The sequence below is a fragment of the Panicum virgatum genome, chromosome 1N, assembly GCF_016808335.1.
Source record: "Panicum virgatum strain AP13 chromosome 1N, P.virgatum_v5, whole genome shotgun sequence".
Lineage (NCBI taxonomy): Eukaryota > Viridiplantae > Streptophyta > Magnoliopsida > Poales > Poaceae > Panicum > Panicum virgatum.
The window spans coordinates 65,581,027-65,694,137 of NC_053145.1; the positions used below are offsets into that span (position 1 = coordinate 65,581,027).

General features: G+C 47.4%; 17 protein-coding genes and 1 non-coding gene across 30 annotated transcripts; 11 read left to right on the forward strand and 7 right to left on the reverse strand.

Moving 5' to 3' along the window:
- Window positions 1-9,010: 9,010 nt before the first annotated feature.
- On the forward strand, window positions 9,011-9,974 carry LOC120657589 (cytochrome c1 1, heme protein, mitochondrial-like). Its single transcript, XM_039935943.1, has 3 exons — window positions 9,011-9,313; window positions 9,395-9,623; window positions 9,717-9,974. Exons 1-3 carry the CDS (start codon window positions 9,129-9,131, stop codon window positions 9,831-9,833), a joined length of 531 nt encoding a protein of 176 aa, XP_039791877.1. The 5' UTR covers window positions 9,011-9,128; the 3' UTR covers window positions 9,834-9,974.
- Window positions 9,975-10,247: 273 nt separating this feature from the next.
- On the reverse strand, window positions 10,248-17,986 carry LOC120657585 (protein PHOSPHATE STARVATION RESPONSE 1-like). Of its 4 annotated transcripts, none has more exons than XM_039935937.1 (16): window positions 17,543-17,986; window positions 17,202-17,300; window positions 16,687-17,126; window positions 16,390-16,591; window positions 16,133-16,300; window positions 15,080-15,180; window positions 14,913-14,981; window positions 14,779-14,822; window positions 12,246-14,672; window positions 11,823-11,970; window positions 11,597-11,673; window positions 11,475-11,514; window positions 11,266-11,323; window positions 10,939-11,008; window positions 10,641-10,828; window positions 10,248-10,446 (listed from the first exon to the last, which is right to left on the reverse strand). In XM_039935937.1, exons 9-16 carry the CDS (start codon window positions 12,870-12,872, stop codon window positions 10,392-10,394), a joined length of 1,263 nt encoding a protein of 420 aa, XP_039791871.1. In that variant the 5' UTR covers window positions 12,873-14,672; window positions 14,779-14,822; window positions 14,913-14,981; window positions 15,080-15,180; window positions 16,133-16,300; window positions 16,390-16,591; window positions 16,687-17,126; window positions 17,202-17,300; window positions 17,543-17,986; the 3' UTR covers window positions 10,248-10,391. The 4 variants fall into 4 exon arrangements, with proteins under 4 accessions (XP_039791871.1, XP_039791870.1, XP_039791869.1 ...); XM_039935936.1 differs by having other exon boundaries at window positions 11,266-11,320; window positions 11,823-12,033; XM_039935935.1 differs by having other exon boundaries at window positions 11,823-12,033.
- A 72-nt stretch (window positions 17,987-18,058) lies between these two features.
- On the forward strand, window positions 18,059-20,532 carry LOC120657590 (60S ribosomal protein L23). The gene is made up of 4 exons (XM_039935944.1): window positions 18,059-18,197; window positions 19,033-19,317; window positions 20,053-20,094; window positions 20,245-20,532. The coding sequence occupies exons 1-4, from the start codon at window positions 18,185-18,187 to the stop codon at window positions 20,325-20,327; spliced, it is 423 nt and encodes a 140-aa protein (XP_039791878.1). The 5' UTR covers window positions 18,059-18,184; the 3' UTR covers window positions 20,328-20,532.
- Window positions 19,592-19,725, forward strand: LOC120657897. Its single transcript, XR_005668429.1, has one exon. It is a non-coding gene; the product is annotated as a small nucleolar RNA snoR137 (small nucleolar RNA).
- Window positions 20,533-20,922: 390 nt separating the features above from the next.
- LOC120657587 (glutathionyl-hydroquinone reductase PcpF) lies at window positions 20,923-22,679 on the forward strand. Its single transcript, XM_039935938.1, has 2 exons — window positions 20,923-21,772; window positions 21,859-22,679. Exons 1-2 carry the CDS (start codon window positions 21,048-21,050, stop codon window positions 22,304-22,306), a joined length of 1,173 nt encoding a protein of 390 aa, XP_039791872.1. The 5' UTR covers window positions 20,923-21,047; the 3' UTR covers window positions 22,307-22,679.
- Window positions 22,680-22,725: 46 nt separating this feature from the next.
- LOC120657588 (nicotinamide/nicotinic acid mononucleotide adenylyltransferase-like) lies at window positions 22,726-24,952 on the reverse strand. Of its 3 annotated transcripts, none has more exons than XM_039935939.1 (10): window positions 24,792-24,952; window positions 24,622-24,704; window positions 24,422-24,507; window positions 24,256-24,339; window positions 24,042-24,135; window positions 23,871-23,950; window positions 23,632-23,733; window positions 23,483-23,541; window positions 23,248-23,380; window positions 22,726-23,145 (listed from the first exon to the last, which is right to left on the reverse strand). In XM_039935939.1, exons 1-9 carry the CDS (start codon window positions 24,851-24,853, stop codon window positions 23,266-23,268), a joined length of 765 nt encoding a protein of 254 aa, XP_039791873.1. In that variant the 5' UTR covers window positions 24,854-24,952; the 3' UTR covers window positions 22,726-23,145; window positions 23,248-23,265. The 3 variants fall into 3 exon arrangements, with proteins under 3 accessions (XP_039791873.1, XP_039791876.1, XP_039791875.1); XM_039935942.1 differs by having other exon boundaries at window positions 24,051-24,135; window positions 24,792-24,951; XM_039935941.1 differs by having other exon boundaries at window positions 22,832-23,171.
- Window positions 24,953-24,996: 44 nt separating this feature from the next.
- Window positions 24,997-26,586, forward strand: LOC120657591 (60S ribosomal protein L37-3-like). The gene is made up of 4 exons (XM_039935945.1): window positions 24,997-25,142; window positions 25,234-25,369; window positions 26,072-26,173; window positions 26,303-26,586. Exons 1-4 carry the CDS (start codon window positions 25,140-25,142, stop codon window positions 26,350-26,352), a joined length of 291 nt encoding a protein of 96 aa, XP_039791879.1. The 5' UTR covers window positions 24,997-25,139; the 3' UTR covers window positions 26,353-26,586.
- Window positions 26,587-27,102: 516 nt separating this feature from the next.
- LOC120653777 lies at window positions 27,103-28,061 on the forward strand. The gene has a single exon (XM_039931448.1). The coding sequence runs from the start codon at window positions 27,103-27,105 to the stop codon at window positions 27,883-27,885; it is 783 nt and encodes a 260-aa protein (XP_039787382.1). The 3' UTR covers window positions 27,886-28,061.
- Window positions 28,062-33,100: 5,039 nt separating this feature from the next.
- Window positions 33,101-33,815, forward strand: LOC120657595. The gene has a single exon (XM_039935949.1). The coding sequence runs from the start codon at window positions 33,200-33,202 to the stop codon at window positions 33,659-33,661; it is 462 nt and encodes a 153-aa protein (XP_039791883.1). The 5' UTR covers window positions 33,101-33,199; the 3' UTR covers window positions 33,662-33,815.
- A 478-nt stretch (window positions 33,816-34,293) lies between these two features.
- Window positions 34,294-40,749, forward strand: LOC120657593 (alcohol dehydrogenase class-3-like). Of its 2 annotated transcripts, XM_039935947.1 has the most exons (16): window positions 34,303-34,584; window positions 34,674-34,733; window positions 34,987-35,034; window positions 35,136-35,454; window positions 35,814-35,909; window positions 35,988-36,058; window positions 36,495-36,585; window positions 36,700-37,287; window positions 37,421-37,557; window positions 37,917-37,963; window positions 38,055-38,380; window positions 38,903-38,985; window positions 39,062-39,137; window positions 39,840-39,997; window positions 40,104-40,265; window positions 40,363-40,749. In XM_039935947.1, the coding sequence occupies exons 8-16, from the start codon at window positions 37,248-37,250 to the stop codon at window positions 40,477-40,479; spliced, it is 1,146 nt and encodes a 381-aa protein (XP_039791881.1). In that variant the 5' UTR covers window positions 34,303-34,584; window positions 34,674-34,733; window positions 34,987-35,034; window positions 35,136-35,454; window positions 35,814-35,909; window positions 35,988-36,058; window positions 36,495-36,585; window positions 36,700-37,247; the 3' UTR covers window positions 40,480-40,749. The 2 variants fall into 2 exon arrangements, with proteins under 2 accessions (XP_039791882.1, XP_039791881.1); XM_039935948.1 differs by lacking the exons at window positions 37,421-37,557; window positions 37,917-37,963; window positions 38,055-38,380; ... (3 more) ...; window positions 40,104-40,265; window positions 40,363-40,749 and having other exon boundaries at window positions 34,294-34,584; window positions 35,136-35,268; window positions 35,378-35,454; window positions 36,700-37,006.
- A 236-nt stretch (window positions 40,750-40,985) lies between these two features.
- LOC120657592 (2-(3-amino-3-carboxypropyl)histidine synthase subunit 1-like) lies at window positions 40,986-43,767 on the reverse strand. Its single transcript, XM_039935946.1, has 2 exons — window positions 42,312-43,767; window positions 40,986-41,439 (listed from the first exon to the last, which is right to left on the reverse strand). Exons 1-2 carry the CDS (start codon window positions 43,711-43,713, stop codon window positions 41,408-41,410), a joined length of 1,434 nt encoding a protein of 477 aa, XP_039791880.1. The 5' UTR covers window positions 43,714-43,767; the 3' UTR covers window positions 40,986-41,407.
- Window positions 43,768-43,959: 192 nt separating this feature from the next.
- LOC120657596 (cellulose synthase-like protein G2) lies at window positions 43,960-47,961 on the forward strand. Of its 5 annotated transcripts, XM_039935951.1 has the most exons (8): window positions 43,960-44,641; window positions 45,115-45,267; window positions 45,449-45,574; window positions 45,671-46,081; window positions 46,513-46,689; window positions 46,762-46,935; window positions 47,153-47,397; window positions 47,527-47,961. In XM_039935951.1, the coding sequence occupies exons 3-8, from the start codon at window positions 45,494-45,496 to the stop codon at window positions 47,813-47,815; spliced, it is 1,377 nt and encodes a 458-aa protein (XP_039791885.1). In that variant the 5' UTR covers window positions 43,960-44,641; window positions 45,115-45,267; window positions 45,449-45,493; the 3' UTR covers window positions 47,816-47,961. The 5 variants fall into 5 exon arrangements, 4 of the variants coding, with proteins under 4 accessions (XP_039791885.1, XP_039791884.1, XP_039791888.1 ...); XM_039935950.1 differs by having other exon boundaries at window positions 46,513-46,935; XM_039935954.1 differs by having other exon boundaries at window positions 46,513-46,935; window positions 47,153-47,371; window positions 47,527-47,675.
- Window positions 47,962-53,497: 5,536 nt separating this feature from the next.
- Window positions 53,498-57,634, forward strand: LOC120657597 (carboxyl-terminal-processing peptidase 2, chloroplastic-like). The gene is made up of 13 exons (XM_039935955.1): window positions 53,498-53,750; window positions 54,230-54,563; window positions 54,668-54,820; window positions 55,232-55,314; window positions 55,403-55,611; window positions 55,779-55,847; window positions 55,939-56,054; window positions 56,153-56,228; window positions 56,304-56,345; window positions 56,610-56,718; window positions 56,871-56,968; window positions 57,057-57,150; window positions 57,256-57,634. Exons 1-13 carry the CDS (start codon window positions 53,661-53,663, stop codon window positions 57,382-57,384), a joined length of 1,602 nt encoding a protein of 533 aa, XP_039791889.1. The 5' UTR covers window positions 53,498-53,660; the 3' UTR covers window positions 57,385-57,634.
- Window positions 57,635-57,776: 142 nt separating this feature from the next.
- On the reverse strand, window positions 57,777-60,368 carry LOC120657598 (exosome complex component CSL4-like). 2 transcript variants are annotated; one of them, XM_039935956.1, is made up of 7 exons: window positions 60,132-60,364; window positions 59,983-60,057; window positions 59,223-59,311; window positions 58,951-59,035; window positions 58,634-58,715; window positions 58,418-58,530; window positions 57,777-58,143 (listed from the first exon to the last, which is right to left on the reverse strand). In XM_039935956.1, the coding sequence occupies exons 1-6, from the start codon at window positions 60,315-60,317 to the stop codon at window positions 58,442-58,444; spliced, it is 606 nt and encodes a 201-aa protein (XP_039791890.1). In that variant the 5' UTR covers window positions 60,318-60,364; the 3' UTR covers window positions 57,777-58,143; window positions 58,418-58,441. The 2 variants fall into 2 exon arrangements, 1 of the variants encoding a protein (XP_039791890.1); XR_005668243.1 differs by having other exon boundaries at window positions 58,634-59,035; window positions 60,132-60,368.
- A 1,792-nt stretch (window positions 60,369-62,160) lies between these two features.
- On the reverse strand, window positions 62,161-67,891 carry LOC120657599 (receptor-like serine/threonine-protein kinase ALE2). Of its 2 annotated transcripts, none has more exons than XM_039935958.1 (8): window positions 67,539-67,891; window positions 66,245-66,358; window positions 66,071-66,160; window positions 65,520-65,891; window positions 65,180-65,437; window positions 64,431-64,820; window positions 63,809-64,049; window positions 62,161-63,253 (listed from the first exon to the last, which is right to left on the reverse strand). In XM_039935958.1, the coding sequence occupies exons 1-8, from the start codon at window positions 67,690-67,692 to the stop codon at window positions 62,584-62,586; spliced, it is 2,289 nt and encodes a 762-aa protein (XP_039791892.1). In that variant the 5' UTR covers window positions 67,693-67,891; the 3' UTR covers window positions 62,161-62,583. The 2 variants fall into 2 exon arrangements, with proteins under 2 accessions (XP_039791892.1, XP_039791891.1); XM_039935957.1 differs by having other exon boundaries at window positions 65,520-65,894; window positions 67,539-67,890.
- A 10,038-nt stretch (window positions 67,892-77,929) lies between these two features.
- On the forward strand, window positions 77,930-81,788 carry LOC120657600 (FT-interacting protein 3-like). The gene has a single exon (XM_039935959.1). The coding sequence runs from the start codon at window positions 78,361-78,363 to the stop codon at window positions 81,340-81,342; it is 2,982 nt and encodes a 993-aa protein (XP_039791893.1). The 5' UTR covers window positions 77,930-78,360; the 3' UTR covers window positions 81,343-81,788.
- Window positions 81,789-82,279: 491 nt separating this feature from the next.
- Window positions 82,280-85,202, reverse strand: LOC120657601 (haloacid dehalogenase-like hydrolase domain-containing protein At2g33255). The gene is made up of 5 exons (XM_039935960.1): window positions 84,783-85,202; window positions 84,618-84,660; window positions 83,507-83,567; window positions 83,229-83,363; window positions 82,280-82,886 (listed from the first exon to the last, which is right to left on the reverse strand). Exons 1-5 carry the CDS (start codon window positions 85,159-85,161, stop codon window positions 82,701-82,703), a joined length of 804 nt encoding a protein of 267 aa, XP_039791894.1. The 5' UTR covers window positions 85,162-85,202; the 3' UTR covers window positions 82,280-82,700.
- Window positions 85,203-109,225: 24,023 nt separating this feature from the next.
- LOC120657604 (GDSL esterase/lipase At5g33370-like) lies at window positions 109,226-110,941 on the reverse strand. The gene is made up of 4 exons (XM_039935961.1): window positions 110,629-110,941; window positions 110,405-110,532; window positions 110,075-110,317; window positions 109,226-110,015 (listed from the first exon to the last, which is right to left on the reverse strand). The coding sequence occupies exons 1-4, from the start codon at window positions 110,861-110,863 to the stop codon at window positions 109,515-109,517; spliced, it is 1,107 nt and encodes a 368-aa protein (XP_039791895.1). The 5' UTR covers window positions 110,864-110,941; the 3' UTR covers window positions 109,226-109,514.
- Window positions 110,942-113,111: the final 2,170 nt, after the last annotated feature.

A 113,111-nucleotide genomic window follows, 5' to 3' on the forward strand; every position in this document is an offset into this window, starting at 1 on the left:
AGATGGGTCACTTCATCGCCGACTGCCCCTATGCCAAGAACAAGCCGGCTACATCAGCTTTCTCCAACACAGTGAACGGACCCAAACCAGTCCTGACCGGTGCCAACCGAGTGCCCCTCCGCGGCAACAACAACAACAACAACAACCAGCAGAGGCAATCCCAGCTGTCTTTTGGACGAGCTCGCGTCAACCACATCGACGCACATGAAGCTCAAGGAGCTCAGGGCGTAGTACTCGGTGAGTACCTAGTCAGCTCAACTCTTGCAACAGTACTGTTTGATTCTGGAGCATCACACTCATTCATATCCTCAAGTTTTGTGGAGAAACATAAAATACCTACAGTACTACTAAAAACACCCCTACTAACCCGGACGCCCGGAGGAGACATCAGGTGTCAACTGGGTTGTCTACGGGTAAGGATCAATTTAAGTGGGGTAGAGTTTCTAGCAGACCTAGTAGTACTTAAGTCAGAAGGGATAGATGTGATCCTCGGAATGGACTGGCTAAGCAAACACAATGGCCTCATAGGTTGTACGGACAAGGTAGTACATCTGACAAACCCAGAGGGAGTCCGAGTGACCTGTCACACCCGGGAAAGCGGAGCAAACCCGATGATATTCAGTATGGAAGCCAAGAACTTGGATGAAGTCCCAGTAGTGAATGAATACCCCGATGTCTTTCCCGAAGAACTCCCCGGTATGCCACCAGATAGGGACGTAGAATTTGTCATTGATCTTGTTCCTGGAACCGCCCCCATAGCCAAGAGACCGTATAGGATGGCAGCCTCCGAGTTGGCAGAATTAAAGAAACAACTAGAGGAACTACAACGAATTGGCTTCATCAGGCCAAGTTCGTCACCTTGGGGAGCCCCGGTTCTATTTGTCAAGAAGAAGGACGGAAGTATGAGATTGTGTGTAGATTACCGGGCATTGAACGAAGTCACTATCAAGAACAAGTACCCCCTACCCAGGATCGATGACCTTTTTGATCAGTTAAAGGGAGCCAAGTACTTTTCCAAGATTGACCTGAGGTCCGGATATTTTCAGCTCTAGATCAGGGAGAGTGATATTCCGAAGACAGCCTTTGTCACCCGATACGGGCAGTTTGAGTTCACAGTGATGTCCTTTGGGCTGACAAACGCACCTGCCTATTTCATGAATCTCATGAACAAAGTATTCATGGACGAGTTAGATAAGTTTGTTGTAGTCTTCATCGACGACATACTTATTTACTCGAAGAGCATTCAGGAGCACGAGCAGCACCTGAGGGTAGTTTTGGAAAAGCTGAGAGTACATAGGTTGTACGCCAAATTCAGCAAGTGTGAGTTCTGGCTGGAGAAAGTAGCTTTCCTTGGTCATATTCTGACCGCGGAAGGAGTAGCAGTGGATCCCGAGAAGGTCGAAGCAGTCTCCAACTGGCAACCGCCGACCAACGTGAGTGAGATCAGAAGTTTTCTTGGATTAGCTGGGTATTATCGGAGATTCATTGAAGGATTTTCTAAGATAGCCCGACCCATGACAGAGCTGCTCATGAAAGAGAAGAAGTTCACCTGGACGGAGTCGTGTGAAAGGAGCTTCCAGGAGTTGAAGCGGAAATTGATGACAGCCCCAGTGCTAACCCTGCCGGATATTCATCGGGATTTTGTCATCTATTGTGATGCGTCCCGACAAGGATTGGGTTGTGTATTAATGCAAGACGGGAAGGTCGTTGCATATGCTTCCCGCCAGCTCAGGCCTCATGAGCAGAACTATCCGACCCATGACTTGGAGCTTGCAGCCGTAGTGCATGCTCTTAAAATTTGGAGGCATTATTTGATTGGAAATAAATGCGAAATCTTTACCGACCATAAAAGTCTGAAGTATATCTTCACCCAGCCAGACTTGAACCTGAGACAAAGAAGATGGCTGGAATTGGTCAAAGATTATAATCTGGAAATCCATTATCACCCTGGAAAAGCAAACGTAGTGGCCGATGCCCTAAGCCGAAAATCCTACGGGCCCAAGAATGACCATTTACAAGAGGAAATGGCACGATTAAATGTGCACATTGTCCCTCGAGGCTCCAGCCAAGTGCTGAATGTCCAATCCACTCTAGAAGAAAGAATTAGGAAAGCCCAAAGATCGGACAAAGGACTGATGGAAATCCGAAGACAGACCGGGGAAAATAAGGCACCTGACTTTAGAGTGGATAATAGAGGAACGCTATGGTATAAAGATAGAATTTGTGTGCCCCAGAAAGGAGATTTCAGGCAAATAATCATGGATGAAGCCCACAACTCGGCCTACTCCATTCGCCCAGGATCCACCAAAATGTATATGGACTTAAAATAGAAATATTGGTGGAATGGGATGAAGGCAGATATTGCACGATTCGTCGCCCATTGCGATACTTGCCAGAGAATCAAAGCTGAACACCAGAAGCCGGCAGGATTGTTGCAACCCCTACCCATTTCAGTTTGGAAATGGGATGAAGTAGGAATGGATTTTGTAGTAGGTTTGCCCAGAACCCAGAAAGGACATGACTCCATATGGGTAATAGTGGATCGACTTACTAAAGGGTCAGTTGGATCCATGCCACTACAATTTCACGAAGTTGGATTTCATGTTGAAATCCATGCCATTGAGTGGCATGATTTTCAACGTGAAACCCAATTTCACGGAGTTGTGGTGGCATGAATCGAATTTTCCCCTTACTAAATCAGCTCATTTCATACCCGTACGAACCAATTACGGCGGAGAGAAACTAGCCAAGCTCTATGTGGAAAACATAGTGAAGTTGCATGGTGTGCCCAGCCGAATTGTTTCAGATAGAGGGACCCAGTTCACCTCTAGATTTTGGAAAAGTTTGCATAAAGCTATGGGCACCAAGCTGGACTTTAGCTCCGCTTATCACCCACAGACAGATGGTCAGACAGAAAGGGTGAATCAGATTATGGAAGATATGCTGAGAGCGTGTGTCCTCACTTATGGCAAAGATTGGGAACAAAGCTTACCCTACGCCGAGTTCTCATACAACAACGGGTACCAAGCAAGTTTGGGCATGTCACCGTTTGAAGCTCTCTACGGAAGAAAATGCAGAACCCCTCTGATGTGGTCAGAAGTTGGAGAACGTGCCCTAGTCGGCCCCGCACTCATAAAAGAAGCAAAAGAAAGAGTCGTCGAGATTAGAGAAAAGCTGAAAGCAGCCCAGTCCCGACAGAAGAGCTACGCCGACAAAAAAAGACGGGAAATAAGTTTCAACCCAGGGGATTTCGTGTATCTCAAGGTATCACCCATTCGAGGAACCCGAAGATTTCAGGTACAGGGAAAATTGGCTCCTCGGTACATTGGACCATACCAAGTCCTGAAGAAAGTTGGAGCAGTAGCATACCATTTGGAGCTACCAGAAGAAATGTCAGATATACATCCGGTATTCCACGTCTCGCAGCTAAGAAGATGTTTGAGGGTACCCGAGGCAGAGCATGTGCCAGTAGAAACGATAGATCTACAGCCAGACCTACGATATCAAGAAGTACCGGTCAAGATTCTCGATACTGTCACCAGGAAGACCAGAAACTCCGAAGTACGGATTTGCAGAGTCCAGTGGAGCAGACATGGAGTAGAAGAAGCGACGTGGGAACGTGAAGACGCTCTGAAGAAAGAATTTCCCCACTTGTTTAGGAGCCAGCCGAATCTCGAGGACGAGATTCATTTTAAGTGGGGTAGGTTTGTAACATCCCAAAAATCTAACAAAGCTAAATCACGCGCTAAAATACTTTTTCTCTCCAAAAGCATTTTCATCGTTGAGCTCGAGATCCCTCCTTGAAACCCTAACCCCAGTTTTCCGGGAACCTCCCTGTTCCGATCTTCCGTTTCCCGAAGGACTTGTCCCGACACCCGTATCCAGCACCCTGTTTTTCCCTCGACCCGTGCGTCGCGCTCACGCGCACCCAGGCGCCGTGTGTGGCCGACCGGGCGCCGCGATCACAGCGCGAATCTCTCCTTTTCCTCCCTCTTCTCCCTGGCGCGCTCCCGACCCGCGCACGCCGCCCGCTGGCCGCGCGCCCCGCGATTGCCGCCGGCGCGTGCCCGCTTTTCTCTCTCCCTCTTTCTCCCTTCCCTCTTTTTCTTTTCTTTTTCTCTTTCCTATTTCTTTTCCTTTTCCCTCTTTTCCTTCTCTCTCTCTCTCCCTCTGCCGCGCGCACCCGGGGCCGACCCCCCCTTCCCTCTCTCCTTCCCCGTGCGCTCGGCCCTCCCCTTCTCCCTCTGCTCCCGGGCGCCACCATGGCCGTTTCCCCCTGCCGCGCGGCCCCACCAAGCCACCCCTCCCTGCTCGACCGCGCGCCCCGCCCGGCCTGCGGCCCCCGCACCGCGCATGCCAAGCCCGCCACGCCGAGCCGTGCCGCCACGACACCGCCGCACCCGAGCCGCCTCAGCGCCGCCACGACGTCGCGTGCGCGCACACACGCACACGCGTGCTCCTCGCTCCGCCCGCACGACAGCGCGTGTGAGCAAGCCCACCCAGACCACCTCCGCGCGCCCGCGCACACCGCCGCCGCCTGTCGCATGCTGTCGACCAGCACGGCGCCGTGCCGCCCTCGCCAAGCTTCCACCCCGCTGCCGCCCTCTCGCCGGCCAAGCCTGCCCCGCTGCTGCCAATTCAACGCCGCCGTCGCCTCAGCAACAGGCCGCCGCTGTTCGGATTGACGCCGGGCTGCCACGCGCTCGACGCAGCACCGCCACGGCAACAAGACCGCTCCGGCAGCGCCCGCCCCACACCATTAACGCCGCCGAGGAGTCGTGTCGCGAGCCTCGCCGGCCACCCCGCTCTCACCCCCCTCCACCGCCTTGGCCGCCTATAAAAGGGACCGCGGAGCACCCCCCCCGAGCTCCACCACCCTCACCACAGCCAGCTCCACCACCCAAGCCCCTTTTCTAGCCTGCAGCACCGCCGTTCGCCATCACCGTCGCTGGCCACCGCGGAGCACCCCTCTCCACTACCCCTCGGCTCGAATTGAGGTGGGTTTGGGCACCACCGAGGCCCACTAGTGCTTTCCCCTCCCTCTTGACCGTCGCCGCCCCTCTGGAATGCCCGCTCAGGGCCGCCATCGCCGCCGCCGCCGGCCGCAGTGGCCGGGCCATCTCAGGCCGTCCCGGGCCGGGCAGCGGCCGGGAATCGACCCCGCAGAGCCCCCTCCTCCTTTCCCCTCTACTCCGGGCCGCCGCCGAGGCGCAGAGCGCCCGAATCGGGCCGGCGCCGGCGCCGCTCGGCTCCTCCCCTGTTTTCCCGTGGAGAGAGGAGGAAGAAAGGGCCATTTAGCCCAAAACCCCCTCCCCTTTCCTATATTCAGCAAAGGAACCTCCCACCTTTTGATCATTTTGCTAAAGAAACCCCTTCTTTTATTACATTTCCAAACAGACCCTTCCACCTTATAAAAATAATTACAAATAAAACCCTGACTCTTTTAGATTAACCCAAGAAACTTCTAAAATGCAAACCAAGCCCCTGCCTTCTTAAATTTATTTACAATTAGGCCCCTGAACCCTGATTTAACCCCTAAACCTTTGTTTAACCTATCATTTCATGCGCCAAACGACCTCAGATTAACCTAAAACTTTACCACGTCTCTCTTAACTCAGTTTTGGCCATGCCAGTCAGAAACCACTCAAAAATAATACTCTGTACTCCATATTTCATGTGCTTCCGATTCGAGCTCAACGATTGACCCTTATTTTCTGAGTATTGATTGTGTGCTTGTTTGTGTACGCTGTAGACCACGGAGTGCACGAAGGAGAGCCCGTTAACGAGCAGTGCTGTGAGCAGGTGAACGAGGACCCGTTCCGCGACCCCGAGCCCGAAGGACAGGACCTCCCCGAAGGCTACGAAGACGGCAAGTTCAATCCCATCCTTTGATGCATGTTTCTGTCCTAGTGTTATAAACACAACCCAATGGCCTGTTTTATAAAATTGCATATGTTTTGCTTGTATGAAAACACGGTTGGATAGCCACCCCTTGATTTTTGATGACCATTCCTTGACCACCTAGATTAATGTTTGATTTTGCTTGGACGTTAATCGATATTAGAATGATTAGGACTTTACTCATAATATGATTTATTTTTATAAAGAAAATGTGTGCGTATGTGGGATGGGATAAAATGTGGATTTTCGAAAGATGAGTTTGGCCGGGATGGACGGCATTTCTGTGTGAATTGCCGATTGGTGTGCTTATGCCTGTGTGGCAGGGCAAAGAAGGGAGATATCCATCTTGTCGTGTCTAAGGACCGAGTTGGTGTGTCATCTCACCTAACTCCACTATCGTGCAAACCACTCGACCGTTGAATGGGCAACGGCGTAGCATAAATCCCACTAGTTGGTGTGGTAGCCATCAGGAGAGCTGAGAGCAACGGGTGACTAAGGAAGAGGGATAAGCCCCGAGTGACTTATGCCCGGTTATACCTAAGTGAATGGTCAATGACCCCTTGGTGCATCCCGTGATGGCTAGTCAGGCTTAGCTATGGTGGGTAATGGCTATGTTGGGATCTACACCGACATGACAGTGTTCGAGTTGTGGTATCCTACTTGTGGGTAAAGTTGCACACCTCTGCAGAGTTAAGAATCTATTCGAATAGTCCGTGCCCACGGTATTGGGCGAGTTACGGTGTGGTCACATAACTAGTGTTTCTTGGGATGGGCTAGTGTGAGTTGTTTTGGAATTGTGTCCGACAGTTGTGCCGTGTGCTACGACAGACGGGGAGTCCGGTAGCAGTTTTAAAACCTGAACTCCGTGTTAATGCAAAAACTGATTTCTAGAAGGTTTTCTGTAAAATAAACCCCTGCATAAAATGTCGTTTTTCTGCAAATTAAACCATAACCTTATCCTTGATTTACCTATGCATATTATTCTGTTATAACCCCCCTTCCGTCGGTGTGGTTGGACTTGCTGAGTACGTTTGTACTCACCCCACTCTTACGTTTTACAGAAGAAGACCCAGACTTCGTACCAAACGACGCCGAGTAGGGTTATCGTTCTACACCCAACCTTGCCTATGGAACCGGCCCTGTCGAGATGCCTCCGCTGTCGCAGTACTCAGAGCCCGTGGTAGACCCCATGTGGTTTGCGGTCTGGTGTTACGTCATAGCTTGGTTAATCATTATTATCATCTGTATCGAGTGTCCTCCAAGGTTTGTACGGTTTTGAACCATCTGATGAAATAAATGTGGCATCAGCCTCCTGGGACTGGTGCTTTGTATCACATTTAAGTCTTCTCTTATGAGGGGACGTTTCACGAGCCGAGCTTGGCCGCAGCGCCTCCGTGACGCCGCGCACCTCCCGGATCGAGGCTGCCGGCGGGCGGTGCTGTGAGGGATCCGGCCCTCGAGTCTTCTGCGTCGGCCTTCGCCGAGGAACTGTTGCCGCCTCGCCGCCCGCGCGGGCCTCCGCCGCCACCCGCCGATGTCGAGGAAGGCCGGAGGAGGGGCGCGCCGGCGAGGTAGGACAGAGCAGCGCCGCCACCTGCCTAGGGAGAGAGAATGGGGGAGAGAGAGTGTGTGTGGGTGGGGCGGTGGGTGTAAAAAATTAAATAGTGTATGACATATGGATCTCGCATGGTGGTAGTTGGGATAGAGAAGAGATATAAAGGATGTATGGATGCGGAGAAACTGGATATAGATAAGAGAATCTTGGTGGCCAAGAAGGAATATTCTTTTTAGAGGAAGAAAATAGAGTAGAACAAGACAGCCTAGCCTAAGTCTCAACAGACTGGGCCTCACATTCGCTTTAGGCCTGGCAGGCCGACAAGCTGAGAATGAGAGAGATCCCCGCGCTTTTTCCTTTTTTATATTTAAAAAAATTAAAATTTCAAAAATATATGTCAGTTTTGAAAATTTTCAAAAGTATACCCCGGTCGCCCCCCATAGGGCGACAGGCCCCTTGCATGGGCCTGTCGCCCATCCAGAGGGCGACAGGGACCCGTTTGTAATAAAAATATTTACAACCAGACTTCTGGAGACCTATTTGTAATAAAAATATTTACGCATAGACTGGGGGGCCGGTCGCCCGTTCCACGGGCGACAGGGGAGGCCGGTCGCCCCCCATCAGGCGACAGGCCTCCCACGTTATTGTTTCCTGGTCTTCATGTTTGGTCCGGTCACTGGCTCGTTGCTCCAGTTCGGTTTAAGTAAAAAAAATGGCGAGGGAGCTTTGGATGGCTGCATGGGTCTTCTTTGACTTTGTGAAAGGGCGTGCATGCTCGTGGGTCCCACATATGCATGCAGCGTGTGCAAGTTTCCCAGCCACTTTCCTTTGGGTGAGTGAAAATTTGAAAAGTCTGTTGTGGGCCCTAGCTTTGTGCATAAGATTGCTATTGGCTGGGCTCCTATTGCTGCTGTACTCTAGCCTGCCCTGCTGCTATGAGGTCGCTCGGTGGATGTGCTCGAGCAAGTGCGCGTGAGGCCGGTCTGCCACGGCCTGAGGCCTGTCGCATATGTGGGACCCACGAGCATGCACGCTCTTTCACAAAGTCAAAGAAGACGCATGCAGCCATCCAAAGCTCCCTCGCCATTTTTTTTACTTAAACCGAACTGGAGCAACGAGCCAGCGACCGGACCAAACATGAAGACCAGGAAACAACAACGTGGGAGGCCTGTCGCCTCATGGGGGGCGACCGGCCTCCCCTATCGCCCGTGGAACGGGCGACCGCCCCCCAGCCTATGCGTAAATATTTTTATTACAAATAGGTCTCCAGAAGTCTGGTTGTAAATATTTTTATTACAAACGGGTCCCTGTCGCCCTCTAGATGGGCGACAGGCCCATGCAAGGGGCCTGTCGCCCTATGGGGGGCGACCCGGGTATACTTTTGAAATTTTCCAAAACCGACATATATTTTTGAAATTTTAATTTTTTTTAAATATATAAAAAAAGCGAGATCCCCTCCCTCCATCCATCGTCCGCTCTTCGCTCTGCCGTGTAGCTCTGCCGTGGATCATCACTCGCTGGTACCGTGTCCACGTCACCAGATCCAGAACCCGAGCCAATGCAGCCCACATGCCAACGGCCCCTCTTATCTGCAGGCCTTCCACAAATCCTAGACTCCTAGAGCTACCGACCGACCAGCCATTGGTGCTCGCGTCGCAACTGAGCATCTCCAATGGCTGCGGCGTCGGCGAGGGCCCTCGCGAGCAAGCTCCTGCGGCAGCAGGGGAACACGAGCGCCCACCGGCTCCCCGGCATGGGCGTCGGCGCGTTGGCCGGCTTCTTCAGCGCGGCAGCCGTCGCGTCGGCGTCCGACGGGGGTAACAACGCCTGCCCGGCCTACCCGTGGCCGCAGGACGGGTAAGCTCGATCACCTGCACCGGGCCGCCGGCGGCTCGCCGTTGACCAGTTGTGATTTCTCACGACTTCCTGTCTGAGCAGGGCGCGGGGCGGGCACAAGGTGTTCATGCAGCACGACTGCGCCGCGTGCCACTCCATGCTCCCGTACGCTGGTCTCGCCGAGCCCGCGGCGGGACGCGGCGAGATGGAGGCCAAGGTGGCCGAGATCGTGGTCGTCCACGAGGCGGTGCGCTCGGACTCGGAGCCGGCGGCAGCGGCGACGACGCTCCACGGCGGCGCCTGCCCGCCGGACCTCTCCGTCATCACGAAAGTAAACGGGCATTCTGTTCTCCTTCGACCTCTCGTGCTGCTACCACTCCATTGTGCTCATACAAGTTGCTCTGTTCTGTTCATGTAAAATCAGATGCTGGAAGGGCCGCGCTACAACAGCCTGTTCAACGCCGCAGAGCTGAAGAAGAGGATGGCGCTGCCGCTGCCTAACCCAGTCTGGCTGCAGTTCCTTCAGCCGTACCGTACATGAGGAATCCCAGTCAGCCTGAATGCCACATTCTAGCGACGTGCTCTACTGCAGTGTGCTTGTAATACTGGGAAGTGTCATGTGTAAAAATAACATTGGGACCGTGTTGGATCCTATCTTAATACTGAAAGAAACAAAAAACTATATCGCTGTGTTCGCTTGGCTGTAGCTGATAGGTAGTGCTGATTTGTTATGAGAGAACAGTACTGCTAACTGACCGGTAGCTGATGACTGGTGCTGATTTAGTTAAGAAAACAGTACTGCTATCTAATTGGCTGACAAGCCAAGCGAACACAGCAAGGTCTACGCTACGCTGTTGACAGTAGTCAAGCCGGGCAATAAAATGATGGGAGAAATATGGACGAAGTTTCTGACGCTGAAGGGAATCAGGTCAACCCGGATTGACTCTGTAATCGATGAACCATAACTTGCTCTCTCACACTGCCTCCAGCATAACCATAATAATTGTTAAGGGATGAAAAATATCCAGCAACGTAAAAAATCTGTGTCCCGAAGGCAGCTCATACATACTCCAGCAAGAAAGTAACTAGTTAAAATGACTCATACATACTCTAGGCTCTGATTCTCCCTCTCCCGCAACAATGATATCTGCAGCCTGTGAACTGCCAATAGTTTTAGGCGGTGCCAATTGGTAACCATTAGGTGCCCCTCCAACCCTTTTTAATTTAAAATTTTGTACTAATGCTCCAAAACGATATCTCAATTTAGAAAATTAGTACAAAATTTTGAACTAAAGAGGGTTGGAGGTGCACCTAAGGGTCACCCATTTGCACCCATAAATAATTTTACCTGTCTTCCGCTGAATGTGTGCATACTGCCCATTCTTCACGTTCTTTGTTGTCATCCAAAACCTGAAGGAATCGATCTTGAAACCCTGGTAATGCTCCAAGCTTTTTAAGGCTCTCATTTTGCTTCGCAATTATCACTTCAAGGTACCTGCTGTGTTCCTCTACTTGCAACTGCAGCTTTCTTTGGATCTGTGTAAAGGAAAAATATTAGTGCGTGCCCAGCTGTTTGCCTTCTCTTTCATGTAAGAGTTCCATTTTCCATGTTAACTAGCATCTGATTTTTGAAAGAGCACGCATACCTCAAGTTGTTCATGAAGTTGTTTCTGCAAGCTAATCTGCGCCATCAATCCTTCAACATTCCCTGTGCCTCTGCAGTAGGCATAGAATCATATATGTTCGCCTCAAAAACAATATATATGCTGACTGAATCTTAAAAAGAACTTTATCAGAGTATCAGTTGGCGTGCCTAGCATATTGAAAAATATATCCTGGACCTAAAAAGGGTAACTAAAAACTCATTCACACAGGCAATTAGCTAGGTGAAATTTTATGCATTACTGTATACAAAATAGGACAAGATACGGTCTACTTTGTAACAGCAGGAAAGTCTAGTAAAACCATCTCACTTTAACTGCAGAGTGGACGCTTCATCCGTTTGGTTACTTCTCCATCCGGGCACACCTGCTAGGAAGGATAAAAGGCAGAAAATTGTAATTTATTCAATTTCTCAAATAATAGTTTGACTGCATAATCCTATTCTTTTTTTACATGAATGACATTGTATATGATGCAGGATGACTTCAAACTGATATTACACATAGGGACACAGACTGACCATTGGATGATTCAGGTCGATGTTGCACTGTACGGTACTTCTGTAGAACAATAACAATGACTGTCAGTAAAAGGAGAAGTGTGGTACAAAAGCTTTGAAAACGTGAAGAAATAAATAGATACCTGCAGATGACTTTTTACATGGTATATAGTTAATCCTTCGACCTTCATAACCTTCTGGACTGCTTTTGGAGTTGCTTCTGCAGGAACAAAAAAAAAGGAATAAAGTTATCTGGCAACAAGGGTAAGACAACTCGCAGTGTGACAGATAAAATTGAGACTTGCACTTGAGTGAAAAAAGTATGACAACTATAAAACAAATCTTAAAGAAAAAGCTTTAGCAACCTACTTTCGCTCCCACCAAGCTTGTTAACAGCATCAACAAACCGCTCGTGGAGCTCAGGTGTCCAGCGTATCCTTGACTTTGGAGCAGTATTTGAAGAAGGCAGGTTGTCAGAGCAAAGTTCATCACAGTTGACAGGATTTGGTCCACTTCTCTGAGTACGGAAGTACGGAGAAATTTTAGGTGTGGCTCGTGTTGCACTTCTTGCATCAACTGTCTACAAACAAGGAATATTTCTAGATGCATTCAGCATGCAGGATAAAGTTCACTAATTCAATTTGCAAAATGAAGTTCACTATTATTCTATGGCATAACAGGCAAAAGAAAACAAAACAAAGGAGAGGAAGAAATCCAGAAATGGTCAGGCCATGGAATAAGCAAAACATTATTATATCCAGATACTTTCAGGACAGATTCAGCAGAACCTACATTTTTGTGAAGCACCATGGAACTCCCAGATGAGAACCACTCATTTGCCAGTGCAACATTAGTGTTAGGATCAATTGTCATGGTGGCTTGAACTTGTTGGCCAAAGGCAGTCACGTTTTGTGGATTGGGAAAATCAACACTTGCTGCATAATCAAATAAGCCTTGGAGTTGTTCTTGGTTCGAACTTATCTGTTCAGATACTTCTGGAAAATCCATCATTAACGGCCTTGAATTATGCAGGAGTGATGAATGTGTCGACGACAATTGAGTATCAGGATCAGATGGCTCAGTAACATATGGTCCAGAACAAAGCTTCAGATCTGATGATTTATTGTTGGCATGAAGGTCTGAGGTGAAGTTCGAAGCTAACATACATGTTGACATGGCGTCCTGTGCAGCCATCGAATTACCAAATGAGGTGACATGACTAATAGGCAGTTCGCTTTCACCATAAGATGATCTCTGCTCTGGAAAACTAGGAAACGACACCTCTGAGAGTGCTGGTACTACTATTATAGCTGATGAAAGACATGGAGGAACTGTTCCGTTGTAAAGCTGATTCATGGTTGATCTATGGCTGCATGCAGTACCCATCAGTTCAACCTGTTGAAGTGAAGCTTCAGTCATATCATTCGCCAGATGTAGAGATGTATTGCATCAATCTTGTGAAGAAAATCATTGGAGAAAAAAAAACTTCTAGTGACTGCAGGCAAGCTAAAGATTGTAATCATGATGTAAGAGAGAACAAACTGCAAAGAATTGAGGAACACATCTGATATGAACTGCGGAGTTAAACCACTCCTTAACTATAAAGACAAAAGGAGAAGATACATTGGACAACTGATTAGAACAAGATCCACCTATCAAAGCAGTTTCTGAAAATAGATGTAAATGCCCTGAAGAATACAAGGAAATATAACATCAAAGAAAGAGATCAGAAGAAAGAAATCAGACATAAAAACTGCAACAAGAGTAAGCTGGAATGGGCACCTGGCTTACTGCTTACTTGTTTCTTCAGGTAATGGAATCGATGAAGAGGTGTTGCAAAACTTCAGATTGCCATCATCAAGAATCATAAATTGTTTTTTTTTCAGAGGCCTAGGGTGGGGACCATGGTTCTGGAACTGCTACATGTACCCTTGTTTTATATGATCACTAAACTAATAGTCCACGGCCATCCCGTATTGCAGCAACTTGAACAGCGTATTCCCTTAATTTAGAAAATGATAATTATCAAAACAAACCAGCTATTTCACACCCAACTTTTGTCCCACGAGCAACATGTATTCCTTCAATTTTTAAAATCTTTACATTTCTCAAGATATATAAACTAGGTTGTTGCTAGTACAGTGCACGAGCCTGTGTCTTCAGATATATCAAGACCCAACTGTTTCTATTAATAATGCCAGTTATAACAAATTTCCAACATCTGCATCACTAAATCTTCTGTCTGATGAGCTAACTATGTGGATGAAGCAATCTCTATAATAAATTCCAACAATGAGCTTGCAATGTAGGAGTTCTTTTTGGGCAGCTATATGCTTTGGAGTTGACAAATCCAATTTGGCATGTACCGAGCCTCCCTTGGAAAGCTAGCCTGACGACATCCCTTTATAAATTAAGTTTTCTCTTTTGCCTTTATCCATCACCATGCATCTTTTCATTTCAAACGAAGGAGCAGCAGAATTATAAAACTGAAAGGTCTTGGGGACCTCATTAATTACAATAGGAGTTCTGATCTGGTGTAGGTGGAATCTAGAAGCATTAAGGAGAGGGGGGGGGGGGTAATTGAAAAGGAAGTCAACTGGCCATTACTTGATTTACAGAATGAAAACGTTAGAAACTTAAACAGAGGTAAAATTAACCAGGCTGATGTGAAATACTCTTTGCAGTCAGATTATGAGATTGAACTGAAAACTAAATAACAAGACAAATTCATACTACAAAAATATTACGAGTCATCGCCAATATTTGACGCTTCACCCTAAAAAACTTGTGTTTCATGTTCAGAAAGCATAAAAGAAGAGAAGAATGAACAATATATAAACAAATCACATGAGTCAACATGGGATGAATCTAGTAGCATCTGTCATTACTCATCATCTTGAAGAAAGAAAAGAGGAGTGAGAACTTCAATCCCCAAATCTACATATATGCAAGGTATCTCTTTCAGTTCAACTGTTCCATCAAGCAGAAAGGTGAAACCAGTTGATTTTCTGCTGTTCAGCCAATCGGCCATACATGTGAAATACTATTTGCAGTGAACTTGGAAATCAGGCACTCATTCAAAAGTGAACCATCAAATTTGCCATGCACATTGCTGACATTCAGCATAATCTTGAACTATACGCTGTCACTATGCCACAGTTAGATGAGGTAGTTGAATATGGAATGCGTAGAGACATCGAATCCTCTCAGTAATCTCACCTAGAAGGAAGAAAAATAAGCTTCAGTGGAAGAGTTTGGAGCACATGAGTGCTTATTTCATTTGAAATCTGAGCAAGGGAGCAGCTGCAGCTGTAAAACTACTTACAGTTACGATGCTGCTCTATTCCATCCCCTCTGCAGCAACACTTTCTGAAAAACAGTCAACATCAGCACATATGAACTAATACAGGAATTTGAAATGTGACATATCTTGCATCAACTCATTCCTTAATAACATACCGATCTGCAGGAGCAGCTTCATGAAATTGTTTACCTATTTGAGCAAGGTATATCTGGAACATGGTTGACCTATACAATCCATTACAACACCGAACTACCATTAAAATGATCATATAAGTGAACTTAAAAGGACATCGCTGAGACCCTGAGGTAAGAAGTAAGCTCACCATGGAGGTATTGCTGCCGCGGTAAGAACTGGAGGTAGAAGCCATAATATGGATGGTTTACTCTGTAGTGACTGACTTGCATACTCAAGAATATCCTTTTCCTGAAAGTTCAAAGCTTTGGTAACCAGGGGCGTAGCTAGCTGTAAATTGACCCTGGTGCACCACTCAAGGAGTATATATAAATTTGCAGAAACACACAGTGAAAAGAATATAGAAACTAACAGCTTTGAGAAAACAAAAAACTGCAGATACCAATAAATAACAATTCATGCCCTCTTGCTAAAATTATGCCCCGCTACACACTTTTATTTCCTGAGAGATCTCTGAAATACATGCTAATTATAACAAAAAGAACTATAATGAAGAGAATTCTACAGAAGTTTTTCTACATTAAAACATATCGGGAGGCCCTAGATTGTGCGGCAATTTCTTTTATCAACCATGATACTGAGTGTTGCAAGACCAGGGCATATGTTAGTCAAAATGGAGTTAATAATATGGTATCAAAATGTAAATATTAGCATATAACGCATAGGAAATTCGCTGATTCTAGCACTGTTTTAACAAAAAAAAATCACTTGCAAGTCAAACTAGACCAATGGTAGTATGAACTGTTAGTAGTTTACTAGTTTCATCTTTCGCAATTTATTTAACATTTTTAATGTAGAAAAAGGACTGAGCAGCAGATCTCATCAAATAATGGTTTTGTCTTAGTTTCCTTTTTCCTGTCACATGGGAAAGCATGGTTCCAAGAAATGCATTGAAGATCTGATTTAGTCTACTCGTACTCATTACAGTTTCTGGGAGGAGTATGATCACAGGCCCTCCCCAGATTCCAGTCACAGAAGGACAGACAGTTGATGACACATCACAGTGCTTATTTATTTATGTGAACCTTTCTGAAATTATTTCTCAAGTTGTACATATATCTACTGGGTTTTGAGGGTACAGTCCCCACTTTTCAAAAAGCTCTCAGTGAAAATGTTTCCAACATACAAGAATACTCGACAAGATCTATCTAGCAACATGACATAAGATCCAAATAGGACTAACCTCCAAATCAAGAAGTTTGTCTTGGCATTTGTCCTGAGAAGTTCCCTGAAGCAACTGGTGCAGATCAGCATATTGCTTGGATATAGGAACTAAACAGAAAGTGTGTGACATGAAGCCCTCTATCATTGTATTCCATTGCCTTGAAATCAAGCCCAGAAAGCATAGCTCCTACAAAGGCAATGCATACATGTTTATGTGACAATGTAGAAAGCTTACCAAAAGCATCTACAATCCAAAGACCAGACATAAATAGTTACCATGATTTCGACAAGACCATTTTGACAAGATTCTTCAAAAAATTTTAAGGGCTCAAACACTTTCATCCACTGCTCCTTGGGAGCTTTAAAAATCAAACTAGCTCCAGACAAAATCCGAATGGTTCTCTCATCAAGCAGATATGACAAGCACTTTGCTCTCCATTGCTTCCATATGAGAAACTCGTCAATCATTCGCGATGCTCTGCTTAATAATTTTGGATAAATTCAAACTGAGGCATGCTGTGATGAAAAAATAAATGACACAAGAGAAGCAATATATAGCATGTGAATGTTTACTTTGGTATTGCTGGGGTGCACGTCTTATTACTTGCATCATCAAAGCTATTCTTTTTGACAATGTTCAGAAGTGTTCCCAGTCCTCTCTCAGACAAACAAGAACATGATGCCGAATCCAGCCCTTCCGAGAATTCTTTAACTAGAATCCGTGAATGGACCATGGATTCTGCATTCAGTTCATCAGAACTAGCGGGAAGCCCAATGTCATGAGCATTCCTGGTCTGTGTAAAACATGAAGAATTCATATCCAATATTGACTCAGCATACTCTTGGCATGCATTGTGCACACCACTAGCACGAATGACATCAATATCCATCTCAACAACTGCTTCAAGAAGAGCACCAAGATTTTCCACACACATTGCTCTTGCTTTCAGAAAATGTCGGATAACCAATACCCTTGCTGTGGAAAGGGTTTCCGACCGCATAACAGAAAGACCCTGCCATAGAAAAGAGCATCAATACATGCAAAACCTCTGAATCAACACATATACTGTATTGTTTTGGACATGCACCTTCGGAAACTCCGAACTTGAAGTGAGCTCAACGAGGGCTGCATCGAGTTCTCCTGCAGAATCCTCGTAATGTCCTGATTCACGCAGGTCCTTGAAAACCTGAACACAGTGCAGGCACAATTGAGCAACTCAGGAGAAATGTCTCGGACTAACTGATTGGTACTTCCAATTACATTTATCGCACATATTCTGCAAGTACATAGCCTACACAAGCGGCACAGTGAATACGGGATTCTGAAATCCGAAGTATGCGAGCCACCTCTGGACGGGGAAGACATTATGGGCTTATGGCGTCGAAAGGCAGGAGCCGAAGAGCAGTTAAGAGAGGAATCGCTACTGACCTCCTCGAAGAAGAGAGCCCACCGGAGGGCCTTCTTAACCTCGTCGGAGCTCCAAGTGGCGGCGGCGCCGGACGAGGTGCGGCCGCCGGCGAGGACGAGGACGTCGACGAAACCCCGCACCAGGCCGAGCACCTCCTCCATGGCCACTGCCGCGTGCGCCCACCCCATTTTCCTAGTCCCTTCCTCACAATCCTGACTTTGGTAGGGACTAAAGAGCAACAAAATCCTGCACTTTTCACTTTGCATTCAGAACCCTACACTTACTCATTTTCGTTTTTTAATCACGAAGGCACATCGCCTGTGTTCGGCTGGTGAGCAGCCCACCAGCTCTACAGTTTTTCTTTCTCACATTTCTCCAGCTCCAGCCTCCAACTCCAGCCTGCCGAAGTATTTTTCTCTCACAGCACTCTAGCTCCAGCCTCCAGTTCCAGCCTGCCGAACACGGTGATCGTTTATTCGTTTGGATCTAGTAATAACACTGTGCTGGCCTGAGGACCCGAAGATGAGACTCGAAGTAATAAGGGGGGTAACTGAATAAAATAGCAAAACCCTAAAGACCCCCACCGTATAAACGACCCAACCCACACCCCCTGCGCCGCCGCCATTCAGCGCCGCTTGCGTTTCCTCCTCTCCGCTTCCAAGATGTCGAAGCGAGGTAAATTTCCTGCTCCTTTTCTGAATGGATCGTATGCTCGATGCTTTGCTGTTTGTATTGTTGTAGTTTCATATGCTGGTTAGATTCTTCGATTTGATGGTTTGCTATTCTGATGCATGAATCGTTTGTAAGGGAGTATATCGTCTGATGGCGGCAGATCGGTTTGGGATTAGTTATTTTTCTTTCACAAATTCTTGGTGTTGATGAAATGATCATGATTCAAATACTTGGATCTGATGTTTGACGTTAAGCTTTATATCTTAGATGTCACTCGTTGGTTTAGGATTGTTAAATCTCTGTACTGGCGTGCAGCTCTGAGCTTGTAACAGATCACTTTCTTTCTTGTCATTAGATTCACTATGAGATTGAATGATGCTTTCTATGTTTTGATGATGATGTTTAGATGGCTGTGATGGAAAGCCTTATCTAATGCATAGCTGTTAAATGTTTAGCTGCTGGCAATCCTTCTATGAGAAGAGCTTTAGAAATGTTCTGTTTCAATGTTCAATCTGCCCTAGCTATAAATATATGAGAGATTTGTTTCCGGTCCAATGTATTCTCTACTTGACCTTAAGTGGAGCGTCTGAGTTGTGACATGCCACATTATAAGTGTTGGTGTTTGTACATTTCATTGTTTGCTCAGGTTGCTCCTATGAGTTGCAAATCAAATGAGAGCTTCATCTAAACAGACTATGGGAATGTCGTGTATTTAATTCAACATAACCGTGCTTTATATTTCACTTTGATTAATCTAAACTTAGGAACTTAGTTTACAACTGATGTACCAGAGTTCTGTTGTCTAAATGTGTGCTTGCTGGTGTCTTTTGAACTGCAGGACGTGGAGGTTCTGCTGGTAACAAGTTCCGGATGTCACTGGGTCTACCAGTGGCAGCCACTGTGAACTGTGCTGATAACACTGGAGCAAAGAACCTGTACATCATTTCAGTGAAGGGAATCAAAGGGCGCCTTAACAGGCTTCCTTCAGCCTGTGTTGGTGACATGGTTATGGCAACTGTGAAGAAGGGAAAGCCTGACCTCAGGAAGAAGGTGATGCCAGCTGTCATTGTGAGGCAGCGCAAGCCATGGCGCCGAAAGGATGGTGTCTACATGTACTTTGAAGGTACATCTCTTATGATGAGTGGGTGATTGACTTTGCAAGGATTTAATTGTTTTAGCTAAACTGACTATAGTTCTCTTGAATATGTGACTTCTTTTCGTTTTGTTTTTCTTTAGAATCTGCAGTCTACGGAGCTAACATTGTACTTTGCTATCACTATTCATATTGATCAGCACACTATATTTGTTCTCTGCAATACATTATTCTGGGAAGTTATGATAGGAAACTTGATATTCTCCAGAAATAACCTTAGCACACTATATCAATATCTGGTAGTGTTGTTTCGTTACATAAAGAGTGACCTTCCAGTTTGGTCATTTGTCAGGAGGAAGCATAGATATGACTTGGCCAGCATTAAGCAGCATTGTGCATTCTTCTGACGTGCAGTGTTACCTGTCTCCTGGCACATGTTAAAGTATTCGTGGCACAATATCCAGCACTTTGCATTTGCTCAGATACTAGCGCCCTATTTACACTAGACAATTTCTGCAAGTAATGTTACATTAGGGTCCTATTGATACTAGCGCCTCCTGTCCTAATATGATTTGCGGTTGCTTTGAGTTGTATGTTTTTTTTTTTTTGCTTTCCTTCACATTATCTGAGTGAACTGGACTCTTGGACCTCAGGTTCATCAACATTTTATATTTACATGCTGCTGTTTGCACCATTTAGCTTTTATAAGATCATGCTGATAAGTCATAGTTAATGTTCTGATGTTCTGTTTATGCGATATTTCAGACAATGCTGGAGTGATTGTGAACCCAAAGGGAGAGATGAAAGGTACACACTGAAACTCCCTTTATTTTTGTATGCATAACTAATCTGCATTAGGATTAGTTGTAAGTTGTTCCAGAATATTACCAATGTTTAAAGTTATGCTAATTCATGTTTGCTCAGAACGATCAGAATGATATGTATTTCCTGGTGCAGGTTCTGCTATCACTGGACCCATCGGAAAGGAGTGTGCTGATCTGTGGCCCAGGATTGCTAGTGCGGCAAATGCGATTGTCTAATGGAAGCAGCTAGTTGAAGTTCAATCAATAGCATTTCCTTGTGTTCAAGAAGTGAGCGAGAGTTCTTAGCTAGATGAGCTTTTGTTTCCCTGGATGGTGTTTGTGTTGCCGGATCGTTTTCCCTATTAGCTTTGAAGTCGCTATATCGATAAGAACCTTTTACTTAGCCTGACGTTCGGCAGAGTTCAATGTTTACATGTTCTGATGTCGCGTGCTGTTTCATTGATATTGCATTGCACCGTGCAGCAATCAGTGAGTTCTTTTGCTCGTTGCTATCGCCGCCGGATGATTGTCAGCCAACCCATGCTTGTAAAATGTTTTGGGTTAGAAACGCTTTAAAATCCTGCAACCTCTCTTTAGCTTGTACTAAGCTTCCGTTTGGATTCAAGTGCTAATAGACGAAAGTATTAAACTTTAGCACTAGCTCATCCAAACGGAAGGTAATAGAATGGACTGAACTTTAGCTAAGATTTAAAAAATTTAGCATGTACATGAATGCTAACACATGCTAAAAATTTAGTATTTAACTTTAGCTCATCCAAATAGGGCAAGTGCCATTCCGCCATATCATATCACTCTACCGGGCCCAGGCTGATACCCATTCTCAAGCAATAGCAGACAAAATTGGGTCCGGCCCATCCCAGCTTCGTTTCTCAGCGGAGGAAGGGGACGAGGTGGAGAGCCCTTCATCTATCTCTCCGGCGGCGAAGCAAATCAGCCATGTGGGCCACACCACCTCAGCCGTTTCCCCTCCAACTCCGGCGACCACCAGGTCCGCCGCCTCGTCTCTTCCTCACTCGCCATCGCAGCAGCCGCCTCAACCGCATCGCCGCCTCACAGGATCCCCTCGCCGCCCTCTCCAACCTGCTGTGGGGGCGCGCGCTGCCCCCGGCGCAGCTCGTCCTCGCCGTCCGCCACGGCTGGACCGCCGCGTGGCAGCTCCTCATGCGGCAGCTCGCGCCCTCGGACCCGGAGACCGGAGCCTTCACCCGCACGCCGTCCCGCTTCCCCGCCGTCGTAGGGACGCCCAGCTCCCGGCTCCACCTCTACGTGGGCCTCCCCTGCCCCTGGGCCCACCGCGCCCTCGTCGTCCGCGCGCTCCTCGGCCTCGAGGCCCGCCTCCCGGTCTCCGTCGCCGTCCCGGGTGACGACGGGGCGTGGTCCTTCACGCCGGACAGCCCCGACGGGCTCTACGGGAAGCGCAAGCTCCGGGAGGTGTACGCCGTGCGGAGCGGCGGGTTCGAGGGCAGGGCGTCGGTGCCGATGCTCTGGGACGCCGAGCGCCGCGAGGTGGTGTGCAACGAGAGCATCGAGATCATCAAGTTCCTCTGCGGCCTTGCAAACGCCGACGGCGGCGGCCTCGACCTCTGGCCGCCGGAGCTGCGCCAGGACATCGATCGCTGGTACGGCGTCATCTACCCGAGCGTCAACAACGGCGTCTACAGGTACAGCAAATTTTCTGCAGCATTTCCCTGATCAAGTTATCGATTTTAGCAGCTGAATTCTATGATCCCAACTGGCAACGACGCAGGTGTGGATTTGCGCAGAGCCAGGAGGCGTACGACGCCGCGGCGAGCGAGCTGTTCGGCGCGCTGGACAGGCTTGAGGCCCACCTCGCCGGCGCTCGCTACCTGTGCGGGGACAGGCTCACGCTGGCCGACGTGTGCCTCTTCACGACGCTGATCCGATTCGACCTCGTGTACAACACGCTGTTCCGGTGCACCAGGCGGAAGCTGGCCGAGTACCCCAGCCTCCACGCCTACACGCGCGACATCTACCAGATGCCCAAGGTCGCCGAGACGTGCGACATGGAGGCTATCATGGCAGGATACTTCAAGACCCTCTTCCCCCTCAACCCCGGCGGGATCCAGCCCCTCCCGCCGGCGAGCTGCGACAGCGAGTCGCTCTTGAGGCCGCACGGTAGGGAGGCCTTGTCCTCTGCTGCTGGCACGCCGCTTCAAGCAGCTGGTGTTTCTTAATTCAGGTTATCAACATTGAACAATGCTTCTGAAGAACGGCAGAAAAGAGTTTACACGTGCTGTACCGTTTACTGATGCTTCACAGGATCAAATCACATCAGTAGTAGCTGCAATTTGCATATCCTTCTTTCGACAAGAAATCAAATATGTTCTCAAAACGTCATCGTGTTTTCTTGTCATCTTTATGATCCAGTTCTTATAGATAAAGATAGAATCCGTCCTGTTCAGTTCCCCAACTGTGAATTTCCATACTACTTACAAATCCCTGGTGTATATGGCACACCTATATGGATGGACATCCAAACTTTGTAAAGCAACTCATGAGTTATGTAAAAAGCTGATTTATCAATTAACGGCAACTAATTGCTCGTTACAATGTGAGTTGATTGTGCTATTTCCCCAAAGATGTTTCATAACTGTGTGCAAACCGAGACATATTTGATTTATCAGCCAGTACATGATATTATATCCATAATCCCTAGTTCACAATGATTGGTATTTGGAACATCATATGGCACTGGCTGATAAGTAAAAGTGAGCATCATATTGTCGTGAATGAGAATGCCATCAATATATAACACTTGCTTCTGAATATTTTCTATTTAACCCAAACTAAAAAAGATGCAAACTCTCTAAAATTCCACAAAGTAACATTTGATTTAAGTGGTCAGTCCCTTTTATTTCATGGACTTTGTCCGTAACCCCTTTTATTTTTTTATTTCAAATGAAATTTCCACAACTTCTCAACATGCCTGATCCAGATGTTATCTGGAGCTAGCCATCCACAGCCCATACATGTTGATTACGAAGAAGTCATATAACCACATGATAGTAAAAACCTGCATCAAAGCCACATGTTCGAAAGCTGATACATTGTATGATGGGTTGCCTATATTTATGATATATGTTACAAGATTAAAAAGAACTGTATGTCAAATTACCTCCAAACACCACTATCATCACAAGGGTGTGTGACTGCCTTCAGCTTCTGTAAACAACTTGTGTTCTGTAATGTACTCAATTACTTCATCACAAGTAAGATACTTTATTGACAGGCATCTTCTTATGCAGTCTCTGAAATTTAACCATACACAGATGTGTCTCAATATTCGAAAAACTATTATTCATATGAATAGCATAAAATTATCCACAAACCAATGTCTGTAAGACTGATACCTTACTCTGGATGAACTGATTTGATTTGGCACAATCTCATCGACCGGAATGATGTTATCCTGAAAAGGAGTTAACAAATGAGCACCAACAACATCAGTAAAGAAGTTTTACAGATCCCATTTTAAAATCCTCAGACTACAAATTTGCACCTTGTATTCTTGCAGTATATCACTTCCGGCTATCAAATTGCCAATATCTTTTCCTTCCCTGTGTATACATATGACACCGAAGTCCCTGCATATAGTTCTGACCTGGAAACAAAAGTCGGTGTCATCAAAGTAGGTTGATATAGAATGAAAACTGAAGTGAAACTAAACCGAGCATCATAAGTTTGTAAAAAAGTTGCAAAAGGTTTTTTGTTGTTGTTAGCAAAGTTCAAGATGTCTACCTGTTCTGGGATCCAAACTCCCGGAGTGCTGAATGACTCAAGCAAGTCAGAACCACATAAAAGCATTACCTTCAGGCTGCCTGAAAGAAAATTCTTTCTCACTACACACTGATTGTAATTATGGAAAAAAATGAGGAGATGAGGTGCTATGTTGGAGCAAACAATCCTCACTATATATACTTTGATCGGCTAAACCATCCTTGCACAAAGAGTTCCGAATTCTCGAGAGGACAGTTAAAGTGCGCTGATAACCTTTCTGCATGGCCTATGAAGTACAAGGCATTACCATGTATGAGTTGTTGCCATATCAAAATTACAAATATCTACGTTAGACATGGCAAAACCCAAGGAAACTTATGAGTGAGAGCATGTAAGATCAAATTACCTCCCAAGGATCAACCATCACGAAAGATGAGCTTTTGCACGCAAGTTCACAAAAACGAACCCGGTGAGCAGCCGGTAAGAGGTCCTAAACAACTTTAAATCTGAACTCAATTAAAAGAGCAGCAATTATCAGTTTCATATGCTTTTTGCAAAGCTATAATAAATACCTTCTTCTTATACGCATCATTCACTGGAGAGATGTAGCCACCTAACACATGATACCCTCGCTGCTGAAGTTCATCCTTTGCCAGTTCTACAGGAAACAGGGAGAAGAAAAGTTTCACTGCTCGATCCCAATCAGAAGCTTAAGGGGTACCAAAGCAATCGATACTTGATAGGCAGCAGAAATTCGATCTTTGAAGCTTACCAAACATGCGCAGGTGCATGTATGTGGGAGGATTGAAGCTCCCGGTGGCCACGAGCACGACGCCGCCCTGGGTTCCTCCGTCACTGCCGCATCAGAGAATTCGGGAATCAGATGACAGCCGAGTCCATCCATCACGCGATCGAAACAAACTAAGGCCAGATTTTCGTTACCTTCTCGGTTCAATGGATAGCTTGTCCCTCGGGAGAGGCACCTCCACTCCCACCTCCTCCATCGCCGGCGCAAGGGTCGCAGGCGGCGCTCGCCGTGTGATGCGGCTTTGGGAGGAGAATCTCGTCGCTTTGTCGGCACCGATGGGCAAGGGCCATGGGCCAGGGCCTGTTAGTCACGGAACAAAAGGCCCATGAAGAAAGCATACTGGCATTAGGCCCATCTAAGGCCCACAATGCGGACTAACCCTTCCGGCTGCTCTATAAAAGCTCGCCCCCTCCGCTCGCTAGGGTTTCGGTGAGTTCTTCTCCTCCTCGGCGGCGGCGGCTAGCGAAGAAGGCGACGGCGAAATGGTGAGAGATCGCATCACTAGCTCTCATGGGCGCACCCTCGAGCTCTCGCATGGATCAGATGCGCTAATCGATCGATTGTTGTTGAATGCAGGGCAAGGGTACGGGGAGCTTCGGCAAGCGCCGGAACAAGACGCACACGCTGTGCGTGCGCTGCGGCCGCCGTAGCTTTCACCTGCAGAAGAGCACCTGCTCCTCATGTGGCTACCCCGCGGCCCGCATCCGCAAGTGTAAGATCCCTTCTCTGGTTCAGTTTTTATTGGTCTGCAGTGGCCCGTTGTTGCTTGTGCCCGGGATTTGCCAGTGCGAGAGTGCTTCATTTTGATTGATATACGTTTGGGATGTGTGCTATTTGACGAAACTGAATGCTAATTTCATGGTTATAGTGCTGGATGTGCCTTGATCTTTCAGTAATTAGTTATTTGTTTGTGGTTTGTTAGTGTCCTATAAAAGCAGGTATACGCCCATACCAATTTGAACCTTCATGTTTCTCGCCTGTATGCCCAAGCTGCCTGCCTTTTGGCACAAGACTGATAATGGATATGACTTATCGTCTTCATGCTTGTGTTGTCACATAAAACTTGCCTAACTAGTGGTACTGAGCTCTAGGTCTGTGGACGTATGTTATCCTTGTATATTTCCTTTCAAGGAATTGTGTTATTCAGTTATGGCTCTAACTCAGCTACGACTGTTTCTTCTCTACTAGTAGAAGTTTCTTTTGTTTTTTATGATTTTTCCAAGTTGTGACATATGTTAAATATTTTTTATGCTCGTGGAGTGGGCACATCTCAGTAGCTACAACGTTATTAGTTGCTCTCCGAAGACCTAGTAAATTAGGTTATATTCACATGTTTTGCTATCTTTTTGCAATTTTCTCTGAAATTTCATGTAATTACCTGATTCTGTTATTTTGATTCTTCCAAAAAAATCAGATAACTGGAGCATAAAGGCTATTAGGAGGAAGACTACTGGCACAGGGAGGATGAGGTACCTTCGCCACGTGCCCCGGAGGTTCAAGAGCAACTTCAGAGAGGGTAAATCCTTGCTCACCTATTGTTACGCTGTGTGATCTGTTGATTATTATTGTACTATAAACTAGCTCTGTGCAAAAAGACCCATTGATTATTATTGTACTAAACTAGCTCTGTGCAAAAACTTACCAGGAACTGAGGCCGTGTCAAGGAAGAAGGGAGCTGCTTCTGGCGCCAACTAAGTGTGTGTTCTCCACTTATGCTAGGCAGGACCGTGGGTCAATGAATCTAGTGTTTTTGTTGCTTTACTTCTATGTTCCTAAATTGAGAGGCAAACGATGCTTATCTATGTTATTTCATATCCTGGATGTTAATCCTTACTGTTTCGAATGTCGAATCATGCCATGTGTTGTTAGTTGTCACCCTATTTACAGAATTAACTCTACATCTGCCTGCGTGATGTTGTGTTATGTTTACTGCTATGATTTCTGTGACTCCGATGATGAATGGTGGTGCATGATTCTGTTGTTTGAGAAGTTGAGAATGCGCATTTGCAATGGTCATTCTGTGTCTGTAAAAAGTTTGTCTGATGTACATCTTTGAATTGTTACATTACATTGATGGTAATGTTGATACGTGGGCATGGCCATCGCGTTCTTGTGCTCTGGTTTATCATCATTCAGGATTTCAGGCTGCGCGGGGCTGTTCGCCTTGTTTCTGTTACTCACGGTGTTGAAACCAGTGCAACTCAATTGCTTTGTTAGCGAGGGTACTTGCGTTGTTGGTAACAGTTGAAAGGAAATCCCATCTGGAACGCGCCAAATTTGTTCGCAGCAGCGTTGGTGCCAGCTCTGGCGCACCCTAATCTTGCCTTCATTTCTTTGACGTCCTACTACAACTACCCCTGCTCTTAACCGACTTTGTCTCGAGCTTCCAAATTTTTATCATTGCCCTGTCTCATTCAACGCCTCCATCTCCAGCCAGCCGGCGCAATGTCGGCGGGCGGAGGACACGGCAATGACTCCCTGAGGTCACCGCCGCTCCACCTGCTGGAGGTCACGGTCATCTCGGCGCAGGACCTGCACCGGCGCCGCCTCAGCCGCCGGGTGCGCACGTACGCCGTGGCGTGGGCGGACGAGGCGCACAAGCTGCGCACGGACGTGGACCGCACCGACGGCGCCGTGCCCACGTGGAACGACCGGTTCCTGTTCCGCGTCGACGACGCGTTCCTGCGCTCCGACATGGCCACGGTCACCGTGGAGGTGCGCGGCGCCCGGAGCCTGGGCGGCGACTCTGTGCTCGGCCTCACGCGCATCGTGGTGAGCACGTTCGTGCGCCCCGGCCGCCGCGGCCGGCAGGTGGCGGCGCTGCTGCTCCGGCGGCCGCGCTCGCTCCGGCCGCAGGGCATTGTCAACGTGGCCGTGGCGCTGCTGGACGCCACTCGCGCGCGCACCGTGCCGCTCTACGACGCCCCCAGCTCGCCCGACGCGTTCGCCGTCCGGGACCTCGTGATGACGAGGCCGGCGTCGCTGTGCAAGATCGCCGAGTGCAGCGAGGAGCCGGAAGTCGACGAGGACCAAAGCAACCTGGCGTTCATCGACCACTACGGGAACCTGGAACCCAAGGGCGCCGCCGTGGAGCAGAGGAAGCTCGAGCAGAAACTCGAGAAGTGGAAGGCCGATCTGTCGCCGGGCCCCAAGGAAGGCAGACGCGGCGGCGCCCGGAGATGGGGTCGGGGCTTGTGCTTCCGCGGCAGCGGCGAGTGGGATAGGTAACATAGCACTGATGCATGGGACAGGATGCATGCTCGTTTTTACCGAAAAAAGTCTTTGATTTGTTCAAATTTTTAAGGTTTTATTACCACAGTTTTTGGACTTCAGTTTCTATCTAGTATTATATGTAAAAAAAACTTCAAAAAATAAAGAGGGCTCGCGTGCTTGTTCTTGTGTACTCCGTATGTTGCTCTCGGTGTGTTTTAATTATGGCCGTGTTTGGTTTTTTCCACGCACGTTTTTCGAGAAGAGAATCTCGCATGCATGGAGTATTAAATGAAGTCTATTTGCAAAACTTTTTTAGGGATGTGTGTAACTTTTCGAGACGAATCTAATGACGGTAATTAATTGCTGATCTACTACATTGATGCTACAGTAACCATCCTCTAATCACGCGGTCAAAGGCCTCATTAGATTCGTCTCGCGATTTACACGGGGGTTGTGAAGGTGGTTTTGTAATTAGACTTCATTTGATACTCTAAATTAGCGGTCAAACGTGCTACAATAATTCTACGAAATCTACCCAAACACGGCCTATATTAGCGGAGCTGGCGATGATAAAAAAATAAAGATGACAGGATGTGGCTACCATCTTAGGGGCCGTTTAGTTCCCGAAATTTTTTAGCCAAAAATTTTTTGTCTCCCCTTTGAACACATGCATGAAATATTAAATATAGTTAAACAATAAAACTAATGGTACAGTTTGGATGTACACGATGAGATGAATTTTTTGAGCCTAATTAATATGTGATTAGCCATAAGTGCTACAGTAACCCACATGAGCTAATGATGTGATCAAAGGCCTCAAAAGATTTGTTTCGCGGTTTCCAAGCGAGTTCTGAAATTAGTTTTTAATTAGTGCTCGAAAATCCCTCCCGACATCTGGTCAAACAATCGATGTGACCTTTGAATTAAAAATTTTCACTAACTAAACACCCCTCCGACATCTGATCAAACAATCGATCGGACCTTTGAACTAAAAATTTTCACTAACTAAACACCCCTTAGCAAACCTGACAAAAGGCCGCCGCCGGGGCAAGAACACCTGAACTCGACGTCCTCAGCGAGGCCGCGGTCTTCCCGGGCGGCGCCGGGGCGCTCGCTGGATGAAGCTCGGAGCAGCGCATCGCGCCGGGGAATGGCGGTCAGGCGCGCGAGGACCGTGGAAATATCTCGCACTCGCTGCCGGCAACTGGTCTGGGAGAGAAGGCGGCGGCGGATCGCCGAGGAAAGGGGAGAACCAAAGGATCTGCCGGACCGCGTGATCATGGCGACGAACCGCGCCGGCGGCCGGCGGGCAGGAGCCACGCTGGGCCTCCTGGGCCGCGACCTCGAGTTCCGCATCAATCCTCTGCTCTCCTTCCTCGTGATGTGATGAGGAACAAAGGCCGCCGCCGGAGCCGAGGCTGAGCACGACGTCATCAGCTAGCCCACCGCCTTCCCGGGCGTCTCCGGGGCGCTCACTGGATGAAGCTCGGAGCAGCGCATCGCGCGGGGAACGGCGATCAGGCGCGCGAGGACGATGGACTCCGCCCTCTTTGCCGGCAACCAGTCAGGTCGATCTTAGCCATACGAGGCCGATCTGACGACCAGGAGAGGCCAAGGGGTGGACGGTATTTCATTTACCGTCCACCCCGGACCATAGGTGAAATACCGTCCGCCCGATGTCCGGCGTTCCTCGTCGCGCGCGGCTTACGGAGGCGCCCGAAGCGCCGCCGGTTACCATTCTGCGCGCCCGGCGACCGGATCAACACGTTCCCACAGTTGCTCCAGCGCGGCGTGTGGGTGCCGGTGAGGTTTCTGATGGGAATCCCTGCCCGCCTAACGGGTCCATGGCTTCATGCCGTCCGTCGCCTGGCGCAGGGCGCCACCGGCGCACGCGTTTGCGTGGCGCGGGAAGGGGACGCTCGAGCTCTGCGACGATGACGGCAACGGAGCCTGGAAGCACACGGGTCACGGGTGGGACTGGGAGTCGCTCCGACGAGGCCGCCGGAGCGACGGTCGGGGCCGTCTGGTGCAGGGTGTCGCGCGCGCGCGATGGGTGTCCGAGGAGATGATGGATGGGAGGCGTTCGAGATGCGGGCGGACGTGCGCAGCTCCGCTGCATGGGCGCGCAGGACGGTCAGCGGCGGCTCCTGCTTCTGCTGATTGACCATGTAGTCGCGGGTTCGCTGTCGCCGCGATGGTGCTGCAGGAGAAGGCCGCGGGTGTCGAGGAGGAGGAGGTCGCTGAGGGACAGTTGCTAGTAGCAAGAGCAGCTGGACACAGGATAAAGATGGGGTCGTCCAGGCCTGCTCGGACGACGGTGGCTAGCTCGTCGGAGGCGCCGAGCACCACCATCACCAAGCTGTACTTTGGGGAACCTGTCGTACAACTGCGACAGCGTGCAGCTTGCCGGCATTGTGTAGGAGTAGGAGCAGCCCGGAGATGGAGGTACGCATGCTGTTCACTCATCAAGTGCCCAAATGCGCACCAAGCTGCGGTATCTACTTCTGTGAAAATTTAGAGGCCGGCCTAACAATCTTTGCCTGTGCATCAACCGGCGGATGTCCACATACTATAGTAAAATACCTTCACGATTATTATTACATTGTAGCCGTGTTGATATCTCAATCTTGTTGTTAAGTAAAATCGAGTGGCCGTGTTGATGTCCTATTTCAACTAGGCGGGTGTTCTTGTTTTTTATTGTTGTGCCCAATCAGGACGTTGTCTCTCCTTTTTAATATAATTGGCTCTGCATGGTTTGTTTAAAAAAGGATTATTAGATTGTCCAATTATTTTACTAGGACATTTCATTTCATGTTGCAGTATAAGCCAAAGGCTTGTTATTGCTGAAGAAGTGAACAATAGCGTCATTTGAGAATTGTTTCTACAACAAAACTCAGTGCATGCATCGTATGCGGATAATGTCCATCAAATTTGTTTCAGTTTACGCGGACTGTCAAGTAACTGATTACATTCTTGAAGTGATCTGCAAACTATTCGGACACAAAGTTTCTATTCATTGAAATTCAACGGCAACTCGCCCCTCGCGTCGCCCCCGCTAGGCGACCGAGGGGCCTTCCACGCCGCCGCTCCCAGCAACCCCCGGCCGCCTTCCGGCACCCTCGCCGTCGCCCGAGCTGGCCTTCGGAAGTCCGTTGGTCGGCAAGGAAGGCGACGGCGGGGCAAATCGGCTTGTGGAGTCCCCAGCGTCGGGGCGGGCCGGCATCCGGGGGCCACGGCCGTCTTGACGGCTGGTGCGGGCGGCTCGCGGCGGCGCCGGCATGGTGGCCGAATCCGGCACCGGCGAGCGCGGATCCGGTGTCCCGGCGTCTGGATTCGCCGACGGGAGGTGGGGGCGTCGGCCGGCGCTCTTGGTGATCTGCGGGTCTGTGCGACGAGAGGCGCGCCGGCGTCGCGGTGTCCGCGCGTTGCGGGCCGGCTGCGCGGTGTCCTCGCGTCGGCGGACCGGCGGCGGGCTGGAGGCGTGGCGCGGTGGCCGCCCAATGCGGCGTCCACGAGGCTGTCGCCGTTCGCAGTCTCCGGCTGACCTTGCGTCTGCTTAACTGCGCGCGGAGGGCCACGGCGGGGGCTACGCCCCGACGTTCGGCCAGCTCGTGGTCGGGGTGGAGTTGCGCCCGCTGGGAGGAGCTGATGCGTGGACGTGGGGTGCCGACGGGGCGACCAGCGGCGATGTGCGGCGGGCTGCGGAGCATCGGCGTTTTGGCCTCTGTGGCTGCGGACGGGGCAGCGCGGTGGTGCGAGTTGGACGTGATGCATCGCGGCTTGGTGGCGCCGCCGGCCTCGGGAAGACTTCCATGGTTTGGCCGGAGTGTGGGCGTGCAACTAGGGATGGGATTTTCAGGTGAAAGTCTCGCAGGTTCATGCTGGCGGCGATGACGATGGCATCCGAGAGTGTCATTCTTCCTGTTGGGGGGTGTCATCTTGGAGCCCATCCCTTCTGCGCGAATTCTTCTAGGTGAAAACCTTGTCCACTTGTTGGACGGGCGACGGCGACGCCTCTGGCATCGTTACCTTCTTGGAGGCGTCGCTGGTAGAGACCCATTTCGGGCAGATGGTGGAAGGTTTGCCGGTGGCTTGGCATGGTGGCTCAGTGTAGGTGGTGAGCTCGAAGGGGGTTGCTGAGCTCATGCGGCGGTGACCAAAATCTTGTTGACGGTCGGGGGTCGTCACATGGATGTTGGTTTTGGTCTGCTTGCAGCGGACTATGGCGGCTGGCGTTGCTTGGCAACTATCAGTGCGGCATAGGACTGCGTCGGAGGGCGGCGCTTGCAGCACCAACATCGTGGGGCGGCTTGGCTTGCAGCGGACTGCGGCGGATTGCTCAGCCTTGCTTAGCGACTCCGGTGTGGTACATCGTCGAAAGACGGCGCAAGCGACAACTCGGTCTGCTAGTATGGTGGTGGTGGCTGTTGCGTGGGTGGTGTAACGCGGTGCGGTCGCCCGGCGGATGCGGTTTGGCGGTTTGAGAGGGATCTTGGAACACGGGGCAACACTATTAATCATCCTGACAACGATTTAAGGAACAGATCTGCGATACGGAGTACTGTTGCGGACGTGGCGAGGCCCCCGCGTGCGGTGTCTTCTGCGAGGCGACGAGAGCGAGGAGGAGGTCCAAAGGCGGGTGTGGCTAGGCCCCTGTGCGTTGTGTCATCGCGGTTGTGACGGCGAGGCAGTCTGCGAGAGGTCCATATTTGGTGGTTTTCACTCTGTCGGATGGTGTATGGTGGGGCAGCGGCACTATGGCGACAGGTCCCGCATGGTGGTGGCCTACTCGGTGTGGTGCGGTCCGGTTTCCTCGACTTCTTTCGACGTGGAATCGTGTTTCGACAGCGACTTTCTGGGCAGGAGAAGGTTTGTAGTCGCGGCATCTTGGCTTGCTCGGGCGCTGTGCCCTGCAGTTTTTGAGTTTTACCCGTGTTGATGTCTCGATCCAACCGGGCGAGAGTTGAGGTGTGGAGAGTTGAGCTGCGGTGTCTCCTGTGTTGACGTCCCAATCCAACCGGGTGAGTCTTTTTTTTTCTTATTTTTCTGCCTATGGTTTCTCATAACTGCAGTCTTGTATTTTTTTTCTACTATATCAATAAAAATTCGCAGCTTCGTTGAAAAAAAATTCAACGGCAACCATGCATAGACAGAGACACATGAGGAAAGAAAAACACATCGCAAACGGAGAGCCACATGTGTTGTGTGACATGTCCGGATCTCGTTGGCGGCGCCAGGACCAGGAGCCACCCCCACATCCTGCACCGGACACCTCCGCGCCACTCAGTAGTCAGTCCCCACGCCAGAGCGACAGGAGGATTCTGGCACCATGGCCATCTCCACCGCCTGCAGCATCCGCCTCCACGCCGCCCCTCCCGCTCGCGGCCGCGGCAGCGTCGTCGCCTCCGCCGTGCGGTTCGACAGGCGCTCGGCCGTCCTGCTCCTGCTGTCCGCGGCTGCGACAGCTCCTCCGGCGAACGCTGCGGGCATCGGGTTCTTCGGCATCCGCAAGAAGCTGGAGCGGGCGGAGGAGGCAGCGGCAGAGGCCGTGCGGGAGGCGGAGGAGGCAGCGGTGGAGGCCGCGGCGGTCGGAGGGGAGGCAGTGAAGGATGCGGTGGTAGAGGCGGAGAAGGAGGCGGTCGAGGTTGCAGGCGAGGGCCTGCAGCTGGTGGCCGGCGCGGAGCTCGCCGGGGACGGTCTGGTGCAGGCCGCGGTGGTCGCCGGCGCCGAGGCGCTCGGGGTTGTCGTGGGCCTGTCCGTGGTCAATGGCATCCTCAAGCCCGAAGCTTGAGAATGTGAGTGTTGGGCCTTGTAGTTTAGGCCCAAGGAAGTATTTGGGCCCAGTGTTGCATTTGCTGACGATTTTATGATACGAAATTGCCACACCTATTCCTGCATTCCCCTTCTTCAAATAATAAGGCTTCCAGATGTTGGAGCGGCTCAAAGTTATCATGACAAAAGTGGCATCAATTTTTTTTTTGAAAACCAAAAGTGGCATAATTTTTAATCAGAAAGATTCAACAATAGCATGAATGCCCTTTCTCCTCCTATGGCGAAAGGATTGATGAACACCTGTCCCCTCAAGTTGGCAATTCACGATGCCACCCTAATGAATTTTATATCGGTGTCTCTAAGAGTGCTATGAAAACATTTAATTAATTATCGAAACGGTTCTTCCAGGGCACTTTTTTTCTTTTGTTTTTTTGGCCACGCGTGAGAAATACCATACTGCTAACAGTGACCCGTTGGATGAGATTTTTTTTTTTTTTGGAATCGATTGTACTCCTATATATGGGATATATTTTTGGTCTCGTGTTTGTTTGCCCATCCAGAAGATCCCTCGGGCTTCCATTGGAAGGGAAGAGATAGCGTGGGCCCAACCGGAAGAACTAGACTATTCGGCCCGAAAAATATATCAGAAACTATAGCAAATGAAAAACAAGGAAAACAGGGGACTAAAACGAAACACACACGCTGCCGTTTCGAATGGCCACGGCCGTCCTCCGCCGCCCACTCCTCGCAGCGCTCCTTCCCGCCGCCACCGGCGCTGCCGGACCCTCCCGGTTCCATATCCGGAGACGTCGGTCCCAGCATCCTGTTCTCGCCGTGTCTTCCGACTCCTCCAAGCCCGTAGCCTCCACATCGTCCTCTTCTGCCGGCGGCGACAACCCCGACGAGGAGCCGCCTGTTCGGCCGCTCCTCCAGGAACTCGCGGTAAGAAGACGTCCTCATCTATCCTTTTTCGTATCCGAATCTTCAAAATTTCAGCTTTCCAATTGTTTCCATCCGCTGTCTGATTGCAGGACTGCTTGGTTCTTCCGCCCAAGTTCCTCTCTCAGCTCCCCCGTGACCTTCGTCTCGACGTAAGCGGCTACTTTGGCTCATCATGTAGTTTCAGCATAAGGCAAAATGATAAAATCCATTGATAATTTTATGCACTACGGGAAATATTATTGTTAGCACAGAAAGAATTTCAGTAGATTGTCATTGTATCATAACAGTTAGTTACACTTTTTTAAGATTATATAACAGTCTATTTCACTGAAATGCTAATATCTAGTAGTACAAAGCACGCTTGCTCAAACTGTTTCAACTACCTGTTTTCTTTTCTTCAAGCTCAATGGTGCCGCGTTTGATCTCTCCAATGGACCAGTTCTTGATGAGGTGGGCACTAAAAAACTCAGTGAATTGGATGTACTGAAGGTTTTAGTGCAACCACTAACCACACTAACAATGCTTATATAATCATTTCTGCTGGGAGATAGTGTGGCCAAGAGGTTGGTGATCTGCTCCTGAACCTGGCAAAAGCATGGGAGTTGGCTGACACATCAACATCAAATAACCTTGCCAAGCAGCTGCCATCAATGGAGCCTTACTTGACGCGCAGTGCTAAATCAGGCATGAACTGCATCCATATGATGTTGTAACTTGTCAAAACTCGCGTCCGATGCAATTTGCATTCTTGATTGAAGGCTATGTTCCTTGCTATTTGCTGTACATACTGTAGCATTTGGCAAGCGGCTCGTGTCAGCTGGAAGGAAATTTCAGTCTATGGGGCAGTACGGCCAGGGAGAACTCAAGAAGGTTAGTTACTTGCTCACGCTCTTACCATGCTTCTATTTGTTATTGTAGGTCATGTTATTCCTGGCTAACTACCTGATGAACTGGGATCAAATGCCGAATTGGTCCCACAGAAGCATTGTTTTTTTTTTAAAAAAAAAGTAGACTCCAACATGACAACAATATCTACAAAGCGGACATATTAACGACAGATCATACCTCTGAATATTTTTTCCCTCGAAATCATTGTGATGGTGCTTTAGCAAAGCATTATTTCTTTTTCTGTGTCATTGCTAATTTACCCTGTATTGGACACTATCAAAGATTGAACCACGAGGTCGAGGCATGTGAAAATGTAATATTCATCTCTAGTACTTATGTAGATTGCTGAAACAATGATCAAGAATGGTAAGCTACTATCGACACGCCCAGTAGTTCAATCTGATGTTCAGGCTATGAAAGAAAAAAGAAAGCTGAAGGTAAGAACCTTGATAAACTTTAATAATCCTTAAGTGACCTTTGAGCATAGCTTAATTATCACCCCTTCCTCTGGCTAGTTTGGAGAACTCGAGTTCGAACTGACAGCTGAGAAGGCCAATATTGGTGCTGCAGTAGGAGCGGTTTTCGGGTAACATTCAGACTAGCCCAGCATTTCTTATGTTGAAAGTACAACTTGGAGTTCACTAGAGTTATATTGGTAAAAAATTCATGTTTACCTGTGTAGCCAGTTGGATGATAGGTGGTTCGACATAATATTAATGTTTCTCTTTCATGTGGTGATGTATTATATGATGACATGATTATCTGTCAAAGATTCTCCTATGTTATCTGAAGTTAGTCATCACCATGTGTAATGGATAGTTTAGATGCATCCCCTGATTTTGGACACACGCACATCACACAACAATATTTTTTTTATCTATTTTGTTCTTACCGTATTTATCTAAAGAACTCAGCCCCACATACTTTGCATTATCATTGGAACGACCTACTGGCTTGTTTAGTGCATCTCTCATATTAGAAAGTAAATCACATCTGACATTTGTTTTTTTTTTGTTGTCCAGATTTATCTCATGGCAACTAGCACAAGGCGTGCAAGGCATTCCGGACAGTACGATGCAGTACGCAAATGACAATGCCTTGCAGCTGGCCAAGGTAAAATAAATAAAAAATAAAAAATAGCAACCTGCTGACTACAAGTTCCTTGAGTTTTTCAGTTCTGTTCGACCCTCCAGCTAACTGCTCCCATCCCATTTTCTTCTAATACAGTCGCTCAAGGTTGCCCTGCTTGTTCTTGTCTACACTTCTACCGGCCTATCGTTATTTACAGCTCTGGGGCTGCTGTTGCTAGCCCAGCAGATAAACTCCGACAACAAGTCAGAGTAGCTGGCAATTTTTTTTAAAAAATATGGATGCCTTTGTATGCTCGAATGCGGCAACATTGTGGCATGTGACACTGGACCGTGCATGTATGATGTAGTATCACTCTATTCAATTTTCTGTACACAAGAAACAAACATCAGTTATTGTGAGTTCGAATAATCTGAGGGTCAGGCCAATAGAATAATTTGGATCTTTTGTTTGGAATTTGGGAGCAAAATTGCTCCATGGAATCTCGGGACTGATCTGTCTTTGGCGCTGCTACATGCGCATAATTTGGAAAGCCCAAATCCAGGTGGGCCCGGCCCAGTTAATCCTCCACTGCTCCGCCGGCCGCTCTTCTTCTCCCCTCCCTATTATCCCCGGCCACATCCTCCGCTGCGCCTCTCCAGTCTTTACTGCTCCCATCCATCGCATCTACCACCCAAACCCAAGCAATGGCTTCCTCCACCCAGGGTCAGGTCATCACCTGCAAAGGTAACCTGATTGATCTTGTCTTGCTCTAGGTTTTTCGCATCGGCGGTGGTAGCGTGCCAGTGTCGTTTGCTCCTCCTACAATGTTTGATTTGATCTGGCGTGGGGAGATTTAACGGCTGCTGCGTGTGTGCAGCGGCGGTGGCGTACGAGCCGAACAAGCCGCTCGTGATCGAGGACGTGCAGGTGGCGCCGCCGCAGGCCGGCGAGGTCCGCATCAAAATCTTCTCCACCGCGCTCTGCCACACCGACCACTACACCTGGAGTGGAAAGGTTTGTCTTCGTCCCCCGCAATCCACACTCATGTTTTTTTTACTTCCAATCTAGGGTTCCTGGAATTCTGTTTACTGTTCATTCACGCTGGTAGGAGTGGTAACCATAGTGGCAAACTGGCAATTCTGAAATAATGTTATAAAAAATATAGAGATCAATTTTGGAAATAACTGGCAAACTGTTCACTCTGTTTACTGTCCTTTTTGACCCTACTGTTACTCCAACTGAGAGTAACCTTTGGGAAAAGATTATTTTCCAGAATGCTGAACCGGATTGGTGTTGAATAGATGCATGCTGCATATTCTAGGAGATTTGTGATCATGTCAGAACTGTATTAATAACCTGCATTTGCTATGCAGGACCCTGAGGGTCTCTTCCCCTGCATTCTTGGCCACGAAGCTGCTGGGTAAGCATACTGATATGTTTCGGATTCATACACAACTATGTATAAATAGTTGGGATGTGATGGGCATCTTTTCTTTTTCTTATGTCATTAGAGTTGTTGAAAGTGTCGGTGAAGGAGTAACTGATGTGCAGCCTGGGGATCATGTCATTCCATGTTACCAAGCAGAATGCAAGGAATGCAAGTTTTGTAAGAGCGGAAAAACCAACCTCTGCGGTAAGGTTCGTAGTGCCACAGGGGCAGGTGTCATGATGAATGATCTCAAGAGCAGGTTCTCAGTAAATGGAAAGCCCATTTACCATTTCATGGGAACATCAACATTCAGCCAGTACACTGTTGTGCACGATGTAAGTGTTGCAAAGATCAACCCACAGGCACCTCTAGATAAAGTCTGCCTGCTTGGCTGTGGTGTTTCTACCGGTATGTTCTTGTATCCTAATAATGGCTAATTCAGGCTACATATTTATCCATTCACACACTGCAAAGTTTTGAGGATTCCTTGATCCGCTCAGGATAGTTTCCCTGCCTCACAGGTTGTTTAGCTTCATGCTAAGTAACTTTGCATGCAGTTATATATTTGTGTTCATCAATGTCATGCTGCATATTTTTGTTACTAGCAATGCATTTTTTTTTCTTCCTTGTTGACACCTGAAATTTAATAGTCAGCATAGTTTTTTTTTCTTAACGTAGTTTTCATCAAGTTATCCCTGATTTTGATCTCAAACAGAAACTCACATGTCATTTGTGTATGTGATGATGCAAATCCCTGTTCTTATTTTGTGAAATGGATTAATTATAAATAATCATAATGTTGTTACATTGTTTGAATTACTGGCAACATATTGAGCAATTTTATATACTTTTCAGTATACTACTTTTTTACCAGTAATAATTATTAATGAATATTTAGTTTGTCTATATTAACGAAGTACAATCATCCAGGTCTTGGAGCAGTATGGAATACTGCAAAGGTTGAAGCTGGCTCTATTGTTGCTGTTTTTGGCCTTGGCACAGTTGGACTTGCAGTAAGTTTCTCGTGTTGGTTCATGCTCATAAACCTGAGTTGGTGAATAGGATTGTCTTCTGAGCATTCCATTTTAGGTTGCTGAGGGTGCAAAAGCAGCTGGTGCTTCTCGGATTATTGGCATTGACATTGATAGTAAAAAGTTTGACGTTGGTATGGTTTATTCTTGTGATAATTATCATCAAACCTTTTTTTCTCCTGTCATGTTTTTTTTTATCAACTACCAACTGGTGAAATGAGCAATTCAAATTCCTGTGTTTTCAAGGCATTGAGATTTTAGAGTGTTTTTCTCATGTGCAACTTGTGGAATCTATTATTAAATTCTGCTGCTTGATACAAATGGGGAGTGTCCACCTTTGTCTCATGTGCAATAGAAAATCTCGGTTATGTTTTGTATTGCTATATTCGATAATTTCTACCATGTAAACAGTAATATCTACCAGCAGCCAATAGAAGTTTGAAGACATTTTGTTCATAAAGTGCAGGGAAACTTTGATTCATCGCTGTCTACAGTTACTGAATCTTACAGTGACTTGTGAGATTTGATAGAATGACACGTATTGATTCTGAGCCTGATTTTCATTGTCTTATGTTGCATTCCCAATGGTCAAAGGTGCATGCTGAGGACATTGTCAATGCTCAAAATAATCCACAAGTGCAAATGTATTCTTTCAAAGTTCGAACTTGATGTGCTGTACTAGTTACCTATATTATTAATCATTGCTTTTCAGTAAAGGGTGTGCGGTTGTGATGGTTGAGCTATCATTTATATAGACTATGTATTCATTATTTTACACCACTTGTCTATACCTACCAAATATGTCTTAATTGCTACTTCCACTGTGCCTGTTGCAGCAAAGAACTTTGGAGTTACAGAATTCGTGAACCCAAAAGACCATGACAAACCGATACAACAGGTCTTAATTGATCTTACAGATGGTGGTGTGGATTACAGTTTTGAATGCATTGGAAATGTATCTGTTATGAGGGCTGCACTGGAATGCTGCCACAAGGTAAGCATTCTCGTTGCAATATCTGATTTTTTTCTTGTTTATCAGCCATTTGAAGTGAAATATCCTTTTTTTTCCACTGACCTTAGTTTTGTGCGCTCATCTGTAGGGCTGGGGAACCTCTGTCATCGTTGGTGTTGCTGCTTCTGGTCAGGAGATTGCCACACGGCCATTCCAGCTTGTGACTGGCCGTGTCTGGAAGGGAACAGCTTTCGGCGGCTTCAAGAGCCGAAGCCAGGTCCCATGGCTTGTTGAGAAGTACTTGAAAAAGGTATTACACTACATTGAAGTCCCGAACACTTGCTGGATTAAGTGCTGCATGAGTTTTTTGTTCTCCCGTCACCAAATTTGTGCAATGTTATCCGCAGGAAATCAAGGTGGACGAGTACATTACCCACAACATGACCCTAGCTGACATCAACGAGGCGTTCCACCTGCTGCACGAAGGTGGTTGCCTGCGCTGCGTGCTGACAGTGCAGGATTGAGTTTCTAAGCGAAGCAGTTTGCATCATGTTGGGTTTGTAATCTAGATTGTGTCGTTGGTACTAGAACTCTTTTCCCTCGTTTAGCCTGGAACCTGGATACCCTCTGAACCCACTGTTACAATAATGTGTTCTGTTGGATGCCCTGGTGATGGTTTCTGCTGTGTTCTACTATGTCGACTTGTATCTCAGTTGCAAACGTGCTGTTTCTGAAATATTTTTTGCTTGTCAATTTTCCTTGAATTAATAATTGATCTTTATTCAGCGTTGCTCATTTTATCGTCTGTAGACAATGTGAGATGTAAACCACGGATAGTCACCTACTCCCTCTATTTCAAATTATATATAGGCTGTTTTAGCTATTTTACATGCACAGATTATGCTATATGCATAGACATAGGCTATATATGTACGTACATAGAAAAACTATGCATCTTCATTTGCCAAAATGATATGCAATTTGGAACAGAGGGAGTAGGAAACAATCAGTGACAGATGGAGATGTAAGCTTTATTTTCGGTTGAACCAACACAGCAACACTTGTTTACTAACCAACCCGATATTCAGAGCAAAAGTATGATACAAATAAACTATCTAGCTGACGTATCTAGCGTGACCACGTGCATCAGGCAGATGTTTGCCAAAAAGATTGCACAACAATACAAAATTACAGTAATATACAGTCACTACTGACTATCTCAAGATTTGGCACTGGCAAAATTACAACTGATGGTGACGGGTGGATGATAATCTGATCTTAAAAAAAAAAAACTCCAGAAGGCACAGGCAAGTTTCTCCAGCCTGGTAATTAGCCACTAGCGACAGCATTGGGTGTCCAACACCACTGAACTCTGGCGCCAAATTTTCTGAACGACGTAAAGCTGTTGTCGACATCTCCATTCGCCTCACTGCCTCACAACAGTGCTCGACTTCATCGCTTCTCCATGACTTCAACTCCGTTGCCTGCCATAAAAAAGCATAAATTAACGTGAAACAACCAAATAGCATCTCAACAGCTCCAACTGCACATTACCATGCAATAGTGACCTTCAAATTAAACCAAGAATAATATGCATCACAATCCAGATAATATTAGACTTCATGAATCAGGGTTATACTAGATCCAATGTCTGATTCTGATGTCAGCAGGCATTAGACTAAGGTAAAATTTTCTGAACAAGTTGTTTCTCTCAGCCATCGATCTAACAAAAGTAAAAGGAATTCTCGATGTTCAGTGCTTTCTTTCCCTGAGACTATAAAATAGTTCCATGTATCTTCGTACTAATCACAACAAATTGTAGAGATAACCTCGCAGGAATGGCATATTCAGTCACATAAGCAGGATTCAGTAATACTAAAGTTTTTAGAAATGTCGTTTCCTAGCCCATTCCCATTCCTAAATCAATAATTCGTAGTGCTTTTGCCTTTCTTGCATACTCCTAGTGAACCAGTTGCTAGCCAATCGTTACTTGCGGTGCAATCTGGAAGTCTCAGTCTTCTTCTGCAAGGATTCGCAGTCGCTGTTCCTATCTGTTTTCCAAGGTAAAAGATCAAATAAACAGCACTTTTGTTTTGGAAAGGACGTTGGTTTACAAAAATTTACCATTCATCACTTAAGAGAACTTTACAACAGAAAATTCAACAGTAAGATATTACACTGTAACTTGCCATTTTATAGCGTTTGCTTCAACATATGCAAGCACCAATCAATTAACCAACATTAAGTGCAACGGTGCAAGATATGACATGGTCTGAGTTTTTAGTGTGCGGGATAAGAACAAGACAATGGGGCAGGCCAAAGCTGCATCTGAAATGTTAAGAATTTGTGTGCATACCAATCCGAACTCGTGGCTTCCTCTCACCAACAGATGGCTTCTTCTTCATGTAGCAGCTATTCCAATCACCTCCATCTTGAGAATAATAATCCATTGGGTAGTCGCCTCCAAAATCCCCACTAGAACAATGACCACTACTACAATCACAATCTCCACAGCTTCCTGATCCTGAACAACACCCACTAACGTGTTTGCTACCACATTCACTACTGCCCTTCTCCCACCACCCAGGGACGTAACCCAGCGCGACATCGAACTCAAAGGTCGTCAGCACTGGCTTCTTGAAACCCTCCCCCCAATCGATGGACAAGCGAGGGCAAGCAATTTGAACCCAAGCATCAACTGAATCCCCAAACAGCTCCATCCTCGCCGGGGACAGCTCTGACATGAGCACTACTGTGTGCTCCAGTCCTTTCTCCTCCAAATGCTCCACAACTCTGTCAAGAACCTTCACACTCCCCTGTCTCCCCAGCGTGCCGAGTATTACTCCCCAGTTCTTGGCCTTCTTTGCCGCCAGAACTGCCGCTTTCCTTGCCAGCTTCATGCCAACATGATCATACTCCTCTAGCACAAGAACCCCGAGAAATGGGTCAAAACGGTAGGCCTTCACCCCGGGATTGGCGATCATAAAAGCCTCGAGGTGGAACCTCCCGTCGGCAACAAACACCACCACCCCCACCTCCTCAGATTTCTTCAACGTCGGGGCGGTGCACCCCAGAATCTCGCCGGCGGACAACGGTTTCGCCTGTGGCACGACTATGTCGCGGTACCCCTCATTTGTGAGTATCTCGCGCGCAGCGTGCACTGCTGAGATGAACTGCACGGTCCCAGCGATGGCCAGGCGGGGCGCGGCGGCGGGGTCCGGGAAGGCGTTGCGGACGGCGGCGGCGAGGCGGGTGGCGTCGACGCGGATCTCGACGAAAACGTAGAGCACTGGGAGAAGGGATGACGTGACGGGGACGAGGCAGGAGTGGCCGTAGTGGACGAGGACGTCGGCGGCGAGCGCCTTTGCGGGGCGGTCCGCGAGGCAGCATGCTCCATAGGTGGCGTCCGCTAGGACGAGGACATCGTTGGCGGGGTCGGGTTCGAGGTAGGGCGCGAGGAGGTGCGAGAGCGGGAGCGAGAAGAGGAGCAGGCCCTCGGGGAGCTGGAGCGCGACGCGGCGAGCGCCTGCGGAGCGGATGCGGTGTGCCGTCTTGGGGAGCTCGAAGTTGTAGTTGGCCGGGAGGAGGGAGGTGGCAGCGGCGGTGAGGATGGGGTCGGAGAGGATGGATGGCGGGATCGGGGTGTGGACGAAGCGCTTGGGCGGATTGGCCGGCTTCTTGTTCCTCTTTGTGGGGCTCTGTGGAGATGCTTCGGCTGCAGTGAGGGCAAACGAGGTGGACGGGTCGCCGGCGTCCATGGCGGCGGAAGGCGGCGTCGGCGGCGGCAGGATGGGAAAGTCTCTGAAGAGGGTTGCCGAAACACAACAATTCTAGATCCGAGTCGAAGCTGAAAGGACAAGGCCCAATAACTGTGGCCCAATAATCGCGCCAGATTCGGCCCGACCCGCACGAGTCGCCACCCACCCACGTACCCACCCGCACGAGTCGAAGCTGAAGCGCGTTGCCGCGTCCCTCTCCACTCACTCACCCACTCTTCTTCTTCTTCTTCTTCTTCTTCTTCTTCTTCTTCTTCTTAGCTTATTCTTTGTCCACCCACCACCAGCAGCAATGGAGAGTCAACGCAGCAGCAGCAGCAATAGAGAAACCCTCACCGGTAGTCCTCACCTCAATGCCCCACTCAACACGCTCCATGTCGACCGTTGCACCCCCATACACCGCCTGCACGCGCTCCTCTACGCCGCTGCCATCCTCGGCCTGGTGTACCACCGGCTAACCTCCATTCTAGCCTCCTTCACGTTCGCCGAGGGATGCATGCTGTTGGCAGATCTTGTCCTGGCGTTCATGTGGGGCTGCTCGCGGGCGTTCAAGTGGCGTCCGGTGCATCGCCGGGAATTCCCCGACAGACTGCCGGAATGTGATGCCTGGCCGAAGCTCGACGTGTTCGTGTGCACTGCTGATCCGAAAAAGGAGCCCCCGGTCGGGGTTGTGAGTACAGCCCTCTCGGCTATGGCCTTCGAGTACCCCGCGGACAAACTGTCGGTGTATGTTTCCGACGACGGCGGCGCGGACGTGACGCTGTTTGCGTTCATGGAGGGCGCCAGATTTGCGCGGCACTGGCTGCCATTTTGCAGGGAGAATGGCGTGCAGGTGCGGTCGCCGGAGGTGTTCTTTGCTTCTTCTTCTTCTGGATGTTCTGCCGGTGGCGGCGATGTGGATAAGCTGAAGGTAGTTAACTTTTTGTGCATCCTGTGTATTGACATGGCAGAGATAGCAGCAAAACAGCTGCTCGATGAAATGCCGCATTCTCGAGTTCCAACTAATTGATGAATTTAATTGTACATATATGTCACCTAAAATTATTTGAAGCTTAGATTGGGGAAATCTGATTTTATGGAGTCCAGAAATCCTTAGTAATTATAAGGAATAAGGATAGAGTAATTCCTAGTGTCCATAGAAAAACCGTCCGTAGCGAGGATGTATCTGTTACATTACGGGATGTATCTCTTACATTTTGGGATATATCTGTTACATTCTGATGGATAGGTTCTAAAGTGACTTTACAGAACACATAGTTTGATTTATGTTTTTCCATTTCTCTGTTGTCCATTGTCTTCTTGAGGGATACATGTAAATTACTAAATCATCAATGTTTAGTAGCTTAATTAGTTGTGGGGGTTTTACATTCTTTCTAATGGTAGGTGATGTACCAAAACATGGTACAGAGGGTGGAGAATGTGATGGAGAAAGGCATCAATGTCGACAGTGTTGAATAGGACTTGTCCGAAGAACAACAACAGATTTTTAAGAGGTGGAAAGAATATTCTAGCAACAACCATCCATCAATTATTCAGGTAATTAGGTTGTGTTTTCTCTTGCTTTTTAGAAATAATTAGTCAAACATGATTTCAAACTCTAACTTCTGAGAAACGGGTGGTAGCTCAGTTGGTAGCTAAGTGCTGCAAAGATTTTTTTAAAAAATCTAATTTGTCAGATTACTGCTTTATCGAAAGATATTTTCTCCACTCTCTGTAGGTTCTTCTTAAAAGCAGTGAGGACAAAGATATTACCGGGCAAGCCATGCCCAATCTGATTTACTTTTCAAGGGAGAAGTGTCCTGGTTTTCCTCACCACTTCAAAGCTGGGTCACTTAATTCTCTGGTTAGGTCTAAAAACTCATTTTATACCAATGAATACCAGTAGAAACTCTTTTATATATGTCGAGGTTTCATGATTTATATTTAATTTTTTTGATAGGTCCGTGCCTCGAGCATCCTAACAAACGCACCATTGATCCTAACAATCGACTGTGACATGTACTCCAACGACCCGACCTCACCTCAACGTGCACTATGCTATTTCCTAGACCCTATTGCTTCAAGCAAGCTTGCATATGTTCAGTTCCCTCAGCGTTTTCAAGGACTCAACAAGAGCGACATATATGGAGGTGAGATGAAACACCTCTTCAAGATGAACCCTTATGGCATGGACGGGTTTGGTGGGCCAAATTACCTTGGGAGCAATACATTTCTAGCAAGGCGGGCATTATTTGATTCATCGTTGGAAAGTGAAAGTGGTCGTAATCTGCTCGAACCAGAGAAGGTTTTAGAAATGGCAACGGAGGCTGCAGCATGCAACTATGAGACAGGGACAAAATGGGGCAAAACTGTACTATTTTTTCTCCCACACTATTTATTACTCCGGCATAAATTGTCTATCAAGATTTTATACTTGCCCAGCTATTTTGAAATTATATATATATATTCCTTTTTTAAAAATGTGAAATTATCTTTTGAGTTTCAAAATGATGTATCTTTTATATGTATCTGCTGTACTTTGATGCCCATTTATAACCATGATGTATCGCAATATCTGAAGGAACACACATATTTAATCAATCATCATAATTGTGTATTAAACGTTTAAGTTTTGTGACTCAGAGCTTTCTGACAAAACTGAAAATGTTCAATTCTGAAAATTCTTCATACCGGTTTGCGTTTTTGTTAACCCTGATAAAAAAAGTAATCAACTGGCAACAAATAATGAAAACTAGTAATTGCCTTTCCATATTTGTAAATTGTTGCATTTTCTATTTCCAGATTGGATTCTGCTATGGTTCACTTACAGAGGATTTACACACCGGTTTTTGGCTGCATTGCGAAGGTTGGACTTCCGTGTTTTGTGACCCACCGCAGGCTGCCTTCCTAGGTGATGCACCAAAGACCCTGCACGATGCACTTAGCCAGTGCAAGAGGTGGAATGTGGGGCAATATGAGGTAATGTATTTATTAGGTATAAGTCTACTGAGACGAGTTCATGCTGTTACGGGTCAATTTTTTGGGATGCAGGTGGGATTTACTCGGCACTCACCCTTAACCTTTGGAGTCAGAAAAACATCTCTTGGTTTGGGGTTGACTTACTCCCATCTTGCCTTTTGGGGTCTTTGGTGTATCCCTATCAACAACACATATGCTCTTTTACCACAGCTGGCTCTGGTCAACAGTAGGCCATTATTTCCAAAGGTTTATTATTTATCATTACAGTACTTACATTTTCCAAGCAACATCCTTTAGGGGAAAAGAGAAAAAGTACTACACCTAAGGTTCGGAGAAAAGTAGTAAACCCTGATATTAAATTAGAGAAGAGGTGTAACTATAAAGCAGACATGAATTTAGCGAATTTTGCATCTGTAAGCAAGTAAGAGTGCTTGCGGGAATTCTGAGTTGCTATAAATTGCAGTCATCAGATCCATGGTTCTACCTCTACACGTACCTCTTTGTGGCAGCCTATACCCAAGACATGCTTGACTTCATTTACCACAAGGGCACGTTAAGATTCTGGTGGAGTGATCAGAGGATGTGGCTTATGCGTAGCCTCACCTCGTTCACCTTCGGTTCAATCCAATTTGCGTGCAAGCAGCTCAACATCTCCACCCAAAGTTTCAACGTGACAAACAAGGTCATGGACGATGAACAAATCAAGCGGTACTATAGCAGATTTTAAGTTTTCCTTTTGGCAGACAATTGAGGAATATATCAGCATTACATGTAAATTGGTACCATATTACTAAAACAAAACAAGAAGGTTTTACAAAGTCGTCCTGATTTTCACAGGTACGATGAGGGCACTTTCGATTTTGGTGTAGATTCTCCGTTCTTCGTCATACTAAGCACAGCGGCATTGCTCAATCTTTGTGCGATCCTGGTAGGAATTTTCAGATACAACATCAACATGGTTGCAGAAATGCTGTTAACTGGATATGGCGTGGCCAATAGCTGGCCGGTATATGAGGCAATATTTCTCAGGAGTGACAATGGCAAGATGCCTGACGGAGTAAAACTTCGAGCTTTTTTCTTGACAGGCATATTGTTTGCGGGGGGCTTTCTGGTATTTAATGCTTAACATTTTGTGTTCTGCTTAGAATCTGTAGCGTACACTGCAAGTGAATGATTTATGTATTTGCACTTGATGGCATTTGGATCAAATTCATATCCAAAGCCATTCTAAATTTCTGATCCGTGCGATCGAATTTATAAAATTGATCAATATATGTATATATATATATATAATTGATGATATATTTGTTCGATTCCAGTGGTTCAAGATGTGTTTAACTGACAACTACAAGTAAAAACTTAGTTGTAGTTGCCCGGGAGGAGGGAGGTGGCAGCGGTGATGAGGGTGTGGATTGGCCGATTACCTTGATAATCAAAGTAGCTAAAAAAACTACATCAAAAAATAGATTCTATTGAATCTCTATTTTCCTGGCATCGCTATCCTGCTCGGTGTTCCGTCCCTCCCACCTGGCAGAGGCAAAGAAGCCGAGCCCCCTCCCGCTCGCCATCCCACTCCCGCGCTCCCGGCCCCACCCTCCTGCGCTCTCTGGGACCTCGCGCCGCTGCGTCCTCCTCCGTGCGGGCCTCCCCTACCGGCGCCTCCCCCCCCCCCCCCCCCCCGCCGGCACCTCCTCCCTCCGCCGGGCCTCCCTCGCCAGCGCCTCCTCACTCTGCCCGCACCACCTCCTCCACTCCGCCGCTGCATAATCGTTCCTGATTCGACCCGGCCCGCTCGAGTCGCCATCCATCCACCAGCGGTTTTTTTATTTTTTTATTTTCGTTTTTTACAAAAATATATTTTCGATTTGGAAATTTACAGGAATATACCTGTGGCAGAACCGCCTAAATTATCTCGGCTCAAGTGCGTAAACCATCACCATAAAGATAACATTAGCTTAAACGCACTTCAAACGGAACAATTTTTGGTCTGTCGGGTAACGTCCCGATACAACCACCGATTCTCGGATCGAACAAGCATACCTCGCACGAAGGCGAGTCCAGAGATATTACAACCACAAATTTTACAACACAGGCAAGTTCAGTAGTGATTACAAAATAGTTCAAACCATTATTACAAAACCAACTTAAGTAAAACAGTTATACAAAACATAAGGGTAAGTTCAGAGTTTAAACAGCGGAAGATAAAACACGACGGCTACAACACGTCGCAAAAAGGATACCAGGCTAGCCCAAGCATGGTATCACTCGTCATAGTCATTGCCGGCCGAAGACGTATCCCACTCTATGGACCAGCCAGGAGGCAACGAGCAAGGATAGGTCAAGCTAGCGATCTGATCCTCAAAACTCATACCTGAAAAAGGGTTTCAACAGCAAGGCTGAGTATTCTAATACTCAGCAAGACTTAACCGACAACGGGTATAAGTAGCCCACCTTAGCTAGACTATGCAAGGCTTTGTAAGGCGCTGGTTTTCCTTTGCTGAAAAGCAATAAAGAGTAGGTCCTTACTTTCAAGTTTTAGCTTCAAGATTCTAGTTGATTAACCATTCTATGTAAGCATCTACTAACCAAACATGGTGGAACTTCTAAGCAAACATCAAGATTAATAAGAATATTGTTGCTCTTATTACTCTGTGTGGCAAAGAGATCAAGCAGTCTCATTTCATCGTGAGAGGCGGACGATTCTGAATCGAAATTCAACCTTGCAAGGGTAACCTAGCACACACGTCTGGAATACCGTCGGGTCATTCCCAAACAACCGTTGACCTTTCTTTCCGGCTTGTGGATAGGGTCACTCTCCCCGACTACAGGGCTCCAAGGCCGAACCTTGTCCCTAGAAGTCGTAGTGTTGCGCAACATAAAAAAAATAAAACATATCCCTACTGAGAGAGTGAAAGGTATATCCACTCCCCGGTCCAATCGGCTACTAGGCTTGCCGCGTACCATATTTACGGCATGTGACTAGTACTTTCAAAAACTTAACCAGCACTACCACACACCGCGACCTTAGCAAGTTCATCAACACAGACGGGGTCTCACATAGGACATGATATCGAACACAACCCCGTCCGTCGTCCTTATATTGATAACAGAAAGTAAACAAGCAATTCCTATAAAGCTCGCGAGTGACAGGCAATCACTCGACTTTTACCGTTCCTATAAGCTTAGCAGATAGTCGAACTCAGGTCTAGTGTTCAGTACATAGGTTCCTAGGATCATGCATCTAGGGTTTCAATTCAAATCCTAAGAACTGTAAATGCACAAGTAAGTAATAACAGTAAATGATAATAATTTGAAATATGGGTTATGTCCGGGGCTTGCCTTCTCGGTAATTGCTAACTATTTCAGCGCTAGGCTTTTCCGAACTTTGGTTCGGGGCTTCAGTTAGTTCCGCAGTGTTTACTTGAGCTTCTAGATCACCTCCGTCAGATTCCGGGATCAACTCGTACGTCCCGTCCGATAAGGCAGTCGTGTCTATATGTAATGCAAGAACAACATTATAAACAAACATGGGCAATCGTTTATAGAGTAGTAAAAAAACAAATTTAACTACACAAGGCATCATGATCAACAGCACAAAAGAAGTTAGCTAATTTCATAAAATGAGTGGTGGTGATTTACTATACCACTAAGTCATGGTTTGTAAATAAAACAACAACTCAGAGTACAAATAGTAATAAATTCTACCAAAATTACCCTAAACAGAACATTAACATACTAAGCTACCCTGCAAAAATCATGCCAAGACATGAAACCATTTAATCACAATAAAACATTTATGCAGGCAACACCTAGTACAAGCTTGAATTATACAGATCAAAATAGATCACAACAGAAGCTCAAAATTTAACAGGAGATCTACACAGGGATGATCTATCTACTGTGAATTTTTCATGATTTTGTCTACACCGAAATAACTCTGAGAAAATAAACAAAACAGACATCAGTTTAGAAAGATTCAATTTTAGCTCCTGTTCTAGCAATTAACTGATGCTCAAACTTCCTAGACAAGTTAAGATATTCTAGATGAACACTCAGGAATATTTTCAGGATTTAACAAGAACAGAAACTATTTATCATAAATAAAGTATACTAAACAAGGATTAAATCAAATAAAAAGCTACAACAAAGAACTGATCATGAAATTTTTATAGCAAAACTAGTGTAACAAGAGTAAACTACCACCAAAATTTCAGAGCAATATCAGCTTTCAAGAATCACATAAGAAAAAGATTAAAGAACTAGTATTTATACACCTAGTAACACAAAACAACATCTACAGCAAAAACTTGCAACTAAAGCCTAACATATTATAGTTCTACTGCATAGAGCTCTTCAAGAGGATTCCAAAACATCAAGATTTGCTAATTTACGAATTTTCTACGAATTGATATTGAATTTCAAAGATCACTGAAAAACATTGCAAACCAGACCCTAAGGCACTATTGCAATGAGTCACTGACATCGCAGATAACCCCCTGGGTTTTCTCAAATTCAAGTACGCAGTCCTTGGGTCGGGTCAGAGAGGGGAGGCGAGGTTTGACCGGCCGTTTCCCGGCGAGGGGCTCACCGGCGGCGAGGGTGGAGGGGTGCGTGAGCCTCACAGGTTCAAGGCGCACCTCTGGGTGCTTGGAATCGAGGCTAGGGCGGTCGGAGAGGGGGTGTCGACGGCGAGCGGCGGCTTGCGGGCTCGGAGCACGGCGGCGGGGTGGCTCCGGTGGTGTTCGGGTGAGGGGAATTGGCCTAGGAGCTGCGCGAGGTCGAGGCGGTGCTAATGGTGGGGGATGTAGGGGTGGAGCGGGTCTGGGTTGGCGGCTCCGCGGTGGGGTGGAGCTCGCCGGGGTTCAAGCAGGGCGGCGGCGGCGTTCTGCGGCGTGGGCGCGAGGAGAGCGAAGAAGGGCGGTAGGAATTGGTTTCTGGGGTATTTGTAGGCCCAGGGCGCTCGCTAGAAGGGGACGGCGGCCACTGCAGCGGGCTCTCCACCGCGACGGCGAGGTGGCGGTGGCGCGGGCGCCTCTAGACTCGGCGGCGCGCGTGGCACGGCCGGGAGGCTCCAGCGCGAAGCAACAGGAGGGGGAGGAGCTCGCCCGCGACGCGTGGGAGCCAGCGCACGGCGAAGTAATGGTCGGGAAAGCCGGGAAGGCGCTCCACGGCGGCGCTGTCGGTGGCCGGCGGCGAGAAGCAGAGCAGGGGGTTGAGGTGGAAGAAAAGGGTCGTTTTGCAATTACCAAAAGTTCCAGGGACCCCACTGTAAAACAGCGATAACTTTTAAACCAAAGCTCAAATGAAAAAGTGCCCAACATGAAAGTTGTTCAATTTTTCAAGAGCTACAACTTTGATGTTGTGCAAAAATTTATTTGACCAAAGGATAGAGAGCTAAATTTGAAAACGCAAGAGGGATTTTAAACTCTAGGAATTTTGTCTTTTTCAATGCAAAATCACTTCAAATGTAGACTTACAAGCAAAATGACTACCATGCATTAAATGCACTAAAATTTTGCACAAACACCCTCCACTAAAACTATAATTACACAACCTATTCAACACAACTGCAAAAAGGACCTTGCATAAAATCATAATTACACATATAACCTTTCATAATTACAAAAAGATCCTTTTTAAGCATTTCAAGCACAAGATGCATATCAACAAACACAATTACTGTGTAGACACCTATTTAAAATACTGTGCAAACACCCGGGGTGTTACAATACCCCTGCCAGGGGAAGCAGGGGCATTTCTGAAAAAAAAAATTCGCGGAAAAAATTGCGCGCAGGTCCCGGGGCGGCTGGCCCCCCAGGCCGCCCGGCTGCAGGGCGACCGGCTCTCCCACCCTTATATAAGGGTTGGCTGGTCCCCCACCCCTCATTTGCATCACTAAAATTCCAGAAACCAAGAAAAAAGAGAGAGGGAGGGAGAGATGCGAAGTCCTACTGGATTTTCGAGCCGGCGACTGCATGTAACCAAAATTCTTCAGTGTTTGCTATAAGCATCAACTCCCAGAAATCCCCTTCAGTTCCCCAATTCGTCACAGTCTGAACGGTTAGGAAATGAGTCTTTGGATTCACATTGAATATCTCGTGAAGCCATTTGCGTATGGAACCTCTAAGGGTTTATCTATTCCGCACTCTCTTCGTTCAAAAGCTGATAGATGTACTCCATACGCATCATGAGAAATATAGTAGTCACCATAATGAACTTGAAAATGAAGCTTGCTCGACAGATATCTGGACACACAATCATGATATTAAATTGATTGCTAATATACTGTTTCAACAAAAATAATTACAACATAATATATTTGTAAAGCGTAGAAGAATTTTGGTTACCTGCAGTCGCCGGCTCGAAAATCCGGCGGGGCTTCGCCTCTCTCCCTTTCTCCCTTTTTTTGTTTCTGGAATTTTAGTGATGCAAATGAGGGGTGGGGAACCAGCCAACCCTTATATAAGGGTGGGAGAGCCGGTCGCTCTACAGCCGGGCAGCCTGGGGGGCCGGCCGCCCCGCTGCTGGGCGACCGGCCCCCAGGGACCTGCGCGTAATTTTCTCCGCGAATTTTTTTTCAGAAATGACTCTGCCGCCCCGCTGCCGGGCGGCCAGGTCCCGCCCGCAGCGGGGTGGCCGGGGTATATTCCTGTAAATTTCCAAATCAAAAATATATTTTTGTAAAAAAACGAAAATAAAAAATAAAAAAACCGCCCACCCACCACCCAGCTCGAAAAAGTGCAGAGTGGTGGGCCAGACCGCTTCGCCCAATTCCCTCTCGTCTCTGTCGTCTAGCTCGTGCTCTCCCCTCCTGGCAATTCCGGGGCCATTATCCACCCCCGGCCCCGGCAAAAGAAATTCCAATTCCGCGTCGACTCCACCGGAAAAGCGCGACCCCAGAAAACGGGAGGCCTCGCCCTCTCCTCTCCGTTCGAAAAGCCACCGCTGAGGAAGCGAAAAGGGGGAGATCGATGGCGACGTGCTCTCGCCCGCTTTTCGTTTCCGCATCCGCCGCGTCCTCCGCCTCGCCGTCGCGGGCTTGCCTTCGCCGCCTTCACACGGTGATCACCCACCACTCCGCTTTCTTCTTATGCATCCTGTTCATCTCTGAAGCTCTCGCGCTGTATTCCAGTAAGCAATTGGCCCCGGCGATTCGTGTGGGTCGGTGTTGGGTAGGAGCTAGCGAGTAGCGCATGCTGCTGCTGCTGCTGATTGCTTCTACTGCAGCCGTTTTGCCGGTTTTGGTGCTTCAATTCCTTTACAACTCTAGACTATCTACCTAGGATGAACATATTGGCATATAGAGCTGTCTGATGACTCCGTTGAGCGTTTCTTCATTGATGTTTGCTTACTTGCTGGTTGCTGCTGGTAGAAAATGTACCAGTGCCACTGCCGCTGCTTGGACAGTTGGACTCGCTTCTTACATTCATGTTACTGCAACTTTTTGTTGGCCTACAGAGTTATGCTTACCTTTTGGAGTTATCATCATTTGAAGTTTTGAACATTGTTTTTTTTTTTGAACATTGTTGATGAACCACAGGTGGCAGTTGTCTCTATATGGGAACCTTCTCCACCTCTACGTGCAGCAGCCTGCTGTTTCGCTCAAACAAAGCATTGCTGTAGGAGATCGACCAAATGTTTAGCAAGTGGACCGTCTGTGTCCAGATTGACACGACCAATAAAGAGATTGCTGTCTCGTTACTCTTCACTGATGATTGCCATGCACGGCAATATAAGTCGGTTTTACCAGGCCATTAGTGCATTGCACCAGGATGGGCGATCTAAGCACTTCATGTCTGTTGGTTTTGGCCGTATCGTTTTAGGGATGGTGCTCGTCATGTCCATATCGTCAGCTTCTTATACAGCACCTTCATGTAAGTACTCAACATTTGGTAGAACCCTGCAGCTTCATCCTTACTCCGCATTGTTCTTATGTCTGCTTACCCCTATGTGTAATTTGTAATTGGGTAAATCCAAGCATCGGCACTTACAGAGGAAAACTTGCTTTTCCTGGAGGCTTGGCGCGCAGTTGATCGAGCATACTACGACAAATCATTCAATGGGCAAAGTTGGTTTAGATACCGTGAAAATGCCCTTCGCAATGAACCGATGAATACAAGGGAAGAGACATGTATGGTTCTGAATATTGCCCTTCCTTTTCTTAACTAGAACTAGAATCTTGCCATTCATACATCGCAAGAACATTTCTATTGTGATAACCATAGCTGCATTAGGCATTTGACAGTCATTTAATAAAGTGGTTCCAAATACATCCGTGATACAGTGAGGACAGGTTTAAGTGTCCAAAGGAAGCCATCATTGCATATTGCCTCAAGTTTTTCTACGACACATGGATATTACAATGTGCCTCCTTTGGTAGGAGTTAAAACGCCGAACAGCAGTGTTAGTATATAACTTTAGCTGATTGCATTTGGTAGGATCCAGAAGTTGAGTGTATTATAGCTTTGTGGAAAACAAATCATCTTACTGTTAAAGTTCGGATTCCATATGGTCATTTTGCTTAACCAAAATTGCACTACAGATGCAGCAATCAAGAAAATGCTTTCAACATTGGATGATCCATTCACCCGTTTCTTGGAACCTGAGAAATTGAAGAGCTTGCGGGTATAAAACTCAACCATTGGCTTCCACAGAAGACTACAATGTAGTTAGTATATTTTATAAAGCACGCAATCGTCTTTTCTGAAGGAAGTCTGGTACGCAAGGCGCACTCACAGGTGTAGGTTTATCGATTGGTTACCCAATGGCGATTAATGGATCACCTTCAGGATTTGCTGTAATGACAGCCACCCCAGGTGGTCCTGCAGAAAAGGCTGGCATTCTTCCTGGAGACATCATTTTGGCAATTGACGACAGAAGCACTGAAGACATGGATATATATGATGCTGCAGAGCGCTTACAGTAAGGCCAGTTACCATTGTTACACACGCACTGACCAATAAATGACCAGCGGCTAAAACAGTGTTAGAAAAGCAGAATATATATACTTGTATCTTTTAATTTTGCCCTTGTTTGATGTTTTTTTTATAGTTTTAAGAGGTGATTTTCTTCTGTCAACTCTTTGCTAGGGGCCCTGAAGGAAGTTCAGTAGATTTGTCTATTTGTAGTGGCCCCAGTACCAGGCATGTGGTTCTAACGTAAGTCAATCCTATTTTACATAGTGAAAATAAAAGGACTGAATTCGTTTTGAAAAGTATCCAGTAATTATTCTATGATGTTTGTTGCCAGGAGACAAACAGTCACTTTAAACCCAGTGAGGTCTAGGATGTGTGAGATTCCAGGTGCAAAAGGTAGCTCAAAGATCGGTTACATAAAATTGACAACATTTAACCAAAATGCCGCAGGTTTGCCACTCGAGAAGCTCTAATGTCTTCGTGAAGCATCGTAATTTTTTGCCAGATGCTAAGTTCTGCTAATCATGTCAATTGATTATCCTCTGCAGAGTCTGTTAGGGAGGCCATTAAGACATTAAGGGACAATAATGTTAAATCCTTTGTGTTGGATCTGCGGAATAACAGGTTTGGACATGCAGAAACTAGGGTATATGTTGACATTTTCTTATTGGAACCTTAACATGGTTATATCTGATGCAGTGGTGGCCTGTTTCCTGAAGGAATTCAAATTGCAAAAATTTGGTAAGCTTGTATTAGTGGCATTTTATCATGTATTTATCCACATGTCTACTTAATTGTATATGCGTGCATGCATGTATGCACCTCTAAAAAAATCACTGGCATATTAATTCGAGTTCAAAAAATTTGGTGCTTCTAGCAGTCAGCTTTGTATAAGGTTTTACATGCTGTAGTAACATATTTAGAAATTCATGTAGCCTTAGAACATCTAACAACTGATATCATACTAAATTCATACTAAGTATTATTTTTTTGCTCCTTTGTCAGGATGGACAAGGGAGTTATTGTGTATATATGTGATAGCCAAGGTGTTCGTGACATTTATGAGGCAGATGGAGCCGACACAATTGCTGCATCAGAACCTTTGGTTGTGCTGGTATGACCTAGCATTGCTTAAACAAAGAAATGACAGGCGGGCTCAGTTAATCTTTACCAGGATGATTGCATTTTCCCATCATTCTGCTTTCCTTATCTAGTTTTTTTCTTAGGTTAGTACACATCAAATGATGCTATTTTTGAACTTGTTAGGTAAATAAAGGAACTGCAAGTGCAAGTGAGATCCTTGCTGGAGCACTGAAAGACAATAAAAGGGCAGTCGTATATGGGGAACCAACATACGGAAAAGGGTACTGCTTGCCTGTACCTGTATGATTGAAATCCTTGCTCTGATTCTGAGTGCTTATTATCTCACTCCCGTTATCTGCCAACATTCAGGAAGATTCAGTCGGTTTTTGGATTATCTGATGGATCTGGCTTAGCTGTGACCGTAGCACGCTATGAAACTCCTGCACATACCGACATAGACAAGGTAAGCAATTTGTTCCTTGCCTCAAAAAACAAAGAGTTTGAGGAAAACAATTCCTTACTTTTGGTCTAGCTGCTTTTGAGTTGTCCTGAATGATATTTTTGGTAGGTTGGTGTGATCCCGGACCAACCACTGCCAGCCTCATTCCCTACAGATGAAGATGGCTTCTGCAGCTGCCTTAGGGATTCGACGGCTCCTTGCAATCTGAATGCCGCGCAGCTGTTTGCGAAATCATGACCAGCCCCTTCTCTCAACATTTTGGGTTGGATGGGTTGTACAGACAAGCATTGTGGTTCCCATACTTGTGCATGGCCGTGTTGGCGGTTTATCATCTGTTCATTTCCTTAACATTGGCTTTGATTCCAATTTCATTGTTTGTGTAAGATGAAAAGTATTTGCATCTAGGTGTAGCCATGGTCGTCTTGAACAGATCCTTGACTGCAACAATTTTGAATCGTAGAACTGGCAAACACTGCTACTTCCACTTCGTTTGTGCTGCTTCTGCAGCCTGCCTGCATCGTCCCTCCGTGATTTGACCTTCCAGGGCGGCGTGCATTTGCTGACGCCTTGGGGTGGTCGGGAAATGAAATACCAACCAGACCTGAAAGCATGAAAGATCTCAAAGATCATCACAATATGCCCGTTTGAAACCAGTACGGTCCTCAAAATCCAGGCACTCACGCAGGACAGCTCATCTGGCTCATGGCAGCCAGAAAAATACATCAACATATCTCAGTAATGCAAGGTCGGAATTTCTACTGTATACAAAACTCGGCAATGTCACTAGCTCACGAGTTACAGATCACAAGATTGGTGGACTACAGGATCCATGGCTAACATTTTTGGTGAACCATCTCCTACTTAGATTCAGACAGGCTTATCCTAAAAAAGGTACTCAATCCAGCTTCCAGCATAACGAATTCAGACATCGCACAACCAGTAGTCCAAGGCTGAGGTGCTGGTCTCACTGGCCGACATATTCAACACCATCACAGCCTGTAATGTGTGGACAAAGAAATTTGTGGTAAGAATGACTTGTAACTTTCAATCGCCTAACATTGAGACCAAATGAAAGGACAGATGATCATTTGCAGGGAATGAAGAAAGGCAGTCAATTTTTCTACTCTAATTGCATAAGCAATTCGAACAGATGCACCAAATCATCAAGACATTGACACTGATCAAGTATTGCGAAAATGCTTTTTTATATATGTCCATATATTCAATACTTATGACTGCAGATGAGAAGATCAGTTAATAATATATTTACCATTTGTCAGGAAGGCTAGCACATCTATTCCACCTTTGCAACTTTCCTTAGCTCAATTTGCCCAGTCAAGTCACATTGCATCTCAGTCCAACTGATTGGAACCAATGTACCACCTGGAGAAACACATGGGAAGCAAGATTAATAAAACTATGTTACATCGATGGGAGCAGTTCCATGTATTTGTACAAACAAATTGTATGTTGCATCCTTTCATACCAGCTATACTTTGCGCTGAAACAACACCAAGTTCATTCTTCGCAGTGGAAAGATAATATGCCCTTGCATCACCAAGAGAAAGCTTTGACATCATTTAAGGATCTCAACTTCTCCAACCAGCCAAAAATACTAATTAAACCAAACAGGATAGATTTCAAAGTGAAAGTATAAATATAAAAAAACGCTGTCAATTGAAGCACATAGATATGAATGACCCAAGGGAAAGTGAGCGTGAACAAGGTTGGTAACAAAAAGGAGAAAAAGATTATTTGCATTAGATCCCCCCCCCCCCCCCCTTCCCCCTCTCTTAAGGATACAACCACGGCTCTAACAATGTCCCCAGGCCGATATGACTGGTACATATCCACCTTATCGATTTCAGTCGCACGAACATCTTGCTGCCTGCAAATAAAACAGAGGATATGCATGAAACCTCTTTCCCTGATTGGTTGTCTCTAGGATGAATAAGAGCATGAATCCATGCATGTAATTCAGCAACTAACTAAAGAAAATGTGGTGCAAGACATCAGCTGGAAACAACAAAAGATGGAAACAACAGGGCAAAACAAAATCATTTGAAAGGCACCACCTTATCAGGCCAGTGAATTTTTCTTTGATAGCCTTTGAGTCAACACACATTATATCAGCATTGGCCATTCTAGCCATAACCTTTGTTACCTGCAGCAGAAAAACTTTCAGCAATCAGCAGTTTCAGAAACTTCCACTGTTTAGGAGCGAAGAGATCCACAACTATGTTAGATAAGTACTTTCAGCAAAGATGCCTGAGAATCACCATTTAGCGTCAAGACAATAAAATAGTGGTAGGGCAATATTGGAGAACAGAACATTAACAGCGCTCTAGTGATTAGTGATTACACTTGTGAAAGATCTCTCCCCCAATTTATTCTGTAAAAATAATTTCTAAATGATGCTAACAAGATACAAAGCATTCAAACCAATGTGTGAAACAGTAACACAAGGAAACAGGCCAGTAGCCTCAAGCTCGAAGGTTCAAGTAACACATCTATGAACGGACAGGCTGGGTGTCACCAGCACTATCCTGATTACAAACATGGCCGCTAAGACACCCCACAACAACTTGAACTAGGACATGCATGTGGACAAGAAACATCCAAATTTCACACAAGCATGGACATGATATGAGTGTTGACAATAAAAAAAAGTAAACTGTAAACCATACACCATACTCCCACCAGCTCATATTTACATGCATAATTCCTGACATGAACAATAGATGGCTAGATGCCCACTGATTCAACTATGGTATTCGGTGACGATAAGAATTCACACAACAGCAACGAACTCTGGTGATTGCTGAGATATCTTACTCGGGCGATGACGACGCTTCCAGGCTGGGGCACGGCTCCATGCGCCTTGTGCCCCACCACCTCCACCGTAGACCTCTGAAACACAACCGAACCAGCTCATCACACCTACCAAGAAGAGACATTCGAAAACTCGAACAAACAAACCCTACCTGGTCGTCGGAGCCAGGTGCGGGCGGCACGATGCGGCGGCGGCCGGTGACTGACGCGCGCACGGAACGACCTTCCGCGTAGGCTCCGCGTCCGGCCACGAGGGTTAACGAATTACCCAGGAGCTCCCCCGGCGTGACGACGTCGTCATCGCCGCCGCCGTCGTGGTCCATCGCGGTGGCCGCCATTGGCAGATGTCGGGGTTTGGGGGCGAAGCTGGGGAGGGTTTCCGTTTCGTTGCCCATTCGACTTCGTGGGTTAATGTGCTGTGCGATGGGCTTCTTGGGCCCAATATTGCAGAGTTGGGCCTCATATTTTCCATTTCCTTTAAATTCTTGGGGGATTTAATTTCAAGGGGAGCCGGACGATAAATCGAATTTTTACAGCATTTGTGGTAGCAGATTAATTTGAAATCAGAATAGAAAGTGTTGCAAGCATTTCGCAAAGTCTTTCTTTTTGAACGAAATATGATCCAGAAAAAGATAACTCCATTGCACGCGGGTCTTTAACTTAATTTGTAAGAGGAAAACGAATGTCTTTCTCCATTGGAAATGGGACCTGGCCCTGCCTGCCTAGTAAGTTATCCGACCTGTATATTTAACTTCTGCTGCTGAGAACTGGTTTCTATTTTCTAAGTACTAGCATCCAACCAGTTTGCTTTATCAGTTTGTTTTGATTTAGATTCATTTGATCTCTGGAAAAGAAAACATACTCCACAAACCCTTTTTTTTCAACAGAAACCATTCTGCAAAAAAAAAAAAAACAGCTACACCATCTTAAACGAGCTAGAACAAGCCTCCAATTCTCGAACTAGGACAAAATTATGTGTGATGCCAGGCAATCGGTTCGACGACACACAGCTCGTGAGTGAACCAACAGCACCGTGCCCGGGCATGACGCCACGACAACAAGGACACGGCGCCATGGTCTCCACAAGAGCACGAGTATTATGAGCACACGAGTATTATGAGCAAATACTCGCATGATAAACGATGCAGCCAGAAAGGCAAAGTACCAAGTATGAAAACGGACGGAAACGGGCGGGAAAACTCCTCTCCCATTTCCGTTGCCATATTTTTTCACCGAAAACAGGAGCGGGACGGAAAGAGTCGAAAACGAGACGGGGACCGGGATAAACGGGTACACGGACGAACAAATACGAACGGGAATACAACGGAAACGTAAACTTACACCGGGATGACACATTACAAGACATACCTATATCGTGACACCTTACACATTCAATGATTCGAAGCACAAACCAGCAATATGTACATAGCAATTAACAACATAGTAATAGAATAAGTCTTGACACATCACGTAGAATAACTGAATAAGTCGAAGGCCGAAGGCTAGCTCCATGTCCATTCTGCGAACGACACATCTTCGAGGATGGCGCTGGCGGCGTCGGGCTCAGCAGCTTGGAGTCGTGGCCCGTGGGCACCGATGGGCGGCGGCGCAGGAGTCGGGCAGGGGCGCAAGGCTGTGGAGCCAGGACCGTCGGAAGGCGTCGCGTGGCCGAAGTCTGGAGGCGCCGTGGTGGCTTGCAGGGCGCCGGGGGCGACGAACGGGCGGCGGCCGCCAGAGACAGAGGGTGCTGAGGCCTGGGGCGATGAACTGGCGGCGGCCTCTCGTGAGGTGAGGCAAGGCCGTGAGGGATTGAGGGGCCAAGGGTTTGAGGGGGTGGCAGCTGGGCCGCTGGGGCCTTGGGGTTGGCTTTTTGGATCTGTTGGGTTGGACTAGTACTTGGTAGATTCATTTATTTAGCTCATCCTTTATAACTCGAAAACGGGATGAATACGAGTCTATCCGGGTAGAAAACGGGATCCCAGTAAAACGGGCGGGATAGACCCTCTGTATCCCGTCCCGTTTCCGGCTATCCTTAACCCATTTCCTGTCCCATTTTCAAAATTTTCCGTCCCGTTTCCGTTTTACTACAAATATGGGACAAATGTAGAAATTCGGTCGGACGGAAACGGGATTTTTTCCGTCCGTTTTCATCCTTCCATGAGCACTAACGAACCAAGATTATTACCCAGTAACCACCTGACAGCTGAGCCGGCTGTATAGTCATCTCGCCAACGCGAGGAAGATCACTAGCACTGTTTACAATGAACTCGAACTGCATCAAGTACAACCACCTAGTCGCGACAACATGATGCCCAGAATTTCGGCAATTAACTTCCCTAACCCAGATTACACCAATCAGATGCATGAGGAATGAACCGCAATTTGCAAAAATAGAGAGCATCTGCCAACCCCATCCTCATTGCTTCCGGGGAAGAAGCAGAAGGCAAATGAAAAACACCTATACCCAAGGCACCACGCCCCAAGGGTCACCGGAACTGTACACTAACATGAGGCAAGAATCATCGAGAGGTGATAACAAACCTCCCAGCCTCATTCCCAAAGTCAAACCCAAGCTAACAGCCCTAACACTAGCTTACTGATCAATCAATGTCGCGGCAGGTGCCCATGCTCGCTAATACTGCCTCTGGAACGGTAGAAGGAGGCGAGCTTTTTCTTCATCCTCAAGGGGCCTGATCTGTTCTGCAGCACTGGTGACCGGACATGGGAGTCCGTTGACAATGCCATTCGAGGGCCACGGTGTCCTTCTAGTCGTCCAGAACTGTAGTCCATAGTAACAAATGGTAAGGAGTTCCGGTAGTCTAGACACCCAGAGGCCCCGATTCCCCAGCTGCCACTCTCAAAGACCAGGCCACCTTCGTAGTCACCGTCTTGGTCAGATGAATTCCTTGGGCTATAGGAATCGTCACAAGCCTCATCTGGATCATTGTAGATAAGTTTCAACGCCTGGACCACTTCTCCCATGAATGGCCTTTGTGATGGATCGGTGTGCACACACATGGAAGCAATGGATGCCACTTTAGCTACATTGTCAAAGTTAAACTTTCCATCCAGAGAAGGATCAATTAACTTCTCCAAGCCCTCCTTATGGCTTAACAGAGGACGGGCCCAAGTCACAAGGTTCTCCGGATCCTTGGACTCAGAGATGCTTACGGGTTTCCTTCCAGATAAAAGCTCCAGCAAGACAACCCCATAACTGTAGACATCGCTCTTGACAAGAAGATGCCCTGTCATTGCATATTCTGGAGCAACATACCTGTGAAGCCATAGAGAAAAATTAAAATACAATCAAGTAAAACGCAAGGGACTCTGGAGCATGAGGTGTAGGTAAAGCCATGTCCGATACCACGAATTGTCTGGCCAAAAAAAAAGAATGATCTCTCAACAACATTACTCAACACCGAAACGGTATCAACAAACTCTAGGAACTAATCATGATAGTTATATTAGCTGCATTTTTTTTCCAATTGTGACCTTCAGGAGTGTATCCATTTGTGTTACCCGGACACCCGTGTCTTAATTTTTTTGCCGAGTCGGATACCCCGCACCCGTGTCGGATTCCAAGTGTTATTTGCCGTGTCCCCAAAAATTCTAACGAATCGGACACCCGCACCCGAGTCGGACACCGACACCCGCACCCGTGTCCATGTAACACTGGTATCCATGTAATAAGTATCCATCACAAAGAACAGAAATCATCCTATCATAATCACAAGTAGCAAAATGCCGCACATTATGCAATTCATTGACAAATGATCTCATGGCTATTGACACCGTTATATCGGATGGACATAAGCGAAGTGTGCCTTACCCAAAAGTACCCATTACCCTGGTAGATATGGGTTGAGTTGCATTGGAAGCTTCTCTTGCCAAACCAAAATCAGTAACCTTGGGAGTGAAGTCTTCCTCTAATAATATATTGCTGGCCTTGAAGTCACGGTGTATAACATGAGGGTTTGAATCTTCATGCAGATATGCCAAGCCTCGAGCAGCCCCAAGAGCAATTTTCATCCTAACATCCCAGTTCAGCGATCCCTTAGCCTTGTCAGCACCTATGGATAAAAAAGGCTAAGATCAACCTAACATACACTCACAAATCCTAGACTAGGCACAAATAGCAAAGAGGAAAATATGGATTTCTGCACTTCTTGTTTCTGAGTGCCGTGGAAATGCAGTTTCAGAAAGACATGTCATCAGAGCAATTTTCAGTTTTTTTTGAAAAAATTGGAACTGCCAGTTAATAGTGTGAAATATGCACTCCCTTAAAACTACATCATTAAATAACTCAAAGCTCTATAATTAGAATGGCTGCTAATTTAGCCAGCCAGGTTTGAACAAAATAAATAAGCCTCATCTGATTATTTTATGGAGATCAATGCAGTCAACGCTTTCCATTCAAGAGTTGTCAAGCATAGCTTTTCTATTTGGCATACCATGAAGATGGGATTCCACACTTCCATTGCGTATGAGCTCATACACAAGACACCTTTTGTTCCGCTCAATGCAAATACCAATCAGTTTGACAAGATTACGGTGGTGTAGTCGACTGAGCATTTCCACCTCTGCAATGAACTCACGATCACCACTCCTGTCCTCCCTTGTAAGCAATTTAACAGCAATTTCGTTTCCATCCTCCATCGTCCCGTGGTAGACACGTCCAAAGCCCCCTTGACCCAAAACTCTTTTTGAATCAAAACCATCCGTGGCCTTCTGTAGCTGGGCTAGTGAAAATGTCTTTACAGACGATGTGCAAGTGGCCACTGTTGAAAACATTGATGCTGATGCAGAGCTCACCATGCTGGTTGATAAAGTTGATCTGGCGCCTGCATCATGCATTAAGCTATCAGTATAACTGCAGCAGCACTTTTAAGAGTAGCAATCATTTTTGTGTACTCGGGAAACCTTTACACTAGATTTTGTTATAAATAATATGCTAATAAAGATTGAAAAACAGAAACTGTTAATGCACGTTTACCGTAATCAACCTTTTCCAATGTTGAACACAAAAATCTAGATTTAGCAAGATGAAAATCATAATAGATGTTCTAGGAAAAAAAACAGAGCGATGCTAACATTCCTATCACAGCATTACTTCTACAATTGTTCCAAGCAGCCATAAGCAACAGATAGTCGACAGAGCGTAATAATCAAGCAAAGAACAAAAAAAGTAATAAAACCATACCATATCTTCTGTTAGCTGCTGGGGTAGTTGCAGGGCTCATTGCCTCATGAAGCCGTCCCAGTTTCTTCCATTTTACTATTAAAATCAGGATAACAGCACATGTCAACAGAAGTCCAAGAGAAGATGCTGAAACTATCACGATGATCCAAATATCTGATTTCTTGTGCCTTTTCTTCTGATTGGGCACTGCTGCTGTTATAGGATCTTCAGTTCCTGGATCCAATTCCCCAGACACAGATGGTGACAGGGATTGCAATCCTGCAGTGACAATGATGCGTATTTACAAACATGATTCAAGCAAATAACCTATGAAAGGGGTATTCCATGTATAGGGCTTTACCATGATAGCTGATATTGATAACTTTATAATCTCCAAAAATAGATGAATTTATCTGAACCTTTTTATCCCTGAACCTATCAGATATTAGGGATGCCGTATATGTATCAAAGTGCTCTCTTAGTGGCACCAAATAGATGGTTACCCGTGTCTTCTGGTCATCCTGGATACTTGCAACTGCAGCCATGATCTTCACCTGGCTTTGTTTAAGAAAAGTACCAGCCGCAACTTCAACTTCTAATTCTGCTATGTGCATGAACAGTAGATATGGAGCTACATCCAGATCAATGATAACATTAATAGGCTCGACACAGCCACAAGGGGAACCAATTGGTGTTGCAGTCAGTGGCTCGGTGCAAGTGTAGCTAGAACAACCTGCTAAAGATCCAAGAAACTATTCAATGAATAAAGAAAAGTGCATACAATCATATATTTAGCCACAAGATAGCTCAAATCTCAACAGAAACGATGGTAGACAAATAGACCACAGATAATGACACAAGTATAGGATTCAGTTAAGTAATACAAGGATTCCTGACAGGATAATGCCAAACCTTCTGGTGGAGGCGATGAGGATGGTGAAGGGGCCAGATTTGATTCTCTGTGGTGCTGGTGCTTGTGTGGATGATGGCGCACTGCAATGCCTACAAGAATAAAAGGAAATTAAGTAGCAGTCTATGAGAATTTGAAGCTTGAGATTGTTGTTTTAAGTTGCCATGATAGTGTACCAGGAGATTCAGGGGACGGTGCCCTTGGAGGAAATGAAGGGGAAATGCGAGGTCCAAACAATCTCGCTTCAGGGGATTTCGATGGAGCCGGTGCTGGACTAGGCAATATAGTTGCTGCAGAATATAGAGGGAAAATTAGTTAAAACCCGGGAAAATTTGTACCAATCATATAATAAGTCCTGTATAAAGTGTAACATCATAAAGGCATGCGGTGCATGGGAGTTAAATGCCAATGTCCATCGGCAATTACCGTTTCTCAAACAAGGCTTGGTGATGAATAAACTTATACAGCATCCTAATAATGCTGTAGCTTTGTATAAGTTATTTAATTGCAAACTTGATGCTTGTATTTTAAATACCTAACGAGAATCATTTCCTCCCCTTCCTAGAAAAAAGGGAGACCTAATACGTTTTCAATTCTCAATAGTACCCCCAGATGAAATAAACTACCACAGAATATTCTACTTACGATTTTATGCACCGCTCCACATAGGCTGCATTCTCCCAAACATTTTATGCCTGGTCAGGAGGCTTACAGAGCCCTCCAAATGGAGAATAAGCCCCCTCGAAGGGGCAACTTAGTGCAGAAGGCACTAGCAAGGTCTAGTTGAGCACAAACTACAAAAGCATGAATTATGAGGAAGCTTAGCTAGCAATCACCAGCTCCCTACACAAAACGCAGTAGATGGCAAGTTGGCAAACTTTGCACCCCAACAATCTCATGTACCCTGAGTCCTTGGAACAAGGAATACGCGGCAGCATCTGCTTGCAGCATGAACGGCCTTCAGAAAGGCATGCCTTGCCAATCTAAGCAGAATCCCTCAACGTCTCCTGATTCCGAGCATTAGTGTCAGCGAAAATTCGAAAACACACTTGCCCAAAGCCGCACACGCAGGGGCTGCCGGGCGGGGACGAAGTGGCAACCAACCAGCCCACCGACAGTATCGTAAACTTGACGCTTCACTAGATCCTCTCCACAGCGCCAAATTCTTGGGGAAACGCAGCTGAATTCCGCATCCCGCACCAAAAATGCCAAACCCCGGGAAGACGCCAGCGTCACACCCCGATTCCAAGCACCCGAGGCCCGTGACAGGAACGGCGCACCATACCAGAGCCCCCAGGAAGCTCGCCGAGAGGCAGCACGAAAACGCGCGCAATCCCCGCCCGCGCCCCCAGAGCAAAGCGCGAGAGCACCGCCCCGGCGGTGTGGCAACCAGCCGAGCAACACCTCGCAATGCCAGCGGAAAGCGAGCAGCGAAAAGGAGCGAGCGAGGAAGGAAGGAGCCGGTCGTACCATGGAGAGCGGAGGGCGCGCGGAGCAGGAGGACGAGCAGGAGCAGCAATCCGGCGCCGACGCCACCCATCCCGGGCCGCGGCACTACAGCATTGCCCGGGCGGCGGATCTGGAAGCTCCTGGCAGCGGCGGCGGGGATCGGTGGGGAAGGCATTAAATTGCCGTGGCTGCTCTCCCGCTGGGTTTGGTGGTTTTGCTGGCAGTGGCTGCTGTGCCGAGGAGTACTGCCGATTTGGAGTGGAGTTAATGAGCAGCTAATCCCGCGGTTAGGGGAGTCAGGAGTCGGAGGGAGGCCTTGATTTCGAATAATCCAGCGAGCGATGCAGGAAGCAGGACGCTGATGCTGCGAGTGAGGGAAGCCCATCCTGGGCGCTGCGCAGGCCTGTGCTTTTGCATACATATACAGTAGTGCTTGGATTTTGGCTCTAGAGTCAAAGTGCTCTTTTGTCGAGTTTATTCTGCTTTTGTTTTTTCTAATTTGACATCAGTTGCAAAAAAAGAATAAAAAACGCCAGCGGTCAATGTGGGTACAACGAGATCATCCTCTCTCGACGACAGTGGCGGAGCGTGAACAAAATATAAGGAGGGGCCAGTTGCAAAGGCAAGGAGATATCAACGCCACGAGTAGTGCCAACATGCCCAGATACCATGCGACAGTGAGTTCGTTGCTCTTTGCCTCTCGGCAGAAAGTGTAGTAGATATAGAATGAATAATCTTGCCTTTAAAACCAAGGCCGCATCTTATACAAGTTAACTACCACACTAAATTTCACAGACAAAGCAGGGGCCGGAGCCCAGCTTCGCCTCCACGAGGCTCCGCCCCTGCTCGACGAGATGACTAAGGCCTCATTTGATTTTTTAAGCACATCGAATATTCTCGAATGTTCAAATGACAATTTAATTTAAAACTAATTGCACAAATTATAATTAGAGCTCTAGATGAATCCATTAAGTATAATTAGCGCACGATTAGCGGATGATTACTGAAGCAACTAGGTCAATTTATTGACTAATTAGATTTAATAGATTTGTCTCGTGATTAAGTAACCACTTATAAAATTAGTTTTGTAATAAGTTTAGTACTCCTAATTGGTGTGTAAACATACGATGTGATGTAACTTATAACTTAAATAAACTGAAAAAACCAAATGAGCCATTAGCATATGACGAGAACATATGTTGCATCAAGCCACCAACGCCAAAGGATACATGTTCACAAGACGAGGATAACATCCGAACTGCTGAGGAACAAAATAGGCATGCCAGGAACGTTGCGTTAAGCTTCCTTCAAACAAGGTGTTTAGTTCATGGTCTAGTGAGCCAAACCAAATTCTGGCCATAGCCAAACCTAGAGCATTGCCCGAAAAAAAAAATACTAAGGCATGACAAAATTGTAACGACCCAGCCTAGAAAAACGGTTCACCATTTCAAATTAAGAGAACGTTCGGAAAAATAAGTTAATTGACTCGCCTTTTGTGGTAGATAAAACATCTGCTCCTACTGGTACCAAAAACGTTAGCACTATAGCTGGGAACTGGCGCTTGTCACTGCACCCCGTTCAAGTGGAAATACTGTTACCAATTATTGAAATGAACTCATTCTTCCGTCAGCGAAGCTAAAGGAGCCAAACAGCAAGAAAAAAAACACCATACTTGTTTGCCTAACCGCACTTCAATGCTGCGGGCTAACCATGATACATTATACATACACCAGTGCTCCATCAAGCGCACATCCAATATAAATTTATTCAAGTTAAACATCGCTATCTTAATCTGACCGTGAAGCACAAAGACAACCTAGGAGAAAAGTGTAGCTACGAGCAATTAACTTCAGCCATGGCACAGACATGAATAAACCTAGTGTGTCAAAATGCCTGAGATCAAGGTTCATTGGTTTCAAACTCAGTAACATTGGTCTAGATTTAGATTACTGATTAGGATGGCAGAGTTATTGTAGCACAAAATAGATACTACAAGGTTTACATGGATAGCTCATGGTTAATTGCAATGCAGAGCTCAGAGAGCAAAACATACTAAGCTGCAACAGGATAGTCATCGACTGTCAATCCAGATCGAATCAGGTTTTCTAATCTAAAGCAGAGCAGAACAAGCTTATGATCCACTACAAGATAGACCAGGGCCTTATCCCCAAATAAAACCATAAAAGTTACCAATTAGATACGACCACACTACAATAACCATTCTTTTAGTCCTTGGTGACATCCAGAGACAATAATCTAAACAAGAAATCACTAAAGCCACAGGCCAGCTCAACAAATAAGTAAATGAAACCCTATAAATTGAACTACTGGTGCTAATTCAAGAGCAAATCAGAGCGCAGACAAATGAAATTGGATCACTCATTTTGCCTTAGGCCAGGTTTAGAAATGCTACCATCACTAATTTCATCACAAGCATAGTGTACTTCTGCAATGTACTGAAACCCGACAGTGTGTAAACCTAACAAGCAGAAACCATACACAATGTAATGGACCGAACCAATCAAGTTTGCACCAAAGGTATAGTAGAACTAAATGCAGCAATAGCAAAACTGCAACATCTATCATTCTGATAACTATGGACTACACTATGAGTCTATGGCGGCATCTGGTATGAATAATCAGTTATTGGCTCTTCCTCTAAGTATGTATATCGCTATATCTAGCAGACATCCTTTAGTTTACTAAGTGGTCGAATCAGAAGTAACCGGTCTGTTCGCCAGAGCCTATGGCAGTGTCACGAAACGTAATGAACTCAGCACTTCCTGCTCTTAGATAAGTTGGTTCCTGCAGGAACTGCTGCTCTAGAGCTGGCAAACCCTGCAACAGCCTAGCCTTCAACGTCTTCAGAGCACGAAGCTTGGCATTGACGACATCAAGTCTGAACTCATCCAGCGCGCGCGCCTGCCTCTGCTCCCGGGCATTGTACGCTGCGTCACTCCAGTCTCCAGTAGATATCATCGCGGTCGAGCGTGTCCGGGGATTTCCGTCGTGTACATGGCCAGGATCTCGTTCACGTTCCGGTGTGTAAAGAACATGGCCTCATTCAGGCCATTACGAGTGATTTTGGTGATTGTGTGACAACGCAATCAATGAGACTAACAAGTTTGCAAGAACATATTTGTAGGATTCTTCAGGTCCCTTGGATAGAGTCCAATGCACCGTCGAGACGAGATGTCCAATGCATCGTCGAGACGAGACATTCTTGTGGATGAACTAGCTCAACATTTATATAAGCATCTCTAAAAGACTCTTTATATCTTTATGAATCCTTTCTATATCGTTCGGAACCTTATATCTTTAGAAATAGAGATTTTGGTTAAAAATTACCCTCCACCAGTCTCTTCAATTGGATACCTAAATGTAGACATCATCTATTCCTGATTTCTCGCTAGCTAAAGATGGAGGGAAGAATTGCTCTCTAGACTATGCACAAGATATAGAAAAGCTGTTGGATAGTACAGAGATATAAAAAAACAATTTTTGCTCAAATGATTCTCTGAATAATGATTTAGGGAGTAGATTTTAGAAAGACTCTTAGAGATGCTCTAAATGTTGAAGTAAGCATATTGAGTACAGAGATATATAAAGGGTGTGTCTCCGCGTCAATTAATTGAGATATTCTTATCTCTCCACCACCTCCACAAGATATATAAAGCCGTTGGATGGTGGATCAAATGCCCAGGATTACTTCCTTGTACCTTTTATCTACTCTTTCACACTCATACTATTTGGGCTGCATTAGATTTCTAAAATGTTGGATTTGTAGAAACATAAAAATAAAAATACATACTCATATTGTCATTTTGTTGTAAGCAATATTGTGGTTCAAATGGATCTGAAAATAGATCTTTCATTTGAAAGAAAAAATATATTTAAAGTTATAAAATCACATCAAACTAGCCAATGTTTAGTCCACATGTGGTGCCTGTGATAGCGGCGCAAGCATGCAGTTGATGGCGGATTAATTCTGAGCTCACAACTCATCAATTCAATCCCTGCGATTAAGCATTTAAGCCCACAAAGCATACGGCCCAATATTTTCACTCTCGGCTGTCAATCGAATCTGGGCATCCCATCTTCGTTCCCGGCCCGCCGTTGGGGAGCCCAAACACATTAACAACCTTGGGCCATCATGATCTAACTAGTAAGTGACAAGAGAGAGAAACCACACGACAATGACACGATCTTATCCGAGACGGCCGGGCTGGTCGCCATCCGCGTTCTGAAACGGGACCGACGGAAAAGGCAGCTAGCTCCTCGTGCTGCCCAGCCCTCCTGCCCCGTCTGCAGCAACGGCGAGCTTGGCTGTGGCAGCTAGTACGGAGTAGCTAGCAGCAGGGCGATGACGGCGACAAGGAAAAGGCCAGTGCTACCCAAGGGATTACCTCGCCGGCGATACAGCATTTATCAGTGACCTCCGGTAACAATAATCGATTGATAATCAGTGAATAATTGCCAAAATCGATTGGTAAGAGGAATCAAATTCAAAAAACAAAAATCGGTTGATAATCGATGCAAACCGAATGATTTATCGCTTCACCAACTGAAAATATGTTTTTGCAGTAGAAAAAAATAGAAAAGTTTGATAGCATTTAATTTTTTAGGTTATGTATAATATTCTATTAGATAAATTACACATAAATGCACAATTTTATATATAGAATTGCCTAAAAAATAAACATGTTGACATATTTTGCCCATAAAATTGCATGAAGCACATAAATTTGCACATATATACAAACCACGAAGTGCATAGTCCATATAAACAAACGAGTGCATAGTACATACAAACCTCATAGTTCACACAAAGAAAAGAATGTATAGTTCATACAAACCTCATAGTGCATAGAAACAAAAGAGTACATAGTCTGTACAAGCCACATATAAACTAGCAAGCTCATAGTCTATACATGAAGGCATTCGGCATATCAATTTAATCATTCTTCGTTCTCTTCTTGCTGGTACGTGTGATATCCATAATAATATTCCTAAATATTTAAATGAACTCAAATAAGAAGGGAACACATATCGATGCCAGGATCACAGCTCCCTCGCTCCCAGCTACAGCAGCATCGATAATCGCCGCATATCTATTGATTATCGGCCTTAATCGCACGACAATCAGTGGATGGTAACGGATCGTTAGATAAAATTATTTTTTCCCTCATCAAATAATTATTGCTTTCATCATGTGACAGTATTCTGGAATCAAGAGAAGCTCTAGTTTTTTTATAAAAATAAGTTCTCTACTTTTTATGAATTTTTTTAAATTTTTGAATTTTGCATTGAAATCCATCGAAATTCCAATCGGTTTTTATTTTCAGCTAGTATCGTTAACGATAAATTTTACCGATAATCGCGATTATCGACCGATTTTGAATTCCCTGATGGTACCTCGGCTGTGTTTAGATCCCCGGAGAAGGTGGGAGAAAAAGTCGCACCAGGTACTATAGCACACTGTAGCACTTTTCGTTTAATTGTGGTAAATATTGTCCTACCATGACCTAACTAGGCTCAAAAAATTCGTCTCGCAACGTACATCAAAACTATACAATTAATTTTTTTATTTATCTACATTTAATAATCCATGTATAGGTCATTTGTTATATTTAATGTTTCCATGTGATGGAAAGTTTGGAGTTTTTTTTATCTAAACACACCCCTCGTTCGGCTTCTGGTGCCTGGTGCTGATCGTCCTAGCTGCCACCCTGTTGTATCCATGGTTAACCTTACCGGTGGGAACCGGTCCGGTTTGACCGGTAACCGGTCAAACCGGTCCGGACCGGTTCCGGTTCCGACCGGTTCCCAACCGGTCCAAATTCAAATTTTGAATTTGAATTTTAAAAAATGAAAAATTCTCAAAAAATTCCTAAAAATATTTCAAGGTGTGATGAATCTAATGGTGTCAAATTTTCTCAAAAATTCGTTCATTTAGTATGGTTTGCGGAATTTATAAGTTAAATAAAAAAAACGTGCATACGAAAGTATACAAATACAATGTAAAAGTAGTATAAAAAAGAGTTGGAGGGTTCATTTAGACTAAAATATGTTGTACAAACATTTATTTAGTATACTTTGTGGGCATTTGAATTTAAACAAAAAAAAGAAAAAAATTTGAATTTGACCTGTACCAGTCAAACCGGCCGGTTACCATCCAAACCGGCCGGTATACCGGCCAAACCGGCCGGTATACCGGTCTAACCGACCGGCATACCGATCGGAACCGGTTGAACGGGGAAGTTTAAATTCAAATTTGAATTCCACCGGTTCCGACCGGTAACCGGCCAAACCGGACCGGTATACCGGAACCGGAGGCCGGCGGTTACCGGTCACCGGTCGGATACGTGAACCCTGGTTGTATCCAGTGCTGTGGCAGCTACTAGCTAGCAGCAGGGCGATGACGTGGCTACTAGCTAGCAGCTACTAGCTAGCAGCAGGGCGATGACGTGGCTGCTGCAGTGCTGTGCATGCATGGAGACCTCAGCTTGTCTGTCACCGGGTGGCGGGTGTGGTGTGGAGTGAGCTGAGCTGCGGGCGTGTGGCCGGACCCGGACGGAAAAGCAGGCCGGCCGGCCGGCCATGGCGTGATCCATTGCATTCAAAAGATCACGGTGCGTGTGCACTGTGCAAGCAGAGCTCGCAGGCAGCGACGCGAGCCACGCCCACCCAGGGTTAAATTTTTCGGTCGAATTTCGCCGAAATTCGGTGTTTTTTTTCGTTTTCGCTAGTTACCGGGAAGAGAAATTTCGGTATTTTTCGGTATTTTTCGTTTTCAAATTTAAAAATTCAAAAATATTTATAAAAAATTCGAAAAAAATATGATAAAAAACTAGGTGTTCTTCTGAGCAAATAGGACTAGAACACACTCAAATCTAAAATCATTTGCTAGGCTAAAATTACATTTTAGTTGAAAAACAAGGTTATTTGTAGTCTAATGAGGTAGAATTTATAGTTTTTTAGTATCCGATGCAGCTTGGCATTTCTCCAGACCCCTCCTTGCTCTATACAAATTACATTTTAGGAATTCTCTATACAAATTGAATCAAACAAAAAATTCAAACACTGTCACATGAATTGATAACCAATTCAAATCATGTTTGTCCTGGATTTAAAACAACTTTCAATTGGATCAACTAATATCCCTAAAAATTTATAGGAATATCCGCCATAACAAGAATAATAAAAGTCCAGTTGAGGCCTAAGAGAGAAAATGAAAGTTGTCACATGAAATGACAAGACTTTTAATTGGTAGTTTTTGAAATAATTAAATAACTTTCAAACCATTGCTCAAATGAAAAAGTTCCTGAAACAAAAGTTGTAGATCTCGAAAAACTGAACAAAGTTGGTATTCAAAAGTTTTTCATTTGACCTCGGGAACAGTACGAAAATCACAACGGACATCATTTTCCGGTCGAAATCACCGAAATTTCGGTCGAAATCACCGAAATTTCGGTCGGAATTCACCGAAATTTCGTTTTTTGAATTTGAATTCTCTTTCCGTTCGGAATTAGCGAAATTCGGCGAAATTTCGGCCGAAATTTCGTTTCCGGCAAACGGCGGGATTCGGAAAAAAAACGAAAAGGTAAACCCTGCGCCCACCCACGACGCGGTACGTTTTCTAGACCATCCGCCGTCGAATGGAAAGTCGCCGACCAACCCATGGCCACTTGCTCTTGCTCCTGCAACAGAAGAGGAGGAGGCCAAGAAGACAAGGCCGGGTCCACCGGCGGGCGAAGCAAGCAAGCATGCGTCGCTGCTCCTCCGCCTGCTCTGCTCTGCTCTGCTCACGAGGAGAGAGGTGACGCCCGATGCAGCAGCCAGCGAGCAGCGGCGGTCGTGACGTGCCTTTTCACGGCTCGCGGGGCCTCGACCGGTTAGCACGCCCGCCCGCACGCGCCCCCACTCCGTGGCCGTCCCGTTCCTTTTCATGAGCAGCACCTCCCTTTGGTCAATACTAACTAGGCGTATATGGCCAGCGCATTTACACAGTTAGTATTAAAAATTCAAAAAATTACATATTATTATATCTTTACTATTTTTAAAAATTATACTACTTGTTATCATACATCATTCTATTCATTATCGTAAATTATGCCTTATTGTTAGTTAAAATAATTTAAATATAATCTACCTATAATAATTTCATCTGTTTAGCTTTAATAATATTATGCATATAATTATTCTTATTTTGTTTATTTCGATTGATTGTTGTTAGCTTTAGTTTTTATTAGTAGCATATGTTCGTATCTAATACATAGTTAAATGATATTTTATATTTAATTTTTTATAATGATATTGGTGGGTGATTTTTAATTAGGCACACATATATTTTAGGTTAATTTTTATCGCAGTGGTGGGTAAGGCTAATTTTTTATCGTAATAGCAGTGGCGGATAATTTTTATTTTTCTATTTTCTCCGATTAACGTGGAAATTTCTACACCTTAAGAGCGAACGTAAAGGCTCGATTTGTTAGCTAAATAATAAGATAATAATATATGTTTGTAACTTACACACAGCTAAATAGTATTTTATATTTAATTTTTCATAATAGTATTGATGAGTGATTTTTAATTAGGCACACGAGTATTTTAGATTAATTTTTATCGTAATGGCAGTGGAGGGTTATTTTTTTTTCTATTTTTCTCCGATTAACGTGGAAATTTCTAGACTTTAAAAGCAAATGTGCTCTATTTGTTGGCCAAATAATAAGATAATAGATGGTTTCCTCCACTAAACACGCATCTAAACGCAAGCTGACAATGGATTAGTACTAGTATAAGGCTGGTTCCAACGGGGGTCGGTACCGACCCCCGCCGGTCGGTACCGACCCGGCTACCGACCCGCGCCGGTCGGTAAGCGCGGAAACCGAGAGCGCGGGGCGGTAGCGCTACCGACCGGCCGGGCGGTCGGTACCGACCGGCGTTGGAGCCGCGCGCGGTCGGTACCGGCCGGTCGATACCGACCCGGCCGGTCGGTACCGACCCGGCGTCCGGTCGGCTGCCACATGGCGCTCTGTGATTGGCCAACGGCTACCACGTCAGCTAGCCGTTGCAATTAGCCATTTTTGACCGTTTGAACTCCAAAAAATTCGAAAAAATTCCAAAAAATCACAAATTTCGTCCCCGATTTTTATTTCGAAATTTTATGTAATTTCTGAATTTTTAAATTTAATAAAATGAGGTTATTGTGTCCATTTAAATTATAAAAAAACGCGTTCTGAAATGGTTAAGTCTGGAATGGAAAAGCTGACGTGGCGCTGACGTGGCTGTGGGCTGAGGCTGCAGTCTCACTAATGGAGCGCTGGGGTCGAGTGGGCTGGCGAGAGCTGACGTGGCGTTGATGCGGCTGTGGCTGCGGGCTGGGACTGCAGACCCACTGTTGGAACCAGCCTAAACGGGAACGGTCCACACTGCAGCTGCAGGAGGAGCAGCTGCTGGCAGTGGCAGGGTTCGTTAAATGCCAACACAGGCTGCAGCACAGCACAGCACTGCACTGCACTGCACACGGCTGCCCGCCGATGGCAACAACTCCGACCGGGCGCGTGGACCACCAAGCTGCCTCCAAGCAGCAGCAGGAGGCCGAGTTTGTAGTTGCCGGGGCTCGAAAACGGATCGCCGTCGTCCTCGTGGTCGTGGCACCGCACCGGGTTGAGCTCGCACGTGCAAGCACTTTCGTTTCGATGTGTTCACTTGTCTGTAACGGGTAGCTGATGCTGATTTTTTATGAGAAAATAATACTACTGACTAGTTACTAACTAGTTACTAACTAGTAACTGGTGCTAATTTAATCACCGGAGTGAGTGGAGGGAGCAGCAACAGCATGCAAGGCCTATCCAATCCGGCAAGCACGGCCACGGGAGAGGAGGAAATCGGATTCCTTCATTCCGGCTCCTCACTGGCTCGATCCGTTCCTTTCCTGGGTCCTCGCGCCAATAGACGACATTACGCTTGGGATTTGACCAGTGCTAGAGCAGGAGTCCTCCCCTCCAACAGGCGCCATGCCCATGCATGCCTTTGATTTTTTTAAGACTACTAAGTTGACTGCCTAGGCTTTTCAAACGGTTGCATTGCTCTTTCGCACAGCAGATCAGTAAGACAAGCATGCCAGCGCCAGATGATTATGAAACGCTTCCAGGTTTCACTCTGGCTGGCATCATTCATAACCATATCAGAATCAGATTTCTCCACTATTACAGCTCGCTGGAGCATCCAGCCATCAAGACGGTTTTCCTCCTGCACTACTGTACCGTGCTCGCTAGTAGTATTGGAGAGGGAGGGAGAGCAGTGGCATCCTATGCGGACTGAGGACATCTCCAGCCGATAGAGAGCAGGGGGAGGAAGGCAAAGGCAACCACAACCACACCCCACGGCGGCCACACACCACAGCAGACGAGCACAGCAGCGATTCCGAAACCAAAACGGGCAAAACAAAACCCGCGAGGCGCGGCTCCTCAAAAACCACCCAAAGCCAAGCGCGCAGCAGAGCAAAGCGAAGCAGCCCCGGCACGGCAGGCACCCACACCACCGCGGCAACTGGCAAGGCAATCGAGCAGCGACCACCTCCTCGGCTTCCCCCTCCCTCTCCCCAGGGAGCCAGCCTCATCGATTGCAGCGATGATGGAGATTCCTTCACGCGCGCCTGCCCCCTCGTTCTCGCCCCAATCCCCCGTCTAAACCCCCATTCCTCCCCAAAACCCCAGGCCAAGAACCACAACAATCCCCTTTCCCACCAGTTTCAAATCTTGAAAAAAAAACTCCAATCTTTGAGAGGTTTCGGTGCTTGGAGGCCGCCCTCCCCTCCGGCTCCGGGGGTCAAGTCCGGATGGCCAAGGCGGAGAAGCTGGTGGTGGAGGTGGTGGCGGCGCACAACCTCATGCCCAAGGACGGTCAGGGCTCCTCGTCGGCGTACGTCGAGGTGGAGTTCGACCACCAGAAGCGCCGCACGCGCTCCAGGCCCAAGGAGCTCAACCCCGTCTGGAACGAGCGCCTCGTCTTCCCCGTCGCCGACCCCGACGACCTGCCCTACCGCGCCATCGACGTCGGGGTCTACAACGACCGCGCCGCGTCCGGGGCCGCCAGCGCGAGACAGCACGGCCGGAACTTCCTCGGCAAGGTGCGGGTCCCGGGCGCCGGCGTGCCGGCGCCCGGGGAGGAGGTCGTGCCGCAGCTCTTCACCCTCGAGAAGCGCAGCCTCTTCTCCCACATCCGCGGCGAGATCACCTTGAAGATTTACCGCATCAACTCCGGCGATGTCGTTGTCAAGTCCAAGCCGGAGAAGCCGGCGAAGGCGGTGGTGCCTGGGCCGGAGGTGGTGGCGGCGCCGACGGTGACTGGGCCCAAGAAGCAGCCGCAGCCGCAGCATCCTGTGGTGACCGTGCAGCCACCGCCTCCGCAACCGGAGCCCCCCATGGACGTCATGCCGCAACCGGCCCCGATGGTCATGAAGCCGGCGGTAATGCACGCGGACCCGTACCCTGTCCCCGCCATGTTCTCCGGCCCCGGCGACTTCTCTTTGAAGGAGACGCGGCCCCGCCTCGGCAGCGATAAGGCCAGCGCGACCTACGACCTGGTGGAGCAGGTGGAGTACCTCTACGTGCGCGTGGTGCGCGCGCGCGGCGTTCCGATGGTGGGCGAGGCCGTCGCGGAGGTCAAGCTCGGCAACTATCGCGGCGTGACGCCGGCCGTCCTGTCGCACAACTGGGACCAGGTCTTCGCCTTCTCTAAGGAGACCATCCAGTCGTCGTTCGTGGAGGTGTACGTGCGCGCGCGCGGCAGCGACGACCACGTCGGCCGCGTCTGGTTCGACCTCTCCGAGGTGCCGCACCGCGCGCCGCCGGACAGCACGCTCGCCCCGCAGTGGTACAGCATGGAGGACAGCAAGGGCCAGCGCGGCGGCGCGGAGGTCATGGTCGCCGTCTGGTTCGGCACCCAGGCCGACGAAGCCTTTGCGGAGGCCTGGCACTCCAAGACCGCCGGCGTCCATGGCAATGGGCCACTGGGCTCCATCAAGTCCAAGGTGTACGTCGCCCCCAAGCTCTGGTACCTTCGTGTCTCCATCATTGAAGGGCAGGACTTGTTTCCGATGGACAAGGGGGCACTGGCAATTGGTCGATTCCCGGAGCTCTTTGTGCGCGCGCAGGTGGGGAACCAGATTATGCGCACACGGCCGGCGCCCATGGTGTCTACACGAGCACCGTCGAGCCCGTTCTGGAATGAAGACCTGATGTTTGTGGTGGCAGAGCCATTTGAGGAGTTCTTGGTGCTGTCCGTGGAAGACCGTGTGTCCCCAGGCCGGGATGAGTTGCTGGGTCGCCTTGTTGTGCCAGTATCTGCCATTGAGAGGCGGTGGGATTGGAAGCCAGTGGTTTCTAGATGGTTTGCGTTGGACCGTGGCACTGGTGGTGGCAATGTTTCGGGTAGTAATGCGCACAGGTTCGCGAGCCGCCGGGTGCATCTTCGGCTAAGTCTTGATGGGGGCTACCATGTTCTGGATGAGGCTACAGCTTACAGCAGCGATCTCCAGCCTACAGCTAAACAGCTATGGAAACCACATGTTGGTGTGCTTGAGCTCGGTGTTCTTGGTGCTACTGGCCTAATGCCAATGAAGACCCGGGATGGCAGAGGTGCGACTGCAGATGCCTATTGTGTTGCAAAGTATGGCCAGAAGTGGATCCGCACACGCACTGTTGTTGACTCGTTATGCCCCCGATGGAACGAGCAGTACACATGGGAGGTATTTGACCCCTGCACTGTCATTACTGTAGGTGTGTTTGACAACTGCCATGTTGACAAGCCTGCATCGGGGAATACTACGGTGGCTGCCCGTGATAATTGCATTGGTAAAGTTCGCATTCGGCTTTCGACGTTGGAGACTGGTAGGGTGTATACCCATGCCTACCCTCTGCTCATGCTGCATCCATCCGGGGTCAAGAAGATGGGGGAGCTTCACCTAGCTGTGCGTTTCTGCTGTGGCAATGTTGGCAACATGTTCCATGCCTATGTATGCCCATTGCTTCCGAAGATGCACTATGCTGAGCCGCTGCTTGTGCGCCAGGTTGAGACTCTTCGGTTCCAGGCTACCAATGTGGTAGCAGCCCGCCTTGGCCGAGCTGAGCCGCCACTTGGCAAGGAGGTTGTTGAGTACATGCTTGATCACCGGTCACATCTGTGGAGCATGCGCCGCAGCAAAGCGAACTTCTTCCGTCTTGTCAGTGTGCTCTCTGGTCCTATGACCATCGGCAGGTGGTTTGAGCTCGTCCGCTCTTGGCAGCGCCCGGTGCATTCATGCCTTGCTGTATTCACATTCCTGGTATTTGTCACAATGCCGGAGCTGATTCTTCCAACAGCCTTTCTGGCAATGGCATTCACAGGCCTCTGGAGGTACCGAGTCCGCTCAAGGCACCCACCTCACATGGAGATGAGACTGTCTCATGCAGATGGAGCTACTGCAGATGAGCTTGATGAGGAGTTTGACACGTTCCCCTCGAGCCGTGGAGATGTTGCGCGCTTCAGGTATGACCGCCTCCGCAGTGTAGCTGGGAGGGTGCAGACAGTGGTTGGCGATATTGCAACACAGGGTGAGAGGATGCAGGGCCTGCTCAGCTGGCGTGACCCGAGGGCAACACTTCTTTTCTGCATTGCCTGTGTCCTCGCTGCTGTCATTGCTTATTGTGTGCCTATGAAGGTGATGATTGGGCTCTGGGGACTGTACGCCATGCGTCCACCAAGATTCAGAAGCAGGATGCCATCTCTACTGATGAACTTCTTCCGAAGGCTTCCTTCCAGGGCTGACATCCTGCTCTGATGCTAGTGATTTCTATTGAAGGCTGGCTGTGGATGAGCAGCTGGCCTTCTAATTTGATTTGGTGATTTTGGCACGAAAGGGGAACTTCAAAGGAACCAAGGAAGAAGCAAACTAGTCTGCTGTTGGTGCCTAATGGTGGTTGCTTAGTTTAATGCTGTTAGCATGTTAGGTAATGTAGCAATGTTGATTTGTGGTGCGTCTGGTAGTAGTTGTAGACTTGCAGTAGTAGCATGTTAGGGTTTGTACTTCAGTTATGCAAACTGCAAAGACTAGCAGAGTAGATGGTATTGTATGGAGTATTGATGAGCTGATGAGACTATGAGCTCTAGTTTATTAGAAGGATGCTTGGATCTTTATGCCCTGTGCTCAGGTTTTGCTGGACGCAGTGTGGCTCAGCAACTGTTCAGCGTGTTCCTCTTTAAGAATTTGGTAGTACAATTCTGCTACTAAAAAATGTCTTATCTGTAGTTCTGATCTTGGATGATGGCACGGTCGTTGCTCCGTTTCACGTGGGTGTGGCTTTTTCTGTAACGTTATACAGCTATCATGTTCTCTTTGGAGTTGCATCAGAATAAGCTCGTTTTGTTTGGTTTTGTCTCGATCCTGTTCCCATGCGGCAGCCAGCTTAAAGTAATGGAAGGAATTGTTTGTTCCTGTCTGTAGTGCAATGTACCAAGTGTTTTCTGTTTATCAACCCGATGACCTTGATAGAAGTTGCAGAGTGCTGAATCCTTATTCTTACGCTGTTGTTTCTGATGGAGCAACGGCCAGGCCATGTTTTGAATTATCTGATGCAAAAGGGAAAGGTTTGTGTACAAGTCATTGTATTGCTTGTTGCCTTTTATTTTCAGAGGCAGCAACATGTTCTGTACCTGAACTAAAAAGATGGGCATTTTCTGCACTGGTCATGCGGATCCATGGCCAAGAACGGCAGATATGAGACAGATGGCCATGGTGCCAATTACCTGTTTGCTGTGAAACCAAAAGACAGAACGGTGGATATGAACCAGAGTACCAGACTGACCTACAACTGCTGCTCCGTGAACGAGACTAACTAACCAAGCTGAACAAATGGCACGCATGGAAGTTTGAATTGTTATATTTTGAATGCCCCATATAATCATGGCCATTCCACTTACTAAATCGCAGGAGCTGATTTAGTGCTCCACAACCATTGTTTGGATTTACAGCACAATTATTTCCAAGAGAATCCACTTTGGTGGCGGCAATCAGTCTTTCTGGCTGCAGCAGGGCTTCAGACACTTGAAAAGTCTTCAACATTATCCATCCATCCAAATTATTCAAGGTGATGTGTGCTGTTTTCACGTTAGACAAGGGGTAGTTTAGAACTTTTCCTGTCATATTCTACTCTCAGCAGGCACGGGTGCCAGATCAAAATTCTCTTCCAGCACGGTGAATACTTCGGTAAGTGAAGAGACCTTGAAGTCAGGTTTAACTTCCTCAGGCAAAGAATCGTGTGGCCCATATCGCCCTGTTTCATCGAGCAAGCAAGTAAAAGCTCCTGCCTTCTTTCCACAAACAACCTGCAGAGTTTCAAATGGCAGTACTTAAGTAAAAACGCAATGCTGAGTTCTAGTTATCTAGCAGGCAGCTCTAACTTCAGGTTATAGTTTACCAAGAAGCAAGGGAGGACTTCAGGAACTAGTAAAATAGTGGGCATTTATGAAAGTGTCCAGTTTATGTTGGTTCCTGGCTTATGATGCAAAGATAACTTTAAGCAGAGAGTCAGGTTAATATTTAAAAATAAGAAGGCTATAATGCAAATGTTTGTAGGTATGAAATGTGGAACTTGGTTTCTCGTTATTGCATCATGCTAACTGAATGGAAGAGAAGCTAGAGTTCATAATGAGATGAAGAATGCTCACATCATCCTTGAGACTGTCACCAACCATGATCACTTCATGTGGTGGAATTTCCCAAGTGGAGCAAATGTGAAGCAATGGAGCTGGATCTGGCTTATAGGGACGAAATGCTCTGCTCAGTGCAGGATTAAATGTCATCTGCAGTGACCCCAATACACACAGTTATAGAATATGGTCACAGTTATAATCTGGGAAAATTTTATCACACTAATGTAAAATTTACTCGAAAGGTATGAGCACCATAGATACATAATCAGCATAAGCATAATGCAACAACTTACACCAAATCTTTGGTGAAACAAATCAACTGCATCCTTCACATTTCGGGTGATCAAACCTCTTCTGCAAAAAGTTGATATGAGAATCAATATCTGCATACACTTCTTTAATTGAACAAAGGATTCACAGACAAACACTAATAATAACACCTACATATGCTAGATAGTAGACATGAATACGATCACACCTGTCAAAAAACACTATCATCTCCAGTAGCCACAATAAACTAACAAAGAAGTGAAAATCAGTGTTTTGACACACGGGAGTACATGACTGATGTTGGCCAGCTTCTTTCTGATCACATCACGACAGTTGGACTAGCAGTAAAGTCATAGAATCGCAATATATAGTGTATTAAAATCTATTTAATCATGAAAGCACATGATTTTATTGAACCATATATAGTTCCTGGTGATCACTAGGTCATGATGCATTATTGTTTATTTGAAATGGCACCACTGCATAGAAAAATAAAGAGCACCGTCTCTGCTTGTATAAGATTACTTAAGAGACAATAATGCACAAGATGCGACAAACATCACAAATGTATACCATGAATGAAAACTTAGCCAGCAGTACACTGTAGCTACAGATTCCCGGTTGCATGGCGATGCCCTTACGTCAAATTTTTCATCCATCCAATTTCCAATCAAACAGGCACTCCTCCTATCATTTTGGCAACCAGTAATGTATCATATATAAGAAATCAACTGTAAACGGTTCAGGCAGAAAAGCAGCATATAGCTCTAAACGGATCACGGTCAGCTTCCAAGCCAACTAGGTGCGGAAATGAAACTACCAGGTGGATGATGCACCAAATCGACACCATGAAACAAGAGCAGTTGGAGTCTCAGTCAATCTGAGGAAAGCAATTCCAGCTACATTTTTTTTTGAGACTAGGGATTTCATTCATTGATCAAGAGCATTGTTACAATGGAACTCAAGGTAACGTTCTACGCATGACGTGGCCTGGTGCCACTCGCCCATCACACACACACTAGACACCTGCTTGGCTAGCTCATGTGCTACCAAGTAGCACTCTCTACTAGCAAAACGGAAAGAGAAACTAACTAGAGAGTTACACAGCTCTTGAATTTCCCAAAGAGCACTGACCTGATCTGCTTCGTGTCCAGGAACCCGCATAGCTCTGACGCCCCTGCAAACCCAGGGCAAATTACAAGCAGTCCCACACCGACGAGAGGCCAAACTAGCAGAGCACAGCTCCGGCGCTAGAAACTAGAATCCAGCAGCAGGGCAGCAAGCGAAGCGGGCGCTCACCGGGCATGATCTGGAGGCGGTCGAGCCCCTCTTTCTCGAAGCGCGCGATGACCTCGTAGGCGTGGCGCTGCTTGTCGGGCGCCCAGTCCTCGATGCAGTGGAGGATGTCGACGGAGCCTCCCCCGGCGGCGCGCGCCGCGGCGTAGGCGGCATCCCCGCCGAGCACCTCGCGGTACATGGCCTGGAAGTCGATGACGGGCACCGTGAGGGTGCCGTCCATGTCGAAGACCACCCCGCGCAGAGGCCGCCTGGAGATCTGGGCGGGCGCGGGGGAGGCGGAGGACATGGCCTGGACGACGCCGAGGGGGCGGCGGCGGGGGAGGGGCGCGGCGGCGAGGGGGCCCAGGAGCAGGCGGTGGGAGCCGAGGCGGAGGAGCATCCGATCCGTGGCGCGATCTGGGCCGCTCGATGGCCCGTAGCCCCGGGGAGGCTGTGGTGGTGGGTTTATGGTGCGGTGCGGCTGCTGCGGTCCCGCTGCTGCGTGCTGGCGTGTAAGGATGAAAACGGATGGAAAAAAATCTGGTCCGGTCTCGGCTGTATTTCTATATTTATTTCGTTTGTTTCCGTATCAATAATAATAATAACCTATACTAAAGCGCCAGGATTCGGCGCGCTCTCGTGAGCCGTGGCCCCACGTGGGGCCGGAGGTACTGTTCATGCGGGGCCGGGAGCACTGTTCGTGTGATCCCGGGGTACTGTTCATAATAGAAAATAATAAAAGCTACTGTTTATATGGGCCCAGGTACTGTTCATAATTAAAAAATAATTAAAAATAATTTATAATATAAAACTAAACCATGTGGGACCCACATGTTTAAATGTTTAGTTATTTTTTATACACAAAAATAATAAAAAAATTATATACTATATTTATCCTCTATTATTTATTGGATTTTGTTTTCACTTCGTGAACTCGCAAAATATAATTGAGTCATCCATTCATTTCTAATCTTATCATTTTTTCTATCAAATAAAATTACTAAACTTATCTTTAACACTACCAAAATCAATAATAAATGTAAATCACTCCACCTACCGTACCTACTAACATAAAACAAAAAATTATTAAAAATATATATATCCATACATTTAGCGTGCTCTCGGACTTTAAACTACTATACCTATATCCTGTAACTTTCAGACTTCATCCAATACATCAACACATTGTTAAAATATATCAACACGATATTACTTTAACTGTAGCACACGATACATCAACACGTTGTTAAAATACATCAATATGATATTGCTTTAACTGTAGCACATGATAATATATTTCTATTATTATTTTAGATCAAACATTTTGATACAGGCGCGCAAAGCGCGCCAACCTGCCTAGTTTATAAAAAATATAGAAATGGGATGGAAAGCGGGAGAGGGTGTATCCCGCCCGTATTTACGGGATTCCGTTTTTAGCCGAGGTAATCCCGTATTTTTCTCGTATTTATAAAATTTGGAAAAATAAATAAATAGCCACACCATATATCCTCTCATGTTTCTCAACATCAATACATATATTTCACGATTTAATAGTAGGAAACAAGAAATATTGATCATATTTTTGAAAAATAGCTTGTGTAAAGGAGTGTTTTGTGTTATATTCATGCAAAATGAGTGGTGATTAAATCATAATGTATTCCGGTAGATTTTCCGGTTCCCGCCCGTTTCCGTAACCGTTATATCCCGTTTCTGCTCCCGCTCCTGTTTTTCGTAATAGAAAAACGGAAACGAAAATGGTTGAGGGATTTTCCTGCCCGTTCCCGTCCGTTTTCATCGCTACCTGAGTGTAGGAGCACTGGAGCAGGAGCCTGCCTGGAGCTGCAATTGATGCGGCCTGCGGTAGGCGACGGTGGAATCGTGCCTTACTGCTTCCGCTTCCTCGATACGTATTCACCGTGTTCGGTTGGTGGGTAGGGCTCCAGCCCTACAGTAATTCCCTCTCACACCACTCCAGCTCCAGCCTCCAGCCACCAGCCAGGTAACAGTGTTTTTCTCTCACACCACTCCAGCTCCAGCCTGCCGAACGCGGTGATTACGTCTTCCATTCCAGGTTACGATACGTGCTCTCCGCTGAAGTTAGACCAGCCCCGATCAAAAGTTTCATGCATATTAAATAAGGTGTCACATAAGCAATTTAAATGATATAGCAATGATTTAAAGAAGAGAAAGATGAAATAAGTTTTGTCTAGATCAAATCTCACATACACTATTTTCAAGTCATTATGTGTCTTACAATTAAATGCAATAGGCATATACTTCCTCCGTCCTAAAATTTAAGATTTAGAGGGTTTAAAATTTATACTTAAATGTAAGACATCCTAGAATCCTTTGGATAAAAGATATACTAGTCCTCTTGGTTTTGGTGCTAGTTTTGTAAAAAAAAATCAATTATGGTGTACGCTCGGAGTAAAAAAAGGTATGCTAATCTTCTTGATTTTGGTGTAGGAACTGAAAATTAAACAATTAATTAATTGAACAATGTACTTATGAGAGATACATACGTTTTTTTTCTACCTCTATAATCTATTTAAAAAACCCAGGATGCTCTACGTTTCAGGACGGAGGGAGTGGAATTGAACATTGCATAAATTGTTTCATCCATGATTTTTCACAATATTTTAGATGATGTGACAGTATTGTAAATAGTGAGATGAAACCACTGCTAAGAACAGGCTTACGTGAAACCTGCTCTCTGCTCTCATGTGCCCTGTCCTTTCTTGCTCATGATTGGAAGATGTGCCAAAGGATGTCGGGCCAATTGGTTCCGGCAGTCCGGCGGCACTCCGGAGGTGGTGAGTTCGATCTTCGGAAGGGGCGAATTTCCGCCTCCGGTTAAAAAAACCCCCTCGTCTACCTCATGACTAAAGCACTGGGGAGCCCGGCCTAACTCACAAGGCGACGGGCCCCCGTGTACAGGTGGGGCAGGGGTTCGGGGGTTTTCTTGGCCTCCTGTGAGAATGTCATGCTACCTCTCAAAACAATGCCGTGGGGGCAGTCTTACCCCCACAGGTCAAGCTTTTTATGATTGGAAGATGTACGATGGATTCACACTTACGCCTTGTTTAGATGCATTGTGTAAATTTTTGAAAGAATTTTTTTCACGTTTGAGTATTAAACATAGAATAATTATAAAAACTAATTACAGAAGTTATCTATAAACTACGAGACGAATTTATTAAAACTAATTAATCCATCATTAGCTATGTTTACTGTAGCAATTGCTAGATCAATTTAATGTCTAATTAGAGTTTAATTAGGTTCATTAGATTCACCTCGTAATTTGTTAGCAAACTATGTAATTAATTTTTTATTTCGATGTAATAGTTTTGGAATTTTGAATATTACATCTAAACGGCCTCACTCTACCTGATTTGGAATTGGAGTATGTACCAGCGGTACCGTGCACGTGCCTCTGCCTGTTGTCATTGACAGAACGACAGGACGGTGGAAAAACAGGTCAAATTGTGCCAAACACGTGCATCTCGTTGAAGAGCGAAACTGGCTGGCTTCCAAATGTGAAAGTGAAGTGACCCAACATTTTAGCAAAGCACGACCCAAACAGCACCGGAACGTGACTCGTCTAATTAATCAGCTTAATTAATTGCATTGTCCATCTGAATATATATATTGCACCCAAATTAAACAAAGTGTTTTTTCTTCTTCATGATTTGAACCATCTGACCTACTGATCTTTGGTGCTTGTGTGGAAGAAATGCATGCTCGGAGTGATGACTGACGAGTGCGTACTACGTACAAACATACTGCACGTTGGATTGTCTTGGCCATTTTCTTTACTTACATTCAATGGTCCTGTTTGGATATCCTATTCAATGGTTCTGTTTGGATATCCTATGTTAGTGTTAGTTTGTGTTAGATCAAAGCAAACTAACATCTAAATACCCAAACAGGTGTGTTAATCTGTGTTAGATGCAACTAACACCCCAAAAAAAAAACTAGCACCTCTAAGACGGGGCGGTCTGGCACCAACTAGTGAAGATACTACGTGATCCCTCACCCTAGATGGTTGATGCAAGAGGCAACACAGTAACGCACGGGTTTATCCTGGTTCCGGCCGCGGGCCGTACGTCCAGCAAAGGGGTGTGCAAGTGCACTGTATTATTTTGCACCGGGGTGCTTGTAGTAGGGTGTACAAGCGAGGCAAGAGAGGGGGGAAGCTCCCAAGTCTCTGCTAGATGATTGAGGCAAGTGCCAATATTAGAGAGAGTGAGCGAGTGAAGCTAAAGAAGTCTGAGCGGGTGATTGAGCGGATGAAAACGAAGGCGTTCACCTTCTCCTTTTATAGACACAAGGAGGGGTGAGGTACATATACGGATGGGATTAGAAGTCGTCGTCTTCTCTCCGAATCGGGGGTGCGCAGTGGATGTGTACTGTGGAAAGTACACTGTGTGGCACTGGAGATCATGGCGCCGGGCGTGCAGCTGTCCTGGGCAACGTCCTACATCTTGCGGAGATCGCGCCGGCGTCCTTGTGACTCCTGTGGGCGTCGTGGTGTCTTCTCTAGAGGGTACTGTAACACCCGGTTTATAAAAGAACATAAACCGAGCAATCATATACGTGCCAGGATCAAGTCACACGTATATACAACAGAATGAACAGTATATCAAAGCACATATCACGTAAAAAGATATAATAAAGCGAATACGAATGTTATTTATTACATTAATGACAAAAATGTCTGATACAGCGGAAGCGAAGTACAAGATACGATAAAAGCTCTCCGAAGCTGAAGCAGGGCGCCACAGGGACGTCGACTGGGAGACGAACACCTAGAAGTCCTCGTAGTCCTGGTAGCGCTGGACGAACTCCCTCGTGTCGGCAGGAACTGAGCAGCAGTAACGTAGCCAAGAGGAAAAAAGTAGAGAAGAGGCAAGGGTGGGTACACAACTTGTACTCAACAAGTATAACACAAACTATGAGGCTCTATGGTTGGCTGACTCAACTGTATTTGCTTTTAAGTGTTGGCAAGATTTTATTAAAGCTATTTACTACGAGTTGATGAATTACCATTAACCCAGTTACATAGTAATTAATCAAGATTAACCATGTTACTACTGAGATCCAAACCAAAACCAAGCCACCAAGGTAACCCCGAGAAGCACCTCCCTCGTCGGAAGGAGATAACTCCACTAATCAAAAGGAGGATCTGGGCCGCTCATAACCGTGAGCACGGCTAGTATACCAGTTTTACACTCTGCAGAGGTTGCACATCTTTACCCACAAGTCGTGAGCTACGCCAGAGGTTCATCACACTTCCTTAGGTGAGATGACTAGCGACTCACTACGAGGCCGTTACAAAGAATCTCGTTGGTAAGGCGTAACCGCGAGAGATAGGTCAGCGACGATGGGGCCCACCTCACGGGGGTACAAGCACAGGTACGCAAACCAAGCACAGACCAGCCGGAGGAGCAGGGACCATTGAAGCTTACTACTCTTGCCCCGCAGGTAAGTTACTCCAAACCAAAAAGACCTAATTAGTAAGCCAAGTCTATCCCATTCTAGCCTTGTGGTAGCGCTGTTGTCCCAGGTTGTCGCTCTATGAACCGGTCCTTATGGAGAGTGGCCAACCAAGCACTAAGCACCGTGCTGGCCCCCTAAACCATGTTTCTACAAAAACATCTTTTAACGAGACATGAGCCACTCATCCACACAGAGGGCCACTCTCAGAATTAAGTTCAAGTAAACCATTAATCAAATTAATTAAAAAGGACCAGAATGTGTTATAGCGCAGCAACCTAGCACAACTAACCAAAATGCAACCCAAAGGTATATAAAGGATAAAAAGTGGCTAGGAATGTCCTTATAGGCATACAGTATTAAAATGCAGTATGAAAATGTATTTAAAGGTGATAGGTTGTTCATGTTATACTTGCCTTCCTCGTACTGCTCTGGCTGCTACTCAAACTGCTCGGAAGACGGCTGCTCCTGGTACTGGTACTGGGGCTCCTCAGATGGATCAATGTCTACTCACGAACACATGGCCAAAACAAAGCATGATAATAAGCAGACAAGCAAACACTAGCAAAAACTAAGAAACAGTACATCAATACATAGAAACAACACACTAAACTAGGCTAAAGCTATTCTACGCGTTACAACGATCGCGTGGACATAAAGAACGCTTAAAACGGAGTTAGAACGCATAAACTAGGCCAAAAACAAGTTCTAGGGGCTTATTTGTAAGAAAACTGAAGTTTCAGGGGCTTTTCTGCTAAAACCGAGGGCTAAAACGTAATTAAAGGATAAACCTAGGGTCTAACGCGTAAAAGAAAGAGTGCTGGACGGCGGGTTTGATATTTAACAAGCTCAGGGGGGGTCTGCGCAAAAATTTGGGCCAAACTGTAATTATTTTTCAAGGTAGGTGGACTGCGGGTTGATTCTAGGAAAACTAGGGGGTTCTTTAACAAAAATGCCAGGCGAACCGGTATCCTTGGATCCAGGCCATTGGATTTAGATCTGGCGGACTAGATCTAATGGATCCAAGATCTAATCGCGCGCGTTGAATCCGGATCGGACGGCGTAGGGGGGTTGGGCGCGCGAGCGGCGGCGGTAGGTCGCCGGCGGCTCTGTTCCGCGGCGGCGCAGCGGGAAACTCGCCGGACTTGGCCAAATCTGGCCGTCCGGGGGTCAAATCGACCCGTTCTTGGGTCTGGGGTGACCTACGGGGCACGTGTAGTCCACCTGGGCTCTAAACGGAGCTCGGGGAGGCTCGGCTGGGGCTCGCCACGGCGCGGGGCGGACTGCGCGGCGGCGCATCGCCGGCGCTGGGTGGTTTTTGGTTTCCCGGCGCTACGTCTACCAAAATCTAGCGCCAAAAGAAAGAGCGGATCGTCGTGAGGCTCACCGAGGGCGCGGGGTGGACGGATCCGTAGCGTGGAGGGGTCGGCGGCGAGTTTGGCGGCGGCGCAGAGGCAGCGCTTGAGGAGGGGTTGAAGGAGGGCGCTCCCGAGCTTCTGGATGGCGTGGACCCACTTGGGGCAAGGCTGCGGAGCAAGCCAAGGGGTCAGGACGGCCGGGGGGGGCGACGACGGCGAGCAATTGCTCAAAAAAAAATCAGGGAACTCACCGGCGGCGGTCCGGCGCGATTCCGGCACGGTCGTGGCTCGAATCGGGGCAAGCGAGCTCGGAGTGAACCCTGGGCTCAGGGCGGATCTCTGGTGGGGCTCGGCAGGAGCGGTGGCGCGGCAGGGCGTTGTGGCCGTGGCAGCGCCGGCGTGCGATGCGGCGGAGCAAGGCGCGGCGGAGCAGAGCGGCGTGGGGATTGGCGGCTAGGGTTGGAGGGAGCAGGGGGGGTCCGCGGGCGGTATTTAAAGGGCGGCGGCCAACTTGGGCATGCGTGCCCGGTTTGGAAGGCCGGCGAGATCCCAGGCGAGGATCCCGGCTTCGGTTGCGCGGGGGAGGGAGACGGATCTGGCAGGTGGGCCAGGCCGGTCAGCGGGGTGCGGGTGATGCGCGGAGAGGGCAGCTGGCAGGTGGGTCCGACGGGCGGGGCCGGGCTGCTGCGCGAGGGGGGGGGGGCGCTGGGCTGGTTGAGGCGCTGCGTCCTGGGCCGGACCGGCGGCTTGGGCCAGCGGGGGAGAGGGCGAGCGGGCCTGGGCTGAGGTTTGGGCCGCGGGGAGGGAGGTGGGTTTGGGCTGGGAAGTTGGGTTTGGGTTTTGCTTTGGGTTTTTTTTCCTTTTCTACTTCTATTTCTATTCTATTTCTCACTCAAGCTCAACTATTTGAATTCAAAAGAAATTTTGAATTCAAACCCCTATGAAATCAAACAATGAAAACAATGCATCAGCATGAATGCATCAACAAAGTTAAACCTAAGAAAATTTTAATTACTTGTGAAACAAAAACTAGATTAAATGCAAGACTAACACAATAAACCTTAGGAATTTAAATAAAGCCAATTAAATTTATTACTAAATGCTGAAATTTAAATTAGGGTGTTACAGACCCTACCCCCTTAAAGAAATCTCGTCCCCGAGATTTAGCTGGGCTGGCTAGCAAAGAGATCTGGATATGTCTTCATCAGCTCATCTTCTCGCTCCCAAGTAGCCTCAGCTTCACTGTGATGACTCCACTGAACTCTGCACATCCTGATGCGCTTGTTCCGAGTAACCCGTTCTGATGTCTCCCGAATCTTCACCGGATGCTCAGTATAAGTCAGATCTTCCTGCACATCCACTCCATCCAGTGGTGCCTGCTCCTCGGGTACTCGCAAACACCTCTTCAACTGAGATATATGGAAGACATCATGAACTCCTGAGAGGCTGAGAGGTAACTCCAGGCGATAAGCAACTTCGCCTTTCCGCTCTAGCACCTTGAATGGGCCCACATACCGAGGTGCTAACTTCCCTTTGACGTTAAATCTGCGGATTCCTCGCATCGGAGACACCTTCAGATACACATAATCACCGACACTGAAAGTCAGGTTTCTCCGCTTGCCATCAGCATAGCTCTTCTGTCTGCTCTGTGCAATCCTCAGATTTTCTCGCACTGCCTGAACCATCTGCTCTGCATCATCTATGATCTCAGGGCCAAAGAGCTGCTTCACACCAATCTGATCCCAATAGAGAGGAGTCATGCACTTTCTGCCATACAATGCCTCGAAGGGAGACTTCTTCAGACTGTCCTGATAGCTGTTGTTATATGAGAACTCAGCATATGACAGGCACTTATCCCAACTAGTACCGTACTGAACAGCACAAGCTCTCAGCATATCCTCCAACACTTGGTTGGTTCTCTCTGTCTGCCCATCTGTCTGAGGGTGATAAGCCGTACTGAAACGCAGATTCGTATCCAACGAATCATGGAGCTGCTCCCAGAATCGAGAAGTGAACTGAGACCCTCTGTCAGATATGATCTTCTTGGGCACACCATGCAAGCAGACAATCCGAGAGATGTACAACTCTGCAAGTCTAGCACCGGAGTAAGTAGTGTTCACTGGAATGAAGTGTGCAACCTTCGTCAATCGATTCACTACTACCCATATAGAGTTGTACCCTTTCTGAGTACGAGGCAATCCAACAATGAAGTCCATAGTGATTTCCTCTCATTTCCACTCTGGAATCTTCAAAGGCTGTAACAGACCTGCTGGCCTCTGATGCTCAGCCTTGACACGCTGACAGGTGTCACAAATAGCCACATACTCTGCCACTGAACGATTCATCCCATACCACCAGAAACGTTCCTTCAGATCATAATACATCTTCGTGCTGCCCGGATGAATAGAGTAAGCTGTATCATGGGCCTCACTCAGAATCAACTTCCGGAGATCCTTCACATCTGGCACACATATCCGGTTCTTGTACCACAAGGTACCCTGATCATCCTCTCTGAAATGAGGAGCCTTGCCCTTCTTCAGCAACTCACGAATCTCCTGCAGCTTCTCATCATCTTTCTGATGCTGCCTGATCTCGGACTCTAGAGTCAGTACTGCCTCAAATGCTGCACTGGAGGTATGATGCAAGAAGCCCAGACTCAACTGCTCAAACTCCTCGCATAACTCCGGAGGCATCTGGAAAGCCACGGCCATGTTGACATAACTTCTTCTGCTCAGAGCATCTGCTACAACATTGGCCTTGCCCGGATGGTAGTGTATCTCCAGGTCATAATCCTTGACTAACTCTAGCCATCTTCTCTGCCGCATGTTCAGCTCATTCTGCGTGAAAATGTACTTGAGGCTCTTGTGATCAGTGTAGATATCACACCGCTGCCCATACAAGTAATGCCTCCAAATGTTCAGAGCATGCACAACTGCGGCTAACTCAAGATCATGAGTAGGATAATTCAGCTCATGCCGACGTAACTGCCGTGAAGCATAAGCTATCACTCTGCCCTCCTGCATCAGAACACACCCAAGACCATCCTTCGAAGCATCACAATATACCGTGAACCTCTTCGTCTGGTCTGGCAGAGTCAGGACTGGCGCCGTAGTCAACCTTTTCTTCAGCTCATCAAAGGCCCTCTGACGCTCATCAGTCCACACGAAAGCCACATTTTTCTCCAGCAAAGAAGTCAAAGGCTTCGCGATCTTGGAGAAATTCTCAATGAACCTCCGATAATATCCAGCTAAGCCCAAGAATGATCTGACTTCCTTCACCGTCTGCGGTGTCTCCCACTCGAGCACATCCTTCACTTTGCTCGGATCAACAGCAATGCCTCCCTGAGAGATAACATGACCGAGGAATGGAACCTCGTCAATCCAGAACTCGCACTTGCTGAACTTGGCATACAGCTGATGCTCTCTCAATCTCTGCAATACGAGTCTCAGATGCTCCTCATGCTCTTCTTCTGTCTTGGAGAAGATCAGAATATCATCAATGAAAATCACCACAAAAACATCCAGATAATCCATGAAGACCATGTTCATCAGATGCATGAAGAAAGCCGGGGCATTAGTCAAGCCGAAAGACATGACCGTATACTCATATAGCCCGTACTTGCAGGTGAATGCCGTCTTCGGAATATCCCCAGGACGGATCCTCAGCTGAAAATAACCCGAACGAAGATCAATCTTCGAGAATATACGAGCACCTCGAAGCAGATCGAAGAGATCCTCAATACGGGGCAGTGGATGCTTGTTCTTGATAGTAACTGCATTCAGCTCCCGATAATCCACACACATCCTCTTCGAGCCATCCTTCTTATCTACCAGCAACAACGGAAAAGCCCAAGGAGAGAAGCTGCGACGGATATAGCCCTTGGCTAGCAACTCATCAATAGTCTTCTTGACTTCTTCATGCTCTATAGGTGCCATACGGTAGGGCCGCTTTGCAATAGGAGCTGTGCCAGGCAAGAGATCAATACAAAACTCAATGGCGCGTTCAGGCGGCATACCTGGCAGATCATCCGGAAAGACATCCGGGAATTCAGACACCACGCGAATACCGTCTGTGGGTCTAGCCTCCATCTGATGAAGAAATCCCGAAGGCTCTACTGCACTGATAACAACCTCTTGGCCACTGGAAGCTGATAGCAAGACTGTCCTCTGAGCACAATCTATCCGAACTCCCCATTTGGCCAGAGTCTCCATTCCCAGAATGACATCAATGCCCTTGGTGTCTAGCACCATCAGATCAGTACAGAACTCTACTCCCCTCAAAGAAACACTGACTCTCGGGCAGTAAGTGTGAGACCTCAACTGTCCTCCCGGTGAAGATACTAACAGGCACCTCTTTAATGTGCTAGTATGAATACCATGATGCTCGACAAAAGACTGAGTAATGAAGGAATGCGTAGCACCAGTATCAAAAAGCACTGTAGCTGGATATGAATTAACCATGAACGTACCAATAACCACGTTGGGAGCCTCGGCCGCTGACTCGGCCGTCACGTGGTTCACTCTGCCCTGAAGTGGCGCCCTGGGCTGAGCTGGGCGCCCCTGCTGTCCCGCTTGCGCCTTCCGGGGGCAAGCGTTGGCGTAGTGCCCCGGCTGGCCGCAGTGAAAGCAGGTGCGAGGAGGTCCCTGAGCCTGTTGTCCGGTAGGAGCTGCCGGACGTGGAGCCTGCGGTGCCGGTGGAGCTGGTAGAGCAGTACGAGCCGGAGGTGCCGGTAACCTCTGGCCCTGACCTGCCTGCTGCTGTCGAGGCGGGTACTGCTGCGGTGGCCTCTGCTGGTACTGCTGAGGAGGCCAGTACTGCTGCTAGTACTGCTGGGGCGGCTGGAGGCGTGGACGAGTGTTGCTGCCGGAAGCAACGGGGACAACCTTCCTCTTCTTGTCCTCCATCTCCAGGTGCTTGCGCTCAGTGTTGAGCGCGCTGTCAACCAGATGGTTGAAGTCGTCGAAGCGGAGGTTGAGCAGCGCGTACTGGAGGTAGTCCTCAAGACCCTCCATGAAGTGCTCCTGCTTCTTGCGGTCATCCGCAACATCGGCAGGGGCGTAGCGTGCCAGCTGAAGAAAGCGATCACGATACTCTGTGACCAACATAGTCCCCTGAATTCACAAAGATAGATAGATATCAGAAGATTAACTCAAGATTCATAAGGATAGAACAAGGGGGCATTAGCTCAAAAGAAAACGCTGAATGATTATACTTAAGATTACCTGCTTCAGTGCAAGGAACTCCTTCTGCTTCATCTTCATAACGCCCGCGGGGACGTTGTGGCTGCGGAACCGCTCCCTGAACTGGAGCCAAGTGAGAGTCTCGCGGTCGTGAACTGGGTGGGACTCCCACCAGTCCAAAGCTGCCCCTCGCAGCTATCCTGCTGCGTACAGAACTCGCTCCCGATCATCGCACTGGGCGATGTCCAGCTGACGCTCCACTGCACGGAGCCAGTCGTCAACCTGAAGAGGGTCGGACGTGTGAGAGAACGTCGGCGGGTGACCCCTCAGGAACTCTGCACGCCTGTCGCGAGGCTGCGGCGGAGGAGGAGGCGGGGGCTGAGTGTGAGCCTGCTGAAGAGCCTGAACAGTGTTGTTCAGGGTGGCCATCATCTGCATCTGGAGCTGGAAGTACTGCTCCGGAGTCAAAGGCGGCGGCATCGGAATCCCGGTCCCCTGGGTGTTCTGACCCTGGTTGTTCTGCCCCTGCTGGTCAGAACCACGCCTGGTGTTCACCATCTGATTTTGGACAAAAGATTTCACGAGTAAGGATATAGCAGAAATAAATTCAGATGGATATGATAACTCTTTGCAGAAAAAGACTAAGCCATGATAAAGTAGACAGGAAAGAGTGGACTGTTTTACCCCCAACGTTCTAACTCATTTTATTAATTAGTTAACTTTAACATCAGAGTGATTTTCTTTACACAAAATTAAACAACTAAGCTATGCAATCAGTCAAAAATCCAAATCAAACATGTAGCATAATAACAAGCAGACAATTTTTTTCACAACTTAGCCGAGTTTAACAAAAGACTCGACTAACACAACGCGTCGCAGAACGTGCTATCGTATTATTATAAAAGGGTCACCTAGCTAATACTCATGGTGGTCAGATGACTGATTCAGGCCAAAATCTACGAAAACTATTCTTCAGAGAGAAAAATCAAGGCAAGACGGGTAAAAAGTCATAGAAGTCAAGGGGTATAATAGTAAAATAGTTTCAGCAGGCAAGGATTGGAGAGAAGAAGTCCTAAAACTCGACCAGTTCTATCTAGGCTTCGTCCTACAGTCGATACGGCTTTGATACCACTCTGTAACACCCGGTTTATAAAAGAACATAAACCGAGCAATCATATACGTGCCAGGATCAAGTCACACGTATATACAACAGAATGAACAGTATATCAAAGCACATATCACGTAAAAAGATATAATAAAGCGAATACGAATGTTATTTATTACATTAATGACAAAAATGTCTGATACAGCGGAAGCGAAGTACAAGATACGATAAAAGCTCTCCGAAGCTGAAGCAGGGCGCTACAGGGACGTCGACTGGGAGACGAACACCTAGAAGTCCTCGTAGTCCTGGTAGCGCTGGACGAACTCCCTCGTGTCGGCAGGAACTGAGCAGCAGTAGCGTAGCCAAGAGGAAAAAAGTAGAGAAGAGGAAAGGGTGAGTACACAACTTGTACTCAACAAGTATAACACAAACTATGAGGCTCTAAGGTTGGCTGACTCAACTGCATTTGCTTTTAAGTGTTGGCAAGATTTTATTAAAGCTATTTACTATGAGTTGATGAATTACCATTAACCCAGTTACATAGTAATTAATCAAGATTAACCATGTTACTACTGAGATCCAAACCAAAACCAAGCCACCAAGGTAACCCCGAGAAGCACCTCCCTCGTCGGAAGGAGATAACTCCACTAATCAAAAGGAGGATCTGGGCCGCTCATAACCGTGAGCACGGCTAGTATACCAGTTTTACACTCTGCAGAGGTTGCACATCTTTACCCACAAGTCGTGAGCTACGCCAGAGGTTCATCACACTTCCTTAGGTGAGATGACTAGCGACTCACTACGAGGCCGTTACAAAGAATCTCGTTGGTAAGGCGTAACCGCGAGAGATAGGTCAGCGACGATGGGGCCCACCTCACGGAGGTACAAGCACAGGTACGCAAACCAAGCACAGACCAGCCGGAGGAGCAGGGACCATTGAAGCTTACTACTCTTGCCCCGCAGGTAAGTTACTCCAAACCAAAAAGACCTAATTAGTAAGCCAAGTCTATCCCATTCTAGCCTTGTGGTAGCGCTGTTGTCCCAGGTTGTCGCTCTATGAACCGGTCCTTATGGAGAGTGGCCAACCAAGCACTAAGCACCGTGCTGGCCCCCTAAACCATGTTTCTACAAAAACATCTTTTAACGAGACGTGAGCCACTCATCCACACAGAGGGCCACTCTCAGAATTAAGTTCAAGTAAACCATTAATCAAATTAATTAAAAAGGACCAGAATGTGTTATAGCGCAGCAACCTAGCACAACTAACCAAAATGCAACCAAAGGTATATAAAGGATAAAAAGTGGCTAGGAATGTCCTTATAGGCATACAGTATTAAAATGCAGTATGAAAATGTATTTAAAGGTGATAGGTTGTTCATGTTATACTTGCCTTCCTCGTACTGCTCTGGCTGCTACTCAAACTGCTCGGAAGACGGCTGCTCCTGGTACTGGTACTGGGGCTCCTCAGATGGATCAACGTCTACTCACGAACACATGGCCAAAACAAAGCATGATAATAAGCAGACAAGCAAACACTAACAAAAACTAAGAAACAGTATATCAATACATAGAAATAGCACACTAAACTAGTCTAAAGCTATTCTACGCGTTACAACGATCGTGTGGACATAAAGAACGCTTAAAACGGAGTTAGAACGCATAAACTAGGCCAAAAACAAGTTCTAGGGGCTTATTTGTAAGAAAACTGAAGTTTCAGGGGCTTTTCTGCTAAAACCGAGGGCTAAAACGTAATTAAAGGATAAATCTAGGGTATAACGCGTAAAAGAAAGAGTGCTGGACGGCGGGTTTGATATTTAACAAGCTCAGGGGGGTCTGCGCAAAAATTTGGGCCAAACTGTAATTATTTTTCAAGGTAGGTGGACTGCGGGTTGATTCTAGGAAAACTAGGGGGTTCTTTAACAAAAATGCCAGGCGAACCGGTATCCTTGGATCCAGGCCGTTGGATTTAGATCTGGCGGACTAGATCTAATGGATCCAAGATCTAATCGCGCGCGTTGAATCCGGATCGGACGGCGCAGGGGGGTTGGGCGCGCGAGCGGCGGCGGTAGGTCGCCGGCGGCTCTGTTCCGCGGCGGCGCGGCGGGAAACTCGCCGGACTTGGCCAAATCTGGCCGTCCGGGGGTCAAATCGACCCGTTCTTGGGTCTGGGGTGACCTACAGGGCACGTGTAGTCCACCTGGGCTCTAAACGGAGCTCGGGGAGGCTCGGCTGGGGCTCGCCACGGCGCGGGGCGGACTGCGCGGCGGCGCATCGCCGGCGCTGGGTGGTTTTTGGTTTCCCGGCGCTACGTCTACCAAAATCTAGCGCCAAAAGAAAGAGCGGATCGTCGTGAGGCTCACCGAGGGCGCGGGGTGGACGGATCCGTAGCGTGGAGGGGTCGGCGGCGAGTTTGGCGGCGGCGCAGAGGCAGCGCTTGAGGAGGGGTTGAAGGAGGGCGCTCCCGAGCTTCTGGATGGCGTGGACCCACTTGGGGCAAGGCTGCGGAGCAAGCCAAGGGGTCAGGACGGCCGGGGGGGCGACGACGGCGAGCAATTGCTCAAAAAAAAATCAGGGAACTCACCGGCGGCGGTCCGGCGCGATTCCGGCACGGTCGTGGCTCGAATCGGGGCAAGCGAGCTCGGAGTGAACCCTGGGCTCAGGGCGGATCTCTGGTGGGGCTCGGCAGGAGCGGTGGCGCGACAGGGCGTTGTGGCCGTGGCAGCGCCGGCGTGCGGTGCGGCGGAGCAAGGCGCGGCGGAGCAGAGCGGCGTGGGGGTTGGCGGCTAGGGTTGGAGGGAGCAGGGGGGGGTCCGCGGGCGGTATTTAAAGGGCGGCGGCCAACTTGGGCGTGCGTGCCCGGTTTGGAAGGCCGGCGAGATCCCAGGCGAGGATCCCGGCTTCGGTTGCGCGGGGGAGGGAGACGGATCTGGCAGGTGGGCCAGGCCGGTCAGCGGGGTGCGGGTGATGCGCGGAGAGGGCAGCTGGCAGGTGGGTCCGACGGGCGGGGCCGGGCTGCTGCGCGAGGGGGGGGGGCGCTGGGCTGGTTGAGGCGCTGCGTCCTGGGCCGGACCGGCGGCTTGGGCCAGCGGGGGAGAGGGCGAGCGGGCCTGGGCTGAGGTTTGGGCCGCGGGGAGGGAGGTGGGTTTGGGCTGGGAAGTTGGGTTTGGGTTTTGCTTTGGGTTTTTTTTTCCTTTTCTACTTCTATTTCTATTCTATTTCTCACTCAAGCTCAACTATTTGAATTCAAAAGAAATTTTGAATACAAACCCCTATGAAATCAAACAATGAAAACAATGCATCAGCATGAATGCATCAACAAAGTTAAACCTAAGAAAATTTTAATTACTTGTGAAACAAAAACTAGATTAAATGCAAGACTAACACAATAAACCTTAGGAATTTAAATAAAGCCAATTAAATTTATTACTAAATGCTGAAATTTAAATTAGGGTGTTACAGGTACCGTCCTCCATGCCTGACGTGTAGGCGTCTCGAGGGTTCTGTAGGCAGGGGTCTTGCTCTTGTCAAGGCTGGAGCCGCATTCGAGTGTTGCGCCCATACCTGTCGAGGGTTCTGCAGCAGAGGAAGGCATGTCCGCACAGGGCGTCGCAGGTTCCCACAGTGTCACCACAGGGCCGGGGATGGCGGAGCACTGACCCCTGCCTACAGAGACTCCGGTCACAGCTGCTGTGCGGCGTGGTGGTCTGACGCCGCCTGACTCCCCACTCCACGGTGGAGTGGTTGGCATTTATTGCCTCTGTCAGGCGGGTAGGTGAGCCGGTGAATCGCTAACTCCGTCAGCCGAGTGGTAGCCTCGAGCGAGACGGAGTTAGTCCGCTCTTTCGAGGGTAGGTCCGCTACCCTCGAGCGAGGCGGAGACGCGGTGCGCTGTCGAGGGGCTCGACGGGGAGGCCTCGAGTGAGGCGGAGATTACTCTGTGGGTTCGATGGGGGCCCGGATGGGCCGTTCCATAGAATTGGGCTGTGGGCCTTGGCTCATCGTGACTATAGAGTGTGTCGGGATGGCAGGCGCTGTGGGCCCGGCTCGCCCAATCGTGTTTTGTGTTTTTAAGGGCGATTTGGTCCCTAGATTAGGGTGCCCCTAATTATGGTACCCGACATTCTCTCTTCCATCTCCAACCCCCACCGGAGCCGCCGGTCCCCTGCCCCATCCACCATCTCCCTCCTCGCCGTGGCGGCCCTCATCGCCGCGCCGGAGCCGGATTCTCGCGGCGGCGCTCCTCCCTCCTCGACGTGGCAGCCCTCCTCGCCGCGCCAAAGCTAGAACCTCGTGGCGGCACTCCTCCCTTCTTGCCGTGGAGGCTCTACTCGCTGCGCCAGATCTCCTCCCTTGCACGGCTGCGGTCGGGGTGATGAGCGGCGCGCGGCGTGCCTCCATGCTCCCTCCCTCGGCGGCCGAGGAGGCCATGGAGCTCATGGCCACCCTCGGAGCTTGCGGCCGCTGCCGGGAGGGGTCGGGCGGGGGCGCCCGACGTAAACTGACTTGAGTGCGCTAACCATCATTACAAAAGCAATTAGGTTTAACTCGCACAGCAGACGGAACACATCGGAGGTCCATCGGGTAAATTCCCGATTAAACCACTTAAACCTGGATCGAACAAAGCAGCATAACTCACGCGAAGGCGAGTCCAGAGATTACAACACCTCACAATATATTACACCACAGAGTTTAACTTAATAGTAGAATTACAAACCAAGTTCCAAATTTAACAAAGTACTTTTCAAAGCCAACATATAAGAAGTTCACCAGAGTCCTTTATTTTAGCGGAAAGTAAACACGAGAACTAACGACGATATGGATGTCTCGAGAAAGCCCGATACAAGACATCATTCGTTCTTGTCATCATTGGCCGGGGACGCATCCCACTCCACGGACCAACCAGGCAGAAGAGTGCAAGGCCAGGTCAAACTGGCACACATATCCTCAAAGTTTTCACCTGAAACAAAATATAGCCACAAGCAAGGCTGAGTACACTAATACTCAGCAAGGCTTACCCGATTGAGGGTATACTTAGCCCTTTATCTAGACATGCAAGGCTTTTGGCTTGGGGGTTTGTTTTGCCGGAAAGCAGTAAAGAGTAGATCCTTAATTGCAGGTTATAGTTTTCCGGTTCTAGTTCAAGTAACCATTCTAGGTGAGCATCTATCCAATAGCATACATGGTGAAAACAATTATCTTTTACCATCCAACCAACCAAATTCATCATCATCATCATCATCTTCCACTTCTTACTCTATGTGGCAGAAGAGTTAAGCAGTCCCATTATCCGTGAGAGGCGGACGATTCGAATCGAATTTGTTAACCTTGCAAGGCAGACCTAAACACACGTCACGTGGTTACTCCTAGAGTCACACGTGCAACATTTCCCCTTTCTTTCCGGGTTGTGGATCAGGGTCACCGTCCTCGACTACAGAGTACGACGACTCTGCACCCGCATGTGCGCGCATGAGAAACGACGTTCAAAGAAGGTGAGGGAGAAGTCCACTCGCCGGGCCAATCAGGTACTTAAGCTTACCGATTACCATATTCCCGGCATGTGTTTAGTACATTCAAACGCTTAACTACCACTACCACACACTGCGGCCTTATCAAATTTCACTAAACAGACGGGACATCCCAAGTACCACAGTCCCACCCGTAGGCCTTATAGTTGCAGCAGGTAGTAAACATCCAACTCCTATAATTCTCGCGAGTGACAGGAAATCACTCGACTTCTACCACAACATTAGCATAGCCAACTAGCGACCTACACATACTAGTGTTCAAACATCGGTACCTAGGATTATGCAACTAAGGTTCCAGTCAACTCCTGTAACTTAAATGCACAAGTAGATAGGAACAATAATAAGTTGCGTAAATTTAAAATAGTAGGACATGCTCCGGGGCTTGCCTTCCTGGGCGTAGCTAGATCTGGGCTCTTCCGAAATCGGGTTCGGGTCTTCAGTAGCTTCAGTTAGATTCACCTGAGCTTCACACTGCTCACTCTCGGACTCGGGCACCAGCTCGTATGTTCCGTCAGCGAGAGTAGTAGTATCTATATGAGATGCAATGCCCATGGGTGAGTCATTGTGATGGTAATAATTTATGAGTTAGTCACAATAAAAGTGTAATACAACATGACTCAAATTAGAAAATAAAACACTATCATTTTCCTTTCATTGGACAATCATTTATAAAGTAGGAAAACAATATTAGTTAGTTCAGAAAGTCAAGGTGGAGTTTTCATCATAGACCAAAACACCCAAAAGTTGTTTCCTTTAACAACACTAACGATAACATGCTAGGATCAAGATGAATTTACACAGATTAAATCACAATACTTTTGAACCTAAAATTTTTACAGAGGAGTCTACACATAAAGCTAAACACACTTTAAATTTATCAGAATTTTTATAGATGTAAAACAGGAGTAATAAAATTGACAAATTTCACTCACATACAACAAGACTAATTAGAACAGAGAGTTACAAGGTGTTTTTGGGACTCAAAATTTGTATGCTAGCTTAAATTATGAATACTAAGCCACAGTAAAATTTTCAGATTTTTCTAGATGCAAAAACTATTTATAACAATAAAGCACTATTTTTAAGGATTAATTCACAGAGCTAGCTACACAAATCTAAAAATAACCAAAATTGGACAGTGATGTTCATATATTATTTTAAGTACACATAAAAAGTTTCATACATATTTATAATTTATAACATCCAGAAATAAAAGCATATATTAACCTACTAGATCTAGCCAAGACTACGGTTTCATCTAGTTACAAGAGTTAACTGGTTCTCAAAATTTTACAAAACACTAAGCATGACATGGATTAGCTACCAACCAAAAATCACCCATATATGCTAATTAGAACTGCTAGAATAAATATAGTCTATGAAATCTAATCTTTTTCCTAGATTAAAATATATACAGAAAATAAACATGTGCATGTAATGAAAGTTGTAGATCTTGCTGCGAGGATTCCAGAACATTTTGATATACATTTTTCTGATTTTTCTACGAATTTCTAGGCATTTTCAAAGTTTGCTGTTTTGAAAACAAAAGAGAAAAGAAAGATCTTTTTGCGCAGAGGCCCCTGGAAGAACTTATTTCCTCGCAGAAACACCCCTGGCCAGAGTTGAAGCAGGGGAGGCGGCGGTCGGCCGGAATCCGGCATGGGGGCTCACCGAGGGCGTGGGAGAAGTGGGGGAGAAGCTTCACGGCGTCGAGAGGAACCCAGGGGTGGGCTCGGTTGGGGCTAGGGATGGCCGGGAGGGGCTCCTCCGCGGAGCAGGAGCTCCGGCGGCGGTGTTTGGCGGCGGCGGCGGCGGTGCGGCGGGCCTGGGCGGCGGCGAGCGGGTCGGGGAGCACCAGCGAAGGTCAACGGAGCTTGCTACGGGGTCCGTTTGGCGCGAGGAAGGGTGGAGGAGGGGGCTCCGCGGCGAGCTAGGGGGCGGCGGCGCTAATGGCGGTGGCGGCGGCCGTTTCCGGGCAGAAAGGCAAACGGGGCTCGGCGCTCGCGCTCAGGAAGGAAGGAGAGAAGGGTGAGGACGATGTGGAGCTCGCGGGAAGGGTCTAGGCGGGTCAAGGCGAGGGGAAGGGCGAGATGCAGTCGGACGGCACGGTACGTCGTCGTCGTGGCGTCTCGACGGCAATCCTCGGCGTGCGCACACGGGAACGGCGACGCGTGGCGAGTCTGGGCGGATTGGAGGGAGCCGGTTTGGGCGAACCCGGGGGCGGGGAGGCGTTCTGGCCAGGAAGGCGGCGCGTGGCCGGCGGCTCTGCTCGGCCGGGCGCGAAACAGGGGAGGGGAGAGAGAAGAGAGATCAAGAGTAGAAAGAGAGAGAGAAAGGAAATTGACCGAGTCAAAATCCAATTTTTCTCAAAATTTTCTTTTGAAACGTGAAAAACTTTGAATATGAAAGTTGTAGAGAATTTTGAATTCTACACTTTTCGTTTCAGGAACCAAATCGTTTGAGACTCAAATCAAAAGTTAATTTAAAATCCCGACGAAAGTACGTTATTAGTCGATTCGAGTTTGAATTCAAATTTTCTTCAAATTTTGTATGGAAACTCGAAAATATTTGAACATGAAAGTTGTTTCACATTGAAAATGCTACAAATTTGGTTTTGGGCAAAATTTCGTTTAAGCTATGGATCAAAAATTATTTTCAAACCACATTTGGTAAAATTTGAATTTATTCAACATTTCATGTGACCTTATTCAATTGGAATTTAATTCTTCATGCCAAAATTCTAACATCACCTATAAAAGATATTGATGCATTTTATTTTGCATTTCATGGTGAGTATGAAAAATTACAGTACTACCCTGCCAGATGTATCCCAGCCAAAGTACAAGTACATACACACATACACACATTTATTTATGGCGACGTTTCTTGGTTAAGAGTACATGATTTGGTGCTAACGACCATGGTTTAACTAATTAAACACCTGGGGTGTTACACCGCCGCCGCTCGGCTCCTCCCTCCGCCGTGCCGATCGGCGTCGAGCTCGTCGGCGCGGAGCTAGCCCGGCCTCGAGCGGATCCGCGCGCGGCGAAGCTCGGCCGGCATGTGTGGATCTGCGGGCGGCAGAGCCCTGCCCCCGCCTCCCGAGGTGTGCGCGCGATTCGCCGGCATAGTAGTGCGCGTGAGGCTGGCGAGGCGGCCCCCTTCCTCCTCCCGGGACGCGTGAGGGCGGCGGCGCTGCCCCGGCCCCGGCTCGGCCCCGACGTAGGCCAGGCCGCATGCTCCGCGAGCACGCGAGCTCCGCGCGCACAGCATCCTCCTTGCTCGGCGGCGAGGAGCGGCGTGTGGGCTCTCACGGCGATGTGCATGAGGGCGTCGAGCGCAACCGCGGAGCTCGAGCGAGCGCGGCGGTGGCGGCGCGCGCCTAGCTGCACGCGGAGCTACGGCGGCGCGCAGGGTGGAGCGGCCACGGCGGGTGGCGGGGGAGCTCTGCACGGCGGGGCGGAGGCTCGGCGGGGCAGCAGAGCGGCGTCGGGGCGGTGCGGCCGCAAAGAGAGTTAAATGAGTCAAATGATTGGAAAAGTGATTTTATTGTCAAACTAACACTAGCATCCAAACACCTCAAATGTTAGTGTTAGTTCTGTGTTAGAAACTAACATTAACATCTAACAGTGTTAGTGTATCCAAACAGGGCCAATATCACAATACTCTCATAATAGGAGGCCGCTATTTGGAAGGAATCCCCAAAATGGTTTCACCGGTGAAAGGAAAAAAACATAGATTCACTCGGCTTCTAGTTCATTTGCTTAGCGAAACTAGCCAAATTTACTGATTTAACTACTCTCTAAAATAGATTTGATAAGAAAATACTAGAGTACTCGAACAAACTAAGAGGATGAATGGCTAGTGAGGTAGCTATCCAAAAATAGAAAGCAAATGTGGTTGGACGAAGAGCTACTAAATTTGGAGTCAATTACAAAGCTTGTTGGAGTCGCTTTTCTTTAATAATAACTGTGGGAAGAATATTCCACAGATCTCCAACCGCCTATAAATAGAGAGGAACTAGCACCTGTAAGGGGATCCGCTCCCGATCCCAGATAATAAACTCTTAACACACAGGACGTAGGGTATTACGCTCTGCAGTGGCCCGAATGTGTCTAAACCTTCATCTTGAATCATCTCCCCGTGAGGGGAGATTTTGCTGCGTGTTACATCCCTGGCCGGATCTCTAAACGGGGGTTCCCTAGAATCCCTGCTTACAGTAATCACCCACCGTCAAACGCCTTGACTCTGCCGCTGGCTGAACCGCCACCATCGTCGGGCCGCTACCGTCCCTGACCTCCTTCTATAATTGCCGGCCATGGAAGCCGCCCCCAACCCCAAAAACTCGAAACTCTAAAACCGCCGCCTCGACCACCACCCCGGCCGGCGACAATCTCGCCATCGGTCGCTCCTCCCACCTCCCACCCCTCGCTGGCAGCCACTCCCTCCAGAACCCTAATCTCAATAACCCCACACAACTCGGTGGCGCGGCCAGTGGCGGAAGCTCTTTTTTTAGGACAATAGTAGGTGCTCTGCCTTTTCATTATAGGAGAAAGCAGCGGTAAAAATTTCAAGAGGAACCTAGGCATGCCAGGTTGCAAAAGGGAAAGGAAAACAGCAGCCCTATAATCGTAGAAGCGCAGCAACGTCTTGGCGTATTAGGCCAGTCAACTGTGGAGCTGTTAGGGCCTTATTATCGTAGAAGCGCCGGCATCTTTCTTTCCAAGTGTTCCATATAGTGTATGTGATTGTTTGATTCCGGTCAGATGAGTCGGACATCACTCATCAGGTTGGACTACCAGGTCTTGATATTTGAGGTTGTCCCCATGAGGTTTTGGTGCCCTGTTTGCTGTGAGATCAGTGACCAAACTGACTGCGTGCAGGAGCAATTGGCGGCAAGGTGCAGTATGGTCTCGGGTCTTGTTCTGCACATTTGGCAGATGGGATTTGCTTGTCCACCCCTACTGATGATGCGATCTGCTGTCATGATTTTCCGTTGGAGAAGCAACCAGAGGAAAAACTTGCATTTGTTCTCCACCTTGAGTTTCCAGATCCTGGACCAAGTGAAGTCCGGGTGGGGATGGGATCCCCTAAACTGAACTGCATACGCTGAGCGCGATGAGTAGTTGCCGTCCGGCGTGAAGATTTGATCAGGTTGTTGGGTCAGCTGAACGGAGCCAAGTTTCTCCCAGAGGGTTATGAACCGGTGGAGAGCAGCAGTCGTGTTGATACGTTGTAAGCCTCGCATCCAGTAGCGCGCGTGACCCTAACAATTCCGAGCGCCGGCGCGTGTTGGTTTGACAACAGAATCGGACTTGTGAAGAGAGACTGAAAAACTGAATGTGAAACTGACACTAGTAGGGGAAGCATTCTATTACACACGTACTGACAACACCCTCAGAAACACAAAAACACAAAAAGAAAAACAAGCAAGCGATGCAAATTGGCATTTGGCTAATTTTTGCTACTTTGGCATTTGCCATTTGTGGGATTACTCATTGCCCCCCCCCCCCCCCCAAAAAAAAACCTTTGTATTTTTGTAATCTGTAGAATTATTTTTTATTTTTGTTCTATTCTGATTTATTTGGCATTTGTGGGATTACTCATTGCCTCCCAAAAACTCTGTATTTTTGTAATCCATAGAATTATTTTGTAATTTTGTTCCATTCTGGTTTCTTTTTGTTTTTTTTCCCATTTTGTTTAACTCATGATTTTGTCGTTTTTTGTGGTGATTTCAGGTGATCAAATCTTTTGTTTGACTTGATTTTTTGTTTGACTACTTTTGGTTGAAACAAAGGACTAAATCACATGAGTGTTGGACTCCCTCAAATCACTCAAGCAAGCCACAGACAGAGTTCCAATGCGGGAAGCTCTGAAAACTGAATGTGAAACTGACACTAGCAGGAGAAGCACTCTACTACATACGCACTGACGACACCCTCAAAAACACGAGAAAAGAAAAGCACGCGTGCATACGAATTGCAAGCACGAATACAATCAGTCTGAGACGAACATGACTGCTGCTGGCTGATCGATCGGTCTATGGACGAAGACGGAGCTCGCTGGCGTTGGATCAATCAAATAGATCATCATGTGCGCATCTGCTCCTTGTGGAGGTCGACGGCGAGGACGGTGCTGAGGTTCATGGGCGCGATGTAGTCGGTGGATCCTGACATGAACTGCTGCACGATGAGGCGGTTGGCGCGCTCCGTGGGGTGGAAGGCGTCCCAGAACACGTAGGTGTCGCGGTCGGCGCAGAGGTTGGACACCATGGTGCAGAGCCCCATGCCGTTGAAGCGGCCCTGGCCGCAGCACGCCTGGGTGGCCGTCTCGAAGCCGTACGCCTTGGGGTCCTCGATGAAGTCGTTGTGGATGCGCTGCATGTTGACGCCGACGAACACGCCGCCGCCGTAGCGCGCGTTGAGCTCCTCCAGCAGCGCCATCAGCCGCGGGTTGTACATCTCCGCCGCGCGCTGCAGCTCCCGGTCGCAGCTGCCGTCCAGGCTGTGCAGCGCCAGCTCCGCCGGGACGCACCCGATCGGGCCGACGCCCTGCACCAGCACGCGCCGGGCGCCCAGGTCGTACAGCCTCTGCCATGGCAGTCGATCAGCTCGTGGTCAAGCACGCAATGGTGTACAGGACTACATACCGTGAGGATCTGCCTGTACTCGGAGAGGATGTAGTTGATGTAGTCGGGGAGGGAGAACTCGCGGGAGCGCGCCGAGTAGGGCACCAGGTAGTAGTTGTTGACGAAGTCGTTGCCGCCGAGGGTGATGAGCACCAGCGAGCCGTGCACCAGCCGGGCCGTCTGCTCCGCGCCGATCAGCGAGCTCAGACGCTTCTGGTACTGCTGGAAGTAGAGCAGCTGCTTCGAGATGTGGATGACGTTGGCCTGATTGCATTGTCCAATTATTTGTTCAGCTTCAGCCTAGCCTAAATAATAATTTCATGATTAATTATTGCTAGTATAGTATATTACGAATTGGATTCCCGTGTCGTTCAGGATCCCGACGCCGGCCGACGCGAAGTTGGCGCCGACGAGCATCTTGTCGCCGTCCAGCTCCGGGCTCAGGTACGGCAGCACCGGCTCGGCGCCGAGGTGCTCACCTGCATGCATTGTGTGCAACAAGTTAGACGTGTTCCTGAGCAATGAGCAATGTGTATTAGAGTGACTTCAGAGACACAGCAAAACAACGACTTAACTGATGATGTCCGGCACGTTCTTGCCGTTGCTGAAGCGCCCCGTGGCGCGGTGGTCCGGCGTGTCGATGCCGTAGGGCGGTGAGTCGGCCCGCGCCGCCGTCACCAGGTAGTTGTTGTTGCCGTTGTCGACGAGGGAGTCGCCGAAGACGAAGAAGGCGCGGGCCGCGTGGGAGCTCGGCAGCGTTCCCAGGCAGAGCGCGGGGAGCAGGGCCAAGATGAGCCACGAGGAGGCCATCGCACTTGTCAGTGGCCTGATGCTGATGCGATGGACTGACTGAGTTGCTGCTGCACTTGTCAGTGACGCTTCTTGCAGCGTCGCAGCCGGCCCTTTTATAGCGCCCCCGTGCCCATGCTGGCGAGTGAGAGGATTGGCAGTCGTGGCCCATATGAGTGATTGGTGGTTGGTGCCCGTCATTAGTTCACTGTTCTTCATTTGCTTTGGGTCTTTAGTACTTAATTCTCTGGTTCTAATTCTGCGCTGCAGTTTCTTCTGCAAGTGGAGCTTTCGTTCCATCAGGTCACATTTCAGATGTGCACGAGCACGATTGGATCCTTATTTCCAGCTTTGCACAATCACAACGCTAAGTTCAGTTCACAGCTGATGCAAGCTCACCATCTTTACCTGTATAGGAGATGGATCTTGGAGTTTCCTTGCAGAAAACATGGATGGATCTGTGAACAGCGTGAGGGGGTGGATTTGAATGGCAAAGAGCCAAACTCAACAGCTGGGAGCGGCTCATCACTGGGTTTCTGAAAATGCACATCATTCTGAACGTTCTACTGACTGAACAACCCGGACTGAAAAAGGAATGTGCCAGAGCTTGACGGAGATGATTACAGCAGGGTATTCATGAGGGCAGTTGGATCTATCCCATCGTTCATGTAATGATGCCTGGGGTTAGATGAGATGAGCTGTATGTATCAAGCTACTTCTGTTTTTTCCTCATTTCCTGAATCGGTAACATTGGTCTGAATCGGTAGCTTGCATCTACATCCATCCCACGTGCTTCTGTTTTTTCCTCATTTCCTGCTGCGTCAGTATGTGCAACTCTTCGATGAAACATTCAGAGGCAACAAAACTGCATCTGATCTGTCAGTGACAATCTTGCAGTGCCACATTTTCTGTTGATGGCTTTCATCTCATAGAGCAGAAATCAAACTAGTATCGTAGTAATGCTAGTAATCAAACATTACCATTTTTGCTAGCTTAATACGGATGTAGTACTCCATTCTATTGAGTTTGTACCACCTAATGTGAAGTTATTACTCCACTGGAGTTCTTCTCAAAACATCTACTTCAGTATACAAACTACGTGTTGTTCGTTAAAAAAAAAAAGTATACAAACTACGGTGCAGCATCAATAGGCGTGCCGGAGTACCGGCGCCAGGTCGTACCACCTAATCGAAGGACACCGTGCACTCTCGTCATACGATTGCCGCTAGGGTTTATGGAGCACAAGATTCACTGTTGAAATCTAAAGGAAACTAAGCCTGTCTAACGCAGTATAGTAGGGGGGCCTTCCCAACCTTCAACCGTTCCGCATTTACTACTGAATTTGTAATGAGACTGCAATTCTGCATCATCTTCGTCCATGCTTCTTCATTCTTGTAAATCTACAGTGTGCTTGGGTTTCGGGTTTCAGTTATCTGAAATCTGAATTTACCACGGCCTTTTCATGCATGCTAGCCTGGGGCACATTTTGTATGAAGATTTTTTTTTTGAAAACTAGGCAGGAGCTCTGCCGATGTATGAAGATATATATAGAGAGAGGTTTTACCCTTTTAGGTTTTGTGCAGAAACGAAGCAGGCATTTCGCCAAGCTGTAACCGTTCCTGCACTATCAATGTGAAGTTTTCAGATGGTATGCGGCAGAGGAACAACTTGTATTTACCAAGTAGTGGGGCAAACTGGAGATGGAGGAGACAGAGAAGTACCCCCCAATTACGAATGACCTGGCGTAATAACACCGCGTGCAGGCACACCATCTTATGGAGGCCATTCAAGTCCGGTGTTCCCTGGACAGGAGGATGAAATCAAGAGCAGGTGGAGATGGATCTCATCCCATCTCATCTGGAACGACGTCAGGTGAAGTACAGAATTTCTACTACTTCTCATCCTGTCGGTCATTGACTTGCAGAGCCTATATGAGGTCAAGTACACGGCTGTGGTTTAGGCTGTCCCGGTCCAAGATTTACTTTTCCCTCTACTGATTACTACTTATTACTGCTCAAGATGCCACCAGCTTGGTCGACGATCAGTAATACTCCATCTCTTTGCTGCACAGTAATAGCATGTACTACAGGCAGAAAGCTTAACTGAAGCCATTTCAAACATCACGCAGCACGATGATCCGAGTGACAGATGCAGCTGCTGTTCAGTAATGTTCAGTACTGATCTCTGCATTATTACGTTCCTACTAATACTGCGGCGGCATGGCTTCCTCCGACGAGCTCCATTACAAGTGCCGGACGAGCTCCATTAC

Excerpts from the sequence above, each read along its gene's own strand:
- LOC120657589 (XM_039935943.1), top strand. The coding sequence starts at position 9,129 with ATGGCTGCGGCGTCGGCGAGGGCCCTCGCGAGCAAGCTCCTGCGGCAG. Across the intron at positions 9,314-9,394 it reads TACCCGTGGCCGCAGGACGG|GGCGCGGGGCGGGCACAAGG; the intron begins GTAAGCTCGATC and ends CTGTCTGAGCAG. Across the intron at positions 9,624-9,716 it reads ACCTCTCCGTCATCACGAAA|ATGCTGGAAGGGCCGCGCTA; the intron begins GTAAACGGGCAT and ends ATGTAAAATCAG.
- LOC120657585 (XM_039935934.1), bottom strand. The coding sequence starts at position 17,710 with ATGGGGTGGGCGCACGCGGCAGTGGCCATGGAGGAGGTGCTCGGCCTG. Across the intron at positions 17,127-17,201 it reads CAAGTTCGGAGTTTCCGAAG|GGTCTTTCTGTTATGCGGTC; the intron begins GTGCATGTCCAA and ends TTTCTATGGCAG. Across the intron at positions 15,181-16,132 it reads ACAAACTTCTTGATTTGGAG|GAAAAGGATATTCTTGAGTA; the intron begins GTTAGTCCTATT and ends TTGAACTTTCAG.
- LOC120657590 (XM_039935944.1), top strand. Across the intron at positions 19,318-20,052 it reads TGTCTACATGTACTTTGAAG|ACAATGCTGGAGTGATTGTG; the intron begins GTACATCTCTTA and ends GCGATATTTCAG. Across the intron at positions 20,095-20,244 it reads CCCAAAGGGAGAGATGAAAG|GTTCTGCTATCACTGGACCC; the intron begins GTACACACTGAA and ends TTCCTGGTGCAG.
- LOC120657587 (XM_039935938.1), top strand. The coding sequence starts at position 21,048 with ATGTGGGCCACACCACCTCAGCCGTTTCCCCTCCAACTCCGGCGACCA. Across the intron at positions 21,773-21,858 it reads GTCAACAACGGCGTCTACAG|GTGTGGATTTGCGCAGAGCC; the intron begins GTACAGCAAATT and ends GCAACGACGCAG.
- LOC120657588 (XM_039935939.1), bottom strand. The coding sequence starts at position 24,853 with ATGGAGGAGGTGGGAGTGGAGGTGCCTCTCCCGAGGGACAAGCTATCC. Across the intron at positions 24,705-24,791 it reads CTATCCATTGAACCGAGAAG|TGACGGAGGAACCCAGGGCG; the intron begins GTAACGAAAATC and ends CTGATGCGGCAG. Across the intron at positions 23,951-24,041 it reads AGCCGATCAAAGTATATATA|GCAGCCTGAAGGTAATGCTT; the intron begins GTGAGGATTGTT and ends ATTTTCTTTCAG.
- LOC120657591 (XM_039935945.1), top strand. Across the intron at positions 25,370-26,071 it reads CGCGGCCCGCATCCGCAAGT|ATAACTGGAGCATAAAGGCT; the intron begins GTAAGATCCCTT and ends CAAAAAAATCAG. Across the intron at positions 26,174-26,302 it reads CAAGAGCAACTTCAGAGAGG|GAACTGAGGCCGTGTCAAGG; the intron begins GTAAATCCTTGC and ends AAAACTTACCAG.
- LOC120653777 (XM_039931448.1), top strand. The coding sequence starts at position 27,103 with ATGTCGGCGGGCGGAGGACACGGCAATGACTCCCTGAGGTCACCGCCG.
- LOC120657595 (XM_039935949.1), top strand. The coding sequence starts at position 33,200 with ATGGCCATCTCCACCGCCTGCAGCATCCGCCTCCACGCCGCCCCTCCC.
- LOC120657593 (XM_039935947.1), top strand. The coding sequence starts at position 37,248 with ATGGCTTCCTCCACCCAGGGTCAGGTCATCACCTGCAAAG. Across the intron at positions 37,964-38,054 it reads CTTGGCCACGAAGCTGCTGG|AGTTGTTGAAAGTGTCGGTG; the intron begins GTAAGCATACTG and ends TTATGTCATTAG. Across the intron at positions 39,138-39,839 it reads TAGTAAAAAGTTTGACGTTG|CAAAGAACTTTGGAGTTACA; the intron begins GTATGGTTTATT and ends TGCCTGTTGCAG.
- LOC120657592 (XM_039935946.1), bottom strand. The coding sequence starts at position 43,713 with ATGGACGCCGGCGACCCGTCCACCTCGTTTGCCCTCACTGCAGCCGAA. Across the intron at positions 41,440-42,311 it reads GAAGCCACGAGTTCGGATTG|GCAACGGAGTTGAAGTCATG; the intron begins GTATGCACACAA and ends TTTTTATGGCAG.
- LOC120657596 (XM_039935950.1), top strand. The coding sequence starts at position 45,494 with ATGCCCAATCTGATTTACTTTTCAAGGGAGAAGTGTCCTGGTTTTCCT. Across the intron at positions 46,082-46,512 it reads GGACAAAATGGGGCAAAACT|ATTGGATTCTGCTATGGTTC; the intron begins GTACTATTTTTT and ends TTCTATTTCCAG. Across the intron at positions 46,936-47,152 it reads GTAGGCCATTATTTCCAAAG|TCATCAGATCCATGGTTCTA; the intron begins GTTTATTATTTA and ends TATAAATTGCAG.
- LOC120657597 (XM_039935955.1), top strand. The coding sequence starts at position 53,661 with ATGGCGACGTGCTCTCGCCCGCTTTTCGTTTCCGCATCCGCCGCGTCC. Across the intron at positions 56,346-56,609 it reads ATTCAAATTGCAAAAATTTG|GATGGACAAGGGAGTTATTG; the intron begins GTAAGCTTGTAT and ends CTCCTTTGTCAG. Across the intron at positions 56,719-56,870 it reads CAGAACCTTTGGTTGTGCTG|GTAAATAAAGGAACTGCAAG; the intron begins GTATGACCTAGC and ends TGAACTTGTTAG.
- LOC120657598 (XM_039935956.1), bottom strand. The coding sequence starts at position 60,317 with ATGGCGGCCACCGCGATGGACCACGACGGCGGCGGCGATGACGACGTC. Across the intron at positions 59,036-59,222 it reads AAATTCACTGGCCTGATAAG|GCAGCAAGATGTTCGTGCGA; the intron begins GTGGTGCCTTTC and ends TTTTATTTGCAG. Across the intron at positions 58,716-58,950 it reads ACATTGTTAGAGCCGTGGTT|CTTTCTCTTGGTGATGCAAG; the intron begins GTATCCTTAAGA and ends ATGATGTCAAAG.
- LOC120657599 (XM_039935957.1), bottom strand. The coding sequence starts at position 67,692 with ATGCCTTCCCCACCGATCCCCGCCGCCGCTGCCAGGAGCTTCCAGATC. Across the intron at positions 66,161-66,244 it reads ACCGTCCCCTGAATCTCCTG|GCATTGCAGTGCGCCATCAT; the intron begins GTACACTATCAT and ends TTATTCTTGTAG. Across the intron at positions 64,821-65,179 it reads AGCAGCTAACAGAAGATATG|GCGCCAGATCAACTTTATCA; the intron begins GTATGGTTTTAT and ends TGCATGATGCAG.
- LOC120657600 (XM_039935959.1), top strand. The coding sequence starts at position 78,361 with ATGGCCAAGGCGGAGAAGCTGGTGGTGGAGGTGGTGGCGGCGCACAAC.
- LOC120657601 (XM_039935960.1), bottom strand. The coding sequence starts at position 85,161 with ATGCTCCTCCGCCTCGGCTCCCACCGCCTGCTCCTGGGCCCCCTCGCC. Across the intron at positions 83,364-83,506 it reads TGTTTCACCAAAGATTTGGT|ATGACATTTAATCCTGCACT; the intron begins GTAAGTTGTTGC and ends GGGTCACTGCAG. Across the intron at positions 82,887-83,228 it reads GTGACAGTCTCAAGGATGAT|GTTGTTTGTGGAAAGAAGGC; the intron begins GTGAGCATTCTT and ends GAAACTCTGCAG.
- LOC120657604 (XM_039935961.1), bottom strand. The coding sequence starts at position 110,863 with ATGGCCTCCTCGTGGCTCATCTTGGCCCTGCTCCCCGCGCTCTGCCTG. Across the intron at positions 110,533-110,628 it reads GAACGTGCCGGACATCATCA|GTGAGCACCTCGGCGCCGAG; the intron begins GTTAAGTCGTTG and ends CAATGCATGCAG. Across the intron at positions 110,016-110,074 it reads AGTACAGGCAGATCCTCACG|AGGCTGTACGACCTGGGCGC; the intron begins GTATGTAGTCCT and ends CTGCCATGGCAG.